We start from the raw sequence: 144,179 nt of genomic DNA, 5'->3' as shown, positions 1-144,179 counted from the left end.
TCCCCAACCTAGTAGGGCAGGCCAACATTCAAATCCAGGAAATACAGAGAACGCCACAAAGATACTCCTCGAGAAGAGCAACTCCAAGACACATAATTGCCAGATTCACCAAAGTTGAAATGAAGGAAAAAAATCTTAAGGGCAGCCAGAGAGAAAGGTCGGGTTACCCACAAAGGGAAGCCCATCAGACTAACAGCAGACCTCTCGGCAGAAACTCTACAAGCCAGAAGAGAGTGGGGGCCAATATTCAACATTCTTAAAGAAAAGAATTTTCAACCCAGAATTTCATATCCAGCCAAACTAAGTTTCATAAGTGAAGGAGAAATAAAATCCGATTTACTTTTAACAGCATCTTTTTCATGATTTCCTTTCTTTGAAGTCCTGGTGCTTTTGTTTCCTGGAGACAACTGGTATGGCTAGGCTGCATTAACATGGGAAAGAGACACAACACTGTGAGAGCATCTGTTTGGGTCTTAGAACTCATGTGAGCTAGTGGGACCGAACTCGACAGCAAGAGTCATTGAGGGCACAGGTTTAGGAGTCAGAGGAGACCTGGGCTCAGACCCCAGCTGTGCCTCTTACTGGCTGTACTGCCTTGGGCAAGTGGCTTGACCTCTCTGAGCCTCAGTTTCCTCCTCTGTGGAATATGGGTCTAGAAAGTGGTTGTGAAGATCCAGGGTGATGATGCAGACGGGGTGCCAGACACATAGTCAGCAACCAATGAATGTCGGCGGTACCTGGTCCCAATTCCGAGATTCATGCCCTCGGGCAATCACAGGTGGTGGGGATGGGATCCAGTGCCACACAGCTGTATGAACACGCTCTCCTGGCTATCTGGGCCCCATCTGTTTGCTTCGGGCTGACAGTGATAGTAGCTGACACCTGAGCCACGTGTTAGTAAAGCGGTACAGATAATGCTGCTCTGAGTCCTGAAGGGAAGTTGCTGGGGAGCAACTTTACAGTGCTCCAGCCTTGGGGCACTACCCACTCGGGGCTTTGTGTCAAGCAATTCCCCCTCACTGCCATGGAACCTGGCTTCCCATACCACCTCCTTGCCCCCGCCCACCATCTCCCTATCTGAATCCTATTCACTTTTCAGGTCTTGGCTCAAATCCTGCCTCCCCTGTGAAGATGTCCTGAGTCTCAGGATCTCCAACTGTGACATGGGCATACTGTTTGCAGCATCCCCACAGATGGATTGTGATGAGGAAGGAAAGAGAGAGTCGATATAGCATGCTAGGTGCAGTATCTGGTGTAGGCTTGTGGTGAGTTCCCTGCCTCTTCCTCTTCCTCCCCTCTGAACCCCCAGCATGCAGGCATGGTGGCCTTGATCACATGCTGCCTTCTCTTGATAGTCATTGGGGATCATGCCTGTGCTAGTTTTCTCCTCAGTTGCAATGTCACAGACGATGGAGTGTGGGGCCATATCTCATCCTTCCTCACCTTCCAGAATCCAACGCTACAATAAAGGCCATCATCACCATTTTTCATTGGCCACTTTAGGGTACCATGTGGCAGGCACTCGGCTATGTGTGTAATGCACATAAGTGTAGTCCTCACTCTTTCACCTCTTAGCTCTCTTCCAGGATGTGCAGGCATTGATTCTCCTTTAATTATACCAGATTGGGTCAACCGCTACCAAGGTCGCAACATGAGTAAGTGGCCTTGCCAGGCCTCAAGTCCTATGATAGATTAAGTTTCTAGTGAATGCCTGTGAATGGGTAGTTGGCAAGAGGGACACACGTAGAACCCAGAATAGGAGTGCCTGCCCCATTACTTTTACATGGCATAGGCAGGCCTGCTTGAGAGAAAGATGTAGGCAATAAAGACATAGGACTCAGTGGGTCCTCGAGCTTAGGTAAGGGGATATAGTCACTCCAGGACATGGGGAGAAACGGAGAGGAGATTGGTCAAGCTAAACCTCAAGGGAGTTGTCCCAGGGAATTCCACAGTGGCTCCAGGATCCCCCAAAACAGTAGCAGATGACCCACCCACTGGCCATCCTCGAGGTGAACTGTAGAACAAGCCCGGGTCAAGTTAGCCTCCCTGGAAGAGGTTTGTTAGCCTAGAAGATGTTGAATCCCTTGGGAGTCCATGGTGGGCATTTCACTCCCACAGATCCTTTGGAGAGCAGCAGGCTACAAGATCATGTGTGGGACCTGTGATGCAATGAGGAGACAGGCTCCACTGTGCTTAAGTGTCCTTTACAAGTAGAAGCCAGAGGACCCTCACTCATTGCTATTCAGCCAATGCCTAGGGTCATTGGGGAAGGTCCCAGACACCTTGTACTGGTATGGCTGGTACCTTGGAGGGGCTGTCTGGAGGGCTGAGCTCAGCTGGGCCTCTGCACCTCTCCAAGGCTCCTTAGAGTATATCACTGTGGTGTCTCCAGCAGGAGAGGCAGACTTCTTACCTGGCAGCTCAGAGCTCTCAGACAGCCAGGCATAGGCCACTCCAGTCCTCTGAAAGGATAGCTCTGGGACAGACAAACCTCCACCATTCTCCATGCGTCAAAGCCATCACGGGCCTATCAGGATCCCTTGGGAGAGGCAAACAGACGTGTCCAACGGGGCAATGGGAGGAGCATTCAGGAATAGGCAATGGGAGGAGCAGCCTTCCTGGGATGCAGCCTATTTGCACACACTTTTTGTGATGCTGCTAGGGGGCACACACAGAGCATGTGCATAAGAAGAGGTCCTTTACTCTCTGGGTCAAAGGGGTAGCCTCTCGACAGGTTTTACATTGGACCTATTGCTATCAGGGTGACCTCTCCCATTTAGTGGATCCTCCTTCTTTATGCCACAGTGATTGCCCTTAAGTGGCATGAAGTTTCTAACCATTATAGACACTCTTTCTCCCTTCTGGGGCCCTGGCCAAACGTAAACAGACACACAGAGGACAGTAAAGAGAAAATGGGGAATCAGTACTTGTTAATAGGCACTTGACTAGAACCTGGTCTCAATATCTGATCCTCCACATTTGGGGCCCTTGGGTGTTCCAAATTCCCTCATCGACCTCCTCTTTCAGGACTCCCCTAAAATCTGACTATCCATCCCTCTCTATGGAGCCTACTTCAGCATACATCTCAGCGTTCGAGAGAAGACAGGTTTCAGGCCACTGGAATTTAGGGAGTGAGAACAGCAGGAGCGACCTTATCTCTCTCTGTTTGAGAGCATTGAGCCCAAGCAGAATATTTTCCATCCTTAGAAGGCAATGGAATTTGTCCCCACTAGATTTCCACAGTGCTTAGGATCCATGAACTTCAGTAGTTTTTCAGATTTCTTACTTTTGGTATGATAAGCCCTATCCGGTACCGGTCCCACAACTGTCTTTCAGAAGCAGATACCTTGTCTAGCTTCACAGGTGCAGTGCTGGAGAAACTTCCCATCTCAGCATGAGTCATACCTGGAGACTCACCCATTCCGGATACAGAAGATTATCAAGTGAGATATTGGAGAATTGACATTGGAGTGAGTTAAGTCTTTGGGGATATTGTGATGAAATAAATGTATTTTCTATGTGAAGATGTTAATTTGTGCTGCTGAGTGGATGCAGATGATATACTAGTATGGATGGAGTGGTGTCTTCCTAAAATGCACAGGTAGCACTCCTGGCCCCCAGTGTTTTAGAATGTGACCTTATTTGGAGAGAGTCTCTACACAGGTCATCTGGTTACAGTGAACTTGTGAGGGTTGACTCTATGCAACAGGATTGGTATCCTTACAAAAAGGTGACAATTGGTATCCAGAACTGTGAGATAAAAAATACATAGTGTTTACGTCAGCCAGTCTCTGGAATGTTTTTCAGCGGCCCTAGAAAACTAACAGAATACACCTCCATCAAGAGCATTAAAAGCATGCAACCCATGGAAGAACCAAAGAAGCACACCCATCTAATCACAAGTTTCCCCTTCAACTCCCATTGAGCATCCCTGGACAACTAACTCTTCCTAGTTCAGACCAGGAAACTTGATCACACATTGGGCTGTGGCTCCTTGGCTGCCGGTGCCTCCCTGGCAGACACGGAACCGAGTGGAGCTTGTGCTGCTCCATTGTACAGCATTCCATCATCCCCATGATGCATAGAGGCCAGTCATGAAGATTTTCTTAAACAGAAGATTCTAGCCTGAAGAAGAGCAGAATCAGATAAATCTAAACAAGTGAGATTTCATTATGAGGGAACCTAGAATAGGCATTGTTCCTTAAACTTTTTGAGGAGTAGTTTTCTCTGTGCCATGTTTGGGTCCTTGTTTATATTTTCAAATTAATTCCAGCTTACAGGGAAGGCTGGTGAAATGCCTGACTGGACTATCTTTATCCCATTCATGCTATTTTCCCTACATTGATACTTCTTATTTGTTGTTTGGGCAGTTAAGCTCTTTCCTGTAGTTTGTGTTTCCTTAAGTCACAGCATGACAGCACGACTGCTCACTAGGTTCCCCTTCCACTCAGTCACCCACAGAAATGCTGTACCAAATATGTGAGCTTCCTCTTCCAATCTTCACATCAATCCACCCCTTTCCTCTTTCTTCCGATAATTCACCGGTATCAGTCCCCTTGCCCCCTCACTCTTCACTCCCCACAAGCAAGTCAGATTTCAGTATTGACCATGTTTTACTAATGGCCCTCTTTGATTTCTGAATTTACAAAGGGAAAACACATATCCAGGGTAAAATATCCCAGTAGATTTGGTTTCTCAAAAGGACTTGTCTAATTACACACATATGCAAGGGTAACTTCAGAAATTTATTCGTAGGTCTTAATTCACAGAAACTGGCACTTTACAGCAAAACAATTAGCATAATGAGAAATAAGTCACTGAGTGTCATGTGGTGTTTTGGACTAGCTACACGGCTCTGTCTCTGCAAAGAAACAGGGTTCTGCCAAGAGTCTTTCATTTGGCAAGTGTTGTTCTGGGCTTGTAGGAACATTTGGCGGCACCATCCAGAGGGATTTACTTGCAGCTGATTTTGTGGGGTTTTTCTTGGTCTCCTTGTGCAGTAAGCACAGCTTCAACTATTTTCATAACATTTCTCTTTAACTATTTTCGTAACATTTTTCTAACAATCTGGAAAAACAGAAAGTAACAAATCCCAATGAGGGGACTTCTTGGTTCTACATCCTTTCTCTGTGGATCCCAAGCGGGGCTCTGGAGGTGACCTTCCCCCTTTCCCATCTGCACCACTCAGGGAAGATCTGGCTACTATCCTGTCCTGAACCCATTTCCCTCTTGACCAAGGATTCCTCTTTAAATGGTGGAATAATCTATGTGGCTATGTGTTGGGCCCTCTGGGGTGGTTCTTTCCCACTTCGGATGGGTTCAAGAAAATTTTGATTTTTGGCATTTATCCAGCTTTTGTTTCATGGTTTGACTGAGAGTGCCATCCTTTACTGGTTTTTACATATGAAGGAGAAGGGGTGTTTATGAGATGTTTCAAAGTTCACATGAAACATTTAACAAAAATGGCCATAGATTGAGCTTCAAGGCACAATATAATAAATTCCTGTGGGTTGCAGTCCCAGAGTATGTTCTCTTGTCCACATGCTTAGGGACTGGAAATCAATTGAAAAGGAAAGCAATGGGAAAGTCAGCACCTGCTCTGAAATTCAGCAATACACTTATAGAAAAAAATGCTAAAAATACCAAGACTTGGGACCCAGAAGAGAGAACAATGAATGGTAGCCTATATTAATATTAACAAGAATATTAATATGCCAATCTCTTGAGGAAATAAGCGTTATCTGACTTCTACTAATGGCTGCCAATGCTCTGTATGACTTGATGTTAGGGACAAGGAAAACAGATTAATCTTAGCTTTGGATTCATATCCCTAAAAGACTATGATTACAAATTCTGCAAACAAAAACATCAGGTAAAGAATCACACTGCCGTTCCTTTAAACACCGGGTTGAATATCACAGGAAGGCTGCTGTGGGTTCAGCTTGGGTCACTCCCCCCACTCTGGGACAATGACTGTTGCTCATAGACTGCAGGTCACTCATTGGCTGCACCGCTGTACACTAAGGCATGAGCTGTTCTGTGGACACTCAGTAATCCTACTGACACATACCTGGAAGTAAGGAAGGTTTCTGTTCAAAAAGAAATGAAAAAATTATTGTCAGAGCAAACAGAGAATGAATTGCAATAGTGATCTCAGAGTCGGGGAAGCTGGAAAATGAATGGATTCTTGAAAATTTTATTTAGCTACATATACACTGTAACTGGGCCTCGTTTGCTTATTTACATGGATTCATGATGAGGGAGGTGCTGAACACGTTTACGAGGGTTACCTCTCTTCTTATGTCAGCGTATTCACTTTCTCTGTTGCCATATCGCACATAATGAAGTCCTGGAAAATTCCACCATACAGTCGTAGGAGAATGAGAGTGAAAAAGGTAAACATCAGTACCTTCATAATATCATCATAAAATAACTGAGAAAGATAACTAATAAAAACGGACATTTAGGAAACTGAGGAAATGAAACCCGATCACGGAAACACCCCCTACTTTTCCTTGGAGCATATTGCACTACAGATATATTGGAGTTGACAGTGTTCTGCACAGTGGGAAAAATGCTTGATAAACCACAGGACGCCACATGCCCCCCAAGTCGGCAGGGTGCCACCCACCCCAACCTCCAGTGGGGTCCCCTCCCTTGGCGAGCCACTGGTCTTTAGGGCCACCTGCAGAGGCTCTGAAGAGAGCCTTTGGGTTTCCCGGGTGCTCAGGTGCTCCTGAGACAGGGCACTTGCTTTTGGCGTACCTGAGGGCGGCATTCGTGCCCTGGGCCTCAGCGAGCTTGCCCATCTTCCCCGGCAGCAGTAGGCGCACGGCCACCTGGATGTCCCGGGAGGTGATGGTCACACGCTTGGCGTAGCGGGCCAGGCGACCAGCCTCGGTGGCGATGCGGTCCAATATGTCATGGACCATAGAATCCATGACACTCACGGACTCTGGGGAAAGGCTGAGGCCCTGGTGAACCTGCTTCAGCACCTGGGGGAAATAGGCGGCAAAGCTGTCCCCGAAGCTGTCCCTGCGGCGGTTGGTATGGCGCCTGCGGGAACCTCGGAGCCCTCGCCTCTTCTTCTGGGCAGTGGTGGAATTGGCCTCTTTGGGCTCTTGGATGCTCTGGTCTTCCTCAGAGGTCATCTTAGAGGAAGCCTCAGCCATGATGGAGGCAGCGGCCATTAGATGCAAGATCAGAGAGTGACGGTTGTGGATCAGTGAAGCGGGGCACTTTGGTATGGCCGTGTGGCTCTACGTCACAGTCCAACTCGACATCTGATTGGATGAAGGGTCACCCAGGGAGCCCGTCAACAATCCTCCCTCCATTGAAGGTGATTGGATGATCCTGTTGCTTGGCATCACATCAGCCAATCACAGAGGGTGTCTGCCGGCCTAAGCTGCCCAGTTGCCTACCTCAGACAAAGGAACACAGAGTCTTGCTCTGTCGCTCAGGCTGCAGTGCAGTGGTGCGATCTCAGCTCACTGCAACCTCTGCATCCTGGTTTCAAGCGATGCTCCCTCTTCAGCCTCCCAAGTAGCTTGGACTAGAGGCGTGTGCCACCACACCCGGCTAAGTTTTGTGTGCATATATATATATATATATATATATATATATATATATATATATATAGTAAAACGTGGTTGCATCATGTTTCCTCAGGCTGGTCTCGAACTCCTGGACTACATCGATTCTCCCGCCTTGGCCTCCCAAGTTTAAGGGATTATAGGCAGGAGCTATTGTATCTGGCTGAGAAAACTTATTCCAGGAAAATAAAACATGATATTGATACCCATTGAAGGATGCACCCTAAAAACAAACAAAAAAAAATCTGCGAATATTTATAAACGTGGTTACAAAACTCATACTGAAATATTAACTAAATCACATTAAACACACACACACACACACACAAAGAAACTGTTTACTGCTATAAATAACAATTTAGAAGCATCAAACGGTACAAACGTTACTAATGGAACAAGCAGATCTCATAGAATCTTTTTTCAATATTACCTCTATTATACAATTCATTTAAATACATAAAAACACACAGTGCAGAAACAACTAAATCAAAAATTCAATGAGAAGCACCCTTTTCAAGCTTCTGAGAAACTGAAATAAGGACTCTAACTCATTCACATTTGTCTAATTCTATTATTTCCCAGTCTACAATCTTTTTTAATGCAAAGCTTAATGTCCTGTGAGTATGCATCACTTACGATTGAAGTATCCAATGAGAGGACCAACACCCCACTCTCCACTGGCTCAGCTAATGAAGTGTTGTCAGCCCTGGGCCTGAGCCATTGGCTCAGAATGTGAGCAGGTGACCAGTCCTGAACCCATAAATGACCTCGAGCTATTCAGCCTTGTAAAGTGAAGAGAAAATTAGTTTGAGGTGTTCATCTACTTTTTATTTCTTTGTTTGATTTTTCGTTTTCTTGTAATTGTGGTGACTTAAGGATTTTAATCCAAGGCTGTAAGTAAGCATGTCTCCTACCTCTGGCATCATATTGCGAAGGAAAGTTCTCTGAAAAGGAATTTGGAGGAAAGAGAATATTCCTGTGAACAGCTTGCATACCAGGGAGGTGCAGACTTCAGTGTAAAACAAAGGTGCAGTTCCAGAGAACCAAGAAAGGATATGGCTTTTATAGAGAAAGTTCTCATCAAGGTTCCCAGTACAGTCCATTCATGCAAATAAAGGATTCAAACTTAGTTCTGATTGGTTGACTCAGTTGAGTTCTGATTGGTCAACACGACTGAGCCCTGATTGGCAGGGCAGGTGAGCTCAGGTTGGTTGGTTCAGGTGACCTCTGAAAGCTGCAGAGTTAGATAGAGGTGTGGGTTTTTGGGGAATTCCTAGTACATGTGTGGGCTCTAGTCTGCACGTGGCAGCTTGGCTCTAGTTTCAAATTAGGCTCAGTCACTGGGATCCATCTTGAAAGATGGACTCTTTTAGGTTCACATTTGTTCACAAGTTGAAGAAAAAGAAAGTGACCAATTAAAAAAACTAGGATGACTCTCCTTTTTTTTTTTTTCAGTTTCACTGTTGTGGGGCTTTTTCCCTTTCAGGCACATGTGTCTGACAAAATTAACCCACTATGATAATTTGAGACAATAAAAACACTTCAGTACAATGCTTTCTCCAAAATATGATTGGGCCTGATTCTTGACCCAATATAATACTCTTCCTCTTTCATGAGACTGTCACTCTGGAATAAGGAGGAAGGAGTGTGGAAGTGAGTGAGGGCACAGAAGATGCTGTAAAGGGTGGCTATTTACTCTTTTTCCTTATCCCAGACATTTTACCTAGTATAGTGACCATATGTCCTGATTTCGCCTGTTGTCCCTGAGTAATTCTTAATAGCACCCCCTTTCACTCTGAAACATGTCCAAATTTACAACTCTGTACTTCCCAGGGTAACTAGATCATGCAGTTAGTTGTAAGTATAGTAGCTCTCAGATATTTGTTGAATGAACAGATAAATAAATGAACCTAAATTAGATAAGAGACTGGCCCCTGACAACCTACCAGACCATTGCTGAATTCTGTGGCTAGTCCACACGACCCTTCTGGACCACTTGGGTACAGTCCCCTTTCCTGTACTGCACTTTAAAAAAATTATTTCTCTACAAAGCTGTCTGAGTCCCCGTGTTAAACCCATGAGAACGGCAGATTTTGTTTCCTCCATGATCTGCGTATCACATTGACTCCTCCCATTAACCCTTTATGGTGTAGATATTTTAGCCTCAACTTTTTGGCAGACAAGAAACACAGTAACTAAGAAACGTGTCCAATGATCACACAACTGATAAACAGAAGGGCAGAAATGCAAATCCACGTCTGTCTGACTCCAGAACCCAAGCACTTGAACATTGTCTTCTGCCATCCTCTCTCATATTGCAGTGATGGCACCTTCAATGCATGGATACCTAGGTAGACAGTCTAAGGTTAGCCTCCCCTTTACAACAAGTCTTTTTGTAGCTTGATCTTTCCCTGAAGGCAACGTGATAAATTCAGAGGTGTAAAAGCAAAAGCATCAAGTTAGCCTTCCTGCAAAGGTATGCAAGGAACCTGATTTTCTTGTGCAACCACGGGAGTTTCTTCAAGCAGCAGTTAGGAAATTCAACCATGCCTGAGCTCAATTCTGTGTTTCAATAGCTGTCTGAAACATTTGGATAGCCATTCCATGTTGCACAATTGTGTCCAATACAGATGGACTCCAACTTAGCATGGTTCAACTTAAAATTATTTGCCTTTATGATAGGTTTAACTGGAATTAACTCCATTTTAAGTTGGGGAGCATAAGTTTACTCTGTTGCAAATTAGTGAGAGAAAGGGTAGGAAGCAGAGAGTGGGAAAATTTTCAGGTTAGGGTTACATAGTCATCACCTGATGATCCACATTTAGCTCTGTGATGGCCAATTTCATGTCTTGTCTTTCCAAACAGGGGGAGATTTTTTTCCCAAATAAGCAAGGACAGAGATCTAGGTAACTCGACTTGATTGAGTTACAGTACCTAGATATGTGGTCAAATTTCATTCTGAATGCTTCCGTGAATGTGCTTTTTGGTAAGATTAACATTTAAATCAATGGGCCTCAGTACAGCGGACTGCCCGCCATAATGGCCTGAGTACCTTAGAACTTAAAAACAGATAAAGAACAAAAAGACTGACTTCCCCCAAGCAAGAGTAAATTCTGCTGCAGACAACGTTCACACTTGAACTGCAACATCGGCCCTCCCATGGGTCTTCAGCCTCATGGCCGTAACGTCAGCTTGTACCTGGGACTCCAGGCTGCCAGCCCAACCTGCAGATTTAGGATTTGCCAGCTTCCTTAATCACATGATTCAGTTTCTTAAAATAAATCTCTCTCAACAGATAGATGGATAAATATCCTATTGATTTTATTTGTCTGGAAATCCCCTAATACAAGCTTTCTGCACTAAAACATTGCAGCAGAGATCTGAGTGTTGTTTCCACATGTAAAATATCCGGTTATATATCAGACATTTTCATGATTCCATTAATCAACACCTGTCCCTTTGATTACTGACTACACAATTATGTCAGTAGTTTTCCCTGGGTCTTAAGAGATGTTTCTTCATCGTTTGATATGACTGGGGATAACAACATATTCAGTTCAATGGTAAAATTGAGGACTTAATTACAATTATTATCACTGAAGGTAACAATCCCTTGAACATCGGCAGAGTCCCTGTGACACGTGCTAACCAGAAGATTGAATGAACTTACCCCACTTCCGACCTTGCCAGTTAATTGCACTCCCTTATTACCACCCATATAGCCCACACTCATATTGGTTGGTGTCAATTAAACCAGGCATTGCTATAGTAATAAAAAGAGGCACCGCTGACTGAATGGCGACTTTGCCAGGCATTGTTCTAAGTGTTTTACAGGGAACACTTCAATTCCCTTTCACAAGATCTCTGTGAAGTAGTGTTATTATCTCCATGTTTGTGGATAAAGACACCGAATCACATAAGAGTGTCACTTGTCCGAGATCAAACAGGTAGAATATTACCAAAGCAGGAATCAAACAAATTTCTGCACACTTAAGGTTCTGCTCAGCAAAAGAAAATATCATCAGAGTGAACAGGCAACATACAGAATGGGAGAAAATTTTTGCAATCTGTCCATCTGACAAAGTTCTGATATCCAGAATCTAAAAGAAATTTAAAGAAATTTACAAGGGAAAAAACAGCCCCACCAAATGTGCGCAAAGGATATGAACAGATACTTCTCAAAAGAAGACATTAATGCAGCCAACAAACAGATGAAAAAAGCTCATCGTCTCTGGTCATTAGACAAGTGCAACTCAAAACAACAATGAGATACCATCTCATGCCACTTAGAATGGCGATCAGTAAGAAGTCAGGAAGCTACATATGCTGGCCAGGCTGTGGAGAAATAGGAATGCTTTTACCCTCTTGGTGGAAGTTTAAATTGGTGCAACCATTGTGGAAGACAGTGTGGGGATTCCTCAAGTATCTAGAACCAGAAATACCATCTGGCCCAGCAATCCCATCACTAGGTATGCACACAAAGGTGTATAAATTATTCTATTATAAAGACACAAGCACACATATGTTTATTGACACATTATTTACAATAGCACAGACTTGGAACCAACCCAAATGCCCATCAATGATAGACTGGATAAAGAAAAGTTGGCACATATATACCATGGAATACTATGCAGCCATAAAAAAAGAAGGAGTTCATGTCCTCGGCAGGGACATGGATGAAGCCGGAAGCCATCATTTTCCACAAACTAACACAGGAAGAGAATACCAAACGCCGCATGTTCTCACTCAAAAGTGGGAGTTGAAAAATGAGAACACATGGACACAGGGAGGGTAACATCACACATCGGAACCTGTCAGGTGTCGGGGACAAGAGGAGGGAGAGCATCAGGACAAATACCTACTGCATGCGGGGCTTAAAACCTAGATGACGGGTTGACAGGTGCAGCAAACCATCATGGCACATGTGTACTTTTGTAACAAACCTGCGCGTACAGCACGGGTACGCCAGATCTTAAAGTAAAATAAAAAGAAAAGAAAAGAAACAAACATAGTGAACCCTAGAAGTAACACCAGTTTAGAGATAGCAGAATAGAGATTTAGTGAATGACAAGATAGATCAGAATAATTATACATGATACCTCATACAGAGAACGAAGAAAGAAAAGATTAAAGAGAGGCAAGGAGACTAAAGGTGTGGAAAAAGAAAGTAGAATGAACATCATATGGGCATTACAAAAATTGAAATAAGAGTGAATTTTGAGAAAATAATATTCAGAGAGAAATGGCTGGTAATTTTGCAGATCAAAGGAAACACATGATTTGCTGATTCAGGAAACACACTTATACACATCATACTAAAACTACAGAAAAGTGAAAACATAGAGATCATAATAGTTAAGAAAAAACACGTTGCCTTCCAGGGAATAACAAAGTGTGTGTCAGCAGACCTCTGTCTATCAATGAATGGAAGTCAAAAGCAGAGTCTGAGAGAAAATACTGTCAACATAGAGTTGCATTCCTAGCTAAAGTATCATGAAATAATAAGAAGGCTGTGATAGACAGGCAGGAGAACCACCCAGAATCCCTGTGGAGGATGGATTTGATGTTTGTGAGGCTCGGAGTGCAGGTAGTTGCCAGTCAACAGCCACTTGTCCCTGAGGACATTACCTGAGCTGCCTTGCTCTACCTCATGCCCTTCCCGAGGTGGACCACATGCAAAGACAAATCCAGGAAGGGGTATAAAGATCTAGCTAACTATTCCCAATGCTGAATAACTCTGATGAGCCATTTTATCTTCAGAGCTTCTCTGGGTATCCCAAGAGGCTTTTGTTTGGCCTGAAGTAAGCATGAACTTCTTCCTCTGCCCACTCCTGCCTCCTTCCTGTCCGTTCCTCAGCTGCTGATCCGGGATAAGTGTCCTGCACACTAAACTCCATCACGGTGTCAGCTTCCTGCAGAACCTAACCCAGAAACAATGAGATGGGAGAGAAATTGAAAACTCCCAGTGTTGACATCAACAGAAACCTTGTTAAAGAAATTTCCGAAGAATGTCATTTAAAGAGATGTAAAGTGACCAAAAGAGTACGACTGGAAGTGCCAACAGGGAATAGTAATGCAATACACTGACATATAGGGGTGAATGAAAAACAATGACTTATGAAACAGATACTGTGAAGACTATGAAGACATTGAACAATCAATGAAATAAGAAAGAACTAAATATTATAATTACGCATCATGTGCACAAGGGCATCATCCTTGCGATTTAAGAGGCACATGACCTGTGGCATCCCACTGATTTTTCATGCATTCTTTCCCCAAGAACTAAACATTGTCAACTCTGCTTCAATTTATATCTGTGGTGCAGTTTATTCCACAGGAAATAATTGATTTCATTTGATAATTTTGAATGTAATCCCTTCGCTACATGCTCATTTCTGTTAGTTTGATTCCCAGGCCTCTGTTTATAAGGATTAGTCAGATCAACGTTATTTTTGTAGCTAAGTCCCTTAATATTTTCACTCTTATTCTCCCTAGAGAATTTGGTGGAATAGTCCACATGTCCGTTATGCTCGATTTGGGAACATATAAAAAGAAATTCTTGATATAAACATCTTACCTATTTAATCCTGTTTTTTGAACATGTCTCATACACAGAATTCTTTACAATACACAAATTAGGACGCAAAGAGAGCACATTAAATAGCCAAGTAGAATTTTCAGGAAGCATCTCATTATTCCGGGTCCTTGAGCATGGAAACTACTGTTCCGATTGCTTCAGAATTATCCAATTCTATTCCTTTCTTGTCCATAAACTCCTGTTTTTTAAAAACATAAACTTTTATCAGTTGCAATTGTGCATCATTGGCTGATGGGAGCGTCCAAAGAGAATGCCAAGCCCCGGTCTCCACTCATTTCACCACAGAGGAACCTGCAGCCCATGAGCCACAGCCATTGGCACAAGCATGGAAGATGACTGGGACTGAAACAGTATGTGTGTTCCTTGGTGTTGCCCTATTACAGGGAAGAGGGACAGAGAATGATTTTTGCTTGCCCTGTGACTTTTTGCTCACTTGCTTTCAAATGTGTTGATTTGGAGATATGAATTAGCTGGTAGTGGGGCATGTCACTTGCTCCTTGCAATGACTAAGAAAAAGATGATGAGGCACTAAGAGAACTAAGATGATCCCTCCTTTCTCCTACTGGGATGTCAATGTTAATATTCCTGTGAATGTTAATACAATATAATTTACATTGTGTTGTCTTCTTGGCCCGTTGGGTGTGTGTTTGTTTTTCTATATCTATATTGCTGAGGTTCAAAACAGTCGTGGCTTTCCAGTTACTTTTTAAAAAGTATTATTTATATCTAGCACTCACTTCTGTGGAGAGAGAACATATTCTGGGATTTCAATCCTTGGAAATGTATGATGAGTTGCTTGAAAGCCCTGTGTTTGTCTATTGTATTGTTGTTATCAGTACTTTCAAAATATGTTGTAAATTCCCCTTCCGAGTAGGATGCCGACACCTGATTAGGATGTCAATTCAAGGAAATGATAAAACGAACCCTGGATAATCTACAAAAACAAAATCCTTCTGCAGCTCATAATATCGTGATAAATCCCTGGCAGGAGAGACCAACCACAGAGGATTTCACCTGTGGCAGAGCCACAAGTGCTCAAGAGAAAGAATGTGGGCAATGCAAGATGCTCCAGAGAGCTTCCGTGAACAGTGCAGGTGGAAAGAGGGGAACGATGGCTGATCAAGGAGGCCATGGAGAAATCTGTTTTTCATTTTAGGCCCAATGCTGACTAACTGTGCTGGGCCATAATACCTCCACAGCTCTCCTTCAAATAGATAAACTAAGGATTTAGGGCCATTGACCCACCTTATCAGGATTAGTACTTATTTTTGAATTTTAAGAAAATCTCATAAAAGTATTTCAAAAAGAATAAAAAAGTTTGCTTCCAAAAGTGACTGAAAAAATCTTTCACAAAATTAACTGCAACAAATGTCCCCGTGTGGTGCTTTGAGACTGTCTTACACATCCCTAACAAAATTATGGAAGCTGAAGCCTCTTTTCAGAGCTGTTTGCCTTTGCAGGGATAAAAAGTAACTGTGGAGTTGTTTGAAGAACACTGCATTCCCCTCAATCACTTTATTTCTATCAGGCTCATTGGTGCTGCATGAACTTGCCAGAAGTTTTCCATAGGACATAAAAATGTCCCACTAAAGGATGTTAATTCTTGCATACAGTTCTAAGCACTTAGTCTCGTGAGTAGTCATTTTTGTAAACATTGAATGATTAGGACTTTCTTCTTGTGTGTTGCCTTTGTAAATTCAGAAAGTATACGGGAGCGTTAGTGAAATAATGTTTAAAATGCACCATAATCCAGCTGTGGAATGCTGACTGGGAGTGTAAGGGTGACTGACATAGACAAATTATAGGCAAGGGAGAGGAGAAATGGGTCTTGATGCTGAAGACTGGAATGGGAAATGAATACATCTGATTATTCATCTCTGTGGCTGAAAGCAGGTAAAGGGCAATAAGTGAGCATCGGTGATCTAATGGTGTGTTTTGCTGAAAGAAGGAACTAAAGGAATTGGCGTGCATCATGTAACTAACAAATTATAAGCATCATACCAAGAAAAACAGTAGTAGCAGATCAAGGATACCCTCATTAAGTTTTGTCAACATGATCCGTATCAAGGAATTCCCGTTGAAATGCATACTATTCCTGTGAACAGTTTGTATACCATGGAGGTGCAGACTTCAGTGTAAAACAAAGGTGCACTTCCAGAGAACTGCAAGGAGCTGAGAAACTCTACTGGACAATTGCCTCAGGTAGAAGATAAGGTACTGTTGACTAACATGGTTACTTCCAAGGTTCAAATTCTCTGGCTACACTAAGCCCTGTGACTGTGTCACCTCATCAGCACTTGATCAAAATTGACCTACCTACTGTTTTGATTTTGAAACTTTAAGCTATAGCAGAGAAAACAGCTTCCACTTCATGTAATCCCACTGATTATTTAAGAATGTGAGCCCTTAGAAAGGGGGAGGTAAGATAATACTTGAGGTTGAAAATAGGTATGAACGGTATAATCCGTCTTTGTAGGAAGATATGTACATTAATAGATCACAAGTCTGGATGGTTAATACTTCTAATTGGTGGGATTATAGGTGATTTGTTTTTATACACGTGATTAAAGTAGGCTTTAAAGTAGGCTGGGCATGGTAGCTCATGCCTGTAATCCCAGCACTTTGGGAGGTTGAGACAGGCAGATTGCTTGAGCCCAGGAGTTCAAGACCAGCCTGGGCAACATAGCGAGATCTCATCTCTACTAATAATCAGAAAGATTAGCTGGGTGTGGCGTCATGTGCCTGTAGTCCCAGGGACTAGGGAGGCTGAGGTGGGAGGAATGCTTGAGCCCAGGAGGTCAAGGCTGCGATGAGCTATGATTGTACCACTGCACTCTAGCCTAGGTGACAGAGCAAGACCCTGTCTCATAAAAATAAAATAAAATAATAATTTTTAAAAAGGTATAAAAGTATTGTTTAAAGGCAGGAATTAAAATGCATGCATTTATACATATTCCTTATTGTATTAGCTCAGGCTACCATAACAAAATACTACAGACTAGGTGACTTAAACAACAAAAATTTACTTGCTCACAGTTCTAGAGTCTAGAAATCTCAAGTCGATGTCCAGCACAGTCACATTCTGGTGAGGGCTCTCTTCCTGGCTCGTAGATAGCCACCTTCTTGCTGTGTCCTCGCAAGTTGCAGACTGGTCTCTCTCTCCTTATAAGGCCATGGTCCTATTGGATGAGGCCCTGACTGTTATCACTTCATAACCTAAATTACCTCTGAAACAACCTATCTAAAGATACAATAACACTAAGGATTAGGGTTTCAACATATGAATTGGGGGGGGTCACAGGTGACAAAATTCATCCATAGCATTTATGCTCACCATGAACACTAGAAATGTTTAGTTCATAAAACAGCAAATTCTGTTCAGTAGAAAAAATCATACCAGAAGTTCGGTGCTACAGGTCATTAGAAGATGTGATGTGCTTAATATGTGTTTGTTAGGAAGTGCCTCCTGCTCCTTTCTCCATCCAAGTTCAGTCTTGGATGTTAACTCCCATTAAGCTGAAAAATACTTTCCAGAAGGAAAGAGAGCCAAGCTTGAATTCCAGCCCTTATTCACCTTGAGCAGATCACATCAGACCCTGTTTTCATTGCTTCATTCTGCAATAAGGAGATTAGTCCACATGACCTTCTCTCCCAAGGTTCTCTTAACTCTGTGATTCCAACTCTAAAGAAAAAGCACCTACCATCCCCAAGTCAGGACTCACTGGACCTGGACAGAATTGAGTATTTCCCCCCAGGAATAATCTGCTAAAAGTTTTCCTTCAACCATTTTGTTCGGCTGAAAGGGTAGCCTTGTGTACTTTTCATTCCTTAAACTACCTACCAGAATGAACCACAACAGTCACACGATAACTATTATATTTATTATTTTATTGCTACATTGGAAGTGAAAATAAACTATAAGAAGCTGCAAAAGGATGCAACCTCATGAAGATTACAAAACAATTGAGGCATCCATTGTAGAAAGTTTAAATTGGCTTATCCTGTATGAGGTGCAAGGACTACGTACACAAAGGTCATCAATGGCAAGATTATTGACAGCATCTGCCATTTGGAATTTACATACCAATGGGAAGTTTAAAAAGGAACTTAAGGAAACATTCACTACCCCTGACCTCTTAGCCAGGGAATACAGTTGAGAAGAAATCAGAAGATGCCTGAAATCTTTACAAACACATAGGGTTACAAAAAAAACAAACCCAAAACCAAGACTGTCAGACAATGTTGAAATCTGCTCTTTGGAGGAGATCCCCATTTTACGATGTCTGAACACACTCTTTCTCCTGCTGGATAGCTGGGGGGATAAAAGAAACAAAACATTACAAAAGAATTTTCCTAAGACTAAGTTCAGCTTCTTCCAAAAGAGCTCTTTGTAAATCATTGAAGGCTGCCATACATGCTTTAAATTTAGAATGCCAAGGCATTAACCACAAAACTCACAGTGGGGTGTGTGTGTGCATGCGTGTGTATGTTAACCACCTGAACATTCATTAGAAACTACATCAACTGTAGGGTTTGTTTTTCCAAATGCTGTTGTCATTTTTTTAGACTATTCAAGACAGAGGAGCAAGTGAAGCACTTTCTTCAGATTTATCTATCACTACACAGTTAGGAAATTAGACACTTTCAAATAATTTTAACTAATGTTGCAACTCTCAAATAAAAGTGAAATAACAAAAAGTGCCCCTCAGCCTTTGTGAATATGCTTAGAGTTTCTCCAGCAGGGTCTAACTCCAGAGGGCAAAACCCATCCCTTGAATCTGAGAGCTTTGAGTACACCAAGATCTAAATTTGTTGTCTCACCTTATCTTGTCATCAGATATAGAAAGCCAAAACTGCAGTCTACAGGGTTATTTAGGGATATTACGGACTCAAATTTCTAAATGCAGAAAAATGCCAAATACCCAAAAGTAGACAAAAACTAAGTGTTTTTTAGTGCTACATCCAATATCCCAAGGTTGGTTTAAACGTGGTTTTAATAATTTTCTAACAAGAATCTAGTTTTTTATTCCCCTATCACTACTGGGCCCCCATCATATGAGAACCAGAAGAAAAATATTTGATAGTTTTAACTGCTGCATTAAATACCATGGTACTCTAATTATTGCTTACTTTGCATCAAAAATTTACTAGAAGATAGGTTTATTTAGTGAACCTATTAACTTTCTCTATTGTTTGTTTCCATCAGAACCCCCCATGACTTACTTTCCTTTGAAGGAAGAGTATTTTTTTCTTCAGTATTAGTTTTCTTCAGTTTTGACCTGTCAAACTTCTCCACTTCCGACAAGTCTGGTTTATCACTCATCTTGACTAGAAGAAAGCCTGAAAAGAAAAAAACATTTTTAAGAAAATGTACATGGCAGAACTATCTTCAGACTAATGGGTCACAAGCAAAAAAATTCACATTTCCTATCAGTGTATATTCTACCTGCTTATTTTCAACAGAAAAACAGCAACACATCTTAGAAAATCCCAGCACTTTGGGAGGCCGAGGTGGGCGGATCACTGGAGGTCAGGAATTCAAGACCAGCCTGGCCAACATGGTGAAACCCCATCTCTACTAAAAATACAAAAATTAGCCAGGCATGGTGGCGTGCGCCTGTAATCCCAGTTACTCGGGAGGCTGAGGCAGGAGAATTGCTTGAACCTGGGAGACTGAGGTGGCAGTGAGCCGAGATTGCACCACTGCACTCCAGCCTGGGCAACAGAGCAAGTCTCTATTAAAAAAAAAAGTTATATTTTTGTTAAAATAATTTCAACTCTACATCATTAGCCCATTTCTGATAGGCAGTAAATGCCACTACATCAGAACGCACTATAAACCAAGGTGCCCTAGAAACCCAGAGCCAGTATGTCGGACTCTTAAAATCACAGCAAGAGTAAAACGGAGGTGATAGAAGCACAAGAGCAGATAGGGATAGAAGAAAAAGTAAAGACTGACTTTAAACAGGTAATTATTTTGTAACAGGAGATAGCACTATTTGAGCATCTTCACTTTCTATTAAATTACTTTTGGTTTTTGGCATTTTTCTTGAGAGATGGGGAGCAGCACACAAAACAGAGTGGCATAAGTTGTACTAATTTCTTTCTATTTTAAATCCCCAAAGACGATAGTACATTAAGGCAGTGCACGCCTCATAATAGCTCCTTGTGGCACTGGTTTGTAAACGTTGTAAGAAGAGATAGCTAATTAGGATCAGACCCATGACTTCAGCAGAATGGGATAAACCAAATAGAAGTGAGTCTTCTTTCACCATGTTTTCTCTGCAAAGAGACAGGCAAGGAGATGAGACTCAGAAGTCCGTGGCTATGACCTGACCAAATGCCTGGTGCCCTGTGAGCATCCCGAGTTTGTCCAAAAGAGACAATAGGGTATCCCAGAAATCGGAAGGCAGAGCTCTCATAAGAGAGCCCAGCCCCACCCTGGTGGAGTAAGATACTATGTCTAGTGCTTGGAGTAGAATGGAGAGGCCCCCAAGCAGCCAGAAGTGCCGAACATGCCTCCATTCCATCGAGGTTACCCTAAGACCCTCCTCTGCCAAGCGATCAGACGCCAAGCTCCGAGCTGGGAAACTGGAACTAACAAATAAATAACAGCAGGGCCAGGTGCATAGGCCAGTCTGTCAGGAGCAGCTTGCATACCTTTTCAAATAACTATTAGCGTTGTCTGGCGCCCAGCGTAACGGCCACGGGATGGGAGGGAACGAGGGCCCAGCCCAGAGGGCCCATTCCGGGCGGCCCCCAAACTCCTCATCCTCAAAGCCTCCGACATGCAGCTACCGCGGACGGGTCGCTTTTAAGGGTATGTCCCCACCCCCCATCCCTGAGTCTTGTTCCCAGGACCTGCACCCTGCAGGGCTGGACTTCGCGCGCAGAAGGCGGCGCCCGGGGCAGGCAAAGGCGCAGACTCGCCAGGCCTGGCGGCGGCGCAGACGCAAAGCGCCAGTCCCAACCCCGGCCCCTCTGGCTCCCGAAGGTGCGGCATCCTCCGCCTCGCGACCCCGAGGCCTCCCTGTTCCCATGGTCCTCTGGCTCCTGCGGGGCCACAGGTCCTCACCTGAAGGCTTGAAGACTCGTGAAAAGCTGTCCGCGGGGCTGAGACCCAGGATCGACCAGGTTAGCGTTCCCGCCAGAGGCCTGCACCGCTAAGCCCTGCAGCAGACCCCGCCCCAGCCCTGTCTGATTGGCCCAGGGTTTCCGGACTCGTTTCCTTCCCCTCCTCCGCTTCAGCCTCCAGAGCCTGCCCACCATTTCCTCTATGATCAGGGGCTTGGTGACATCAGAGCAGACCCCGCCTCCCCAGGCTCCACCTCCCAGGCCTCTCCCACTGCTTTAGTCCTGAGGGACCACATTCTCTTAATCCTAAGTACCCTCACTCTTTCACAATAACAGAGACCTCTGCATTAAGCAGACACATCTTGCCCAGTGAGCTTAGAACATCTGGAACACTGAAGTCCAAGCCGAATGACCGGTATTTAGGCTCTCTGGGCTTTTTATAGCCACTGGGGCCTAAGGACGCTATGAAAACCTAACAGTAGGTTGGAAGTGGGGCTCGGTGTTGTCTGCTCTAATCCTTAGCCAGGTCGTGGAGTAGGGGTGCTCATGGTGAGGGTGGGTGGTTCAGGGCCATTCACCCCTACAACTGGACATTTCTGTGACAGTAGTGCTCTCCTATAAAATGTAACAGTCACATTTGCAACTTGCTCGGCCACGGAACCCGATAGCAATCAGTTTATAATCACAGAACAACTGAAGCTATTCACCTTTATATCCCCAATCCCTAGCACTTTGGCCCACAAGACACATTGGTTGTGGAGATGTCTATAGATTGAAGTAATAAATCTGTGACGGGGAGGAATTTTTGGACAATAGCACCACCCAGTGTCTATTGGAAGAGAAAATTGAGGATCCTGTATTTACTTGAAAGGACTAAGTGTTCGAGATCATTTTCTGGATGCTTATCCAGAACCTTAGAGCATTAAGGTAAGGTGGAGGTAGAACTATGTCTTTAGCTTGCACCCCATGTATGGTGGTACAGATTTATATAGATTAGAAATCACTCTTTCCACAGGGATTTCTCAAGCCTTCCCCACCTCACTTCATTCCCTTTTCTTTGCTCTTGTAGCACTTTCTGTTAATTTGAAAATTGTGTATGCTTGTTGGAGAAACTTTTAAAACAGAAAAGCATACTCATTCAACAAATAATATTAATTGTGTACCTACAATGTCCCTGGAATTAAATATAATAAACACCAGTGTTTCCACTACTCAGATTTCAATGTTGTTAACATTTAGGTATATTTACTTTGTCTTTCTTTTAAGGAATGAAAACTTTACAGAAAAAAAATTGAGGTTTCCTTGACCTTCACTCCATTTCCATTCACCTTCCCTCTTCCCCAGGGGTACTCCTATCCTGAATGTGATGTGTAACCTCCAGCGTATTTTTTTAACTTTTAAGTTCAGGAGTACATGTGCAGGTTTGTTACGTAGCTAAACTATGTCATGGGTGTTTGTTCTACAGATTATTTCATCACCCAGATATTGAGCGTAGTACCCATTAGGTGTTTTTCCTGGTCCTCTCCATCCTCCCACCCTACACCCTCTGGCAGGTCCCAGTGTGTGTTGTTCCCCTCTGTATCCATGTGTTCTCATCATTTAACTCCCACTTGCAAGTGAGAACATGCGATATTTGGTTTTCTGTTCCTGCATTAGTTTGCTAAGGATAATGGCCTCCAGCTCCATCCATGTCCCTGCAAAGGACATTATCTCTTTCTTTTCTATGGCTGCATAGTATTCCATGCTGTATATATACCACATTTTATTTATCCAGTCTATGATTGATGGGCATTTAGGTTGGTTCCATGTCTTTACTACTGTGAATAGTATTGCAATGAACATACCTGTGAATGTGTCTTTATAATTGAACAATTTCTATTCCATCAGGTATATACACAGTAATGGGATTGGCAGGTCAAATGGTATTTCTGTCTTTAAGTCTTTGAGGAATTGCCACACTGTCTTCCACAATGGCTGAACTAATTTATACTCCCAGCAACAGTGTACAAGTATACATTTTTCTCCACAACCTTGACATCATCTGTTATTTTTTCACTTTTTAATTATAGCCATTCTGACTGGCATGAGATGGTATCTCCTTGTAGTTTTGATTTACAGTTCTCTAATGATCAGTGATGTTGAGCATTTTTTTAATATATGATTGTTGGCCACATGTATGTCTTCTATTGAAAAGTGTCTGTTAACATCCTTTGCCCACTTTTTAATGGGGTTTGTTTTTCTCTTGTATGTTTATTTAAGTTCCTTATAGATGCTGGATATTAGACTTTTATCAGATGCATGCTTGCAAAAATTTATTTCCCATTTTGTAGGTTGTCTGTCTATTGATAGTTTCTTTTGTTGTGCAGAAGCTTTTGTTGCAATTGCTTTTGGCATCTTTGTCATGAAATATTTGCATGTGCCTACATCATAAATGATATTGCATAGGTTGTCTTCCAGGGTTTTTATAGTTTTCAGTTTTACATTTAAGTCTTTAATCCATCTTGAGTTAATTTTTCTATATGAGGTAAGGAAAGAGTCCAGTTTTAATCTTCTGCATATGACAGCCACTTATGGGAACACAATTTGTTGAATAGGGAACCTTTCCCCATTGCTTGTTTTTGTCAGGTTTGTCAAAGATCATATAATTGTAGATATGTGGTCTTATTTCTGGCTTCTCTAGTCTGTTCCATTGGTCTGTGTGCCTGTTTTGTGCCAGTACCATGCGGTTTTGGCTACTGTAGCCCTGTAGTATGGTTTGCCTCCAACTTTGTTCATTTTGCTTAGGATAGCCTTGGCTATTTTTTGGTTCCCTGTGAATTCTAAAATATTTTTTTCTAGTTCTGTGAAAAATGTCAATAATAGTTTAATAGGCATAGCATTGAATCTATTAATATAAATTGCTTTGGGCAGTATGACCATTTTAATGATATTGATGTTTCCTATCCATGAACATGGAATGTCTTTCCATTTGTTTGTGTTGTCTGATTTATTTGAGCAGTTCTCCTTTTTTATTTGTAGTTCTATTGTATTTTTTAAGAAAATTTTCGCTTCCCTAGTTAGCTGTATTCCTAGGTGTTTTATTCTTTGTGTGGCAATTGTGAATGGGAGTCCATTTCTGATTTGGCTCTTGGCTTGACTGTTGTTGGTGTATAGGAATGCTAGTGATTTTTGCACATTGATTTTGTATCCTGAGACTTTACAAAAGTTGCCTATCAGCTTAAGAAGCTTTTGGGCTGAGACAATGGCGTTTTCTAGTTATAGGAGCATGTCATCTGCAAACAGGGATTATCGGGGGAAAACCCACCCCCAATATTCAATGTGGGTTATTTTCTATTTGCCTAACCATCAGCTGCTCTGAGAAATAAAGGGAAAGAGTACAAAAGAGAGAGATTTTAAAGCTGGGTGTCCGGGGGAGACATCACATGTTGGCAGGTTCCGTGATGCTCCCTGAGCCATAAAACCAGCAAGATTTTATTAGCGATTTTCAAAAGGGGAGGGAGTGTACGCATAGGGTGTGGGTCAAGAGATCACATGCTTCACAAGGTAATAAAATATCACAAAGCAAATGGAGGCAGGGCGAGATCACAGGACCACATGACAGGGAGAAATTAAAATTGCTAATGAAGTTTTGTGTATGCATTGTCATTGATAACATCTTATCAGGAGACAGGGTTTGAGAACAGACAACCAGTCTGACCAAAATTTATTAGGCGGGAATTTCCTCGTCCTAATAAGCCTGGGAGTGCTACAGGAGACCGGGGCTTATTTCATTCCTTCGTCTTCAACCATAAAAGACAGCCACCCCCAAAGCAGCCATTTCAGAGGCCTACCCTCAGGGGCACATTCTCTTTCTCAGGGATGTTCCTTGCTGAGAAAAAGAATTGAGCGATATTTCTCCTATTTGCTTTTGAAAGAATAGAAATATGGCTCTGTTCTGCCCAGCTCACCGACAGTCAGAGTTTAAGGTTATCTCCCTTGTTCCCTGAACATTGCCGTTATCCTGTTCTTTTTTCAAGGTGCCCAGATTTCATATTGTTCAAACACACATGCTCTACAAACCATTTGTGCAGCCAATGCAATCATCACAGGGTTCTGAGGTGGCATACATCCTCCTCAGCTTGCAAAGATGACAGGATTAAGATATTAAAGTAAAGAAAGGCATAGGAAATCATAAGGTTATTGATTGGGGAAGTGATAAGTGTCCATGAAATCTTCACAATTTGTGTTCAGAGATTGCAGTAAAGACAGGTGTAAGAAATTATAAAAGTATTAATTTGGGAAACTAATAAATGTCCATGAAATCTTCACAATTTATGTTCTTCTGTCATGGCTTCAGCCAGTCCCTCCGTTCGGGGTCCCTGACTTCCCGCAACAGGGATAGCTTTACTTCCTCTCTTCCTATTCAGATGCCCTTTATTTCTTTCTCTTGCCCGATTACCCTGGCCAGAACTTCCAATATTATGTTGGATAGGAGTAATGGTAATGAGAGAGGGCATCCTTGTCTTGTTGCCGGTTTTCAAGGGGGATGCTTCCAGCTTTTACCCTTTCAGTATGATGCTGGCTGTGGGTTTGTCATATATGGGTCTTATTATTTTGAGGTATGTTCCTTCAATGCCTAGTTTATTGAGAGTTTTTAACATGAATGGATGTTGAATTTTATTGAAAGCCTTTTCTGCATCTATTGAGATAATCACGTGGTTTTTGTCTTTAGTTCTATTTCTGTTATTAATCGTACTTATTGATCTGCATATGTTGAACCAACCTTGCCTCCCAGGGATAAAGCCTACTTTATTGTGGTGGGTAAGCCTTTTGATGTACTGTTAGATTCAGTTTGCTGGTAGTTTGTTGAAGATTTTTGCATTGATGTTTATCAAGGATATTGGCCTGAAGTTTTTGTTGTTGTTGTTGTATCTCTCCAAGGTTTTGATATCAGGATGATGCTGGCCTCATAGAATGAGTTAGAGCAGAGTCCCTCCCTCTCAATTTTTTGGAATAGTTTCAGTAAGAATGGTACCAGCTCTTCTTTGTACATCTGGTAGAATTCAGCTGTGAATCCCCTGGTCCTGGGCTTTTTTTCGGTTGCTAGGCTAATTTATTACTGCCTGCATTTCAGAGTTCACTATTGGTCTGTTCAGGAATTCAATTTCTTCCTGGTTCACTCTTGGGAGTGTGTATGTGTCAGGAATTTATCAATTTCTTCTAGAGTTTCTAGTGTATGTGCGTACAGCTGTTCATAATATTCTCTGATAGTTGTTTGTATTTCTTTGGGGCTCAGTGGTAATATCTCCCTTGCCGTTTCTGATTGTGTTTATTTGAATCATCTCTCTTTTCTTCCTCATTACTCTAGCTGGTGGCCTACTGATTTTATTAATTTTTTTCAAAAAACCGGCTCGTGGATTCATTGATCTTTTGAATGGCTTTCCATGTCTCTGTCTCCTTCAGTTCAGCTCTGATTTTGGTTATTTCTTGTCTTCTTCTAGCTTTGGGATTTGTTTACTCTTGATTCTCTAGTTCTTTTGGTTGTGATGTTAGATTGTTAACTCAAGATCAATCTGTCTTTTTGATGTGGGCATTTGGTGCTATAAATTTCCCTCTTAACACACCTTAGCTGTGTCTGAGAGATTCTGGTATATCTTTGTTTTGATTACTTTCAAAGAACTTCTTGATTTCTGCCTTAGTTTCATTATTTACCCTAAAATCTTCCAGGAGAAGTCTTTCATGGAATTGTAATACAATTACCATGTCCATGGAATTGTAATACAATTACCATGTCCATGGAATTGTAATACAATTACCATGTCCATGGAATTGTAATACAATTACCATGTCCATGGAATTGTAATACAATTACCATGTCCATGGAATTGTAATACAATTACCATGTCCATGGAATTGTAATACAATTACCATGTCCATGGAATTGTAATACAATTACCATGTCCATGGAATTGTATTACAATTACCATGTCCATGGAATTGTATTACAATTACCATGTCCATGGAATTGTATTACAATTACCATGTCCATGGAATTGTATTACAATTACCATGTCCATGGAATTGTATTACAATTACCATGTCCATGGAATTGTATGATTTTGAGTGAATTTCTTAGTCTTGATTTCTAAGTTGATTGAGCTGTGGTCCAGGAGATTATTTGTTATAATTTCAGTTGTTTTCCATTTGCTGAGCAGTGTTTTACTTCCAATTGTGTGATCAATTTTAGAGTATGTGCCATGTGGCAATGAGAAGAATGTACATTCTGTTGTTTTGGAGTGGAGAGTTCCATAGATGTGTATCAGGCCCATTTGATCCAGTGCAGAATTCAGGTCCCGAATGTCTTTGTTAATTTTCTACTTCAATGATCTGTCTAATATTGTCAGTGAGTCTCCCATTATTATTGCATGGGAGTCTAAGTATCTTTGAAGGTCTCTAAGAGCTTGCTTTGGGTGCTCCTGTGTTGGGTGCATATATATTTAGGAGAGCTAGATCTTCTTGTTGAATTGAACCCTTTACCATTATGTAATGCCCTTCTTTGTCTTTTATGATCTCTGTTGGTTTGAAGTCTGTTTTGTCAGAAACTAGGATTGCAACACCTGCTTTTTCTGCTTTCCATTTGCTTGGTAGATTTGTCTCCATCCCTTTATGTTGAGTCTATTTCTGTCATTGCATATGAGATGGGTGTCTTGAAGATAGCATACCAATGGGTTTTGGTTCTTTATCCAGCTTACCACTCTGTGTCTTTTAATTGGGCCATTTGGCCCATTTACATTTAAGGTTAGTATTTATCTATGTGGATTTGATCCTTTCATCATGATGTTAGCTGCAGACTTGGTTATGTGATTGCTTTATAGTATCACTGGGCTGTGTACTTCAGTGTGATGTTGTAGTGGCCAGTAACAGTCTTTCCTTTCCATATTTAAGGCTTCCTTCAGGAACTCTTGTAAGGCAGGTCTGGTGATAACAAATTCCCTCAGCATTTGCTTGTCTGAAAGGGATCTTATTTCTCCTTTGCTCATGAAGCTTAGTTTGGCTGGATGTGAAATTCTGTGTTAGAATTTCTTTTCTTTAAGAAAGTTGAATATTAGCCCCTAATCTCTTCTGGCTTGTAGGGTTTCCACGGAGAGGTCTGCTATTGGTCTGATGTGCGTCCCTTTATAGGTGACCTAGCCTTTCTTTCCAGCTGCCTTTAACATTTTTTATTCCATTTCAACCTTGGAGAAGCTGATGATTATGTGTGTTAGGGATGATCTTCTCATGGAGCATCTTACTGGGGTTGTCTGCATTTCCTGAATTTGAATGTTGGCCTCTTTAGTTAGGTTGGGGAAGTCCTCATGGAGGACATCCTGAAATATGTTTTCCAAGTTGATTCCATTCTTCCCATCTCTTTCAGGTACACCAAGCAGTCATAGATTCAGTCTCATTACATAATCGCATATTTCTTGGTGGTTTTTTCATTCTTTTTTATATACTGTTATCTGCTTGTTTTACTTCAGAAACAGCCCTCAGGTTCTGGGATTCTTTCCTCTGTTGGTCTATTCTGCAGTTAATACTTGTGATTGCATTTTGAAATTCTTGTAGTGTGTTTTGCAGCTCTATCAGGTCAGTTACATTCTCTATACTGGCTATTTTGTTTGTCATCTCCTAAGATATTTTATTGTGATTTCTAACTTCCTTGCATTTGGTTACAATGTATTTGTGTAGCTCAGTGAACTTCTTTCCTATACTTCTATCATTTTAGCCATCTTAGCCTCAGCCTGGTTCCAAACCTTTGCACGAGAGGTGATGCAATCATTTGGAGGAAAGAAGGTACTCTGGCTTTTTGAGTTTTCAGCATTCTTGTACTGATTCTTTCTCATCTTTGTGGGCTTATCTACCTTCAACCTTTGAGGTTGCTGACCTTTGGATGGGTTTTTTTTTTCTTTTATCCTATTTGATGACCTTGAGGATTTGATTGTGGTATAAGGTGGATTCAGCCATCTGGCTTTGTTTCTGGAAGATTTTAGGGGGCCAACGTACAGCTCCCAACCCCTGGACTGCATGCTCTACCTCTAGGCACTTGTGTTGGGCCCCAGCTTTGTTCTCTGGCTCCTTGACATTTGGAATCTACTGTACTGGGGGGATCAAGGTGCAGTAGCTGCAGCCAAGTGCTAGTGGATGCAGAGGTGCCTGCCTCCCTGTGGGCATTCATCACAGCAGCAGAGGCAAAGCAGCTGTGGGGAGCAGGGAGCAGGGGGCCGCTGCTGGAGACTGTGTGGGCTGTTACAATGGAGGTAATGTTGGTTTGGGGCAGAGTGCTGGCTAGCTCAGGTCTGGGTGCCTTTCCTGTGCCCCACAAGCAGGAGTGATTGCTTAGGGTATGGGCAGATCCCCTGATCGCTATTTGTTGGTGAGGTGAGGCTTGCTGGCTCTCTTCCCACCAAGGCTTCATCTCCAATGGTAGTCGGCAGGGTTTGGGGGCCTACTGCACTCTCACATACTGGCAGGCAAGTAAAGCAAAAGACAGGTGCCTGCAGAGTGATGTAGGGAGTTGCTGTGGGCTTGGGAGTAGCTGCTGTGGGCTTGGGAGTTAACATGCAGGCTGGTGCATGGCCATAGGAGCTGCCATACTGGAGCTCTCCACCAGTCAAGCATGATCCACCAGCACAGAAGCTATGGTGTGGGCCCCTAGGGCACGCAAGACTGCCCTGTAAGCAGGTGTGGCCAGGCTGCGGCCCTGGGAGAAGACAGCAGACCAAGGAGTGCTCAGGTCTGACCAACCCTGTCTGATGTACAAGACTGCCCTGCACACATCAGGTCAGACAGTTCCCATAGTGCTAAAGTCTCTTATGGGAGCATGTTGAGCTTGAAGGGGTGGCCATGCTTGGCCATTCTCTGCTACAGATGGTCCTGTGCCAGAACCTCTGGGCTCCACATCAGCTTGCTTGCTGCTTCACCACTTTACTTGTCTCCTGGGGGTTCCACTCCAGAGAAATGTGAGTCAGCAGTAGCTCAGTGCAGTTAGCCTAGGATAGAGTTTCTGTGCTGTAAGCTCAAGCCAGGGGTTCCCTGTCTGGTGACAAGCAGTGGATGGTATGTGGGACCCGTGAGAGACAAACTGGCCTCCTCTCCTTGGGTTAAGTGTAGCTTGTTGGAGGTGTGGATAAGACACTTAGAGTCTCTGCTTCTTTGTTAGTCCGAAGTTAGCAAGGACGGTTTCACTGCCAAAGCAGAGGCAGAGAGGCTTTCACTTGCCCCTGGAGACTCTGTCCAGGAAGTTACTGAGTTGCTAGTGGCTCTGGCAGGAGGGTAGTTGGAGTCCCAGGCCTGGAAGACCTGTCTGGTGAGGAAGGTATGGGAATGAGCACCCATGTAACAGTCTAGCCACTTTTCTACAGGGATGCTGTGGTATGCTGGGGGTCCACTCCAGTCCCTAGTCACCTCAGATGTTCTAGTACCTGGAGGTATCACCAGTGAAGGCTATGAAACAGCAAAGATGGCAGACTGCTCCTCCCTCTGGGAGCTCCATCCCAAGGAGGTATGGGCCTGTTGCCAGCCCGAATACAACTGTTGGAGGTGGCTAAAGACCTCCGTAGGGAGGTCTCACCCAGTCAGGGGGAATGTGATTGGGGACCTGCTTTAAAAAGTAGTCTGGCCACGTTCTCATAGAGCAGCTGTGCTGTGCTGGGGATCTGCTTCAGCCCCTGGTCACCTTGGACACTCCAAAGCCTTAAGGCTGGAACTACTAAGTTACCCAAACAGCAAAGATGGTGGCCCACCCCTCTCCCTGGGAGCTCCATCCCATGGAGGCCTGAAACTTCAGAGACACACCAATGGGTATAGCTAGAGACCCTGGTTGGGAGGCCCCACCCAGTGATGAGAAAGGGGATTGGGCGCCCACTTAAAAAAGCAGTGTGGCCATGTTTTCATAAGGCAGCTGTACTGTGCTGGGGTACCGCTTCTGGCCCTGGTCAATTTGGGCTCTCTAAAGCCTGAAGGCTGCAATGGCTAAGTCATCCGAACAACAAAGATGGTGGCCTGCCCTTTCTCTGGGAGATCTGTCGCAGGGAGTTTTCAAATCTCTGTCACCCACAGAACACCAGCAGGGGTGGCTGGAGGCCCCAGTTGGGAGGTCCCTCCCAGTGAGGAGGAACAGGATCAGGACCCACTTAGAGAAGCAGTCTGGCCACGTTTTGGTAGAGCATCTGTGCTGTGCTAAGAGATCCCTTCTGCCCCAGTTGGTTTGGACTTTCCAAAGCCTGAAGGCTGGAAGGGCTAAGTCACCCAAACAGCAAACATGGCGGCCTGCCCCTCCCCCTTGGAGCTCTGTCCCAGGTAGGTGCAGCACTGCTACTGGTGGCTAGCTGGAATTCCAGACCAGTAGGTCTTATCCTGTGCAGTGTTGTGGAAGTGGGGTCCGCAGACTATGGCTGCTTGGCCCCCTGGATTCAGCCTCTTTCCTAGGGGTATGTACAGGGGTCTAACCTCTTGCTTTGCTGGAGTTGCAGTTACTTTTGCTGGAATGCCCAGATAGCCAGAGTATATGAAGTTCCTGGTTCTCCACATACACCTGCTGTCCTGCCGGGACTCCATATAGCTCTGTGTGTGAGACTGAAGGCCCTGATGGAGTGGGCTCATGAGTGGATCTCCTGACCTGTGGGTTGCAAAAATCCATGGGAGAAGCATGGGTTCCCAGGACCACACATTCACTCACCACTTCTCTTGCGGGGGAGCTTCCCTTGGCTTTGTGTTGCTCCTGGGTGTGCTGTCGTCCTGCCTTGCTTTTCTCTGTTCTCCACGGGACAAGTTATTTCCTTGATTAATCCCAATGTGAGAACCTGGATGTTTCCGTTGAAGGTACTATGTCTACTCTCACCTTCCATTCCACTCCATGAGAGCTGCACACACTAGCTGCTTCTAGTCAGCCATCTTGGCCCTCTGGCCTATTTTTCTGTCATTACAGATTAATGTGATTTCTGAGCACAATGAAGGAGCAAAATGAAGCCTTATCTGAACCAGTGATCCAAGTCTAAGACCACACCCCCCACATCCCTTGGGGTTGACAGGAAGCTCCAGATACCCACCTCTCCATAGCCCAAACCTCAAAATCCTCCCACCCTGATGTCCCTTGAATCTATTAGAACTCAACTAATGATAACATTTATCTCCATTTGTGCCAGTCACCACGAGTATCCCAAGACACCTCTCAACTGCTACATTCTAACCTCCATAAGGTTGTGTCCACATCCCCTCTTTAGGTCACTCTCTCACCCCTCCCCTACTAATAAAACACAATGCACCCACGATAATTCCTCCATAGTCGAAGCCTCTTCTCTGAATGCCCCCTCTCCTGAGGACTCTGGATCCCCTGAAGCCCACTCACAAGGAGCAGATGATTTTTCTCTCCTACCACCACTGTACCACAGATCCTAAAAGTTGTGTAAGTGACTTTACTGCTTCTCATTGCTGCCTTTAGATAGCAATCCCTCTCCTACCTCCCTAAAAACTTCCAGCTTTTGACAGCTAGTGTTACCAACCAGCTCTTATTGCTGTTGTCAGAAATATTCTCCCCTCATTTCTCAGACATTTTGTCTCTGAGAACATGGTCACTCTCAGTGGTAGTTGTCCTATCTTAATTCTTAGTGAGTTCAATGTCGATCATTCTAAAGCTAGACATGGTGGCGCTCACCATAGTCCTACCTACCCAGAAGACTAAGTTGGGAAGTTTGCCCAGGAGTTTGAGCCAGCCTGGGCAACCTAGCAAAACCCCCATCTCAAAAAAAAAAATCATTCTGATAATCTGACAAACTAGCCCCTTCTGTTCCTTGAGCATTTCTCCTGCATGACATTGTCCTCAACTCCACCTCAGTTACTCACTCATGTACTCACTCATGTAGCCATACCCTAGCCCTTGTCACTATAATTTTGGGAACCCCTCTGTAATCTCAATTTCAGACATCCCTCTTTCTGACCATACACCCCTCTCTTTTTAGCCCACTCACTTTGGACCCTATTTTCTTTCATCCTCACCAGAATCTCCAATCCATTGACCTTATCAGATTTTTACTGTCTCTTCTTCCTTTTATTGTCTTCTCTCTTCTCCTTTCCTAGCTCAGATGTCATGCTCAATTTACAACCACTCCTCTACATAATACCCTCCAGTATCCTGCCCCTCTCTCACTTTGTGTTGCTTGGCAAAATCACAACCCCTGGCTAAATCCAGCTATGTCCCCATGAGCCTGCACCCACACAACTAAAGCTGGCTAGGGGAAAATTCACAACCACATGACAACTCTCAGTTTAACTTCATGACCATGAACTTCAACCAGACTTTAATGCTGCTAGGCAATCATGCTACAGGTCTCCTGTCCCTTAATTTTCTGACTTTTCCAAGTTATTATTTTGTAACTTCTTTCTCCTCAAACTCCCAACACTATCTCCATATCCTGACTAACTCTTCCACTGCTTCCTATTTCAATAGAAAATTGAAGCCATCAGAAGAGAACTTCTATAGACTCCTACCACCACATCACTTCACCTACCTGCACCCACATCCGTATACATGGTCTTCCTGTTGATATCATACATGATTATTATGGGCTGAATTGTAACCCTCCAAAATTCATATGTTGTAGTCCTAACCCCCAGTATCTCATAATATAACATAATTACCTCTTAAGTCAAAGCGAGGTCATTAAGATGGGTCCTAACCCAATACTACTGGTGCCTTTGTAAGAAGAGATAAGGACACAGATAACACAGACTGAGGGCTGACCATGTGAAGATACAGGGAGATGATGGCCATCTGCAAGCAAAGGAGAGAAGCCTCAGAAGACCAACCCTGTGAGACAATAAATGTGTGTTGTTTAAGCCACCCAATGTGTAGTATTTTGTTATAGCAATCTTAGCAAGTTAATATAATGATATTTCCAGACTGCCCTCTAAAGCCAGCCCCTCTCCTTTCCCACTAGATATCTTCTCCTATCAACTGAATGATATCACTACCTTTTTTCTCTCCCTTATCTCCAGCATTATCAATGTTGTGTTGTCTATTGGGTCATTTCAGTCAATCAGGATTAAATTATACTGTTATTTCTCATCTTTATTATATAACCCACACAAATATATATATAATCTTGGCTCCACTTCCCCACCTGCCATCACGCAATTCCCTTGCTCCCCTTTGATGCAAATCTCTTTTACAGACACATATGAAATATGTTTCTATACATAATATAAGACATCACTTGAACCAGTGTTCCTGTCTAAGACTATACTCCCCTAGGCCTTCTACCTATATCAGTTTGGGGCCAAGAGGGAGCCCCAGATGACCATACTTTTCTATCTCCCACTAGCTCTGCCTGTTCTCTTCCTTACTCACTCTGCCCCAGCTGTAGCCTCCCTGCCGTTCCTCAAACAAGCCATACTCATTATTGTCTTAGAGCCTTTGCAATGTCTGTTTCATCTATCAGGAAAGTTCTTCCCCCAGGTAACGAGTTTGACTACTCTCTCATCCCCTTGTAATAGTGGTCTCTATTCAGTGTTCCCAATTTTTCCCCTCTCATTCTCTCTTGGGCACATTCTAATCAGGGGTCCACCTCCACAAATCTGTTGAAATTGCTCCTGTCATGGTCATGATCATGGCCATGAATGACTTCTTGTTGTTCAAGCCAATGATCAATTCTTAGTCCTCACCTTACGTATCAGCAGCATTGGGCACTGCTAACGAGTCACTCCTCTTTGGTTCACTTTCTTCCTGTGGCTCCCAGTTCAACACACTCTCTGATCTCACTGGGTGCTCCTTCTCAGTTTCCTTTACTGGCTTCTCCTCTTCTTCCAAACCTCTTAAAATGAGAATGCCGCAGGGCTCCATCCCTGTTCTTTGCATTTCTGTGTGCACTCCCTTGGTGATCTCTTCCAGTCCAATAGCCAATATAAAATATTTCTAGGTTAACTTCCAAATTCATGTTTGCAGGCCAGATCTTCATCTTAAACTCCTGTCTGATACATACAACTGCCTACTCAGCACCCCCACTCAATGTCTAATGGACATTTCAAACTCAAAATGTCATAGGCAGAACTAATCTGCTCTATAAAACCTATTGTTCCTATTGCCTTCCTCACTTCAATTGATGGCAACTCCATCTGTTCATCTGCTTGAGCCAAAAACCTTGACATCACCTTCAATTTCTTTCTTTCTCTCCCACTACACATCCAATCCATCAGGAAATCATTTTTGCTCCACTTCAAAATGCATCCAAAATCCAACCACTTCTCACCATCTCCATTGGTACATGTAAGGTCAAATCCACCATCATATCTCTTCTGGATAACTGCAACAGCTTTCTAACATGCCTCTCTGCCTCCACTCTCGTTCCCCTATGGTGGTACATTCTCAATGCAAAAATTAAAGTGATAATTTTAAAATATAAATCAAATCATGGCATTTCTCTGCTCAAAATCCTGCAAAGACACTGTATTCCACTTGGAATCAGAGTCAAAGTCCCTGCAGAAGCCTGACATTTTCTGGTTCTCCATTATATCTCTGACCTCTCATCTGCTCTCCTCATTCTGCCACAGCTGTGGCCTTCTTGCTATCCTTGAAACAGCCTGGGCTCACTCTTGCCATAAGACCATGGCAATGTCTATTCTGCCAGGAAGGAGTGCTGTTTTCCAGTAGAGCCACTCATTTAAATTCTCTCACATTTTTCAAGGCTCAAATCTCACTATATCAATGAGACCTACCTGAACCATCCTACTTAATGCTGCAAACTGCCCACCCTGTTTTCTCTATCCCCCTTACCATCCTCTGTTTTTGCTTCATCACCATCTAACACACTATATAATTTATTTACTTATTATGCTAATTATCTTATTTCAGTCTTCCCCCATTGAAATGTAAGGTCTACAAGGGAAGATATCTCTGCTTTCTTCAATGATCCCAGGTACCTAGAATTGTGCCTACAATAAATATTTGTTAAATGAATCATTTTCTGGTGATTTTTGCATTATGATAAGTTAGATCATATCTGTGTGTAATCTTCTACAGTTGTTTTTTTCACCCAACATTATGAATTTTCACCTAATATTATGCATCTCTAAACATTTTACCTGTGTTTATACTGTAACCAATAGAGGTGCATTTAAATGATATATAACATTCCATTATATGAATATTCCATGGCTAACTAATGCATTTCCATCCTCCTAGACATTTAAGTTGTTTCCAATTTTTTCTGTTACAAGCAATGCAGCAGTTAATGTTCTTGCAATAGCCTCCTCTTGGTCTATAAATGTCACCTAGAATTGAAATTGCTAGATGACATAGTACATGCATCTTCAACCGACTACACACTGCCAAATAAGTTTCCACAGTAATTGCATCAATTTACATTCATACCAGCAGTGTATGTGTCCCATTTTCCCCATATTCTTGCCAATATTTAGTATTTTCAGACTTCTTTAGCCAATTAAGTGGGTGAAAGTGAGTATCTCCCTAGTGTTTGAACCTGTATGTCCCAGATTATTTCATAAAGATGAGCATCTTTTTAAAATTATACTTTAAGTTCTGGGATACATGTGCAGAATGTGCAGATTTGTTACACAGGTATACATTTTCCATGGTGGTTTGCTGCATCCATCAACCCGTCATCTACATTAGCTATTTCTCCTAATGCTATCCCTCCCCTAGTCCCCCACCCACCGACAGGCCCCGGTGTGTGATGTTCCCCTCCCTGTGTCAATGTGTTCTCATTGTTTAACTCCCACTTATGAGTGAGAACATGCAGTGTTTGGTTTCTGTTCCTGTGTTAGTTTGCTGAGAATGATGGTTTCCAGCTTCATCCATGTCCCTGAGAAGGACATGAACGAGTATGAGCATCTTTTTATAGGTTTCCTGGTTATATACATTTCCTCTTCTGTGAAGTATGTTTTCACGTCATTTGCCTGTTTTTCCTATAAGTTGTTTGTTTTTTAAGTATTGCTTCTTAGGGGTTCTTCACATATTCTGTATCTAATTGTTGGTCAGCAATATATTTTGCAATAAGTTTCTCTAAGTCTGTTGCTGATCTTCTTTTTCGAATCCATGTTATGTTCATTTACAACAAATGTAACTGGAATAAAACTGTTTGAGGAAAAACATGACTTTTGGTATGTATGCAACTCTGCTGGTGAGAGCCATATATAAGAAAGTATCCTGTTAGGCAGATTTTCAAAATGTTTTATTTAAGTACAGTATACATGCATACATATCTTAGGTGTATATCTTGATAAATGTTTACAAAGTAAAGACACCCATGTAACCAGCTCTCAGATCAAGACACAGTACATTACCAACCTCCCCCCACCCCACCACAAGCTTCTTTTGTGCCCGTTTCCAGTCACTATGCCCAAGGATGATAACCACTCTCCTGACAATTAGTTTTGCCTCTTTTCCGCTTTAAATAAATGGGATCTTTCAGTATATACTCCTCTGTGTCTGGCTTCTTTTGCTCAACATTAGGTTTATGAGATTCATCCATGTTGTCATGAGTTTGTAGTTGTAGTTAGTTTATTCTCCTTTATGTGCTACGTTTTAATGTATACCACAATTCATTTATTCATTCTACTGTTGGTGGATACTTGTTTTTTTCAGTTTGGGACTATAACAAATAATGCGGTTATGAGCATATTCATAATATCTTTAGTGAATATACATATGCATTTTTCTTGGGTATATACCAAGAAATGGAGTTTCTGGTCATAAGGAATGCATAGGTTCAGCTTCAGTAGATAGAGCAAACTAGTTTTCCAAAAAGCTTGTGCCAATGATTGCTCGTCTTTTAACACTGATGTTATTTCTCATGTCTTTTATTATACAATGTTTGTGAAATCAAATATATCGATATTTTCCTTTAAAACTTGTTTTGGGATTTTGTTTAGGAAATTCTGTACTCTGGGGACATTATTTTTTTTGTTGTTTTAAGATTTTGGTTGTGTATTTTGGTCTTTTATACATCTAGACTTTATTTTGTATAAGGCATGGATCTAGATTTTTCTTCGAGAAGGGAAACAACTGTCCCAATCACATTTATTAAATTATTCATCCTTTTTTCACTCCTTTGCAATGTCACTTCTTTCATATAGCAATTTATTGTATGTGCCTTTTCCAATTTTGTAATCAATGTTCCAAATTCCACAAAAAAATTGGCCCATTAATATTTTGATTGGAATAATATTGGATTTATGGATTAATTTGAGAAGAATTACCAATTTGCTGACTTAAAGTCTCCCCACATACAAATGGAGTATTGTTGGGAAAGACAACCCATCATGGTCCCTAAGCATTCATGCATGTTTTTTCTGAGTAGGCCAAAAATGTAAGGCACTGATGACTCTTCACCTTGGCCATTCTCAGGGCCATGTTTGCAGTGAGAAACCCTGAAGGATAAGGAAACATCACAAAGAGCCAGCTTATTTCCATTTTCTGTAAAAGCAGTGGATCCTCCAAATGTGTTGTTTCTTTCCTGTAATGCAACCCACTGTGCAGCCATCCATCATTGGTCCTTTGCATTGCCCTTGTGGGATCTGGGGGGCATTGGGTACAAACACAAGCCAACAAGAAGTTCTAGCTACTGCTTTTTCTGAGTAATAAAGTCCTTTGCCTCTCACCCAAGATTCTCATGTCTTCTGACAGAATATATGAAACTGTGTGTGTCGTGTCAGGCTAATTTTAAGTTTGTAAATAGGGTCAAATTCTAGACCTTTGGTAGTTCCTGACAAGTATATTCCTCCACTTTCTGATTTTTATTGGATTTCCTTTAGTACAATCTCATACTTTTCTGCATAATGGTTTATACATCTTTGTTAGCTATCTTCCTAGTTGCCTGATAGATTTTGGGAATATCATGAATAGGTTATTTTTCCTATTGCATTTTCTAATTGATTACTGAATTCCACAGGCTTATACATGTCATTAGTATAGCTTCTCACATGGAATAATGCACTGTTTCCCTTAATAGAATGTTGGCTTCTCTTGAGAGCAGAAACCATGCTTTATTCATGTCTATATTCTCCTAATGAAACATTTAATTCAACTAATATTTATTGAGCATTGTTATGATTTAAATATGGTTTGTGCCCACCAAAACTCATATTGAGACTTAGTCCCCAATGTAACAGTGTTGAGAGGGGGTGGAACCTTTAATAGGCTTCTGGGTCATTAGAGATTCACTCTCATGAAGGGATTAAAGCAGTCTGGTGGGAGTGAGTCAGTTCTTACTCTTTGTGGGACTGGATTGGTTATGCAAGTGCAAGTTGTTGCAAAGTGAGGTTGCCTCTTGTGTTTTGTGTTTTACTCTCTTTGCCGGGACCTGGTTTCCCTTCCATTTCTCTGCCATGTTTTGCCACAGTACAAGGCCCTCATCAGAAGCTACCAGATGCAGCTGCCCAATCTTAAATTTCCCAGCCTGCAGAACCATGAGCTAAATAAACCTCTTTTGATTGTAAATGGCCCAGTTTCAGGTATTCACTTATAGCAACACAAAATGGACTAAGACAAGCATCTACTATGTATCAGATGCTAAATAAAAAGAAGTATACAATCATAAATAAAGTGGCTGCTCTCAAGAAATTTATAAAATGTGAAGAAGACAGAGCTGCAAAATATTTCTGTTAAGAAAGTCAGATTGGCCAGGTGTGGTGGCTCACGCCTATAATCCCAACACTTTGTGAGGCCGAGGCTGATGGATCACCTGAGGTCAGGAGTTCAAGAACAGCCTGGCCAACATAGGAAAACCTCGACTTTACTAAAAATACAAAAACTAGCCGGGCATGGTGGTGCACACCTGTAGTCCCAGCTACTTGGAGGCTGAGGTGGGAGAATCGCGTGAACCCAGGGGAGGCAAGATCACACCACTGCACTCCAGCATGGGTAACACAGTGGGGCTCCGTCAAAAGAAGAAAAAAAGAAAAAAAAAGTAACATTATGTATCATAACAAAGGTATGAACAAAGTACTGTGGGAATAGGGGCAGTTCATCGTGACTTGGAAGATTCTGGAAGTCTTCAGACAGTAAGTAGTGTTTCAGTTGGGCCTCAGACAGTGATCTAGACTGGTGCAGATGGAGAGCTAGGGAAGGGAGGTAACTTCTGATACCATACCTGGCATTCAGAGTCTTCCACAATATAGTCCCAAACTATCTTCCCAAACCTAGCTGCTATGTCCTCCAGGAAATAAAAGTTAGTCTTTCATGCCAAATTAATCCATCAATCATATTCTAAACTCAAAATCTTTGAGTTCCCACCTTACTGTTTTGCACTATAGCACAATGACTAAGAGCAAAGTATCTAGAGCCAGAGGAATTTGGATTCTGGCCCAGATTCTACAACTTACTGGCTATGAAGTGTTGGGCAAGTAAAGCTAGAAATGGTGCTTATCTTATAGTACTGTGTGATCAATCAGGTAATTCTTGTAAAACTGGCATGGTACCTGGTGCAGAGTACAATATTATGAAGGCTACCTCTACTGTATCCACCCCTCTGATCTCAAGTCAATTAAAACATACTTACTGTATATCCACTATGTGCAATAGATTGTATTAAGTATCATGAAGAACAAAGATGAATAAGACCCTATTTCTGCCCAGCGACATGTCAGGTGGAGAATAAAAAGTATGCACACAAATAGGCCAGGTGCAGTGGCTCACGCCTGCAATCCCAGCACTTTGGGAGGATGAGGCAGGAGGATCACTTGAGGTCAGGAGTTGGAGACAAGCCTGGCCAACAGGGCAAAACCATGTCTCTATTAATAATACAAAATTTGCTAGGCGTGGTGGCCTGCGCCTGTATTCCCAGCTACTCAGGAGGCTGAGGCAGGAGAATTGCTTTAACCCAGGAGGTGGAGGTTGCAGTGAGCTGAGATAGTGCCACTGCGCTCCAGCCTGGGCAACAGAGTGAGACTCTGTCTAAAAAAAAATGTGTGTGTATATATATATACACACACACACACACAAATAATCATGAGGCAAAGCAAATCAAAAGAACTGGATTCTTCTAGCTCTGGCCCTTGATAGCATGAAAAAGTCAGACCACATGATCATCAAGACCACTTCTAAGTCTAATAATTCTATGACATCTATGATTTTAAATGTTACGTCAAGGTTAATAAGTACCAGGGGAAAGTGAAAAAGAGGGAAATCTGATTCTACCTAAGGGAGTCCAAGAAGCCTGCATAGAGGAAATGACATTTGAATTGGGCCTTTAAAAATGGATAGCGTTTGTTGAAGGAAGAAATTGGTGCAATGGAATTACAGGAAGAGGGGAAAAGAACAAAGAGAAATGTAGGGCACACTTGGGAAACATCCAGTAGTCTTATGTGGTTGGGACATCGAGATTCATAATATTTAAGTAGAGGAAAATCAGGTGAAAAAAATAAGCTGGTGTCAGATTATGGAGGACCTTGAATGTCATGCCAAGTGGTTTGGATTTTATCTTGTAAGCTATTCACATTGGACAGTGACAAGAAAATCCATTGAAAAGATTTGTGGTAGTTGTTCAGGTATAAAATAAGAAGAGACTAAGGCTGTGGGTCTAATAATTGAAAATTAAGGAGAGAAGTCTTTTGACGGTTTTTCATATACTACTCTGTGTATATTGTTGAATGATTTTTAATCAAACAGGTTTGGAGAGCAGAACCCATTCATTCATTCATTCTACAAATATCCATTGAGCACTTAGTATGTGCATGACAGTCTAGGCACTGGAAATAGAGTGATGAGTGAGAGAGTCAAGTTCCCTATATGTTAGTACCCTTTGTGCTGAAAGTACCAGAAAATGATGATACCATTGGAAATGGGAAGGCTAGGGACACATTGGTAGGGAGAATAAAGAGTTTAGTCTTGACATATTTGGAATGCCTATATATCAGTGAAAATATCAAGTAGGCAGTTAGATACAGATATCTTGAGCTTTTATGTACTCTATCTCAGAGTTGACCTTTTTTGTCAACTCCATCTCCATTGTCATAATACATTTTTTTTAAGGTTTGCTGTTTACTTTTTGAAAACCTAAGGAATTAGTGGCATCTTTATAGATAATAACATAGTTCATTATGTTAATATATGTTATACTGAATATGTCAACATGAGGCTTCAACACATATAAACTGATTTCTTAACAGATATATATTTTTTCTCTTAAAATAGAAGGACATTGTATGTAAGAAACTCATTATAATCCCATTTATGATAATCTGCTTTACTGCTAGTAATTGTTTAAAAACAGTAAGGAATAAATAAAAATCCCAAAAAAGATATATTGAACACTATGAAGGATATTATGAAACTTGGAGAAACATTAAAATTAGAATTTCAACCATTATTTCAGCCATTATTTTTGTTTACATTAAAACTCAACAGTTGGCCGGGCGTGGTGGCCCACACCTGCAATCTCAGCACTTTGGGAGGCTGAGGCTGGCAGATCACGAGGTCAGGAGTTCAAGACCAGCCCGGCCATCATAGTGAAACCCCGTCTCTACTAAAAATACAAAAATTAGCTGGGTATGGTGGTGTCTGCCTGTAGTCCCAGCTATTCAGGAGGCTGATGCAGGAAAATCACTTGAACCCAGGAGGTGGAGGTTGCAGTGAGCCGAGATTGCGCCACCACACTCCAGCTTGGGCAACAGAGTGAGATTTCGTCTCAAAAACAAACAAAGAAACAAAAAGGCTCAACAGTTACGTTTTACTGAAATTAAAATCTCAACAGTAATTTTGTGAAAAGAAAATCTCAGCACCTATTTCTGTACTTATTGATAAGAATAGTTAAGAAACTCTTGAGGAATAAGAATGAAGCGGGAAGACTTTCCCTATCAGATATCAAGACATTTATTATTATTACTGCTACAGGTAATAAGGCAATGCTGTACTGGCATAAGATTAGATAAATAAACTGGTGGAATAGAACAGACAGGTCAGAAATAGTCCCAATAATATATGAACACTTGGTATTTGACAGAGTTGGCATTGTAACTGAATGGGAGAAGGAAAGACTTTTTAACAAATGATATTAGGGCATTGGATATTCATAAGGAAAAAAATTAGACCTCTATTCTCATACTCTACATGAAAATTAATTCCAAGTATATTAAAAACCTAAATGTGAAAGTCAAAACCATAAAAATTGTAAATGTTATCATAGTATAAAGGAATATTTCATGATATTTTAGTATAGGAAGATTCCTTTGAAAAGACACAAAAAGCACTTACCGTAAGAAAGGATTGATAACTTCGATATCTATCTTATAATTAGAACTTATGTTTATCAAAAGAAATCATTAAAATGGAAAAGTAAGTGACAAGGTGGGGAGAGATGTATGGAACACATATAAAGGAGAAAGAACTAAAATTAAAACAACTTCTACAAATTAACTTGCAAAAGTCATACAACTCAACAGGAGAAAATGACAAATGTCTAGAATAAATGCTACACAAAAGAGGAAATCCTAATGTTCAGTAGGCATGTGAAAAGATGCTCAACATTATTAGTCATCAGGAAAATCAAATTATGAGATGCCATTTACACCAACTAGATAGGCAAAAATTAAGAAGTCTGATAATACCAAGTGTTGGCCAGCAGGTGGAGCAATGAGAACTGTTAAACCTGGCTAGTAAGGGTGTGAATTGGTACATGCCTTGAGGAAGTTAGGTATCATCCAATTAAATTGAAGGTGCTCATATTCCATAAACCAGTAATTCAATTCTTACATAAGTGCCCTAGAAATACCTGTGTTTATATACACTACCAAGAACATTGATGGTAGCACCGTTTTGTAACAGTCAAAAATAAGATTTCATCTCACCCCAGTTAAAATGGCCATTATCAAAAAGACAAAAAAAAAAAAAAAAAAAAAAAAAAAACAGAATCTGGCAAGGATGTGGAGGAAGGGGAACTCTCATACACTGTTATTGGGAATGTAAGATGGTACAGCCATTATGGAAAACGGTATGGGTGTCCCTCAAAAAACTAAAAATAGCACTACCATTATGATTCAGCAATCTTGCTGCTGGATATATATCCAAAAAAATTTTTAACAATATATTGAAGAGATATCTGCACTCCTATGTTTATTGCATCACTATTTACAAGATCCAAGTTATGGAATCAACCTAAGTGTCCATCAGTAAATAAATGGATAAAGAAAATGTGATAATATGTACACGATTTAATAGTATTCAGGTATTTAAAAAAGAATGCAATCCTGTCATTTGTGGCAACACAGATGAGCTTGAAGGATTTTATGTGAAGTGAAATAAGCCAGGCACAGAAAGACAAATATCACATGTCCTCACTCATGTGGGAGCTAAAAAGTTTCAAGGAGGTGGAGAGTAGAACTGTGGTTGCCAGAGGCTGGGAAGGGTGCTGCAGAGGGGCGAATGAAGAGAGATTGGTTAATGGGTGCAAAAATACAGTTAGAGAGAAGGAATAAGTTCTAGCGTTCAATAGCACAACAGAATGACCACAGTGTTTTGTTGTTGTTGTTGTTGTTGTTGTTGTTTTAGACGGAGTCTCGCTCTGTTACCCAGGCTGGAGTGCAGTGGCACGATCTCGGCTCACTGCAAGCTCCGCCTCCCAGGTTCACGCCATTCTCTTGCCTCAGCCTCCCGAGTAGCTGGGACTACAGGCACACCCCACCACGCCCAGCTATTTTTTGTATTTTTTAGTAGAGACGGGGGTTTCACCATGTTAGCCAGGATGGTCTCGATCTCCTGACCTTGTGATCCGCCCGCCTCGGCCTCCCAAAGTGCTGGGATTACAGGCGTGAGCCACTGCTCCCAGCCGTGTATTTCAAAATAGCTAGAAGAGAAGATTTGTAATGTTCCTAATGCAAAGAAATGATAAATGTTTGAGCTGATGGATATCCCAATTACCTTGATTTGATCATTACACATTGTACACATGTATCAAAATATCACGTGTACCCCATAAACATATACAATTATTATACATCAATAAAACTAATAAACTGTAAAAATAAAACCTGCAAACAACCAGAATGTTCCTCAAAGTTATCATGAATAAATCATGGTATATTTATACAATGGTAAACTGTACAGCAATAAAAATGGGTCAACTACAGCTATCTGCAATATCGATGAGTCTCACAAGCAATGTGGAATGAAACAAGATAGTCACAATTCCAAGTTTAAAAAGCATTTAATGTTTGAACATCTGTAAAACAAAACTGTTGTTTAGGGATGCTTATAAGGAAGAAAACGTATAAACATACGCAAAGAAATGATTATTACAAATGTCAGCATAGGGGCTACACCTGAGATGGAGGGAGGGATGTCATCAGTGGTGGGGGGAGAGGAGTAGGTTATTAAAGGGCTCTATTTCTTGCCCTGGCTGGTTATTACATGGGTGATGGCTTTATAAATGTTCTTTAAACTGGTAGTTCTCTTCTGAATGTATGTTTTCCTAATGAAATAGAAAGTAGGGTCACTAGTTGGAAATGATGAGGGAGGGAGTATTAAAAGATTTGAGGAAAGGAAGATGATATGAAAGAACCAGAGACATTGGAGAGTGAACAGACTAGAGAAATGCAGTATTTTTATCTTTTCTGAAAGCTTTTTATATTGTTTCTGATTTATTATCCTTTTTCTCTCACATGCAACGATATTTTATTAACTTTAACATACTACACTATATATAGTTATCCCAGTAAAATTATAATGCTATTTAATGTTTAAAAATAAATTGTAAATGCAAAATTAAGTCAAAATATACCATATAATGATTTGTCACAAAACATTAGTCATTTATTATTTCAACTTGAGCTTTAGAAAAGCTCATGTCGTTTATATTTAGAAAAAAATGTGTATCATGCATATATTGTGTTGTATGATGGCTTTTTATTCTTTTACTTTTGACTTTTTATACCAAGAAATTTTAGTGTTAAATTGTATATTTTATGTATTTAAATAGATATAGATATTTATTACCTCCTTATTTTATTGATCTCAACTCCTAAAAGTCATTTTTAATATCAGAAAACATAGCCACATTAACATCACTAAACTAAATATTAACATTGACATTTAAAATTACTTGAAAACGACTATGCCCTTAAATTTTGCTGAGAACATTTAAGTGGAAAAAGTTGACAGGTCTGTATAATTTTACAGTATTGCCTAGGGTTTCATATGAACCGATTTGAAAAACTCAATTATTTAAATTACAACTTACTTTAGTTGTAAATCCACGTTTATATTATAATTGCATAGCTTCAGGCTTCAACATACACAATGTAAAGTTTTTATAAGGGCAAATATAGTAAATTTAAGCAATTATTAGCAACTTAGCTTTAAAATATACTCTGAGGGGAAAGTACCCTAACTTTTTCCTCTGCTCTCACACCATGGCAATCAACACAGAATATTTCCATGTCCAAATGTGTGGGGTTTTCCCACACACTAAGTGAGCAATCAGTTCTGCAGCGAACACCAGATGGGTGTACTCCAATTCCATTCTGACACAATCTACCTGTAGATAGCGTCATATCCCACAAGCTGAGGACTAGGTCTCACAGGACTGTTCCCAGACCCTTCAGACACCAGTTGCAAATCCAAGCCTCCAGAACTTCTGACAGATGGGCTTCAATTTTTAGTTCACATGACCCCTTCTTTGGGTTTAATTTGCCAGAAAGGGCCACAGAACTTAGGGAAATACTTAACGTTTACCACTTTATTATAAAGGATATATCAAAGGACACATGAAGAGATGCATAGGGTGAGGTACTGCAGAAGGGGCTCAGAGCTTCTGTGCCCTCCCTGGGGCACCACCCTCCAGGAACCTCCACATGTGCAGCTATCTGGAAGCTCTCAAACCCCAGTGCTTTGGGGTTTTTATGGAAGCTTCATTGCATAGGCATGATTGATTAAATCATTGGCCACTGGTGATCAACTTAACCTTCCACCCCTCTTCCCTCCCTGGAGGTCGGAATGAGGTTGTTAAGTCCCAACCCTCTAATGGTGCCTTGGTCTTTCTGGTGACTAGTTCCCATCCTGAAGCAACCAGGGGCTGCCAGCCATAAGCCAATCATTAGCATACAAAAAGATATCACTTTGGAAATTCTAAGGATTTTAGGAGTTGTATGCCAGGAAACAGGATCAAAGACCAAGTATATATTTCACAATATCACATATACCGTGTGAGTTTTCATTTCATTATATTCTGTAATAACTGTGGCATTGTCAGAGATAAAACACAGTCTTTTAAAAAAATAATTTGGATCTACAAACATTGAATCTAGGAATATTGAAAATTGATGTATGCAATTCTCAGATAGTTCAGGGAAAAAATATCCTGTGTGTGTATAGACAGAGTGCACACTTAAATAATAAAGCAAATGGGGAGAAATATTAATAATAGGGGAATTAGGGTAAAAGGGACATGGGTGTTCTTTCAGCTTTATTTATGCTTGCAACATTTTTAAATGTTTGAAATTATTTTTAAAAAAGAAGTTAAAATGAAGAAAGGGACATGGATGGACAGAATGACATAAGTGGAAATCACCAGTGTACTTGGGAGATAAATGCATCTTTTTCCTTTCCTTATGCAGACTCTGTGTTCATACTTTCTTGAATCCACAAGTTGAGTACTGTCCCAACACATCCCGATCTGCAGATGTGGAAACTCATCTTCAGCTCTCCTGGAGCAGCCATTTTCTGCCAACCTTGGTGGCAAATGCTCTCTGACATCATACCTCCAACAATTGTATCTTTAATTTCTGTGGCATTCAGTGAGAAGTTCTCACTGCTAAATCTACAACCAAGTAAGACAAATACAGGACAAATTTGGTTCAGTAAGGACATGCAAGAGGAGGGCATTACTAAGATATCTGTAGGGGGAAACTATAACACATGTCATCTTGGAAATCCTCAAAATCCTAGAGTTGAAATAAATGGGACAGTTATACAGTGTGATTCTGTTTGTGAAATTTCAGTTCCTGAACTGGTGCTAAGAGCAAACATGCCATCAGTAACACAAACTCATCAAATGTTCCAGTTGAAAGTAATTTTTTATTATTGTTATTATTATCAGCAGCAGCATCATTATCATTAGCACAAAACTAAATCCATTATTAAAAGAAAACAAAAACACAGCCCAAAGGCATGTGTCCTGCTGACAGTGAGTCAATAAGTTTATCTTCGTGTACAAGGGACAGCACCCTGAGGATATACCACATCACAGCTTGATAATCAATTCAATAATTCGACCAACGTTATTGAGCACCTAGGCACAATGGAAGATTTAAAAATGCATACAAGAATCCCTGCTTTCAATGAGTTTTACAGTCTAGTAGGAGGTATTGAAGAATACAAGAACACAGGGTCACATGAGATTAGTGACATAATGGAATCAGTACCATGTATGAAATGCTGTTAGAAGCGGGCATCACAGAGGCCAGGCGCAGTGGCTCAGGCCTGTAATCCCAGCACTTTGGGAGGCTGACGTGGGTGGATCACCTGATGAGGTTGGGAGTTCAAGACCAGCCTGACCAACATGGAGAGACCCGATCTCTACTAAAAATACAAAATTTGCCGGGCATGGGTGGTGGGCGCCTGTAATTCCAGCTACTCGGGAGGCTGAGGCAGGAGAAGAATCACTTGAATCCGGGAGGCGGAGGTTGCATGAGCCGAGATCATGCCACTGGCACTCCAGTCTGGGCAACAAGAGCGAAACTCGGTCTCAAAAAAAAAAAAAAAAAAAAGAAAGAAAGAAATAAAAGAAAAAGAAAGGGGCATCACAGAGACTAATGTTAAAGAGACTAATGTCACAGAGATTAATGTCACATTCAGTTGGGGGAAATCAAGAGGCTCCATAGAGAAGGTGACCTCTGAGCTGGGCTTTGAGGAGCTGGAAGGATTTTGGTAGACTGGCATGTGAAGAAGGAGCACTGCAGGTGGAAAGAATAGTGTGGGCCAAAGTATGGCCATGGGAAAGTTCATGGAATGTCTGGGGAGAGAACAAGAGTTCATTATGGCTAGTGTTTGGGGTTTATGTAAGTGGAGTGACAATATGTTGAAAGTTATATAAGGACCATATTTTGAATGGCTCTGATTTCTAAGGCTAAGATTAGTGATCTTTATGTCATAGTAACTACATTAACCACATCAACAAAATATGCAATTATCTGTGAAAAGATATGGTCACTTCACTTCCAGGTTTTTTAGGGAAACTCAAATGGTTTCTAGGCAATGTTATCACCTTGCTCTCAGAAATGTCCTAGCAGATAACACCAAGCAGACTATAGCAAATGTTTCTATTTTGCATGTAATTAAATCTCTTCTTTCAAAGTTTTATCCTTTCCATCCATGGGCCACACTTCTTCGCACTCCCATCTCCAGCCCCACTAGTTCTTGTGGCACCTGATGAGTTCACACAAGCCTAATTTGGGATTTCCAGTCACAGCTGCTACCCTGAAAGTAGGACCCACAGCCTTGAGAAGTGAGAGGTGGTGGTAGAGGCAGTGAACAATGTCATGAAAATGTAGCCATCTGAGTTTTATGGAATTCCCATCCTAAGAGTCAAGCATAGTTCTTTGAAATTGGAGTTCCACTCAGTTTGGTCTGGAGGACACCTAGAGGGGCCCCAAAGCTCAAAGTGCCTAAGTAAGGTCATCTTTTTAAGTTTCCACTTATTGCCAAGGAATTCCTTAAAGGAATGACACTTAATCTGGGTTACATGTTATTTAAAGGCCTCCTGGCTCTGAGGCTACTGAAGCTGTGGAGAGACTGGGGCGAACATTTCTTTTTGACTAAGGAATCCTGTTGGGCTTTGTCCTTGCTCAACAGGTTGGTAGTTGGGAACTTCTCCCATGCAATGAGTTTACAGATGCTAAAGGATGGCTGTATTAGGCAACTGAGCCAAAGAAGTAAGCTATATAGAACCAACCAGGGAAGATTTAGAATAACAAAGCTGCCATGGCCACACGTTCTGCAGCTAGTCAGTCTTCAGCTCTTTCCTGGAGTGAGACTTCCTCTGCAGGAAGTCATGGATTGCCGTAGTGAGGCCCCATGTCACACTGGACCTTAGGATGACCAGGGAGCCTCCACGGTAGATCAGGAGCAGCTTTCGACCCCGAGTGTTCCACACATCCTGGGCAGAGGCCCACAGGCTTGGCATGTTCTGCCATCCAATATGGGACTGCATATTAGCAACCAGCACAATCAGAGGATACAGAACTAGGCAGGTGATTGTTCCATTGACACTACCAGACACCAAGGCAGGAACCCAATGGGGCAGGCCTTGCTCTGCCAGGCCATCCTGGATGGGGTCCTTGAAAGAAAAATATAGAGCACTCCCCAGGCTGTTCCTGGCCAGGACAGGCCAGAAACCACGATAGTAACCCAGTGACAGCCGCCCCCAAAGCCCATAAGAGTTGAATTCCTTGAGAATGCTGAAGGTGCTGGGGAAGCGAGCTTGCTTGCGACCATCCTGGAGCACATTTTGCACCCTTTCAAAGGGACTGAGTGCCACAGCCTCCACCACGCCAGACATGAGCCCTGCAGCCCAGCGGTGTCCCAGGGTGTGTGGCCCAACAGGAGAGAGAAAGCACAGCAGGCTATCATAAGTCCCAAACAGAAGAGTCCCTTGCAACGTCTTGGAGAGAAGAGGAGGGTAGATTCCCCGGTAGAAGTATTGAGGACCTTCGTGCCAAAGCTGTCTCACAGCCTCTGACACTGCCATGGCATGGATCTGTTGCCGGAACACAACCTTATAGATAGGAAACGTCAGAAAAGTAGACATAAAGTTGGAAACGGCCCCAAGGGCGTAGGCCTGGGAATGCCAGCTTTTCTTTCCTGGAGCCTCTGCTCGTGTCCTGGGCTGAAGCTCCTTCCCGGGAGAGTGGTTCTGCTCCCCCATGCTGAAGACAACTGTGTGCAGATGGAAGAAACTGGCAAGGGTGGAAAAAAAGAGATTAGACCGACCAATTAATTCTGTTGGCAAGCATTTTCATTGCTTAATTAGAAATGAACCCTAAGAAACTCAGGTCGACGGAAACAAGCAACTCTTTGAGCCAGTTTCTGATATATAAGCACACCCTTAAGAAATTAAGAATTCATTAACTTTAAATTAAAAGAAAGGCAATCAGTTTTTCTGAACAGAGCCACCACTACAGTATTTTGCTGACACAGCAAATATTCCAATATTCAAAGGATTACAACAGAAAAACATGAAATAGAGGAGGGGAAGACTCCAAAACTTAATGCATCAACTTTCATGACATGAAACTGCATTTTATAAACTACTTGAATAATACATTACTATTCTCTTTTTTAAAAAATCTGGCACTATCTTGTAGAGGCAGAAAGGCATTTAACAGTTGAAGTGCAATGCTTTCTCTAAAAGTTGGTATTAAATTTGGGGAGGGGGAATCTCCCCTCGCCTTTCTCTCCATAGATTCCTGCCCAAGTTGTAGCTGTTTCATGGCAACGCCCAGCCCCCCTCTAGCAAGTGAGGAAAGGAAAGAGCAGCTGCTTCTGGAAGTTCAGTGCCTAAAGACTCAGCACCTGGCAACTTCTAAGCCTAACCTTGAAGACCTGTAGCTATATAATAGAGCAAGGTTTCTTAACCTCGGTGCTATTGACATTTTGGGCAGGATAATTTTTTATTCTTGGCGCCTGTCCTGTGCATTGGAGGATGTTCAGAGGCTCCCTGGCTTTGGCTCAGTGCGTGCCAGTAGCACCAGTGGTGACTTACACAGTGTGATGACCAAAAATATCTTGAGACCTTGCCAAATGTCCCCTGGGAGGCAAAACCTGGCTTAGAACCACTGTACTAGATAGAATAGGCAGTGCAAGGACCCCAAACTATTGCTCCTTACCCCAGAAAGGCCAGGAAGCAGATGGCTAGTATGAGAAGCAATTTGGAAGCCAGGACATATGAAGGAACTTTGGGATCTAAAGAAAAAAATGAATGCTCAGTGCAGATCTGAGGGAGTTTGCCGGGGAGGAAAGAGGGGTTCCCTGGGCTGACGAGACAGGGTGTACAGTAGCCAGAGCTGGCACCTCAGGGAAAGGAGCACAGAGATGTGTGAGTGTGGGGCAGGAGGACAGGGGAGAGGGGGAGGGGCACGATGGCCAGGATGGAGGGCTTCCATCTACGGTGACAGGGACAAGAAGTCTGGCCGGATCTGCAGACCCACAAGTTTCATACAGAACCCTGGGCTATGTGGTGGAGGGCATGAAGGTTGGGACTCTAATTAAGCTAGCAGGCTGATGGGGGACCAGAGAGTCCAGGCTGAGGTCCCCAGGGAGGAGTGGAAGTCACACACTGCAAGAAGCCCAATGCAGCCTTCCCGAGGCTGCCAGGCCAAGAATCCGCCTTGGCGTACTACTCCTTCCAAAATCACTCCCATCAGCTCTGCTCTTCCCTAGCCCCTTCTCCCTGCTCCATCCATCTCCCCACAATCCCATTCCTATCCCCACTGCTCCATCCATATCCCCATAATCTCATTCTATACCCCCTGCTCCATCCATATCCCTACAATCTCATTCCTATCCCCCTCCTCCATCCACATCCCCACAATCTCATTCATAACCCCACCCTGTTCCATCCATATCCCCACATTCTCATTCCTATCCCCTTTGCTTCATCCATTTTGTCACAATCTTACTTTACCACCACTCCCCTCCCATGGAGCCACACTCACCTCTTGGTGGAGGGAGATGGAGGCTCAGCCTCCTGTACTCTGCCCATCACCATGTCCCCCTACCCCCACATTCCATGATGGCCTTAAGCCTCAGCCTCCTTTACCCTCATAGCCAGTACACTGGGAGGGCCCCTCTGCCTCTGACCCTTTAGCTGAGAACAGAGCAGGAGTAAAAGCTCAAGAGGCCCACTATTTGCATCCCTTTAGGCCACCTCTGGCCCCTGGCAGCCCCACTTCCATTTCTCCAGAGCCAAAGGGGACTCCTCCCAGATACCCAGGCTGCTAAATCCACAGAAGCCCCCAACAGTCCTCAGCTCTCCTACTAAAGATCTTCTTTCCAAAGTCTTACCTTCACCTAAATAAGGGCAGGTGGTGAGGTAAATATTTGTCCTTTCTTCTACCTCAGAGTGCAGTAATGTTCCATTTCCTCCCTACCATTTATAAATGTGTTCACTGACACCATGAGGCAGGATGATTTAGCAGAAAGAAAACTGGGCTAGGATTTGGCAGTACAAGGATTCCCAACTATTGCACCTACCCCAGAAAGGCCAGGAAGCAGGTGGGGTAGTATGAGATAACTAGGATTCTAAGTGAGTTTTGTTATTAACTTGATGTGTGACCTTTAGAAGTTCAATGACATCTTGGAGCCTTACCCACCTGAGCTGTAAATGGAGAAGAAAGGGCAAAATAATTTTTAGTCATCTCCATATTGTATCTGTCAGAGGGTGTTGATATGGGGGCATTCAGGTCAATAGTTGATAGAGGGATTGTACTTTTCAATCCCCAACTCCTGCCATTTTTGTAAATCATTTTGAGGGATTAAAGGTGAACAATAATTGAGAAACATCTAACCTTAATATGTAATCCATTTTATAAATCCAATCCTTTCCATTTTATGGGAGGGGAGTTCGTGTTTCTCCCATGTATTTTCTGTTAAGATGCCAGGCTTTTGAAAGGGCAGACAGACCCGAGACTGAATTCTGCCTCTGCCACTTACTTAGTTGTGTGACCATGAACAAGACATTTCATTCAGTCTCAGGTTCTTCAGCTACAAAACAGAGGTATTAGGATCCACCTCAAAACGTTGTGGCAGAGATTAATAACATGAAATGAGAGAAAGTGGTTGAGAAGCCATAACATGGTGGCCTTGATAAGAAGTATCAAAACAAAAATGCTTCTGGACTTCAGTATCTGTGTCCACAGAACACATGCTCCTTCTGGATGCTCTCAGGACAACCATAACCAGACACAGGGGCATTTGGGAACAAATCTTCTGTTCCCAAGGGAGGCAGGGAAGCCCTTACTTCCACAAATGGGAAGGCGCAGCATAAGCAATCTAGGAGAGCCTGGCCCCTTCACATGAATTCAAAGTACAGACCACAGAATGGACCTAGAGTTGGCCTTAAGCAGATATCATCTGTACCCTATGACCTGCCTCCTATGTTTACAGCCTAGTAAAATGAGCCCAGAGGATTCCAGACTCTCCCAGCCAGTCTAGTCCACATGGGTAGCCTGTGTGACTGCCCCAGGATCCAGCCACAAATGAACGTATTTGTCTGTTCACTCAGGGTATCTCTCAGCCAGTCCTTTGGTCAGCTCACAAACATGTATTGATCATCCACTAAATCATTGCGGGTAAACCACCATGGAGCTAGAGTGAATAGAATTTGGTGCCTGCCCTCAAGTGCCTGGGAATCTAGCAGGGGAGACAGGTCAACAATGAGCTAAACTCTACAGAAAAACAAAATAAAGGGTACACTAATGAAGGTGGAAGCAAAAAGACAAGAGCAATTTATTCTACCTGAGAAGGGGCATATGACTCAATCCTTAACTGAGTAGAATAGAATATGCTGTTGTTAGGTAGGGGAGTAAGGGCAAGCATTCTAGGCTGAGGAAGTGGCCTAAGGTACATAGGCTTAGAAGTGTGAGTTGTGCATGGGGCTGGCCTACCCCATGTGTGAGAAGGAAATAGAGCTGTGGTTGACAGAGAGGAGCCCATTTAAGATGAGGGCCACATTTGTCTTCCCCACTGCATTGTGCTGTAGGGCACAGACATGGGCTCTGGATTCAGCCAGCCCTGGGTTTGAATTTCACTCTGTCACTTCCTAGCTTTATAACCTTGGCCAAGTTTCATCATCTTGCTGATCCTCAGTATCCTTACATGTAAAATGATTGTCATGAAGGATGCATGAGACAAAGTACAGAAAGTGCTTAGCATAGCACCTGGTATATAAGTTGCTCCATAAGTTATATTAGTAGTTTCATTTTTAAAAAATGAGATCAGGTAATTTATAGATTCAATGCCATCACCATTAAGCTACCAATGACTTTCTTCACAGAATTGGAAAAAACTGCTTTAAAGTTCATATGGAGCCAAAAAAGACCCCGCATTGCCAAGACCATCCTAAGCCAAAAGAACAAAGCTGGAGGCATCACGCTACCTGACTTCAAACTATACTACAAGGCTACAGTAACCAAAACAGCATGGTACTGGTACCAAAACAGAGATATAGACCAATGGAACAGAACAGAGCCCTCAGAAATAATACCACACATCTACAGCCATCTGATCTTTGACAAACCTGAGAGAAACAAGAAATGGGGAAAGGATTCCCTATTTAATAAATGGTGCTGGGAAAATTGGCTAGCCATAAGTAGAAAGCTGAATCTGTATCTTTTCCTTACTCCTTATACGAAAATTAATTCAAGATGGATTAGAGACTTAAATGTTAGACCTAAAACCATAAAAACCCTAGAAGAAAACCTAGGTAATACCATTCAGGACATAGGCATGGGCAAAGACTTCATTTCTAAAACACCAGAAGCAATGGCAATAAAAGCCAAAATTGACAAATGGGATCTAATTAAACTAAAGAGCTTCTGCACAGCAAAAGAAACTACCATCAGAGTGAACGGGCAACCTACAGAATGGGAGAAAGTTTTTGCAATCTACCCATCTGACAAAGGGCTCAAGAACATACAGAGAACTCAAATAAATTGACAAGAAAAAAACAACCCCATCAAAAAGTGGGCAAAGGGTATGAACAGACACTTCTCAAAAGAAGACATTCATACAGCCAACAGACACATGAAAAAATGCTCATCATCACTCGCCATCAGAGAAATGCAAATCAAAACCACAATGAGATACCATCTCACACCAGTTAGAATGGCAATCATTAAAAAGTCAGGAAACAACAGGTGCTGGAGAGGATGTGGAGAAATAGGAACACTTTTACACTGTTGGTGGGACTGTAAACTAGTTCAACCATTGTGGAAAACAGTGTGGCGATTCCTCAAGGATCTAGAACTAGAAATACCATTTGACCCAGCCATCCCATTACTGGGGATATACGCAAAGGATTATAAGTCATGCTACTATAAAGACACATGTACACGTATGTTCATTGCAGCACTATTCACAATAGCAAAGACTTGGAATCAACCGAAATGTCCATCAGTGACAGACTGGATTAAGAAAATGTGGCACATATACACCATGGAATACTATGCAGCCATAAAAAAGGATGAGTTTGTGTCCTTTGTAGGGACATGGATGCAGCTGGAAACCATCATTCTCAGCAAACTTTCACAAGAACAGAAAACCAAATACCATATGTTCTCACTCATAGGTGGGAATTGAACAATGAGATCACTTGGACACAGGAAGGGGAGCATCACATACCGGGTCCTATTGTGGGGAGGGGGTAGGGGGAAGGGATAGCATTAGGAGATATACCTAATATAAAGGACGAGTTAATGGGTGCAGCACACCAGCATGGCACATGTATACATATGTAACAAACCTGCACGTTGTGCACATGTACCCTAGAACTTAAAGTATAATAAAAAAAATATATATATATACAATTTTAAAAGTCAAAAAAATTAGAAAATAGGAATAAAGGCACGATTACAATTAAATTGTTCTAAAGGCTGCAATTGGTCTAATGAACTGGGTCATCTGCAGAATGCATTTTGGACTGCTTGTTTGGAAGGCAGCAAAGAAGAGTTTTCATGGGCTTTGGTGTTTGACATCCCTGGCCTGCAGTCTCAGTGCCTCCACTTACAAGTTGTGAAGCCTAACACAAGTTACGTAACATCCCTGAAATTCAGTTTCCCTGTCTGCAAAATGGGATACAATGGCTGTCTCAACAGGGTTACTGAGAAGCTTAAAAGAGATAACAGATAGAAAGTTCCTGGCACAAAGGAGGCAGGCAGCCAAAGGCAGCTATTATTGTTTCAGCTGAAAGCTTTATCTCCAAACCTTCAAGCCTTTAAGGTTTATTTTTTGAAATTAGAAAATGTGGTCTCATTAGAGCCATCAGTTGGAACACACTCATACACATGAGGCCAGAGATAGGATATCCTGTATCCAACTTGAGCCAGGTTGCTAATATTCACCCCACCCCTGCATGAAGAGTCCCTTGCTTTGTTCTAGTAGCCCAACCCTGGCCACTTTACACAATCCATTTCCCATCATTATTTTTGTCAGAGCTCTGACACCTATTCTTGGTTTTATGTGATTCCATCCCTACCAAGTCCAGCTGCAAATACCTAATTTGGTGATGAAGCCAATTTAAACACTGAACAAGAGTCTTCTGGGAGGCAAGAGTCAGATGTCATGGGACAGGGGAGCAGAAGCAAAAGTCTGAAGGAAACCTAAGAGCTACTGCCAGCATCACCCCTGAGTGTGCAAGGTGAGCAACCTGCCTTATCCATACATCCACACTTTCCACCCTCCACCACCACTACCCCACTGTTCCATCCACAGGCCATGATCCTGAGATGGAAGGTGCTTTATCTCCAAATTTATATTGTTTACTCCAAGGAACTCTAGATCTTGGGGTTGTAAATAAGAGGGTGGAAAGGAGCAAGTGAAGTACCTTGGCAGACTGAAGATGAAGCCAACAGCAGCTGAAGGGCATCAGACTGTTTACTTGCTTCTAAACATCAGGAGTCAAGAACAGGCCCCACAGGAGCCTCCTAGCCACACTATACAAAAAGGAAGTAATACCTGCTCTCTAAGTCAGGGAAAAATGGAGCAGGTTTTCCAGCCACTGCCTTCACGGCCATTCACTTTGGACAACCCTGCATGCCGTTTCCATGGAGTTGCTCCTTCTCTGGGGCCAGTGATGCCAAATCCAGCAAAGGAGAAGTCCCCTGAAGAGCTCACAGAAGGGCAACCTAGCAACCTGTCCTTGAGCCAGGAAATGAAAGAGCTATATCAGCAACAGAGAGCTGTGGTTTGGGGGTTAGGTTAAATGGGGTTTTATTTCTCACACTTCTTCGTCAAGCATGGCTTGAAGAAGGAAGATGTTATGACAGACCCATTTGAAAATCTGCAAAGCTGTGGACTCAGAAGAATATACGGAGTCCAGATTCTTTGCTAACAATTCCAGGAAGGACCGCGGGTAGGAATCTGTGCTCTGGAGTTACATTTCATGACAGATATGCCATGGACAGATACACTGATAACAGGCCCATTTACTCATAACCTTCAGCATCACGTGGTGGTGTTTAGAACAGTGGTTCACGAATCTCTCTACACCTCAGAATCAACTATAGGGCTGGTTAAAACTACAAATCACACTCTTCATGCCTAGTCCTAGTACATCAAAATCCCCCAGGGGTAAGGCCCAATAAGCTGCATTTATAACAAGCTCTCCAAAATGGTTCGGAGGCAGCCCACCTTGTACTCACACTTTGGTTAATAGCATGAGTTCTGGATTCAGAGACTTGGTTCAAATTTTGGCTTCACCTTGTATTTTCAGATAAATCATTTTACCTCTCTGAGCCTGGCCTCTTTGGGGTCACAAAGGGCTGTAGAAATAATGTTGCTTTTAAAAAACAGGCAGCTTGTGTTAAAAAAACAAAAAAGCAAAAGAAAAAAAGAAAAAAAGATTAATAATAATAAAAAAAGAAACAAGAAAGAAAAGTGTCAAAAAGAGTTTCCTCTTCTGTACAATGGGCACCATAAAGGTTGCCTTCATCTTCCCTCAGCCCTGTCCCCACTACCTCCTCACCCCCTCCCTCAGCACTATCATCACATTGAGACTGCTGTTGAGATGGTTTGAGACTACCTGTGCAAAAATACTCTCCAGGCAGCGCTGCAGGGCAAAGAATTAGCATCTAGAGTGCAACATACAGGTGCTAGGTTGGATGCTGTAACTTAGTTGCTGCAGGATACAGGCCAAAACGAGTAACCTCTCTCTCTCTGGCTCAGTTTCTTCATCTGTGAAATGGAGATAACGGTTCTTGCTCACCAATTCTATGCAATCCCAAGTTGGTCCTCCCATCCTGGCCTTGGTTTTTCTCCACTATCCCTTAATCTGACAGAACAGAGGAGTGTTGGCAAGGGGCAGCCTTTGAAGTCAGACATGTTGACTTGGGTGTCAGCTCTTAGCTCTGCACTTCCTAACTGTACTGCCTGGGTGCTTCAGTCCTTTCCTGTTAAATGGGTACACTGCTACCTCCTTCACAGGGCTGCTGAGAAGAGGAAAGGAGATGTCCATGCAGGCGCCTCTGCACACAAAAAGCACTCAGTAAACGCTGTTTCCCCCCTTCCGCCTATACAAAGGTGAGGAACTCTCATTGTTCACTTGGGTTCTGTCCCACCTCGTGTTTAAGGCATCCGGTCTCAAAGCCGGGAGGAGAGCCGAGGTGGAAGGGGATAGGGAGAAGGGAAGCGATGGGGTAGCAGCAAACTCACGGATGAAAGGGAAATGGGCCCAGTCCGTGCTTCCGAGCTGCACTTGACGCCGTGCCGGCTCCCGCGCCTGTCTGCCGCAGCCCCCGCCCTCCCGCACCCCCTTCTTGCTAGCAGTAGCTTCGGGGCCGGAGGCTGCGCGGGGAGGCCGCCCCCTCGCCCCGCTGATTGGCCGCGTCGCCCGGCTCGTCACGCTCTTTTGTCTCAATGGGCAGAGACTGAAAGCAACCGCTGCTGCCCGGAGGGCCGAACTGGAGGGTGGGAGCAGCCTTGGCTGCCTTGGGAACCGCGCTGCCTCAACTCGGCTACCCCTTGCTGGGCGGTCATGCGAAGCACTCGCTAGATCTGGCAGCCCCGGGTCGCTTAGCGGCCGAGGAGGCGCCAGAGATACCGTTCCCCTGCAGAGCTACGGGGACCGGAAGGCAAAACAGAGCTGTCGACGCGGGAGCACATGCTGCCTACCAGTGGAGCGCAGGTAAAGAAAGAGCGCGCGATTGCCCGGCGCGGAGAGGGGTGGGGGAAGCCCCGCCAGGACTGGGCGGCGCCTGGCTTGGAGAATCAGTAACTGCGAGGCAGGGGATGGAGCATTCCCTTGGCCTGGTTGCGCTGAGGAAGGAGTTGTGGTTCATCTGGATGCTGCCAACTGGGTAGGATTTAGGATTTGCCTGGATTAAGGTGGGTCGTGGTGTTGTCGGAGATCGGGGGTGTTGTCGGGCATCGGGGGTGGGGGTGTGTTCGGGGAGGTGGCAAGGGGCGGGAGGAGACGATCGCAAGCTGTCTTGAACCCCTTTTGCATCTCCTCCTCTCTTCCTGGGAAGGAATATGGGGGTGGGAGGTTATCCAACTTCCAGTCTCTTTCTCCCTGGCAGGTCATCAAAGCCAAATCCGAACTTGGATTCTGTGCGGCGGATTGCAGAGCTGGTAGGGCGAGGGTCTCCCGGAGGAAATGTAAGGCGGGGTGGGGATGGGGGCAGGAGGCACTTTGGCTTGCGTTCAGAAGATGGGAGAGGGAATTTTCCGCCTGGTGACAGTGAAGCTGGTGGAGAGGAGGTATCAGGTTTTCAGATGAAGCTGCTTCCAATCCTTCCTTTCCCTCCTTCGCGTCAGTCTTGAGGCCCTGAGGACTGGGACCTGCGACCCCCAGTGGACAAAAGTCGGCTCTACCCCAGAGGCTAATTTTCTCACGGCAGGCACCTGTTGCAGAGGCTGCACATAAAATAAAGGCGAACGCTAGTTTCCGAGTTCATGTAAGAATCTGAGAAATAACGGGGGAAACGTTGACAAGGGGATGTGATTGAGACCTGAGGCCATGAGGTTAATGGTTTCTTATTACCATAAATCTGTGACCCACAACCATTGAGTTCCGTTTTGAGGGCCCAGTATAAGCTCCAAACACTATGTCATCTAGAATTAGAAGCAACAGTTGTCGCCCCTCCTGGAGTACAGGCAGGAGTGGATGGATGTGGCTCTGAAAAACTACCTACTAGTCCAAGGAAACCTGCTAGCTCTGGAATGTTGTAATTGCCAGTCTCCTGCAGGGTATTGTTAAGGCACTGGGCAGATATAAAATGCACTACAACGTTATTCAGGAAGATCGAGAATGCTACTACAGACTGCTTCCCCACAGCCCACTATCTTATTAACCGTTTTTATTTTCCTTAGAATCCCTACTGAAATACAAGGCAGGCACAGCCCATGAACGTTGCTTTGGAGAATCCTGCAGATAAGGCTTTTCCAAAAAGCGCGAGTATCTTGTTGTATTCAGATACCCTATCGTCGTCAGTCATGGCTAGCATCATTGCGCGTGTGGGTAACAGCAGGCAGCAGAATGCACCTTTGCCGCCTTGGGCCCATTCCATGTTGAGGTCTCTCGGGAGGAGTCTCGGTCCTTTCGTGGTCAACATGGCAGAGAGAAACATGAAGTTGTTCTCGGGGAGAGTGGTGCCAGCCCAGGGGAAAGAAACCTTTGAAAACTGGCTGATCCAAGTCAATGGGGTCCTGCCAGATTGGAGTATGTCTGAGGAGGAAAAACTCAAGCGCTTGATGAAAACACTTAGGGGCCCTGCCCGGGAGGTCATGCGTTTGCTTCAGGCGGCCAACCCCAACCTAAGTGTAGCAGATTTCTTGCGGGCCATGAAATTGGTGTTTGGGGAGTTTGAAAGCAGTGTGACTGCCCATGGTAAATTTGTTAACACCCTGCAGGCACTAGGGGAGAAAGCCTCCCTTTATGTGATCCGTTTAGAGTTGCAGCTCCAGAATGCTATTCAGGCTGGCATCCTAGCTGAGAAAGATGCAAACCAGACTGGCTTGCAACAGCTTCTTTTAGGCACCGAGCTGAATAGGGACCTGTGCTTCAGGCTTAAATTTAAGCATCTTCTCAGGATGTATGCAAATGCGCAGGAGCGGCTTCCCAATTTCCTGGAGTTAATCAAGATGATAAGGGAGGAAGAGGATTGGGATGATGCTTTTATTAAACGGAAGCGGCCGAAAAGGTCTGGGCCAATAATGGAGAAGGCAGCCAGCCCTGTGGCATTTCAGGGTGCCCAGCCAATAACAATCGGCAGTGCTAACTGTAACTGCAACGTGATAGAAATAGATGATACCCTTGATGACTCCGATGAGGATGTGATCCTGGTGGTGTCTCTGGACCCTCCACTGACACCCACAGGTGTCCCTCCCTTCAGAGGAAGAGCCAGACCTCTGGATCAAGTGCTGGTTATTGATTCCCCCAACAATTCTGGGGCTCAGTCTCTTTCTACCAGTGGTGGTTCTGGGTATAAGAACGATGGTCCTGGGAATATTTGTAGAGCCAGGAAGTGAAAATACACAATCTGCTGTTCATATTGTGGTAAGGAGGGCCACTCAGAAGAAACCTGTGACAATGAGAGCAACAAGGCCCAGGTTTTTGAGAATCTGATCATCACCCTGCAGGAGCTGACACATACAGAGGACAGGTCAAAAGACGTCCCTGGAGAACACAGTGATGCTTTTGAGCCACAGTAAGGATCTAGACCCAGCCCTAAATGAGTTCTTAACTGTATTCAGAGTAATGGGAATAACAGGAGAGGAGGGTGGGTTTCTAACTGCATGAATCCACAAAGCAGTTTTCCTTTGGGAAAGAGAAGAGGTCTTTCATACCAGCACAGTGGAGGGGAATGGTGTGACCTCTGTCCATGCTCCCTTCTCTGCTGGCTTAAGAGTCTGTTCTCCATGTGTCTATTTCTTTGATGACTTTCTACTTTTTATGAAAGGAGCATCTTTTCAATAAACCTTCAAAAATAAAGGAAGATACAAAAACTAAAGTACAAATTACCTGAAACTCAGCACCCTTTTGTAACCATTGTCAGCCCTTTGGTGAATGTCCTTCCAGATATCTCCCTGTACCTGTGTACCCAGATAGATACATGTATAGATAAGAGTGATCAAATATAAATGCTGTTCTATACTGTGTATTTTTCACCAAATAATATATCTTGTGGACTTCTATGTCAATGAATATATATAAACATCTTATTTCATATCTCTGTGTGATGTTACTTTTAGAAAGATAAAGAAAAATGAAACTAAATATAGAAGCTATAAGTGGGGGTCATACTAGGAGGATGGGTTTTTATCAACCTCATTTATAGGAAAGGAGAAAGGAAACTGAAATGGACTGAATATCTCCCATACAACCCGTTAACACAACTGACCTGTCTCCTAGGTCATAGAGCCAACTCCTGCACCCATGAGTTAATAATGTTCCAATGTTTTCTTCTTGAACATATCATGAGACATCAGATGGGGAACAGCAGGGACAAAAATTGAAAATGGGTATTCCAGAGGCTCCATTCCTGTTTGTATTGGGAAGGGACAACTACTCCTGCCCCATCTCTTGACCTCAGATTAGAGGGTGATAAAAGATGACATGTGACCTCTATCCCCGAGGGTCCCAACTTTCTTGTAGGTACAGTAGTCCCTATCCTCACAAAGAGGTCAAGACTGGCAAGGTGCAGGGAGGAATGATTTCATTTAAGGCAGGGAGTGGAGTGAAATGAATGCAGACCTGAGGACCTGAGGGAGTTTGCCTGGGAGGAAAGAGGGGGCCCCTGGGCTGACGAGACAGGGTGTGCAGCAGCCAGAGCTGGCACCTCAGGGAAAGGAGCACAGAGCTATGTAGGTGGAGGACAGAAGGACAGGGGGAGAGGGGAAGGGGTATGATGGCCAGGCTGGTGGGCTCCCATCTACAGTGACAGGGACAGGAGGCCTGGCAGAAACTGCAGACCCACAGGTTTCACACAGAACCCTGGGCTATGTGGTGGGAGGAGTGGAGGTTGGGGCTCTAATTAGGCTAGCAGACCGATGGGGGACAAAAGGGTCTAGGCTGAGTCCCCCAGGGAGGAGTAGAAGCCACACACTGCAAGGAGCCCAATGCAGCCTTCCCAGGGCTGCCAGGCCCAGAATCTGCCTTGGAGTGCTCTCCTTCCAGAATCACCCCCAACTCTGCTCTTCCCTGGTCCCTTTCTCTTGCTTCATCCACATCCCCATAATCCCATTCCTATCCCCACTGCTCCATCCATATCCCCACAATCTCATTCCTATCCTCGCTGTTCCATCCATGTCCCCACAATCTCATTCCTATCACCCTGCTCCATCCATATCCCCACAATCACATTCCTATCCCCTCTGCTCAATCCATGTCCTCACAGTCTCATTCATACCCACCCTGCTCCATTCATATCCCTACAATCCCATTCAGTTCCCTCCTGCTCCATGCATATCCTCACAATCTCATTCAGATCCTTCCTGCTCCATCTGTATCCTCAGTCTCATTCCTATCCCCCTGTTCCACCCATATCCCCACAATCTCATTCAGATCCCCCCTACTCCATGCATATCCCCACTGTCTCATTCAGATCCTTCCTGCTCCACCTGTATCCTCAGTCTCATTCCTATCCCCCCGCTCCATCCATATCCCCACAGTCTCATTCAGATCCCCCCTCCTTCATCCATATCCCCGCAATCTCATTCAGATCCCCCCTGCCCCATCCATATCCCCACAATCTCATTCATATCCCCCCTGCTCCATCCATATCCCCACAGTCTCATTCAGATCCCCCTGCTTCATCCATATCCCCGCAATCTCATTCCTATCCCCCTTGCTCCATCCATTTTCTCACAATTGCACTTTACCACCACTCCCCTTCCCTGGAGCCACACTCACCTCTTGGTGGGGGGAGATGGAGGCTCAGCCTCATGTGCTCTGCCCATCATCACCTCCCCCTCCTCAGCATTCCATGATGGCCTTAAGCCTCAGCCTCCTTAATGCTCATGTCCAGTAGACTGGGAGGGCCCCTCTGCCTCTGACCTTTTAGCTGAGAACTGAGCAGGAGTAAAGGTTCAAGAGACCCACTTTTTGCATCCATCTGGGGCACCTCTGGCCCCTGGCAGCCACCTCCATCTCACCACAGGCGAAGAGGAACCCACCACCCAGGCAGGAGGCAGCTTCATCAAGCCCCCAAAGCCACAGGGTCCCCCAACACTACCTGGCTCTTACAGCCCCTTATTCCTTCCTACCTCTCCTGCAATCTATCCTTGGAGGGGATTTGCCCACTCATCTCTCCAAGATTAGAATATAGTTCCACTTCCTGCTCACCTTTTCTCAAATTCAATCTATAAATGCTATTGAATGATTTACCTAGATACGCTGTCATGATTTCTTTCTGAAATCAGGTAGAATGAAAAGAGGAGTAAATGCTACACCTACCCCCACCCTCCTTTTCACTGGAATTAGCTTGGAGGTTCAAGATCATTACTTTGAAACCCTGCTCTGTAATTCATCCCCTTTCCTTCCCCCCTCATCCTGTCCTCTGTTGTGTAAACCTTAAACTGTCTAAATTTTTACTTCACCAAAATGATGCAAAAGTGATACTTTTTATTTCATTTTGTGTCACACTGGCTTTCCTTTATTCAAGAAGTATGTATTTTGCCCAATTGGAAGACATAGAAGACTTGGAGTGATCACAGGGTTAAGTGAAAGAAGGCTTTTAGAAAATTTTGTGTTCAATACCCTTCATTTATAATTATTGTTTTTTCCTTTCCTTTCTCCCTTCATTCTCATTAGTCGCTAAGAGATGAAAATTGCTCTTTTGTCTTGTCAGGAGACACCAGCCTTTGAATGACCTCCTTTTGCATTATCTCCCTCCTTCTTGATACTATTTTCCCTTGTTTCCATGACATCATCTCACGGTTTCCCTCTCCCAGATCTTTTTGGTGCCTACTTCTCAGTCTCTTTTGCTGAATATTCTTTCCCTTCCTGATCCTTCCGCAATAGCAATAAAAATTTAAATCACTGCAAGTGCGATTTATTCCAAGCTTATTACATGCCAGGCACCCAGTGCCAAACCTTTAAAACGCATTATTAGCTTTTCATAGCAACTCCCTCAAGATAAGTATTACTTTCTATTTCTAATTTGCTACTAATTTAATTACTATTAATTGACACATATTTCAGATGATGAAACAGGCCGGGAAGTTAGAAAACGTACTTAGGATCATGTAGTTATTTAGTGGTACTAGTCAAGGATAAGACACTGGACTGACTGACCCCAAAGTCTGTGTTCCTTACTTGAGTTAGCCCTCATGTGCACAGGACCCTATGAGGTTGGTGTTATTATTATATAGAGATGATACGTGAGGAAAACAAGGTCAACAGACATAATTAGCCAAACGTCACAGCAGCAAGTGGCTTGTGCGCCATACACAAGGATGCAGCCTTTAAAGAATACTTGTTTGACACAGGCTTTTTCCACCTTTCTTTCACATTCTCTCCTTGCTGCAGCTATCCCTCCTGCTGCCTGGCAACCATCCCTTCTCCCTTCAGAGTTGCATTATCACATTCAGTTCAGGTATCAAGTTTCCAGTCTATGCTTTTGGTGCAAATGGTTTTGAATTTGAAGTATGCAAGAGGAGACAGCTGCAACAGTGAGTGGAGGAGAGATAAATTGTTCAATTTGTGGTGCTGGGGAGAACTTCATTACCTGACTGGAAAAAAGGCCAGTTTCCTTTCTCCCATGACACTAAATATGAATCCCAGACACATTTGAGAAGTAAATGTAGATTTTATGCAATTATGTACTAATCATATATTTTTTCATATATTTTAATCATATATTTTGTTGTTATAAAATGAATAAAAAGAATCAAATGTTCAAAAGCAACCCCTTTGAAAGCTGCAACACAATACATGTTAAATCTCTGGGTTGGAGAGAACTTTCTATAGTTAAGACTAATGAAAGAAAGTATAAAGGAAAAGATCGATAATTCAGAAGACAGCATTAACAAAAATACCAACAGTAAGCTGAGAAACACTGGCAACAAATATGATGGACAGGGGGCAGGGTTGGCAACAAATAAGAGAAGCAATAATAACAACAAATCTGTATTGTGTTTAGACAGTTAACATTTATTAAGGTCTTACAAAGTGCCAGGCATATTCTACAAGCTCTACATGGCTTTATCCTTCATCCCATTCTTACAACAAGCCCTGAGATAAATCTTTTTTTAAAATTTCCACATTCTAAAACACTCTAAGGGGGGGGGGGCGGTTGGGGCGGAGGGAAGTGCATAAAATATAAATTTACAACTTAACAAATTATTATAGAGCAAATTACCATAAAGATCAAGAAACAGAACACACCAGAACTCCAGAAATTCCTGTAAGTCCTTGCCCAATCACAACCTCTTTCCTCTCTCCCAAACCAAACCAAACAAAACACTCTCATGACAGTTTTGGCTATTGCTTTCTTACTTTTCTTTATAGCTTTACCACTCAAATATAGATGCCCAAACACTATTGTTTCTTGAGCTTTATGTAAATAGAACCATAATGCATATACCCTTCTGTATCCAGCTCATTGCCCTTACAATTATCCTTCTGAGATTCAACCTGGTTGCATGTGGCATTGGTTCATCATTCTCAGTATTGTGTTTTCTATGACTTTACAAGAATTTATCCTTTTACTGTCGATGGACATTTGGGCTGTTTCCAGTTTGGGACAATTATGAAAACTGTTGCTAAGAACATGTTTTTAATGTTTCCTGGTACATATGTGCACACACAACGTATATATGTAGAAGAGGAATTGCTGGCTCATAGATTATGTATATTTTCAACTTCACTAGACACCACCAAACTGTATACCAAAGTTGTACCAATTCCCACTTCCACCATCAGTGTTTGAGAGTTCCTGTTGCTCCACATTCTCACAAACACTTGACACTGTCAACAAAGCTTCATAACTTTTGCTTCAGGTTTTGTATGTCTATTATTACATTTCGTTCAAGGTAATTGTGTATGCTACTATAAATGAAATATTGGTTTAAATTTCATTTTCTAAGTGCTTATTGATGGTGTATAGAAATATAACTGGTATTTTGATGTTGATATTGTATACTGACTTTGCTAGTCTCTCTTAATAATTTTAATCTGTAGCTTCCTTAGAATTTTTCTGCATACACAAGCACATCTTCTGTGAATGATGGCAGTTTTACTTCTTCTTTACCAATCCATATACATTTCTTTTTCTTACCTTACTGCATTGACTGGGACCTAGAGTACAAGAAGTAGTGAGAAGAGACATTCTTGTCTTATTCCTGAACTCAAGGGGACCACTTTGAACAATTCAACGTTAAGTGGATGCTTGCTGCAGGTTTTTAGTAAATACCACTTATCAGTTTAAAAATGTTTCTTTCCATTCCTAATTTACCATATGTTTTTAAAATAATCAATGGATGCTGAATTTTATGAAATGCTTTTTCTGTATCTATTAAGATTATCATATGCTTCTTTCTCATTTATTAGGTAAAATGCTAAATTACATTATTTGTGTTTCTAATAGTAAACCAACCAGGCATTCCTGGAATAAACAAGATTTTGTCCTGATTTATTACAATTGTTATATATTGCTGGATTCAATTTGCTAATATTTTGTTTAGGATTTTTAGATCTATGTCTGTAAGAGAGAGTCACCTATAATTTTCCTCTCTGTATAATGTCTTTGTGAGATTCTGGTATCAAAGTTTTGCTGGTCTCCTAAAACTAGTTGAGGAATACAATTCTCCTTTGGCTTTCTTCATTTAAAAACCAGGCAACTGAGGTCCAAGGTGTTTAGATTATTTTTCATAACTGCATTAAATCCAATTATTTACTTGTATCCATGATTTATTAAGCCAGCCTCTTTAGAGCTAGTCATTACCTTGTTTCCATTGTTTCACCGTTATAAACCCACTGAGAACAGCATCCTTACTCAAATACAGGTTTGTACATGTGAACAATTATTTCCTGAGGATACATTCCTAGAGGTGATGTTGCTGGAACAAGCACTATGTTTCACAGGAACCAGAGCAGAAAGAGAGGTGGCCTATGGCACATCCTACTTTAGTAGCTCTGGCTCACACTCAGGGCACTTCCTCATCTCTCAACTTGCTGGGAATACCCTTTAACTCTGAGCTACTAGAGACTTCAATACTTAAAAATATTTAAAGGTCAATTCAGCTCTAAGAAACTCTCCAAATTAAGTTTTCAAATGATTTGGCAGGAGGAGGGGGTTGTTTTTAACATTTTCAATGGAACTTTCCAAACCCACATGAAATTATAGAAAATGAATGATGAATCCCCATGTACCCATCACTCAGCTTCAAGAATTATCAATATGTTGCATAACTTGTCTCATCTATAGTCCCCCACATTTTGATGAAGTATTTTAAAGCAATTACTAGATATCACATCAAATGGTATGATTCATATGTGTGTGTGTGTGTGTGTGTGTGTGTGTGTATATATATATATATATATATAGACAGACAGAGAGAGAGAGAGAGAGAGAGATGGCAATCGTACTCTGTTTCCCAGGCTGGTCTCAAATTCCTGGCCTCAAGTGATCCTCCCGCCTTGGTCTCCCAAAGTGTTGGGATTACAGGTGTGAACCACCATCCCTGGCCTGATTCTTCTGTATTCTACCCATGGTTCTACCTCCCCTTTTTGTTCCAGAATTTTTATTGGGGTAAAAGTTACAAAAAATTCACCATTTTGACCATTTTAAAGTGTACAATTCAGTGGCATTTAGTACACATTCCAAATATTTTTTATTTGTACATTTCTTATATTCTGAGTCCATTTTTCCAGAATTTTATTAGCTTTTTGTACAAATTTAGATGTCTCCTGATTTCTTTTTTTTTTTTTTTTTTTTTTTTTGAGATGGTGTCTTGCTCTGTCACCCACGCTGGAATGCAGTGGTGGGATTTCTTCTCAGCAGATGCAGACACTTCTCTGAAGACCAACAGCAGAATTGAAGTCGCAGGATAGGTAAAAGCTTCTGTAAACATCCAGATCCACAGCCCCAACCACTTTCCCTTCACCCTGGCTGAATACCACATCTTGAGGCAATCAACTACTAAAAGGCTGCTCAAACTCCCTTTTTTCTGTAATGAGACTACTTCACCCCCCTTTTTATTTGGCTACTCTAAATTCTCCTTTTAAAGGAATACAACAGCCCTCAATGACTTCTTGAGGAAAAAGAAGATAATCACAAATTCAGTTTCAACAAGCAGGACATTTTGCTATACTGTACCAACTAAGCCATGTTCCTCAATCCAGCTTTTGGGAGTCTGAGAGGAAATACCTCTCAGAGCAGGGAGTCAAGGAGATATATTTGTATTCCAATCTGAAAACTGTACTTTGTATAAAGGTGGCTGGTCAGGTTGCTTGTGGAGGGGTTGGGTGGTTGGACAAGAAGAGGGATGTGATTTGGGCATTCCTGAACCTTTGGCTCCTTTTCCTCACAGGAGGAAAGGAACTTGGGCAAAGTAGTTAACTTCTCCGCTTCAGCTTCCTCATCAGTAAAACGGAGACAATAACAGGAAGTCCCTGACAGGGTTGTGGTGAGAATTAAATGAAGGAACACTTGAGAAGTCTTTAAAAGAGCGCCTGGTGCACTGTAAGTACTGTGCCACAGAATGCCATCATAATGACACCAATCGCCTCTCTCCAAACTCTCTGAGCACCCTTGTAGATGGATTACCTAAACCATCCCTCCCAGACCCTTCACATAGGATGTCATTAAAGGCAGTAAAGCTACTCTCTCTCGTGTGCAGGGGAAAAAAATATAATCCCTTTATAAGCTAACCAAATAAATTCTCTCAGAGCACGAACTGCCCTTGCATGAAGAACATACCTCTGGGGATGCTTGCTTAGTTGGGGAGGTGAGTGAGGCTCTCTGGACCTAGCTGAGATGGCCTGGATCTAAAGGAAGAGAGCAGCTCAAATTCTCCACAGAATAACTTAGAAACTTTGAAGGATGGGAGCTGGTAAGCCAAAGAGGTGAGGGAGCTCTAGGGTCAGGCAGGAAGCTCAATGGAAGAGAAATTTGAGATAAATTGTTCTAATATTCTTCTGTGTAGTTTGCTGATTTGTTGATTTTTTTTTTTTTTACTTTTTTTTCCTTTTTTTAAATTATACTTTAAGTTCTGGGATACATGTGCAGAACGTGCAGGTTACATAGGTATACACATGCCATGGTGGTTTGCTGCATCCATCAACCTGTCATCTGCATTAGGTATTTCTGCTAATGCTATCCCTCCCCTAGCCCCCCACCCCACAACACGCCCCACTGTGTGATGTTCCCCTCCCTGTGTCCATGTGTTCTCATTGTTCAACTCCCACTTATAGGTGAGAATATGCAGTGTTTGGTTATTCTGTTCCTGTGTTAGTTTGCTGATAACAATGGTTTCCAGCTTCATCCATGTCCCTGCAAAGGACATGAACTCATCTTTTTTTATATCTGTATAGTATTCCATGGTGTATATGTGCCACATTTTCCTTATCCAGTCTATCATTGATGGGCATTTGGGTTGGTTCCAAGACTTTGCTATTATGAATAGTGCTGCAATAAACATATATGTGCATGTGTCTTTATAGTAGAATGATTTATAATCCTTTGGGTACATACACAGTAATGGGATTGCTAGGTAAATGGTATTTCTGGTTCTAGATCCTTGAGGAATCGCCACACTGTCTTCCACAATGGTTGCACTAATTTACACTCCCACCAACAGTGTAAAAGTGTTCCTATTTCTCCACAGCCTCGCCGGCATATGTTGTTTCCTGACTTTTTAATGATCGCCATTCTACCTGGCATGAGATGGTATTTCATTGTAGTTTTGATTTGTATTTCTCTAATGACCAGTGATGATGAGCGTTTTTTCATGTTTGTTGGCCGCATAAATGTCTTCTTTTGAGAAGTGTCTGTTCATATCCTTTGCCTACTTTTTGATGGGGTTGTTTTTCTCTTGTAAATTGGTTAATGTTTTACTGGTTAGCCTTTCAAAACAATTTCTGGCCAGGCACAGTGGCTCATGCCTGTAATCCCAACACTTTGGGAGGCTCCGGAGGATTGCTGAAGCCAAGAGTTCGAGACCAACCTGGGCAACCGAGCAAGACCCCCATCTCTACAAAAAATAAAAATGAAAAAATTAGCCAGGCATAGTGGCACATGCCTGTAGTCCTAGCTGCTTGGGGAACTGAGGCAGGAGGATCATTTGAGCCCAGGAAGTTGAGGCTGCAGTGAGCTATGATCATGCCACTACACTCCAGCCTGGATGACAAAGCAAGACCCTGTCTCAAAATAAAAATAAATTCAATTAAAAAATTTATTGTAACATTGTTTAGTGTAGTACATGCTCAACTAAAAAGAAATAACTTTTTTTTCTTTCTTTGCTTTTTTTTCTTTTTTTGAGACAAAGTCTCATTGTCGCCCAGGCTGGAGTGCAGTGGCATGATCTTGGCTCACTGCAACCTCCTCCTCCTGGTTTCAAGAGATTCTATTGCCTCAGTCTCCCTAGTAGCTGGGATTACAGGCACACACCACCATGCCCAGCTAATGTTTATATTTTTAGTAGAGAAGGGGTTTTGCCATGTTGGCCAGGCTGGTCTCAAAACTCCTGACCTCAAGTGATCTGCCCACCTCGGCCTCCCAAAGTGCTGGAATTACAGGTGTGAGTCACCACACCCAGCCCAAAAAACACCTTTCACAGAAAGGGGAAAAAGTAGAAGTGAAAGTTCCCCAGCTCCCCACAGTCTGGTCTGGGGTGTGTTCTTCCAGATGATGCTTTTACACAAACACAAACATATCTATTCTTGTTCTTTTTCTATAAAAGTTGGGTCATAGCAGGTACATGGTTCTGAGACTCTATTTCGTATTGCCTGCTGTGCTAAAATAAACCCTCTCCACTGTCCCAAACCTTCAGCAACATCCTGCTACTTGCTTTGTGCTGTTTATGCTCTTTGGACCAGCTGCTTGAGAGTTTTCTCTCAGTGAAAGGAAGAAATTATAGTTTCACCTCACTACAATCATATGGTAATAACAGCTACTGCTTATGGTACCCCTAGTGTGTCTGGCAGTCTCTTTGGTGCTTTACTTGAATTCTCATACCCATTCCTCACAACAACCCCTTCGAAGTCGGTCCCACTATTATCCTATGTGGGTTCACAGATGAAAACTCAAGACTCAAAAGGTAATGAGTGGGAAATTAAGGAGAAAAGCACATATGCTGGAGGCAGGACTTGGGCATTCAGCATCTCCTTAAATCTTTATAATGACCTTATGAGGGAGCTTTCACCCCGAATGAGGACACTGAGGCTGCAGAGTTCACAGAGCAAGCAGCATTCCTGTTCTCTGCCAGGATGAAGCCACTGAGAGTTCATAAGTACATCCATCCCTTTCCGTAAAACTTGATGAAAGAAAGCTAGCAAAGATCTGAAAACATGGAGGTACACACAGTGCTCAGTGATTGCAAAACTCAATATAATAAAGATGTCAATCTTCCCCAAAGTTATCTATAGATTTAACCTGATTACTATCAAAATCCCAAAGGGATTTTTCACAGATATACACAAGTTGGCCCAGCATGGTGGCTCATGCCTGTAATCCCAGCACTTTGGGAGGTTGAGGCGAGAGGATCACTTGGGGCCAGGAGTTTGAGACCAACCTAGGCAACATTACGAGACCCAGCCTCTACAAAAAAAAAAAAATTAAAAATTAGCCAGGTGTGGTGGCACATGCCTGCAGTCTTAGCTACTTGGGAGGCTGAGGTGGGAGGATCATTTTAGCCCAAGAGTTTGAGGCTGCAGTGAGCTACAATCACGTCACTGCACTCCAGTCTGGGCAAAAGCACTTGTTAGGGGGAGATAGAAGAGGAAAAGAAACTCTCAAAACTCAACAGTAAAAAAGACATAAAGATGTATATGTGCCACATTTTCTTAATCCAATCTGTCACTGATGGACATTTGGGTTGATTCCAAGTCTTTGCTATTGTGAATAGTGCTGCAATAAACATACGTGTGCATGGAAGGGGAACATTACACACAGGGGCCTATCATGGGGAGGGGGGAGGGGGGAGGGATTGCATTGGGAGTTATACCTGATGTAAATGAGGAGTTGATGGGTGCAGCACACCAACATGGCACAAGTATACATATGTAACAAACCTGCACGTTATGCACATGTACCCTACAACTTAAAGTATAATAATAATAAATAAATTAAAAAAAAAAAAAAAGACATAAAGATTTCATTAAAAGGCTTGGCACAGTGGCTCACACCTGTATTCCCAGCACTTTGGGATGCTGAGTTGAGAGGATCACTTGAGGCCAGGGGTTTGAGACAAGCCTGGGCAACATAGTGACACCCTATCTCTAAAAAAAATTAAAACATTAGTCAGGTATGATGGTACACATCTGTGGTCCTGGGTACTCAGGAGGCTGAGGCAGGAGGATCACTTGAGTCCATGTCAAAGTTTCAGTGAGACATGATTGCGCCACTGTACTCAATCCGGGTGACAGAGTGAGACCCTGTCTCCAAAAAAAAAGTAAAAAATAGATTCCATTAGAAAATGAGCAATATATGAACAGAATTTCACCAAAAAGAATATGCAGATGGCAAAAAACATGTTCAACATCATTAGTCACTAAGAAATGCAAATTAAAACCACAATAAGCTAAGGTATCATTGTACACCTATACGAATGGCTAAAATAAAAAACAGTAATACCAAATGTTCACAAGGATGCGGAAAAAATGAATCTCTCATACAATGATGTTAGGAATATAAAATGGTAAGGCTCTGGAAATCATTCTGGCAATTTCCTATGAGACTAAACGTGTACTTATCATATGACCCTGCAAGTGCACTCTTGGGCATTTATCCCAGAGAAATGAAAACTTATAGTCACACAAAAACCTGCATGCTGATGTTCACAGCAGCTTTATCTGTAATTGCAAAACCAGGAAACAACCCAAATGTCCATCAAGTAGTAATCGGATAAAGAAATTCTGGTCTGTCCACCCAAGGGAATACTATTGAGCTGGAACAAACTACTGATACACACAACAACCCAGATGCAACTTAAAAGGATTACATTTGGTGAAGAACGTCAATCCCAAAAGACTACATAGTATAGGACTCTATTTATGTAACATTCTTGAAATTAGAAAATTTTAGAGATACAGAACAGATTAATCATTTCCAGGGAGCAAGGATGGGGCAGAATGGGTATGATTATGAAAGGGAAGCACAAGGGAGGTCATTGAACAGTTTTATATCATGACTGTGGTGGTTGTTAAACCTATACATGGGATAAGACCACATAGAAAAACACATGCACATACAAATGCATGTAAAATGGTGAAAATTAGGTCTATATTCTAGTTAACAATCTTATAATAATTTCCTGAATTTGATATTGTACTATAATAACATAAGGTGCCACCATTAGAGGAAGCATGGTTTCAGGTACATGGGACTCTATGTACTTTTGCAATTTCCTTGTGACTCTATAATTATTTTAAAATAATTTTTTAAAATAACTAGTGTGGGGCCGGGTGCGGTGGCTCATGCCTATAATCCCAGCACTTTAGGAGGCCAAAGTGGGCAGATCATTTCAGGTCAGGAGTTTGAGACCAGCCTGGCCAATATGATGAAACTGAGTGTCTAATAAAAATACAAAAATTAGTTGGGCATGGTGGCACATGCCTGTAATCGCAGCTACTCGGGAGGCTGAAGCATAAGAATGGCTTGAACTGGTGAGGTGGAGGTTGCAGTGAGCCGAGATCATGCCACTGCACTCCAGGCTTGGTGACAGAGCTAGACTCTGTCTCAAAAAAAAAAAAAAAAAAAACAAAAAAACTAGTGTGGGATTCCAGGGTGGCAGAAAGCAGCCTTAGCGAATTTCTTTGCTAGACTTGTTTTTCCTGTGTTAGCTGTCTTCTATGCACAGCTGGGGTAGTTTAAAAATTCCTCCTCCTTTCGACAAGTTTTACAAACAGTGCTAAAAAGAAGTGTATCAGTGCTTCTTTGTAAAAAGCATTATTATGTTTTAAGTGAGTTATTTTAATATTTACAAATAAAAATTATATACACATGGTGAAAATATTAGTACTTTTAGACCCTAAAGAGCTTTTGCTAATGTAGGTTACAGAGCTATCAATATTTATTATATTAGAAATCAAAAGTGCAAATTTTTAAAATATGTATTAATGCATTTAAAATAATAAATCCACTGACTATTGTACATAAAATGTTATTAAAATAATTGCATTTTCATAAACAAAGATTTTAGGAATGTTTTACATTTCTGAAAATCTCTTAAATGTCTGCCTCAGTACAAGACAGCTAGATTCTCGTATTTGCTTCTGCATTTAATGTTGTAACATGCTGTTTTGGATAAATCAAATGAAGACAAATCCAACCTCATGGAGATATGTAGTTGGAAAAAGGATTTCCCAGTCACTTGAAAGGGTCTCAGTCTCAGGTGTCTCCAGGACTCCTCACACCACACTTTAAGAACCAATATGTTAGAGAGACATATTGAAACATTTTCAGATAAAAAAAGTCAGCAATTTGCATTAAAGTACTCCAAAACACACACACACATACACAGACACACACACACACACACCCATGTACATATAGTTGATTCATTATTTGTGGCAGTTATATTCTATAAAGTCACCTTAACCAATGAATTACCAAATACCAAGCCACTGCTCCTACTAGAAATACAGGTTTAGGTTCCTGGGAGCCTCTCATTGCATTCCTTAAAATGATCAATACACACAACCTTGTTTTATGTATGCTTCTGTCTAAAGACACCCTCTTTAATATATATTTCTTAAAATAATACATTATATGCAGTATTTTATAGTAAACCACTAGCCAAGAAGGGTTTAACATTTTCCTGATCCTGGGTTAACATAACCATAAATTTCTTTGGTTTTCAAAAGCCTCACAACCATGCTGTCCACTATGCTTTTTCTAATCAGCAGTTATCTCATGAATCTACAAACTTTGCTGCTTTTCCATTTATTCCATAGCTTCATCACACACTAAAGATGTTACTTTAGCACCATACAGAGTGTCTTCACACATAGATTGGCAAATTTCCTATTCCTTTTTCTGGATGTACTGTGTTGCTGATTTATTAACATTGAACTCACAGCAGACAGCGTTATAAATCATGCCTAATGGAAGCCTATCTAACACATGTATTTTCCCCTATAGGGAACATCACTGCCTTCTGGCTCTTAGAAACACTAGACGGTACTTCAGCACTATGATTGGGGGCCATTTTAAACAGTGAAATCACCAACAAAAGCCATTAAAATATCACTAAATCAACTATGAAAAGAACACTTACTTACAGTATGAGAGCAGAAACAAGAACATCACCTTTTCTAACCTCAGCTGGGAATACTGAGTGCCTGACAACTAAATTGTTTTGCCACTCTGTGCAGGTCTATGAATGACTATTGAAAGCACTGCAAGTATCGATTTGGGGTTACAGATAAGTTTGAAGTAAGTGAACTTGCAAATATGCAATCTGTGAATAATAAGAATCAACTTTTTATATATGTATATATATATAACTACATTTATATATATAAGAATCAACTATATATATAACTATATATATGTAGTTTTATTTATATATATAAAACTACAGACACATATATATATCCACACAAATATGTGTGTGTGTGCCATTCAAATGATGAGCAGAAATTGTAATTGTTGAAGCTGGATGATAGGTATATGGGGATTCATTTCACTAGTCTAATTTTGTGTATGTTTGCAATTTTCCATAAGATAAAGTTTTGTAAAGTGGTTTATTTTGGACTGCATTGCATTTCCACTTTCTTTAATTCCTTACCAGCATGCAGAAGTCTGCAGCTGTCAAAGGTGAAGTTCAAGTGACATTTTGGGACAAACTGCCATCCACCACCAACCCAACCTACCACACATCCTCCTGGGGGGTACTAATCCAGTACGCACTCCCTGCTATAACAGGGACAGTGACAGGCAGAATTGTAACATCAATAGCTCTTTCTCTTGGAGAGAACCTCTGGGTCAGAGGCAATGGAACCCTGTATTATTTTGAGAGCCCACTGAGCCCAGACCAGCTGACTCTGTGGAAGTGTGGTTTTAACGTGCATGTATGGCTTTAGCAGAAGGTAACTTGGATTCTGGTCCAAGGGTGTGGATTCCAATCACTTAACTCCAGCCTGGGTTGAGTCAGCAGTCTAGAGAAAGGGCCTCAGTCAAACAATCCTTAGGAGATCCAGTACTGTCCAACTAACCTTCATATATTCTCTCCACTCTAGTACATGGATATGCTTGACATTTTTAAAGAACAGGAAGCAGGCAGACACTTCCTATTTTACAAGGTGAAGCATCCCACTATCCTTGTATGCAAGATCAGTCCCTCCAGCAGAGTTTTGCATCTCATCCTTTCCCTTACCTTCTCATAAACCTCATGCATCAGCCATCTCCTCTCTCTTCCCCATCTTCAACATTCTCTTTCTCCTAACTCTTCCCCATCAGCATATGCACACTCCCAAGTCTCTGTCATCTTCATAAAAATTCTCCCTCGATCTTATGTGACCCTCCCACTACATCAGATCTTTCCAAGTTTAACGGAAATATAATGTGCATGTATGGTTTCCACTACTTCAATGCCCAATGTTCCAGTTATATTCTGCTGTATAATAAACCACCCCAAAACTTGGGGCTTAAAACAATAATCATTTAATTATACTCACGACTGTGTGGGTGAGGAATGTGGGCAAAGCTCACTAGATAATTCTGCTGTCCCATGTGCCATCTACTGAGGTCACTCAGTGGTATCCAGCTGGCTCGCTAGGTTGTTTTGGAGGGATCAAGATTACTTCCTTCATACGTGTGGCGCATTGGTGGGGATAACTGGAAAGCTGGGCTCAGCTGGGCTGTGCACTCTCTCTCCATGTTGTCTCTGGACCTCTCCATTTGGTTTCTCCAGCAGGGCAGTCAGACTTCTTACATGGTTCCTGAGGGATCCAAAAGACCAAGGCAAAAGTTACAGGATTCTTAAAACCTATCCTTGGCAGTCAAGCAGCATTAATTCCCTGCATTCTTTCAGTTAAACTTTTGTACAGGGCCCACCAGATTCAACAGTAGAGGGACTACACAGAGGTACAGTTACTTGGAGGCTTGGTTGATAGGAGTCACATGTTACAGACTACCGCCCCCATGTACTCCTCAAACCGCTGCATTCCCCATCACTCCACTGAAATTGTAATCTTTGAGGTAAAGACAGATGTCTTAGTTGTTAAATCCAATAGATGCCTGTCAGTACTTGTTTTGCTTGTTTTTTTGTTTATTTGTTTTTTTTTTTTAGTTTTTTGTTTTTTGTTTTTGGAATTGGACCCTATTGACCACTAAATTCCTTCTTGAAATTCTCCTCCCCTAGCTTCTGTATATCACCTTTCCTTGTCTTTTCCTCAGTCTCCTAAAGTGACTTATTTCTTAGGCTCTCCCCTTATCTACTGGGCTTTGCTATCAGTTCTCTTCTCACTCTGCATATGCTACCTAGTTATATCAACTACACCTATAGCCTCATCTATCACTTAACTACTGGTGGTTCCTCAATATATAGCTCCATCCCAGACTTCTCTCCAGTGATCCAGAATCTCATGTACTCACCTAGATGTCCAGCGGGTACTTCAAACAGCCAAAGCTTAATTCATCTTCCTTACACATGCTCTCTTCCTTGTCTTTTCTCTCCTGTATTTACCACCCGCCTAGATGCCCAAGGCTGAAACTTGGAAGTCATCCTTAACTCTACCATCTCTCCTATTATACTGAATACAGTTTGTCACTGATCCCCAACCATTCAGCTTGCTAAAAAGCTTGTCAATTTATCTATTCCTCTCCATCCTAAATACTAGGTCTCTGGCAGAGGACTAGATAGGGTCTCAGTTCATCATTCTGATCTGTAAACCATATAGAAATTAACATTTACTATAATAAACTCAAACACCTTTTTTTTATAAAGCAGAGGTGATCTAGAGATATCAGGACTAGAGATATTTAATGAGTTAAACTCCACATGGGGAGAAGCACTCAAGTTGGTAGCAATGGGATGTTGCCTTTCGGTAACCTCTAGGGTGAGGTTACTTCAGTTCCTGGGAAGCCCCAAGTGGGGGCTTATTGGCTAATCAAGCTCCTTATACCCCTGAGCATGCCATCCTGAAACATCATCGCATTTAGTGTGATTATAAAAACTGCCTTAATTAAGCCTCATCATCTGGATCTCACATCCAGATTGTGTGTACAATTTCTTAATACATTGCCAGCACATCGTGGCTACACACACCACAGGTTATATCACAGTGACCAGACAGATTCTGGCTTCTAGTAAATGACCAAATAGCTCCTATCAAACCCATCCTCCTTCAGATGTAACAACTATACACTCTGGACAATTTGTTTTTTAATTACCTGCAAGTACTGACAAGCAACCCAAGGCAGGCAGAAACTGGAGGACGATCTACATTTAAAAGAAGAGATCAAAACTAGATGAGATTCCCATTTTTAAGACTTTGAACCACAGGGTGGGCCCCAATCAGTTCCCTGATGGGTGAACCTTACTGACTTGAAGACAAGAGGACAGAGTTCAGAGTTTCCACAGCAGCTGAAAATTGTGGGGATAAAATCTTGGAATGGAGACAGCCAGATAGGCAGAGTCCTGAATTCTGTGTATAAACTCTACCCAAATCTCTGGCCGACCTCTGAATTATGCACTCATGGGACAGTCTCCAAACAGTCTGTATAAGACTAAAAGAACTGACTAGAGACTTCAGTTGCTGCCTGCCACAAGGGAGACAGAGCATGGAATTCGAGTTTAGTCACGTTAAATGCTGCTAAAACAAAAATGTCAATATTTTTCAGAGGGATATAATGGAATCCAGTTTCTCTAGAACATGTCCTCTGCAATATCCAGGAGACAAGTCAAAATGACTGAACATTGTTTGAGGAAAGTCAAAATGATTGAACATGTTTCCTATGGGAAACAGGAAAATGTAACCTATACCAAAGAAAAAAGGCAATCAATGAAGACTGACCCTGAGATGACTGACATGTTAGAATTAGCAGACAGGAATTTTTAACCAGCTATTATAATGATTCCCAAGGACACAGAGGAAAATATGCTCGTAATGAATAGTGACCAGCTGTACTGCAACCATGTAAAGATGAGCAGCCTATAGAGGTGGGTGGCTGGTTCACAGTCTAGAAGATAGAAGAGACTGGGAGTGGCAAGCCTGGCCAGGACCTACAGTACCCACCAACACTATCTTAGTTCAGATTCTTACTGTTTTTCACGTAGACCATTAAAACAGTCTCAAAAATTGCCTCCCTGCTTCTGGTTACTATTTACTATGACCCCCCCAACACACACAGAGACCCTAAACACATCTACAGTGATTCCAGAATTACCTATTTGAACACAGGTTTAATTAGGACTTTACTGATTCCAAGTAACAGAAACACCATTTGGGCCAAAGAGTTAATTTACTGGAAGTTTCACATAATCATAAGTAGATGAGCGTCAAGGACAAGTACAATCAGAGACTCAAACATGAACAGGAATCTTTCAATTGCTCATCCTGTAAGTTCACTTCATTCTCTGAAACAAGTTTCCTCCCCGTGGCTGTAAAATGGGCCACCAGCAGTTTCTGGCCACATAATCTCCTAGCTGTGCCACAAAACCAAGAGGCAATATTTTCCCTCAATTAAATTTTTAAAATTCGAAGAAAAACATTCTGATTGTCCTGACCTAGACCACATGCCACACCTCAACCAATCGAATCAACTGTGGCCATGGAGACAGGTACTGTGATTGGAAGCTCTCACGAGCACTGAATGGCTGGACAGGAGAGGAGCAGCGCACCAGAGTCACAGAGGGGTTCATTTCCAGGGCAAAGGAAGGACTCTGGGAAAAGAAACTGTCAAATGATAAAGGTCTAACAGGTTTCCTGTGGTCACCACTTCAATTTGTGGCAATATCGTCCTCCATGCAAATGTCAGTGTCCTGGGATTTCTCTTACAGCAGAGACTTCTGTTGTTCCCCAATATCTGTTCTCCCCTTCCCCCTACCCAGTATTTTACTGCGTGAAACATAAATGCAATGACCAGAGGACAAGTGTCACATGGTGGAGACGATGGGACAGAAAGTCCATACGTTATTTTGGATGGCTAATAACTCACAGCTGAACCTGATGCTAACTGACAACCCCCTCACTCCCCACATCTAATCAAGGCAAAATAACACTGAAGTTAAGAGTGTGGGTTACAGCCAAACCACCTGAGTTTGAATCTAGGCTCTGCCACTTACTAGTTCTGTTCAGCACATTACTTTATCTCTCTGTTCCTGTTTCCTTAGGTATAAAATGATGTTAATGTACCTCATAGGTTGGTTGTGAGAATTAAGATCATTCACGTAAGCACTTAGAACAGTGCTCAATGAGTATTAACTACCATTTTCAAGGCGTCTCAATTTTACCTACTAAAGATCTTGGAAGACAGTGTCTTCTTTCACAGCCCAAACGTCACTTTACATCACTTCAATGAGCCATTGCCTCCTCCACAGCGTCCTCCACATTGCCTCAGCCTGAACTTTCTGAAACACCTTGATCTGACCATGTTACTCCTATTGGAAACCCCTCAATGATTCTTCCTATCCTACAAAATAAAGCCTTAACTTCTTAGCCTGGTGACCAAGGTTCCTTGCATAAGGGCCCGAATGGCCTTTCTGGGCTCATCTCCTGCCACTCCTCCACGATGCCCCAAAGCCCAGTCACACTGAACTATTCTCTACCATCAACTTCCTACCTGCCTCTAAAGTACTAACAACTCCCGTGTTCCCTCCCTCCTTAACTCTTTCCTCTGTTGGCTGCTGTGGCACCACACCCTCCTGGTTTTCTTCCAATCGCCCTGGCTATTCTTTTTCCATCTTTCTCACAGGTTTCTCATTCTTCAGCCCATCTGTGTCAAGGTTCCCAGGTTCCATCCTTAGCCCACTTCCTGTTTCACTGCATGTCCTGCCCCGGAGTGATGGCATCCCCTGGCAAGTTTCTAAGGTCCACCGACAGCCTCATGATCCCCGGATTTTCACTCCTAACCTTTCCTGAGTTTTTGTTTCAAATATCCTGATATATCACACCCCCTGAATAGACACCTCAACTTCAGCATGTCCAAAACCAAACTCACGTTCCCCACCCCAAACCCACTTCCCCTCTTTACTCTGAACCTGCTGCTGGCACCACCATCACCCAAGCCTGGAATTCTTCGATCTGCACATCTAAGAAATGACCAAATCCTAATTCATGTCCTCAATAACTCTCCAACCTGCCTTCTCGCTATACTCACTGCCACTGCTCTTGTTCTGGCCCAAATCCCCTCTAGCACAGACTCTGCCATAGTCACCTCCCTGCCTGCCTCCACTCACTCCTCCAATCCAATGGGCAACCTGTTACCCACCTCCAGCGAAAATCTCATCATGTCACTGCTCTGCTTGAAACTCTTCACTAGTTCCCACTGCTCCGTCAGACACAATTATTCTGTGCCTCATACTAGTTAAATATCTACTATTTACTGGAGCCTATGCTAAGTATGAGGAATGCTTGAAATGGCTGCTGCCTTTTAAGGAATTTATCATCTATCTGAGAAGACAGACATATAAATAACCACTAATAACATGATGTAATAAGTCCTGTGATAGACACACCAACAGAGTACTACAGGAGCACAAGACTTAGGGGTAGGAACCACATCTTCCTAATCTTTGTATCTCCAATATCTGATACCAAGTTTGATTAACTAGAGAATTTTATCTGAATACTGAAAGGATGTCCATCTCTGAGCCTCAGCTTCCCACTATATAAAATGGCTCACAACTCACATATCAAAGTCTATAATTATGTATGTTACATATAACATACATACTATATACGTATATAATATGCATACATACGTATATAATATGCATAATATGCATGCATATTATATATGTATATATGTCTGATATAGTGCCAGAAGTCTCAAAATATGTCAGTTTTGCTTCTCCCCTCACCCCTTTAACTCCATCCATGGGAGGCATAGCAGAGGAAACAGCAGGTCAGTGATGTAAGAATTAGAAGCCCAACAACTGGAACAGCATCATTTCTGTCCTCTGGTAATGACAGAGTGGCTGCAGCACCAGGCAGCTCCAAAACAGCCTTGGGCAGGAACAGCAGTGCTCCAATACAATCAGAACAAAGGGAAAGAAATCACGACTTGAACTTTCGTGGACAGGAGAAAAAATCTGACGTGGACATAAACGTGGACTTCTAGATGGATAAGGGCTGCTCTTTTCCTCCGCTACTTGAATCCTTCTGCAATATCGCCACCTGGTGGCTATCTAGCATCCCTTTACTTAATTCCCCAGTGCAGTTTGCTCTGAAAGCCCACTGCACTGTGAAAGTTCTGGAAGGGAACAGCCTAGCTCAGTGAACTGTTCTCGGAAATGCTCAGAGTTAATCATATTCTTCTCCATGTCCTGCAAAGTATCTTGTACTCAAGCTCTGTTATAGCACCTCTCATTGTATTACAATTGTTTACCTGCACACATTCATTCATGCACCCAACAAATTTATAAGTGTCGTGCCTAGGACAGGCAGAGACACAATGATAAACAAAACCAGTTGACCGCATAAACAAAGAATTAAACATGTACACAGAGAATTAAAATAGCCATATTTCCAACCACTATAGAATAATTATTATAATATCTAACATTTGTTGAGCACTGAATACTGTATCTGTATTATCCCATTTAATGCTCACAACTCAGTGAGGTAAATAATATGATTATCCTCATGTTACAGATGAAGCAAAAGAGCAACAGAAAGGTTGGGTAAATTGTCCATAGTCACACAGCCAGGAAATGCTAGAGCTTGGATTCAAGCCTGCCCTGGGTCCAGAACCCATGCAATAGCTTAAAAAAAAAAAACCAACTACTGTCCCCATAACCCCGCCTCAATGCATGTTTGATGATTCAATAAATAAAAACCTTGTACCTCCAAAACTCAAGGAGATAAAAGTTCAGGTAGTAGAATCTCGTAGTAGGAGGTTAAGCTGATCAGGAACTTGACTCCATCCCTCTGAATCTCACCTAGCCCCTGGAAATATGCTCTGCTTGATCCCTGCCTCTACTGTAGCCCTGCACCCGCCAAGCCCCAAAGTGAGTGCTCCTCCTTTCATGTGTGAACAAATATAAACCTGAAAAAGCCAGTCCTTCAAGCTGGATCTTGAGCAGCTCACTGGGCCTAAATGTAAAATAAAGCCAACAAGCCGTTTTACTGACTAGGGGTCACACACATACTCTGAGGTCCCTGAAAACCAGCACTCTTGTATTTCAGACTTTCAGCGCTTCCCTGAACCAACCAATCATTGGCTCATCTGACTCAGCCAATCAGAGCTCAGCTGTGTTGACCAATCAGGGCTCAGCTATATGGACCAACCAGAACTCAGCTGCATTGACCAATCAGAACTAACCATGCTTCAATCCTTCATTATAAATGTACTATTGTTTTACACTGGAGGCTGAGACTCCTGAGTTTGCAAACAGTTCACTGGAACAGAGTCTCTTTCCTCCAGTCTCCTTTTCAGACCTTTTGTTCACAAATGTTCTCTCAAATATAGCCCCCAAAAAAAAACAAAACAAAAAAAACAAAACAAAAAAAAAACCACTCCATATGATCCTTCCTAACATGATAGAGACTGTTGGCATTTTCAAGATGCTACCAAATTCTAAAAGTGAACAGAACAGAAATAAATTTCAGAAAGCATTCAAAAACAGTTTCTATTTTGACCACACTCACACGGTTTTTTGGCTTTGTGCATTTGATATTTGGATTTATGGCTAGACTCAGAGATTTAAAATGTGGCTGCCCACCAGCCAGCATAGTGGCTCACGCCTGTAATCCCAGCACTTTGGGAGGCTGAGGCAGGAAGATCGCTTGAGGCCAGGAGTTTGAGACCAGCCTGAGTAACATAGGGAGACAGCATCTCTAGAAAAAAATACAAAATTTAGCCGGGCATGGTGGCGTGCCCGTACTTTCAGTTACTGGGGAGGCTGAAGTGTGAGGATCACTTAAGCCCATGAGGCAGAGGTTGTGAAAAAGGAAAAGTTCTCTTGTCCCCCTTGCAGGGTGTGCAATGTGGGGTATATAGCTCACTTATTCAGTGCCCCGCTGCTCAAACCTCTATGGGAGCATACGGATGGGCAGGGAGCCCCATAGCAGTGTCTAGGGGTGAATGTTTACAGCTGAAGCCCCAATGGGCGTGTGTTACAGGGTGTTCTTTTAGTTTAGCTGCCCGTAGGCAGCTTGCATTAGCTCAATTAGACCCCTACCTTATCGCAAGGACAGAGAGCTTTCTGTATCCTGGAGTTCTTGCCTTGGTGTACTGGAGGAATCAGATCACACGTAGGCTTGGAGAATGAGTTCAAGATTTTATTAAGTGGAAGTAGCTCTCAGTAGATGGGGGAACCAGAAGGGAGATGGCTTTCCTCTGGAGTCAGGCTGCTCACGACCCAGGCTTTTTTCTGACTGCCCTAGCCAAACTCCATGTCGTTCTGCTGGTCGATGGCCTCCCAGTGTGCTGGTACCTATCAGTGCATTCCTCTCCACATCCAGCCACCTGTGTGTTCCTCCACTGATGTGCTCCTCTCAAAGCTCAGCCACATGTGTGTCTGCCTGCTGGTGTCTTGGGGTTTTCATAGGCACAGGATGGTGGTATGGCAGGCCAGGGTGCTCTTGGGAAATGCAACATTTGGGCAGGAAAACAAAAATACCTGTCCTCATCTAGGTCCATGGGCACAGGCCCGGGGTAGAGCCCTAGCCAGGGACCACCCTCTTGCCTCCTTCCATATCATTGAAAGGGATCATGCTCTTCCCTTCCCAGTACTTCCCTTTCCCCTTCCATATCAGTTGCAGTGAGCTGAAATGGTACCACTGCACTCCAGCCTGGGTGAGAGAGTAAGACCCTGTCTCAAAAATAAAAATTGGCTGGGCGCAGTGGCTCACTCCTGTAATCCCAGCACTCTGGGAGACCGAGCCCAGTGAATCACTTGAGGCCAGGAGTTCAACACCAGCTTGGCCAACATGGTAAAACCCCATCTCTACTAAAAATACAAAATTAGCTGGGCGTGGTGGCGCATGCCTGTAATCCCAGCTATTTGTGAGGCTGAGGCAGGGGAATCGCTAGAACCTGGGAGGCGGAGGTTGCAGTGAGCCAAGATTGCACCACTGCACTCCAGCCTAAGCAACAGAGCGAGAAACTCCATCTCAAAAAAATAAATATAGGCCGGGCACGGTGGCTCATGCCTGTAATCCCAGCACTTTGAGAGGCCAAGGCAGGCAGATCACAAGGTCAAGAGATCGAGACCATCCTGGCCAACATGGCAAAACCCCATCTCTACTAAAAATACAAAAATTAGCTGGTTGTGATGGTGTGCGCCTGTAGTCCCAGCTACTTGGGAGACTGAAGCAGGAGAATCACTTGAACCCAGGAGGCGGAGGTTGCAGTGAGCCAAGATTGTATCACTGCACTCCAGCCTGGTGACAGAGCAAGACTCCATCTCAATAAATAAACAAACACGCAAATAAATAAAATAAAAATAAAATAAAATGGCTTTTAGTAAATACTCTGTGCAAGACATTGTGCATTGAACTACTGATGCATTCTCTCATTTAAACTTCTCACCAAACCTGTGAAGCAGGTAGATATTCCCATTCTACAAAGATAACAGGACCAAAGAGATAAAGTAAGTTTCCCAGGGTCACACAGCCAATAAGCAGAAGATCTGGCATTTGAACTTAAGTTGTCTGACATCAGGTCTTGAATTTTTTATGACTACAATATACAGCCTCCTCTCCTTATTTATTTATTTATTTTGAGACAGAGTCTCACTCTGTTACCCAGGCTGGAGTGCAGTAGTGGGATCAAGGCTCAGCGCAGCCTGGACCTCCCGATCTCAAGAAGCAATCTTCCCACCTCAGCCTCCCAAGCAGCTAGGACTACAGGCATGTGCCACCACACCCTGATAATTTCTGTCTTTTTTGTAGAGACAGGATTCCGGTGTTTTGTTTGTTTGTTTGTTTGTTTTTGTGGGTAGGGATCACAGAATAGTTTCTGGCTTTCCTCCAGGGATAAGCCTGGGTTTTATTCTTGCATTAGCCCAGTGAGGGGAAATAATTACGTATAATCTTCATGGCTTGTGTTAAATTTAACTACTTCTTACTCACCACCTATTTTCTTCAACTAATCAGCTCTTGCTCACTCTGTAGGACTAGGTCAAAACTCATAGCTCCTGCAGGAAGCCTTCCCTGGTCTCTCCAATTACCCCCTTTAACATTGGTCTCTCCCAAATTCATTCTAAAGGAGAGGTACAAGTCTAATAAATTTTCTGGGGAATACCATAAACAGCAGAGGAAATTGGCAGTCCATCTCTGGGGGGGAAAAATGAGCTCAAACGTATCTCCAGATGTTTTCATATGTCTATGAGCACAGAAACAGTCTGACAGGGACAAAAACAACATGGTCTCACTGGCTGCCTATAGTTCTCACCCACTGGCCTGCTTGTGAATACAGCCCGGCCTCCACCCAGGACAGTCTTTTAGAGTCCTGAAGAGACAGGAGAAGGCCACCTTAAGCATTTTGTTGGTCAGTCCAAATCCTGCCCACCGCTAAGAAGTTCTGACCCAAATATATACATATATCAAGATTATTATTTCATATGGAGATCTGATTATGGCCCAGGCAAAACAGAAACCTATGAGTAGGGACTTTCAGAATAGCCGAGTAAGACCTTCCAAAAAATCTGCTCCTCAAATTAGTGATGAGAATATTGGCAAAATTGTTAAAATCAAGTTTTTCAATATGCTGGAAATTATCCAAAAGCTTGCAGCAATCTAAGGAGCATTTATTCAAGAAAACAACTGAATCTTGGCAAAAACACTGATCTTTGTGGCCTTTTAACTTGCTCTATTCACATCCCCTGCTCTACTGCTCAGTGATGGCCTTGAAAACCAGAAGCCTTGCAATTGCAGTAAGCTGTGAATTCCAGCTGCTGGGACAACTGGATATGCGTCTGGAAAACAAAGCTGGGCTCCTACTTTATACCACATGCCAAACTTACCTGAAAACAAAACAAAGGCATAGGAAAGAAAAATATAAAACGCCTAGAAAACACAGGTGTAAATCTTCAAAACCTTAGACATTCACATGAATTTTTACAATAAAAGAAGTGACTGAGACATGTTGTACCTTGGCCCATAACCATGTGGTCATTTGGTAGCCATATTCAACATTTATAACCAATATCTCTGAATGCTCACTGATTAAACAATTCCAACAGTACAAGGACTTCTACTTCTCTTTTTTTCCAGACAGGGTCTCACTCTTGTCACCCAGGCTGGAGTGATCACAGCTCACTGCAGTCTCCACCTCCTTGGCTCAAGCGATCCTCCCACCTCAGCCTCCTGAGTAGCTGGGACCACAGGCATGCACCACCACGCCTGGCTAATTTTTGAATTTTCTGTAGAGATGGGGTTTCACCATTGTTGCCAGGCTGGTCTCATACTGGGCTCAAGCGACCCACCTGCTTTGGCCTCCCAAATTGCTGGGATTACAAGCGTGAGCCACCACACCCAGCCCTAGAACTTCCATTCTTACCTACAGATAGAATAGGTTACCCAGCAAAAATTACTGATGCATATAAAATCTAAAATGTGGCCACATATGGAGACTTTAAAAGTGAACCAGCATTCTCACCACTATGCCTGACTAGTCTTTTAAAAGAAAAAGTGTTCAGGATCGGCCTGGGCAACATGGTTAAACCCTGTCTATACAAAAAACACAAAAATTAGCTGGGCATGGTGGCAGTCTCCCGTAGTCCCAGCTATTTGGGAGGCTGAGGTGGGAGGATTGTTTGAGCCTGGGAGTCGAGGCTGCAGTGAGCCATGATCTCACCGTTGCACTCCAACTGTCAACACAGTGGGACCCTGTTTCAAAAAAAGTGAACCAGATTCTGCCAGATTAAAAGAATGAAACTTCCATACATGTCATTGGAAATAACATTGTGTTTTCATCTCACACAATGAGACAGAGGTGAGCAAATGTCCTTTCAATCTCTGATAACTAAGTACTATTATCAGGGAAGACTGAACAGCTAAACGTCTTCACAGTTTCAACACTAATGGTAGCCATGTGTCATATGTTAAACACCTCAAATAAGATATACTGAGGCAAACATTCACATAACCACAGCAAAGTAGAAATTGTTTTTTATAAACAACTCAAGATAATTGGCTGAAAATGATTAGTGAGACTTCCTCAAAGGCTCGTCAGCATAGGCAACTACAATATTAAATCTTGTTACTCTGATTTCCGGCAAGATGGCCAAATAGGAAAAGCTCTGGTCTGCAGCTCCCAGCGAGACCGAGGCAGAAGGCGGGTGATTTCTCGAGGTCAGGAGATGGAGACCATTCTGGCTAACATGGTGAAACTCTGTCTCTACTAAAAATACAAAAAACAATTAGCCGGGCATGGTGGCGAGCGCCTGCAGTCCCAGCTACTCGGGAGGCTGAGGCAGCAGAATGGTGTCAACCTGGGAGGCGGAACTTACAGTGAGCCGAGATGGGCCACTGCACTCCAGCCTGGGTGACAGAGCGAGACTCCATCTCAAAAACAAACAAACAAACAAAACAGAAAGTGGGTGATTTCTGCATTTCCAACTGAGGCAAACAGGGTCTGGAGCAGACCTCCAGCAAACTCCAACTGATTTATTACAAGGAAAACTAACAAAGAAAGGAATTCCATCAACATCAACAAAAAGGACGTTGACACCAAAACCCCATCCATAGGTCACGAACATCAAAGACCAAAGGTAGACAAAACCACAAAGATGGGGAGAAACCAGTGCAGAAAGGCTGAAAATTCCAAAAACCAGAATGCCTCTTTTCCTTCAAAGGATCACAACTCCTCATCAGCAGGGAACAAAAGTGGACAGAGAATGAGTTTGACGAACTGACAGAAGTAGGCTTCAGAAGGTGGGTAATAACAAACTCCTCCAAGCTAAAGGAGCATGTTCTAACCCAATGCAAGGAACCTAAGAACCTTGAGAAAAGGTTAGACGAATGGCTAAATAGAATAACCAGTGTAGAGAAGAACATAAATGACCTGATGGAGCTGAAAAACACAGCACAGGAACTTCGTGAAGCATACACAAGTTTCAATAGCCAAATCAAGAGGAAGAAAGGATATCAGTGATTGAAGATCAACTTAATGAAATAAAGCAAGAAGACAAGATTAGAGAAAAAAGAGTGAAAAGAAAAGAACAAACCCTCCAAGAAATATGGGACTATGTGAAAAGACCAAATCTACGTTTGACTGGTGTACCTGAAAGTGACAGGGAGAATGGAACCAAGTTGGAAAACACTCTTCAGGATATTATCCAGGAGAACTTCCCCAACGTAGCAAGGCAGGCCAACATTCAAATTCAGGAAATACAGGGAACACCACAGAGATATTCCTCAAGAAGAGCAAACCCAAGACACATATCATCAGATTCACCAAGGTTGAAATGAAAGAAAAAATGTTAAGGGCAGTCAGAGAGAAAGGTCGAATTACCCACAAAGGGAAGCCCATTAGATTAACAGCAGAACAGCCAGAAGAGAGTGGGGGCCAATATTCAACATTCTTAAAAAAAAGACTTTTCAGGCCGGGCGCGGTGGCTCAAGCCTGTAATCCCAGCACTTTGGGAGGCCGAGACGGGCGGATCACGAGGTCAGGAGATCGAGACCATCCTGGCTAACACGGTGAAACCCCGTCTCTACTAAAAAATAAAAAAAAACCAGCCGGGTGAGGTGGCGGGCGCCTGTAGTCCCAGCTACTCGGGAGGCTGAGGCAGGAGAATGGCATAAACTCGGGAGGCGGAGCTTGCAGTGAGCTGAGATCCGGCCACTGCACTCCAGCCCGGGCGACAGAGCGAGACTCCATCTCAAATAAATAAATAAATAAATAAATAAGAAAAGACTTCAACCCAGAATTTCACATCCAGCCAAACTAAGCTTCGTATGTGAAGGAGAAATAAAAGCCTTTACAGACAAGCAAATGCTGAGAGATTTTGTCACCATCAGGCCTGCCTTACAAGAGCTCCTGAAGAAAGCACTAAACATGGAAAGGAAAAACCAATAGCAGCCACTGCAAAAAACATGCCAAATTGTAAAGACCATGACGCTATGAAGAAACTGCATCAACTAACGGGCAAAATAACCAGCTAGCATCATAATGACAGGATAAAATTCACATATAACAATATTAACCTTGAATGTAAATGGGCTACATGCCCAAATTAAAAGACACAGACTGGCAAATTGGATAAAGAGTCAAGACCCATCAGTGTGCTGTATTCTGGAGACCCATCTAATGTGCAACGACACACATAGGCTCAAAATAAAGGGATGGAGGAAGATCTACCAAGCAAATGGAAAGCAAAAAAAGCAGGGGTTGCAATCCTAGTCTCTGATAAAACAGACCTTAAACAGTGGAGGTCCACTCCAGACCCTGTTTGCCTCAGTTGGAAATGCAGACATCACTGGCCTTCTGCGTCAATCTCGCTGGGAGTTGCAGACCAGAGCTGTTCCTATTCAGCCATCTTGCTGGAAATCAGAGTAACAAGATTTAATATTGTAGTTGCCTATGATGACAAGCCTTTGAGGAAGTCTCACTAACCATTTTGAGCCAATTATCTTGAGTTGTTTACAAAACGATCAAAAGAGACAAACAAGGCCATTACATAATGGTAAAGGGATCAATGCAACAAATATATCCTAAATATACATGCACCCAATACAGGAGCACCTAGATTCATAAAGCAAATTCTTAGAGACCTACAAAGAGATTTAGAGTCTGACACAATAATAGTGGGAGACTTTAACACCCCATTGTCAATATTAGACAGATCAACGAGACAGAAAATTAACAAGGATATCCAGGACTTGAACTCAGCTCTGGACCAAGCAGACCTAACAGACATCTACAGAACACTTCACCCCAAATCAACAGAATATACATTCTTCTCAGCACCGCATTGCATGTATTCTAAGATTGACCACATAATTGGAAGTAAAACACTCCTCAGCAAATGTAAAACAGCAGAAATCACAACAAACTGTCTCTCAGACCACAGTGCAATCAAATTATAAGTCAGGATTAAGAAACTCACTCAAAACTGCACAAATACATGGCAACTGAACAATCTGCTCCTGAATGACTACCAGGCAAATAACAAAATGAAGGCAGAAATAAAGATGTTCTTTGAAACCAATGAGAACAAAGACATAACGTATCAGAATCTCTGGGGCACTTTAAAGCAGTGTGTAGAGGGAAATTTATAGCACTAAATGCCTACAAGAGAAAGCAGGAAGATTAAAATCAACACCCTAATATCACAATTAAAAGAACTAGAGAAGCAAGAACAAACAAATTCAAAAGCTAGCAGAAGACAAGAAATAACTAAGATCAGAGCAGAACTGAAGGAGAGAGAGACACGAAAAACCCTTCAAAAACAATCAATGAACCCAGGAGCTGGTTTTTTGAAAAGATTAAACAGAATAGATAGACCACTAGCCAGACTAATAAAGAAGAAAAGAGAGAAGAATCAAATAGACACAATAAAAAATGATAAACGGGATATCACCACCGATCCCACAGAACTACAAACTACCATCAGAGAATACTATAAACACCTCGATGCAAATAAACTAGAAAACACATATACACCCTCCCAAGACCAAACCAGGAAGAAGTAGAATCTCTGAGTAGACCAATAACAGGTTCTGAAATTGAGGCAGTAATTAATAGCCTACCACCCAAAAAAAGTCCAGGACCAGACGGATTCACAGCCGAATTCTACCTGAAGTACAAAGAGGAGCTGGTACCATTCCTTCTGAAACTATTCTAAACAATAGAAAAAGAGGGAATCCTCCCTAACTCATTTTATGAGGCCAGCATCATCCTGATACCAAAACCTGGCAGAGACACAACAAAAAGAGAATTTCAGACCAATATCCCTGATGAACATCAATGTGAAAATCCTCAATAAAATACTGGCATACCGAAACCAGCGGCACATCAAAAAGCTTATCCACCACGAGCAACTCAGCTTCATCCCTGAGATGCAAGGCTGGTTCAACATATGCAAATCAATAAACAAAATCAATCACATAAACAGAACAAATGACAAAAACCACGATTATCTCAACAGATGCAGAAAAGGCCTTCGACAAAATTCAACAGCCCTTCATGCTAAAAACTCTCAATAAACTAGGTATTGATGGAACGTATCTCAAAATAATAAGAGCTATTTATGACAAACCCACAGCCAATATCACACTGACTGGGCAAAAACTGGAAGCATTCCCTTTGAAAACCAGCACAAGACAAGGATGACCTCTTTAACCACTCCTATTCAACTTAGTATTGGAAGTTCTGGCTAGGGCAATCAGGCAAGAGAAAGAAATAAAGGGTATTCAATTAGGAAAAGAAGAAGTTAAATTGTCTCTGTTTGCAAATGACATGATTGTATATTTAGAAAGCTCCATCTCTCAGCCCAAAATCTCCTTAAGCTGATAAGAAACTTCTGCGAAGTCTCAGGATACAAAATCAATGTGCAAAAATCACAAGCATTCCTATACACCAATAACAGACAGAGAGCCAAATCATAAGTGAACTCCCATTCAATTCACAGATGCTACAAAGAAAATAAAATACCTAGGAATCCAAATTTCAAGGAATGTGAAGGACCTCTTCAAGGAGAACTACAAACCACTGCTCAACGAAATAAAAGAAGACACAAACAAATGGAAGAAGATTCCATGCTCATGGGTAGGAAGAATCAATATCGTGAAAATGACCATACTGACCAGAGTAATTCATAGATTCAATGCTATCCCCATCAAACTACCACTGACTTTCTTCACAGAAATGGAAAAAAACTACTTTAAAGTTCATATGGAACCAAAAAAGAGTCCACATAGCCAAGACAAACCTAAGCAAAAAGAACAAAGCTGGAGGCATCACGCTACCTGACTTCAAACTATACTACAAGGCTACAGTAACCAAAACAGCATGGTTCTGTACCAAAACAGAAAGATAGACCAATGGAACAGAACGGAGGCCTCAGAAATAACACCACACATCTACAACCATCTGATCTTTGACAAACCTGACAAAAACAAGAAATGGGGAAAGGATTCCCTATTTAATAAATGGTGTTAGGAAAACTGGCTAGCCACATGCAGAAAGCGGAAGCTGGAATCTTTCCTTACGCCTTATATAAAAATTAACTCAAGGTGGATTAAAGACTTAAACGTGAGACCTAAAACCATGAAAACCCTAGAAGAAAACCTAGGCAATACCATTCAGGGCATAGGGATGGGCAAAGACTTCATGACTAAAACACCAAAAGTAGTGGCAACAAAGGCCAAAATAGACAAATAGGATCTAATTAAACTAAAGAGCTACCACACAGCAAAAGAAACTATCAGCAGTGAACAGGCAACCTACAGAATGGGAGAAAATTTTTGCAATCTAGCCATCTGACAAAGGGTTAATATCGAGAATCTACAAAGAACTTAAATTTACAAGAAAAAAATCGAACAACTCTGCCAAAAAATGGGCAAAGGATACGAACAGACATTTCTCAAAAGAAGACATTTATGTAGCCAACAAACTTATGAAGAAATGCTCATCATCACTGGTCATTAGAGCAATGCAAATCAAAACTACAATGAGATACCATCTCATGCCAGTTAGAATGGCGATCATTAAAAAGTCAGGAAACAACAGATGCTGGAGAGGATGTGGAGGAATAGGAATGCTTTTACACTGTTGGTGGGAGTGTAAATTAGTGCAACCACTGTGGAAGACAGTGTGGTGATTCCTCAAGGATCTAGAAGCAGGAATAACATTTGACCCAGCAATCCCATTACTGGGTATATACCCAAAGGATAATAAATCATTCTACTATAAAGACACGTGCACATGTATGTTTACTGCAGCACTATCCACAATAGCAAAGTCTTGGAACCAACCCAAATGCCCATCAATGACAGACTGGATAAAGAAAATGTGGCATATATACATCATGGAATACTATGTAGCCATAAAAAGGATGAGTTCATGCCCTTTGCAGGGACATGGATGAAACTGGAAACCATCATTCTCAGCAAAGTAACACAAGAAGAAAAAAACCAACCACCACATGTTCTCACTCATAAATAGGAGTTGAACAATGACAACACATGGACACAGGGAGGGGAACATCACACGCTGGGGCCTGTCAGGGGGTTGGGGGCTGGGGGAGAGACAGCATTAGGAGAAATACCTAATGCAAATGATGAGTTGATGGGTGCAGCAAACCAACATGTCACATGTATACCTATGTAACAAACCTGCACGTTGTGTACATGTACCCCAGAACTTAAAGTATAATAACAAAAAAAGAAAAAAAAATCTTGTTACTCACTGAATAGTTGGCCAATGTTAATATTATTACTACTTTTTACTTACAAAAAACTCCACACACTTCTGTTAGTTTTAATCAAGATGTTCAGTTAAAAAATAAATAGTTCAAGATCTTACTTTAAAAGGAGGCACAATTATCTATGGATTTTTCATTTATCCACAGCAATTTCATTTAGCATAATGGATAAATTCTCTTTCCATTTTCTCCTCTACTGTCCACTCTGAAGTCTCTGGGATCAAAGCACCCCTCATCAGCAGCAAAGCAAAATGCTTTGTGTACCAGCCTGTTTCTTCTCTACTGACTATTTGCCTTCCTTGCTCCTTTTACTTCAATCCTTTTATGTTAACCAAGCTCTCCACCTCTGTTTGAATTACTATTGCTTCATAATAAACCAATCCAAATTTAGTGGCATTAAACAATCATTTTACTTTGTTCTAGGATTCTGTGGTTTAAGAATTGAGACATCATGGAACAGAGACAGCTTGTTTCTACTTCATGATGTCTGGGGCCTCAGCTGGGAAAACCAGAAGGCTGGGGGCCATAATCATTTAGGAGTTTTCATTTATAGGCTACTGGTAAATGTTGGCTATTAGCTGGAACCTCAGCTAGGGCTGTTGATCAGAGGACCTATAGGTGGCCTTACCATAGGCCTGGGCCTTCTAACAGTACGGCAGCCTCAGGGTAATCAGACTTTGTACACGGCAGCTCAGGGCTGTAAAGGTGAATGTCACTGCACGTGAGCCAGAAGCTACACTGCCTCTTATAACCTAGCCTCAGAAGTCACAGTCTCACTGCCCCCTATTCTATTGGTTAATATAATCAAAGTCTGCCCAGATTGAAAGGAGAGGAGATATTTGACCCTACTTCTCAATGGAAGGTTGGCAAGGTCACATTACAGAAGAGAGTATGGGATGAGAGGTACTATGGTGGCCATCTCTGAAAAATATAATCTGCCACTTTCTCCCATGTACTTCTCATGCTTAAGTATACTTTGATCTGATTTTTTAGGGAAAAACCACCTCGGAGACTAATACTTTAACTGAGGCTCATGGTAACCAGAGGGCTCGGCACGGTGGCTCATGCCTGTAATCCCAGCACTTTGGGAGGCCAAGGTGGAAGGATCACTTGAGGTCAGGAGTTCGAGACCAGTCTGGCCAAGATGGCAAAACCCCATCTTCACTAAAAATACAAAAATTAGCTGGGCGTAGTGGCGCACATCTGTAGTCCCAGCTACTTGGGAGGCTGAGGCAGGAAGATCACCTGAACCCAGGAGGCGGAGGCTGCAGTAAGCCAAGATCGCACCACTGCACTCTAGTCTGGGTGACAGAGCAAGACTCCATCTCAAAAAGAAAAAGAAAAAGATAACCAAATGCTTTCACCCACATCCAGCCCCAAGCTTTCCTGTTCAGCATAGCTGACTATTTATCTACTATAAATGGCCAGGAAATCTGGCCTCCAATAAGCTGTTGGACTCAGCACTGATCACTCTGGAGGAAAAAAAGCAGCCACTGACATGTGGCAACTGGCCTGGCACTCGAAGCTGGGCCTTGGTGTTCTCCCGATGCACATAACAATTTCTAAACTGCCACTATCAGACAAGGCCACTATGTGACCACAGTGACCAAGAAAAAAGCAAGACCACCTCGTAATTGTATCTGAAGAAACAAAACATGAACTTTGACCAGGCCATAAAAATGACCAAACACTCTGCTATCCTGGGTAACAGTGACTGTTGCTACTTTACCAATTAGCCTCCTTCTGGATAAGATTCATTAAGATACCAAATCATAGAATTATTCCTATTTCCTAACAGAGTCCAATCCAGGGCAAAGCCTCACTTATTTAAATCTTGCCCAAATTCACCTAACACAGATTCAAATCCCATAATAAGTCCTTGCTGACACCCTCCAACAGAGAAGCACCACAGCACCCATGGTGTGTGCTCTCCCTCCATGTAATGCACTGAGCAATCAACCCAACCTGTTCAACCACAGGTGTGTTCCTGGTGGTCTTGGGCTAGAGGGCACTGACAACTCCTCTAAGGACCTTGCATAATAAAACTCATTTCTAGCAGAGGTCACTTCCCATCCCCTGAATTCTAGCTTTCGGTCAGACTTTCGATTTGGCTCTTCTACACTGCAGTTTTGGCAGACAATTATATAAACTCCTTAGACTGCCAGAAGCTATTAAATTGCCCCTAAAGTTTTATATATGTGTGTATACACACACACACACACACACACGTCTTAAATATATGTGTATATGAGATCTGGTCCCCCAGGTTTCCTCCTTATCACCTTATCAAGTACAGAAAGGTTATTCCAATAACAGTGGCAACAGCTGCCCTGTCCCCAGCATGGTCACAGGACCTAAAGGAAATATGGCTTCACACACACAGAGTGCTTAAGCCTCTGCTTTGGGAAAAGCAATAGGTAGGCACAGGACATCTCATTTGCAGATCCCAGATTCACAATCCTATTTCTGCCACCTCCTCCTCCTCCTCCTCCTCCTCCTCCTCCTAGTGTATTCTTCATTTTTATCCTAATCTTATTTTGCAAAGAAAAAACGTGACAATATCATTACCCTTTTCCTCCTTTCCTTTATAGTTCTCATTTGCTTGATGCAAGGACTCTTACCCTCAGAAAAACCGTTCCAAAGAAAACACTGACCTCCATAACCTAGTAGTTCAGTGCCAGACCAGAATCCCCACCCAACTTCAGGTCAGAGACACATACTGATTTAAAGTTTAGTTTAAGGAATCAGCTGTAGCACACAGAAAACATGGACTGGAAACAATCCCATCTGAACTTGAATTCTGGAGTAATCGTGTTTGCTGCTTTGATACTCTTGACCCAAAATTCTCCTTCACAACCATCTGTAAACTCTCAGGGTCCCTGAGATACTGCATGTTCATGCAACAAAATTAAATCATTACTACTCAGGCATCATTTAGGAAATGGAGCTGCAGAGTTCAAACTTACATAGGTTTGTTTTATCTCCTCACATTTCACGAAAAATAACACTGCCTGTAAGACTAGGTGTGGATTTAGACAGAGATGAGGACTAGTGTGGAGGGGCAGGGTAAGTGCACAAGCATGAAGTGAGAGGCTCACCAATCACGTGGAAAATCTGATTAATTTTCAGGAGTCATATGTGGTTGTCTTGCTGACTCCTTTGGAATATGGATATGATAGAGAACAGATTTTTCTTTTTTTTTTTTTTTTTTTTTTTTTTTTTTTTTTTTTTGAGATGGCGATCCATTCTTGTCGCCCAGGCTGGAGTGCAATGGCACGATCTCGGCTCACTGCAACCACCTCCGCCTCCCAGGTTCAAGTGATTCTCCTGCCTCAGCCTCCCAAGTAGCTGGGACTACAGGCGCGCACCACCACACCCAGCTAATTTTTGCATTTTCAGTAGAGACGGGGTTTTGCCATATTGGCCAGGATGGTCTCGATCTCCTGACCTTGTGATCTGCCTGCCTTGGCCTCTCAAAGTGCTGGGATTACAGGCGTGAGCCACCACCCCCAGCCTAGGAACAGATTTCTGAAACATCCAAGGCACTGGCCATCCTAGCACCTTGCTGGCCCCTACAAACACTCACAATAGACTCAGGCCAGTTTGTATGGACTTTTTGGTTGTCTTTTTATGTGTGTCTGAGTGTTTGGTTTGGGGTTTCACTTATTTTGTTTTGTAACTGGCCTAGCAAGATTTGGGATGAAGCATTGACTAGAGTCTAGAATGATCAGTGAAATTTCTGAAAATGTGTCCTAGCCTTTTTCAGGGTCATGGAAGGGGGTTTGAACAGGAGGTATAACTGTGGACTGCCACCCTACAGGAGTCTGTTTAGAGCCAACCCCTAAAGGAAGGCTTCAAATTAATCTGTAACACAATGAGATTTCTGATTCTGTGTTCTAAATAAAATGATTACAGTCACACCTTGCAAAGCAACAGGAATATATTCTGAGAAATGCATCGTTAGGCAATTTCATTGTGAGAACATCATAGACAGTACTTACACAAACCTAGAGTGTGTGTGTGTATATATACATATTTTTTTCTCATATGAAAAACAAAATGTCCCAGTACCAATAATGAACATCAATCATTACCCCAACTGATCTGTAAGGCCAGTATCAAGTGCTGTATATCAGGTTTCTATATATGCTCCATTATAATCTCATGGGACTACCATCATATATGTGGTCCATCGTTGACCAAAATGCCACTATGCAATGAATGACTGTATTTCTTCTAAAGGGAGGGTTTTATTGGTGGGGGGGAACTACCTACCAATTCTGACTTCTTACACTAATCTTTCTCTGTCAATTAGCTTGTCACATTGTCTTTTTAATTTTTAACCTCAAATATAATTTATTACCAGAAATTAGGAACACTTCATTTTTTGTTGTTGACATAGTGGAGGTGTGAATTCCACTGTAAACAACTACTTGAATATAAAAAAACCAGCAAGGGATTTGAATAGAAAACAGCTACTTTGTGTTTTTAACCAATTTATGGTATAAGTCACTGTGACAACTACAATGGAGAAAAACAATTCGCTTTGTTTAGTTCAGGAAGATGATCTTTGCTCGACCATTCAAAACACACAAGCAACAAAAACACATCCATTTTATTAAAGACTTAAATATATGACCTGAGACCATAACACTACAAGAAGGAAACCTAGGGAAGAAACTACAGGACACTGGTGGGCGATGAATTTGGGGGTTTGACCCCAAAAGCTCAAATAACAAAAGCAAAACTAGACAAATGAGATTATATCAAACTAAAATGCTTCTGCACAGCAAAGAAAACAATTAACAGAGTGGAGAGACAGCCTACAGATTGGGAGAAAATATTTGCAAGCCCTACTTCTAATAAGAGGTTAATGTCCAAAATATATAAGGAACTCAAACAACTCAATAGCAAAAAGACAAATAACCTGATTAACAAATGGACAAAGGATCTGAATAGACGTTTCTCAAATGAAGACACACAAATGGCCAACAGGCATAAGAAAAAATGCTCAACATCACTAATTGCTAGTGACATGCAAATTAAAATCACAGTGATATATTACCTCACACCTTTCGGAATGGCTATTATCAACAAGATGAAAGATAACAGGCCAGGATATGGAGAAAAGGCAACCCTATACATTATTGGTGGGAATATAAATTAGTACAGCCATTATGGAAAACTGCATGGAGGTTCCTCAAAAAATTAAAAATAGAATTACCATATGATCCAGCAATCCCACTTCTGAGTATATATACAAAGAATTTGAAATCAGTATGTCGAAGAGATATCTGCACTCTCATGTTCATTGCAGGATTTATCACAATAGCCAAGTTATGGGATCATCCTAAGTATCCATCAGTGGATGAACAGATAAAGCAAATGTGCTATACATACACAATGGAATACTATTCAATCTTCAAAAATCAGGAAAATCTGTCCATTGATGAGCCTGGAGGATATTATGCTAAGTGAAATAAGCCAGGCACAGAAAGACAAATACTTCATGTTCTCACTTGTATGTGGAATCTAAAACAATGGAACCCACAGAAGCAGGTAATAGAATAGTGGTGATAATTCAAAATTTCATATTGCAAAATAGCTAAGAGTACATTTCAAATGTTAACACCACAAAAAAACTATTAAGTTCCATGTTGAGTCATTTTTGTGTAAAAAAAGATAAATATTTTAGGTGATGAATATGTTATTTAGCTTGATTTAATCATTCTACACTGTACACATATAATACCACTTTGAACTCCATAAATGTATACAATTTGTTAATATACAATAAAATTATACAAATATAAAAATAAAAAGATTTTCTAAGCAGTGTCAAGTAAGTCAATTTTATTTCATATCTACTGTGTCTGAATTCAGACATGCCTGACCTTTAGGAGTGTGCCTAGCCTTCCCTATGGGAGATTTTTCTTTTTTTCTTTTTTTGAGACAGAGTCTCGCTCTGTCGCCCAGGCTGGCAAGCAGTGGCGCAATCTTGGCTCACTGCAACCTATGCCTCCCGAGTTCTAAGGGATTCCAGGAGATATTCTTTCAGATTTATTGTCAGTTCCGTTTGGACCTATAGTTCTCCATGTATGGCCCCATGTCCAGGAGTATCAGCATCTCCTGGGAACTAGTTAGAAATGTAAATTCAGGGGTCCACTGCTGACCAACTGTAGGGGCAACTCTGTGGATGGGACCTAGCAATCTTTATTTTAAGAAACCCTCCATCTGATTCTGATTCACAGGAAAGTTTGGGAGCCACTGACTTAGACTGCTATACTGTTGTTTATCTGGTAAACAAAGAGGCTGCTTTCTTGTTCAGAAGCTTTAAAATATTGCTTAGGATTTCTGCTGGGTGCACAATTCCCTGCTGTGAACCGAGTTTGCTAGAAAACCAAATAACTGGCACCTCCACTGTAGTCCTACCCAGAGCTTGCAGGCTTTGCACTCACGTAAGACTGATTCTTCCAGAGGGGCCTGGAAGTGCCAATGTGATGGGCAAATGCTCTTACCAGAAATAAACTAGCTGTGGGAGCCGGGTGCGGTGGCTCATGCCTGCAATCCCAGTACTTTGGGAGGCCGAGGCAGGCGGATCACTTGAGGTCAGAAGTTCAAGGCCAACGTGGCCAACATGGTGAAACCTCGGCTCTACTATAAATATAAAAATTAGCCAGGAGTGGTGGCGGGCGCCTCTAACCCCAGCAACCCGGGAGGCTGAGGCAGAAGAATCGCTTGAACCCGGTAGGCGGAGGTTGCAGTGAGCCGAGATCACGCCACTGCATTCCAGTCTGGGCGACAGAAGTAGAGAGACTCCTTATCAAAAAAAAAAAAAAAAAAAAAAAAAAGAAAGAAAGAAAAAGAAAAGAAAAGAAAAAGAAAGAAAGAAAAAGGAAAGAAAAGAAAAGAAAAAGAAACTAGTTTTGGGCCTTAAATGCTACTCAGTTCTCCAGTTCACCTCAACAGGGAGGGAAGGTGCCTGGAGGAAAATCGCACTTCGTTTTTGCCCTGCTTATTTTGTCTTCAAAATATATGATAAATCACCACATCAAAGAGCCGTCCCAGATCTAAACTCCCAGGTGAGTTCGGTGGCACCCAGTAGGTTTTCACAACACAGGATCTCTGCCTCCTTGTATTGTAATAGCCTGTCTCCAAATGCAGATAGCAACCGGCAGGCTGTAAATGTCGAGGGAAAAGCCTAATTCCTTTCCTCATCCGGAGCCTCTAGTGCAGTACCCAGCACAGAGCAGGTACTTGGTATTTTGGTAAGGGAATCAATCAACGCATCAATAGCGGAATCTGAAACCAGCGACCCAGATCTTTCCATAAAATCATCCTGCCGAGATGGGATTCAGATGTATTGGTGCCCTGTAGACAACACGTTTTCGCCCTGATTTTATCCTCCATTCATCTGTCCGCCCCCCCCCCCCGAGACCCCGCCTGTCCCCAGCCAAAAATAGTAAGATTCACACATCTCAGTGTCAACACACACAACACAGTTGACACGCCCCTTAATCCTACAGCTACGCAATCAATTCTCGCCGCCGGGTCCGTCCTCTTGTCAGTTCCTCCGACTCCTCATCCCCTCGCAACTTCCGATCCCCTATCACTTCCATTCCCGTTTGCCTACTCGGCTGGAAGCAGGATGTGTCTACGCCTTCAGCCCATAAGAAGTGCTACAAACCTCCGCCTCGCTCGCTTTCATGACGGCGACCCACGGCCCCTGTCCTGTGGCCTCGGAGAGCAGCGGCAGTCCCAGTGACCGGACCCTCGCCCATCCACCGCCCTCCCTGAAGCGACGCACAACGGAGCTCCCACAATACTCTTTGCTTCCGCTCTCGCCTTCCGCCCTGCGCTCAGCCGCCCCCCTCTTCGCCCCCTCCCCGCCCCGCCCCGCCTCGACATTAACCCCTTTGCGGCCACGTCCGTTGGCTGATCTGTTTGGGAGAGCCAGGCGACTAATCTCGTAAAGAGACCAAAAAGACACAGGTAAAAAGACCTAAAAGACTTAGTCATCTGTTGGAACATTTCCCCAGTTTGTTTTTAAGTTGGCTTGCAAGCTTATCAATCATTATTAAACAGGAGCTTAACTTACTTAGGTGAACAGTTCACGATGACGCCTTCAAGCTGCTAGACCAACCCAAACTCCGAATTTGCAGTTTCTGACCTTTCACCTTGAACCTGTGCCCTTTCTACCCTCCATTCTCCATCTCCTTTTGGTTCTTGTCTGACTCTTTAACTGAGTATGTAAAGAGCACAGACTTTGAAACCTGAGTTCCCGCGTTCGAATTCCCACTGTACCACTATCTAACCATGGCATCTTGGGCAAGTGATTCAAGCATGCTATTCCTTGGCTTTCTCATCTGTAGAATGGGTATAATAATAGTACTTACCTCCAGAGTTGCAGTTAAAATATTAAAATTTCACATGTGAGGAACACCTAGAACATTGCCTGTCATGGAGTTAAGCAGTATATTGAAATATAAATTATGATTGAATTTGTTCTCACCTAAGACCTCTGGCTAATAAATAATAAATGATAATAATCATTTCACCTGGGATAGAGGGGATTGCCCTGTTCTCTCCAGGCTAAGGCAGTAATACCTGATTCTAGGGACTGCTGATATGGAAATTACTACCACTCTGGTTGGAGTCAGAAGAGTATATTAAAGAGTCTCTTTGTACTGTCCTAAAATAAGCAAAACCCAACATTTGCAGTTCCATGGACCATGCACTATGATAAGTGCTTTAAACCCATTTTGTTGTTATTGCTTCATCCTCACAATAACCCTTTGCTGGTTGTTAAGTGTATTACCCTTTCCTGTCCTCTTTGTCTGCTTAAAGCAGCTAAGAAAACTCAGATTAGTCACATTGCATATAAATCAATAACTTGCCCACGGTCACAGAGCTAATAACAAATAGAGCCAAGACTTAAACCCAGATACATTCAGATGTGTCCTAGTATCTCTCAAATATCACCGAGAAAAAAAGCCACCATAAATTCTTTTCAAGTGCTCTCTCTCCCCCGATTCCCCACCCCAAGAGTTGCTCAATGCCCATACAGGAAGACTAGGTTCATTTCAGAAGCAGCAGCGCAGACCCCAGTAAGGCAAAGATCTCTCCCTTGAAGGCTGGCAGCCAAAGAGGTGACTATACTAGGAACTGGCATAAACAGCTCACTCATTGCCCTCCACTGTGCCACACAGGCCCTGTTACTGCCTATAGTACTGAAGACTACTGGGGATAAAGGTATAGGGCCTTCACTTCATCCCACCATTCTGTAAAGCTTGGATATTAACGAAGATCTTGCTTATTTTAGGACAGTACAATGAGACTCTTTAACATACTCATCTGACTCCACCTAGAGTGGTAGTAGTAATTTCCATATCAGCAGTCCCTAGAGTCAGGAATTACTGCCTCAGCCTGGAGAGAACAGGGCCATCCCCTCTGTCCCAGGTTAAAACAGAATAGGAATTCCCTCTGTTCCTTCAGAGTGTATGGTACTCAGGATGTTGTTATTCTTGCTCCACACCCACCCACTCTCACTTCCCAACTTATCATCAGGTGGTCCACAGTGGTTTTTTCAGGGGAAGGATTGGTGATGGTGAAGGGACTGAAGGAGAAGGTAAATCGCCAGGTTTGCTGAAGGTAAATGAAGCACTGCTTTGTCCCTACCTCTGTACCTCTTTTGTAGCTCCCTGACCTTATTTCTCATTTGGCATTTCAGAACCCATCACTCCACACCTAGGAAACCCTCTTGGGTTTGAATTGCAGGCAAATCATCTTGTCTTTTATTTTCTCCCCCGACACCCAACAGTAGCATACATGTCTGGACTTGGCCAAATTTAAAAACAAAAATAACAGAGGTAGGATTGAAAAACTTTTTACTTAATTTTCTCCATTATTTCTAGCTGTCAAACTATTAGAAAATGTCAGTGTAAGGGGTAGAGCTGTGAGAAGTCGAGTTCCAGAGGCCAGGAAAGAGAAAAATCCTGATGCAAAGCAAAAGTGTTGGCAGAGGAAAGACAAACTGACAAGAGTGTCTCTAGGGTCGGTAGAAATAAACAAATGGTGGAAATTGGTGAGTGGGTCTCATACACAAAGAAACCTTTCCCTTTCAGCTCCTTTCACCCTACACACCATATCCCCATTCCAGAGATTTCCACTGCCTTAAATTCTCCTAACCAACCCAGTTCTTTCCTTGCTGGGCATCTTGCCCTAATGGCAGAATTCACCACCAGCTGCTACTGCTAAGCAAACTGGGTAGTTGAGGGGAGAGGATGTTCGTAAACCCAATGTTAGAAAGGGAGATGTGTTCCTAGCATCCCTAGTTGTACTCGTAGCATATTTTTAGAAGCAGTGTTCTACGTACATAATTTAAGTGTTCAGGTTCTGCAGTGCTTCCTTCAGTATGTTTCAGTTATTTGTTTCTTAAGAACTGTTCTGGGATCCTAACATATATATGACAGTGTTTCTATGCCATAGTGTTTTACACAGCTGGTGACCAGTTCAGGCCCCCTTTACAAGGCAGATAGATCCATCCCCCAGCTGCTGTGGGTATTAGCTGATAAATACAGCTGCTTCCTTCTCTGCAGAATTGCACTCTGCAGAAGAGGTTCATTGCCTGGGAGATTGCTGTTTAATACCCCCAACCCCTACACACACAACCCTGCAGCCAAAAGCAATGACTGACTGATGATGGGGGTACAAGGTACCTTGCCTCAAGGTTGACCAATTCTATGGTGCAAATCCTACTCCAGAGCTCCTCCTGGGATTAGGCTAGAGCTCGTTTCCAGTGAGTTTAGGTTTTTTCCCTCAGCCATATCCTGCTTCTCTCACTCCCCTGCTGCTGAGAGCACTCGCTCTAAATCACTTGCACAAGAATCATGCCCCACCTCTGGCTCTGCTTCTAGGGAACCCTAATACTCATGCTCAGCTCATGTTTGTCAGAGGATTATGTAAAGAAGTCCCTCTGTAGACCCTCTGTTGTAGGCAGAGCCATCATACCCATCTCTGGGGAAGTCAGGAGTGAGTTAAGATGTAACTGGATAAGACTCCTCAAGTCAAACTTGAACATCTGTCCTAACTCAGATTAAAATGAGATCTGCCCTATTCCTGAAATCTACTGTCTTGGTGACACCAGCAGACTACATTCTATCAAATTAGAAATGAAGATTGTTTGTGCTTCATTGTGGAAAAATGTTTTTATTAAAAATAGTTATGTGGCATTTGTTAAAATTTTAGTTAGGTCACAATTATTTTGTGATAGATACTGCTATAATAGCATGAATCTTAAATTTATCAGCTGTTGGTTGCTATATGTCTGTTGAGTGTAAACTCTGTGTTATCAGAGATGATCAAAGAATGAGCCCAAGGTTAGATACCTGATAAGGATGCTCCGATTAGTCTAGAAGTGTTAAAAAAAAAAAAAAAAGAAACAACAATAGACCAGATTACCAGCTTGCAAATAATAAAACATATCCTAATTTAATAATTCTTCTATGATTCAGAAGACATACTGAATCATCTTTACAAACCTCAATCATAATATTGTAAAAGTGTACAAGTACTAGTTAAGAGTAATGTTCAGATTGAAAAAAAAGTTCAGGTTGAAAATGACCAGATTGTTAAAATATATATTTGCAAGGAGGAAAATTTCAAAACATCTAGCATCTCCTCCAAAATATATATCCTATTATTTACATAGTACATAATGTATAGTCACTGATTCTAATCTCACTTGACTAAGTCCATTCCTCTAGCTACAATAAAAGAACCAAGATAATAATTTTCTTTGGGATTACCTAGTTCTGAATATATTTTAATACATTCCTTTTGCTATGACCTCTTGTAATTGGTTCCTTTTATTATTTTTATTTACATATATTATATATCATAATTTATTTTAATTCCTTTTTTGCTGTATGGAAGCAAATATATGATCATCTTCCTCTCCAAAAAATCAGATTATGGAGGGTCTTTTAAGTGGTTACTTTTGGCAGCTAAAACAAACATTTTCTTAAGAAAATATCATTAAACTAAAAATTCATACTGATCTGAGAAATGTTGGTTATTTCTGAAAAGCCCTTTCTACGTTAGTCAAATAAATTATAATATTTATAAGTCTCATGGAATGTTTTAGTTGTGTACAAGATTTTCATTAAAGCATAGGAAAGAATATCATAGCTACTTGCTTAACACACATATACATCAAAGAGGAGATATGACTTTCCTAACTTATCTGTAACAATGGTTAAACAAAGGTTTGGTAAGAGCAATTAAAGAATGGTGAATTACCCCATTCATTAAAATTTTTAAAGTACTTAAAATTAGACTGGATAGAATTTTACAGGGGAGCAATATATCATTTTTTTTTTTTAAAAAGAAGAAGAAAGAGGCTGGGTGCAGTGGCTCACCCCTATACAATTTGGGAGGCTGAGGCGGGCAGATCACAAGGTTAGGAGTTTGAGACAAGTCTGATCAACATGGTGAAACCCCATCTCTACTAAGAATACAAAAATTAGCCAGGCGTGGTGGTGCACACCTGTAATCCCAGCTACTCAGGAGGCTGAGGCAGGAGAGTAGCTTGAACCCAGGAGGTGGAGGTTGCAGGTTGCAGTGAGCCAAGATTGTGGCACTGCACTCCAGCCTGGGCAACAGAGCAGACAGAGCATGACTCTGTCTCAAAAAACAAACAAAAAAAAAAAAAAGAGAAAAGAAAAGAAGAAGAAAATTATACGAGGACAAATGTAAAAATGTTATAATCGTCCCCCTGGCTGTTATTTCTCAAAATTTTTTTTGCCATCAACCCTTAAGGGTGTGAACAAAAGTTCTCTGAAAAAGAATTTGGAGGAAAGACACTTTATTTCACTGAACAGTTTGCAAACAGGTTTAAGATGAAGGTGTATTCCAGACAACAAAAAGAGTGTTTAGGTTTAATTGCAAAAGTTCACACCCAAGTTCCCAATCACATCCATTTATGCAAATGAAGGATAAAACTTGCTTAGTTCTGATTGGTGGAAGCAGCTGAGCCCCAGTTGGTTGATATGGCTGAACTCTGATTGGTTGATACAGCTGAGTTCTAAAAGTCCCAAAGTTAAAAAGGTGGAGGTTTTTTGGGAACTCAGAGTGGGTGTATGACCTCTAGTCAGCAAATGGCTGTTTGGCTCTCTATTTTAAATTTAGGCCATTAGCATTTCGGGATTCATCTTGAAGGATTGGTTCTTTCAGGTTCACATTTGTTCACAAGGGTTTCTATGATTGTATATGATTGATATCACACCATTTATTATCAAAAACGTTTTCTAAGTCCATCATGTATCTTTCAGAATTCACCAGTTTCACCACAGAAACGATCCACAATTTCAGTGTTACAACGTTTCGTCTAAATTGCCCATCTTTTGCTGGCCTACTCTTCTAAAAGCCCAGGCCAAATGTCACTCACTGTAAAGCCCTCACTAATCTTCTTTCTCCCAAGCCAAACTCATCCTTTCCTTAAATGTCCACTGATCTTTGACAAAGGAGCAAGGGCAATACAATGGAGGAAAGATAGTCTTTTCAATAAATAATGTAGGAGCTTCTGGACATCCACGTGCAAAAAGAATTGATGTAATTCTTAACATCCTTTACAGAACTTCCTGAAAGACCTACCACCTCTTCAATGGAAAGCATCAACAGTTTGCCCCCTACAATTCTCTGAATTTCTCACCTCAAAATCCTCATCTTGCTTCTTCCACCAATCCTGGATTATTGTAAAATGATTCTTACCCAATCTTAATCAAGACCCCACATTGAAATACCCACCTTAAATCAAACTTCCAATTCTTAATAAATTCTGCCCAGACATTCCCCTCTGAAACATTGCCAAAGTTTGTGGAAGCTGAGGTTTTCCTTGCCAAAATACATAAGAAATTCAAGCTTTGTTTTATCAGCAGGTTTTGTTGGTGATATTTGACTCAGCTAAATACACACACACACACACACACACACACACTTTGAGCTCATCAATCACATGAAAAAATTATAGGGGTTAGATTACCTTATCTAATTATAAAAGTTAGATAAGGGTCAAGTCCAGTGTATTTCTATCCAATGGTAAACAAAATGATAAAAGTTAGTTGACAATTCTCGATACCACTCAGTCTCTCCTGCAGCCATCAGCTCTCTGGTAGGTAAATCATGCATCTGAAGACTTCAAGGCAGATTACCCCAGGGTTTGCTCTCAGGCTCAGATCTTCAGAGAAAATAAGGAACTACTGTACCTACCCACATTTTCAGAGAAACAGAAATTAGGAAGGATGTTGGAGAATGGAAGGGAGAGATGAATTGGGTAAATCCATTGAGGTGAAGTACACCCAAGGGACAAATCAAATCGAAGTGAGACAAGAAGGCAGGATGCCCAACAATCATCAACTCTAATGATTACAAACTTGGTTAAGATGTATTAATACATTATTACCATATATTTAAGTAAACATTATACATACAGTGCACAAACTCTATGTACTGCTATCCATATCTATGTCAGTATTTCTCACTGATAAATATATGCAGGGACCTCTTCTTTTTTTTTTTTTTTCTGAGACGGAGTCTGGCTCTGTTGCCCAGACTCACTGCAACCAACCTCCACCTGCCAGGTTCAAGCGACGCTCCTGTCTCAGCCTCCAAAGTAGCTGGGACTGCAGGCGTGCACCACCACACCCAGCTAATTTTTGTGTTTTTAGTAAAGATGGGGTTACACCATGTTGGCCAGGCTGGTCTCGAACTCCTGACCTCAGGTAATCTGCCTGCCTTGACCTCCCAAAGTGCTGGGATTACAGGCATGAGCCACCATACCCGGCCTAGGACCTCTGTTTTGTTTTGTTTTGTTTTTAATTATCTCACACCCAAACATTTCTGTAAATTCTTTTTATAATATTTCTTAAATGTAAGCAAACACTAAGTATAAACTGCATGTTCATAAAGCTCTTGTACAAATGTAACACCAAAGGAAATTTACAAATTGTGCACAAACTTTTTTACAAAGTCAGTGTAATGTGGTATATATGATGAAACAAAACTGCCCTAGAAACGTGAACATACTACTGACTGGCAAGCATATGCTCTTGGCCTTCAGAATGCTTGTAAGTATGTCTTGGGGTTGACTCCACTTTCCCATCACTTTCTTCTTTTCAGACTACTGCAACCCTTCATTTGTATAGGAAGATGCCAAGTATGAGGTTCACCTCATTTGTCTTCTCACTAGATCATGACAATTAAAGTAGTATTACCTTATGCTAATTCATTGTGAAAATAAACTCAAATACATGTCCTAATCATGTGACAGCAGTTAGTTATGTGGTCATACAGATATTTCAGAATATGCTTAAAATCAAACACAAAAGTAAAACACATACTTGTAGAAACCTCACATACTCTATCATTAGACTCCAGTTTAAAAAACACCCACCTCTTATAGTATGTGTAAAAGGTATATATATTTAAATTAGACCGCCAGGCGCAGTGGCTCCACCTGTAATCCCAGCACTTTAGGAGGCTGAGGCGGGTGGATCACTTGAGGTCAGGAGTTTGAGACCAGGCTGGCAAACATGGCAAAACCCCATCTTTACTAAAAATACAAAAATTAGCCAGGTGTCATGGCACATGCCTATAATCCCAGCTACTCGGGAGGCTGAGGCAGGAGAATGGCTTGAACCTGGGAGGTGGAGGTTGCAGTTAGCCAAGATCACACCAATGCACTCCAGTCTGAGTGACAGAGCAAGACTCCGTCTCAAAAAATATATAAAATAAAATAAAATAAATTACATGATTTCGTTAGCTTCTTATTAACAGCTCTTATTAACAGTACTTATTAACCTGAGTACCTACATTGTCATGCAGCACTTGACTCTTGTTTCATTTGGCTAATCAAGTCTCTTGTTTGTGGGGACCAAGCCATGGCCCAATCAGCCTCATTGGCCTCAGACCCCTGGGGATTGGTGCATTAGGGACCATAGAACAAACCATCATCAGCCTCACTTCCAGAAGTTTAAATTGGTCAGCCTCATTAGATATTAATGAATGATTCATTTTGAAAGCCACATACACAATGCAACATACCTTCTTGCAATCTCAATGAAAGAAAGCAGGCATGCTCAACAGTCAAACAAGTAACTGAAGCAAGATAATGTATACATTTTAAAGGCACATTGGAAAAGCGGAGCTGTTTTCACTATAAGTTGCATTGGTAGGGCAAGGCACAGAGTTTAATACTGAATGGGGCTTGTTTTAGTGACAACCCCCACTTCTCTTGCCCTCTTTCTCTTCTTCCTCCTGCCTTCTTTCATCTTTCCCCTCCTTTCCACCTATTTTAGTTCTATGCTTTCCTGAAGGATCAGTGTAGTTTTTTCATAAATACAGTTAATGCAAATAATTGCTTTTATTGAAAAATTATGCTTATATGAAAATGTGCTTCCTTTTATAAAATAGTATTAGGTAGTTTTAAAGATTGTCTTCTTTGGGCAAAGTAAATTAGCAATCTTGGAGTTTCCTCTGAATATATATTTTTTAAATTTTACGCATCCAAGAACAGGAACCACTTGTCCAGAATACAGAGAAGAGAGATGAGATAAAGAGCAAAGCACAGTATATGACACCTAACAAGTTGATTCAAGTTGAACAAGTTAAGCTCCATAATATATTTTCTACGGGAGAGAGGGGGCAAATTAGCAGGAGTGCCTAGGTCTCCTTTGGGAGTCAGGGAAGGCTTCACAGAGGAGATAACGTTTGAGCTGGAGTTTGAAGGATTAGCAGGGGAGAAATGGCAGGGCATTCCAAGCAGAGTGCCTACGAGCAAAAGGCGCAAAGCACAAAAGAGTACAACGTGTCCAGCAGCTCTGAGTAGGCGAGTGGCTGCAGCGTAGTGTTCTTGGAGTTAGGTGATCAAGGGTGACGGACGAAGGGACTATTTTTTCCTGCTTGGAAGATTTCTCCTACAGCTCATTGCACGGTGCTGGGCACACATTGCAGGAGCTCAATAAATACTTGTTGAATTGGGACAGGGTGATCGAGTGCGCTGGGAATCAGGGCATCTGGATGCTTTCTCACGCACCCGCAGTGTGACCTTGGCCAAGTCCCTTTTCTGAGACTGCGGTTCCTGCTTAGTAATCAAGTGCGAGTGAGAAAGCGGAGGAGGAGGTTGGCCAGAGGCGCCGAGCCCTTCTAGCGGCCTGAATCCCTGATTTGATGAGTAGAGGGCGGGGCGGGCCGCTCGGGGCCGCGGCAGGCGGAGGTTCAGTTCCTCCTCCGGTCCAGCAGGGGGCACGGGGAGTGGCTTCCCGCCGCCCTTCCCCTCCTGGCGGGCGCCGGGCAGACTGCTGCAGTCACTAGCATTGAGCGCAGTGGGCGGGGCGGGCCTGGCCGGGCCGGGCGGCGGCGCTGCGCTGACGGGCTGAGTCGGGCGGCGGCGGCAGCTGCAGAGGCTACCTAGGCGCTAACTGGGTGGCCGGTGGGCTGCTGTGGCCTCGAGCAGCCTCTTCGCGCGGCCCCGCACCCCGCAAGCAGCAGCGGGCCGCGACGCCCAGCCTGCCAGTGAGCTGCGGCGGGCACACCCCGGAGCGGCGGCGACTGCGGACAGGTTAGAGTGGGGGCAGGGGCGGGCGCGGGAGCAGCCCAGGGCCAGAGAGGGAGCCCGAGCCAGGCAATATCCAACCATGTCCGACGAGGCCTCGGCCATCACTTCCTACGAGAAGTTTCTAACCCCCGAGGAACCCTTCCCACTCCTGGGACCTCCTCGCGGGGTGGGCACCTGCCCCAGCGAGGAGCCGGGCTGCCTGGACATCAGCGACTTCGGCTGCCAGCTGTCCTCCTGCCATCGCACCGACCCGCTCCACCGCTTCCACACCAACAGGTACGAACTGCACCTGAGGGCAGGGGTGGATTTTCCACCTCTGGTCGCCCCCTTGCTCCTGGTCCTTCGTCCCGGGCTGCGCTTCCAGTCGCACCCTCCCCCACCTGCCTTTGACCAGCACTCATTCCCGGGCTCCTTCCCTGCCCCCCCTCCCTATTTTCACCCCTGCCCTCCGATTTTCCTTTCGACCGGCGTTTTACTCTCTTTTCCTCATTCATATTCTGGCTATAGCGACTCCTCCCTTCCCTACCTTCTTCCTCCCTCGCTTCCCTTCCCTCCCCCCATCTGTACCCTACGAATCCCAAACCCCCACCCTTGATTTTTAGATACGCCCCTGTTTCCATCCATCTGCAAAAGTTTAACCCCTTCCATTTCCGGTACGCTGTAGAGGAATTTGGATGACTCAAGATCAATCCATAGATCTTTTGAAAAGTGGCGTTGAAAGATGGCACGTTTAAAGCTAGAAGCTTAATTTTCCCTATTTTTAACCTATCTCACAGTCCTGTTCCCCCCCCCCGCCACCACCCCACCCCATTTTTTTTTTTTTTTTAGTTGAGCGCTAGGAAACTAGTCGATTATTTCTTTTTTTCCCCCCTCCTTTATTAACTGTTTGCCTTAGCGCTTTGGGCTCAGCCAAACTGGGTAAGCTTAAATCTGGAAGATTCCTTCATATGACATATCCCTTGGTTTGCTTCCCCTTTGAAGGGACAGAGTAAGGCTTAGGATGGACTGACTTACACAAATTTATTCAGAGGGTGTATCTCCTCCTAACTGATTTCGGTAGAAGGTAGTGTTCTGGAGACTTCTCTCATGCAAGCATTTACGTGTTAGATCAAATCTTGGGGGTGGGGGGATTTGAAGACGTCCTAGATATAGCCTCAACTTTTAATATAGGTGGATATTTGAGATATGTATACAAAGGGCTGGGGGTGTGTGTGGATAAGGCTCTAGGAGAGGGGTTCAGCTATGGAAAATACTGGAGATAAATTAAGAAATTTAGTTCTGACTTCTGATTCAAATTTATGATGTGAGTTTGATCAAATTCTTTCATATTTTAATGTCTTTAGCATATTTCTCCCCTCCCTTCCCTTAAATCAGTCTGTAGATTGAATGAGCTTCTACCAGGTACAAGGAATGTGTAAAAGATGTTTCTTACGTAAATGAAAGTTATAGTCTATGGGAACAAGGTGTTATAGTTAAATAATCAGAGTATCAGTATAACACATCTCAAAAGGAAGTGGCAGTAAATTTATTATGAGTACTCTAAATCATCATTGCAAAAACTGAAGAAACAGTCCCAGAAAGAAAAGATTGAGTTCAAGGTCGTAAAACCTAGTCAAGCAAATCCAAGACTATTCCTTTGAAGCCAATGATTAAACCTGGAACAGAACTAATCGATCCCGTGTTACAAATAGAACTTACGGTTTCCTAGACCAACTCACAGAACCCTATTTAACCCCTGATGTCACTGTAATGTGAATGTAACGTATTCATGAAATCAAGTGTGCTTAGGGTTATTTATGTTGGAAAATAATATAAAAGAATACCTTTGTACATATTTGGCATTTAAGTTTTGCAGCCTTGGAGCAAGTCACATACCCAGGAAAGTTAAATGATTTCAGAATGATCCTGCTGGATGATGAGGGCAAGGGAGTGAGGGCAGAGGCTGTGGGTAAGTACTGCCAAAACTGGGTGGAGGTGATGGGGAGTGAAGCTATGAGAATAATATGTTTCTTACAACTTGTTCTGTTCCTCCTCCTCCTCCCCATTTTTTCCCTGTGTTTTCTTCCCCTAAAAGACTTTGGTGAGGTCAGGACTTTTTTTCAATGGGGCAGTGAGGAGGGGAGAAGGAGGTTCTTTGGAAGCCCCAGTTTTTCCAAGTCAAACATTTTTCCTAGTTACTGCCTGCTTTTTTTTTTTTTTTTTTTCAACGTCCCTCTCCTACCCTACTTTTCACAAGGCTTGGCATGGTGGCAGGGGTTCTAATGCTCTGTATCCTTTTCAGCAGAGAGTAGGGGAAGCAAAATTAGCAATATTCACAGCACATGATGTTTCTGCCCTAGGCTACCTTGCCTTTTAAATCTATTATCCTTCTGGAATGTTCTGCCTTCTTACCCCTCCTCAAGATGGTGCTTGAGAGGACCATAGGCTTCCAGCCATTTCTTTTTAGGAAGAAGCACACAGCTAAATCATATATTGGGCAAAGTTTAGGGAGTTCTTTTATTTTGGAGTGGTATGTGTCACTTTTTCCCTTCACATCACGTCATTTGCCAATTCAGGCAACAACCCAAAAATCAGATTTCAAATAGTTGTAGGCTGAAATTCTGCCTTGGGTTTAGTCATTGTAAAACAAATTTCATTGGAAGTAGGAAGCTTGTTAATTGGTAGATATTTGACTTAACCTTTATTTTGCTTCCTTCTTGATACCTGATAAGAAAAATGTGGAGATTTAAAAAATAATGCCCTTGATAAGGACTTTATGATTATGACAGTTTGTGCCTACTCATTTACTGGATTCTGGGCTATATTTGCAATTTTCATTAACAAAGACAGTCACAGCACTGAGGTTGAATGGATGCAATATTCAGATTTTTTTTTTTAAGACAGAGTCTCACTCTGTCACCCAGGCTGGAGTGCAGTTGCACAATCTTGGCTTAGGGCAACCTCTGCCTCTTGGGTTCAAGCGATTCTCCTGCCTCAGCCTCCCGAGTAGCTGGGACTGTAGGCGCATACCACTATGCCTGGCTAATTTTTATATTTTCAGTAGGGACAGGGTTTCACCATGTTGGCCAGGCTGATCTTGAACTCCAGACCTCAGGTGGTCCACCCACGTCGGCCTCCCAAAGTGCTGGGATTACAGGTGTGAGCCACCGCGCCCGGCCCAATATTCAGATTAAAGTCATTTGTGGCGTAGGTTGGTATGTCACTGGTCTAGGTTCAGTAGAAAATACATTACGTGGACACAGCCAGTTTCCTAATCATTCATACCTTAAGACTTACATGGATTGGTCTAGAATTTTAGGAAAATAGAATAAATTTCAGTAAGCCAAAAAAGTGAATGAATTTTTTAAAAATGTGAAATGTCAGTGTGGAACATATGTAGTGTTTAAGACATTTTCTTTCGTTTGGGGGGCAGTGATTTTCTGATGTAAATGGGGGCTTTCTCTTAGCACTTCCAAACTGTCGCATAAATCAGTTACTCAGTTATGTGATTTTAGAGCTCCATTTTCAATCACCATTAACCAGAAAAACCTAAAGACTATTGTGTGCCTTTGGTAACACCCATAGTTTTCCTATCTAGATACAGAATTAGAGGTGCAGAAGAGCTGTGGGTTGCAGGTGGGAGAACCATGTTGGAGAAATTTGGTTTGGGGACTTGCTGAGACAAGTCGAAAATGGGGGTTAGGATTTGGAGAAATATCCAGGCTAGAAATACAGATTTGGGAGTAATCAGTAGAAATCCGTGACGTGATAGAAGTGGAACTACAGGCTACAAAGGTTGAGAAAGTGGAAGCTTTTCAATAAATTTAGCAGGGAAGGAAAGGAGAAGGGGAGATGTTGTGAGAATTTGAAAGGGAAGTAAAGGTTTCTTTCTTTCTTTTTTTTTTTTTTAACCTCATTTAGTTTTTCTTTTCCAAGAATAGAGATGTTACCTCCTTAGAAGCAGGCCACAGGAAAGGGAGAAATTGAAAATATAAAAGAAGATGGGATGAGAGATAGAGATGATGAACTCAGAAGTGCAAATGGGATCATTAGCCTTAGAAATGACACAGAGTGTTTTTTACTTCCAAGGCAATAAAGAGGGTGGGAAAGATGGGTAATGAACCCAACATGATTGAGATAGCGAGGAGGAAAGTAGGGAACTTAAGTGGGTAGAAGAAGGGGTTGTATATTCTCAAACTTGGAACCTTGGTGGTCTGTTGGACTCCAGAATAGCAGCAGAGGTCAGGTTGGCTATATGGGGATTCTGACAGAGAGTCAGTGGTGAATACAAGTACTGATAGGGCACTGTCCCCTAAGAATGAATGTATAGCATAGACTTCAAATGACCTTCATCAGCTTGACAGGACTTTATGTGCTCATTGGCTGGATTCTTATCTTCAGAAGTGGCAATCAGGTCCACCTGAGAGAAAAGGGGACTGCAGAGGAATGTATACATGGTGCACATGCTTTTCTTAATTTTAATTCTTAATTTTAACATTTAAATGGCTATTTACCAAAATACTATTGAAAGTCCTTAGTCTGTATATTCTTGCTGAAACACCTTGCAGAGAAATATTCTTGGCTTTATTTTTTTGTAAATTAAAATTTGGGCAGCAAGCCTAGTTATTGAGTTAAACACTGTGTTTCACTGGAATTCTTTTCAACATCTTTCACGATTTTGAAGAAAGTCTCCTTTGAGAGTAATATTATGGTTATAGCTAGAATCGAAGTGTTAGGTAGCTTTCTCTTAGTGGAATAAAATGTAAGGGCTTGTAAATTTGAATAGTTTAGTGCTGAGCACACAATGGACATTCATTACAAGTTTGAAACTGACAGAACAGTCTAAAAGAATCATACTTAAATTTTTATTTAAAAACTTATTGTAGAAAACTGAGGGCATATAAAAAACTGTAGACCACTCATGATCCTTTTCCCCAAAGGTAACAACTATCAACATTTTAATGATGTTTCTTTTAATGTTTCTATGTACATATATAATTTTTAAAAATCAGGATCAGGCTGTATATACAGTTTGTGACCTGCATATTTGCACTTACATTGTTGGGTGTTTTCCTTTTGAATAGTCTGAAAATATGATTTTTAGTGATTATAAAAATACCATTCAGATATATCATTTAATCCCTATATTTTAGGGGCATTTGTTTTCCCTTTTGGACTATTACAAATAGTATTGTTTGAACATATTTGTATACACATCTTTTTTCCAAATTTCTATTTGGGGAAGGGAACACAATTCCTAGAAGGGGAATTACTAATTCCAAATGAATGAACCTTTTTAAACCTCTAGATGTACATAGTACTGCCAAATTGCTTTTAAGAAAGATTATGTCAACTTACACTGTCGCTAGCAATGGATGAAAGTACTTCCTACTTTGTTTTTATCTATATTGCCTTAAAATTATGATCTTAAAAATTTGCAGATTAGAAGATACAAAAATTTTGCCAGGTGCATTGGTTCACACCTATAATCCCAGCGCTTTGGGAGGCCAAGGTGGGAGGATTGCTTGAGCCCAGGCATTTGAAACCAGCTCGGACAACATGATGAAACCCTTTTTCTACCAAAAAAAAAAAAAAAGCAAAAATTAGCCAGGCGTGGTGGTATGTGCCTATAGTCCCAGCTGCTGGGAAGGCCGAGGTGAGAGGATGAATCAAGCCCAGGAGGTCAAGCCAGCAGTGAGCCATGATTGCACCACTGCACTCCAGCCTGGTTGACAGAGCAAGACCCTGACTCAAAAAAAAAAAAAAAAAAAAAAAAAAAAAGAGGATATAAAAAATGTTACAATCTTTACTAGTAAAAAATATTATTATTCTATTTTATGAATGGTTTGTTCAATTATGAGTTCAGTTTACTTGCCACTGATAATTAAAAACAAAAGACAAAGACTTCTGAGAACATTCAGAACCTTGTGATGGTTACAAATCTGAAAAACTGAGAAACACACTGACTTTGCCCAAAGGTAAGAGCACAAAATGAAGCAAATTCCTGACTCCTTTGGCAGTGATCTAATGGTTAGATTACTAAATATGGCATCTTTTTTTTTTTTTTTTAAGGAATGTCATTATTACTCATGGAGAGAAACACATTTCTACAGAATTTTTAGAAGCTAAAAAGAAATTCTAATTAAAAACAATTATCTAACAGTTTTTCCTAGCACTGAACATATTATTTGGTACATAGAAGATACTGACTAAATGTTTGTTGAATGAGTGAATGAATAAAGGGAAAAAAATCACATGTAATTCGAAGACACAAGAGAAAAATAGTTTGCTCAGGACATAATGTAGATAGGGCTTACTGTGTCCAGAATGTATTTTTGTTTTGTTTTGAGACAAGGCCTTGCTCTGTCGCTCAGATTGGAGTACAGTGGCAGGATCAGCTTGCTGTAACCACAAACTCCTGGGCTCCGGTGAACCTCCTGCTTCAGCCTCCTGAGAGTAGCTGGGAATACAGACATGTGCCACCTTGCTCAGCTCATTTTTAAATTTTTTGTAGAGACAGTGTCTCGCTTTGTTACCCAGACTGGTCTCAAAGCAGGGTGTGATTCCTCTTCATAACTTTTATTGCAAGACCTGGGATAATTTGGTTAATTAAAAATTTTTCTAAAATGAGGATACTGTTCACCTAGCAAGCATGTGATGAAAGTAATATTACAAGATATTCTAGGATTCTTAGATGAATTTTATTTTTTTTACTATCTATAAAAATTTATTGACATCTATTTTCTATTTACTGAATTATAATAGTTTGTGTGTATGTGTGTTTCAGTGTTTTAAAATGCTCTACCTTCAATTCAAAAGAAAAGGTACCATAAAGTTTTTCAGATTGTCCAAATTTTTTATGTAAATCAAGAACTTCTAAAAGATTAGCCATACAAAATGGAGGAAGTTAAAAAAATGAAGTGCGTAATTTGAGAAACAGTAGATTTAATGAAGGATGAGACACGACCTAATAATAGGTAAATAACAGACTTTTCATAAGGCAGTCGTTACTTCAGGAGCTTGTTAGTACTGGAAATACTAAATCATTATCTTAAGGATTAATTCCCTATGCTACTGGCAAAGCAATGAAAATTGTCTTATTAATAGTATAAAACTAGTGGAAATTTACAAAAGAAAACAGATTGATAGATTTCAAGACCAAAAAAGAAAATCCAACCAAAAACCCTACAATAAATACTGTAGACAAAATGTTAATATCCTTAATGCATAAATAACTCTTACAAAATTAGTAATGAAAATATTAACACATAGGAAAACACCATAGCAGAATAGCTAATAAATATTTAAAAATTTGATCTTGCTAGTAATTAAATAAATAAAACTTGATATAAAAATGTTTCTGTGCCAGTGCAGTGGCTCACGCCTGTAATTCCAGCACTTTGGGAGGCTGGGGTGGATGGATGGCTTGAGCTCAGGAGTTTGAGACAAGCCTGGGCAACATGGCAAAACCCCATCTCTACAAAAAATACAAAAATTACACAGGCGTGTTGCACCTGTGGTCCCAGCTACTTGGGAGGCTGAGATGGGAGAATCGCTTGAGCCTGGGAGTTTGAGGCTGCAGTGAGCTGTGTTTGTGTCACTGCACTCCAGCCTCAATGACAAAAGTGAGTCCCTGTCTCATAAAAACAAAAAGTTTCTGTCCTATAAGATAGGTAAAAAAAAATTTTAGCAATTTTAGTGCTGTTAAGATTGTGGTGAAATGAGCACTTTTATATACTGCCTTGGGGAGTATAAATTGATGCAGCATTTCAGAAAGGTGTTGACTAAATTGATCCTTAGAAGTGTTCGTATTCTTTGACTCCGTACTTAGCTTTCAAGCAGCTGTGTCCTGAGATAATATATTTTGATAAATAATTATAAACAAGGCTCATCTCAGTATTATTTCTAATATTAAAAAATTAGAAACAACTTATGTATCTATTATTGGGGGAATAAAGTTAAATAAATTATGATACATTTAATACAATGGAATATTATATAGGCATTAAAATGTTTTTAAGTAATATACTTAGGAAAATGTTTAGCATATTAATGTTAAATGAAAAAAGCAATATACTAAAATATATATACACAGAATGGTTGCTGATTCTGTAAAAAATATGTATGCACATAAAAATAAACTACCAAAATATTATAGATTAGTTACTTCTGGATAATGGAATTATTGATCATTTTATTATTCATTCCTTTCTTTCCAACATCTTTGCAATGAGCCTGTACAGCATTAACATGGAAAAGTTACTTAAATATAACAAACACTTCTTGAACATCTACCTGTGTAGATGCTTGTTGGTGCTTTTCTCTGCCCTGCAATGGCCCCACTCTTCCTTTAACAATAATAAAAGCTGTCATATATTGGGCACTTTTTATGTGTGCTGCAAGTGCTCTGTATTCATTCTCATGTGATCATCACAGTACCTCCATTGGGACACAGACTTGGAGAGAGTGTTATTTGCTTAAAATCAATTAGCTAGGAAGTGACAGAGCAAGAATTTGAACTGTCTGATTCTAGAGCTTACTCATAACCACTATGCTGTATGTTTTGTTTGTGGATGAAGATTTTACTTTAGTCCTAGTTTAAATACTACTTTCTTTTAAAATAGTGTACTACAAAAATTTTCAGGCAGCTACAAAAGTAGAGAGAAAAGTGTAATGTACCCCATGTTCCTGTCACCCAGCTTCAACATTTATTCATATATGGCATCATGCTTCATCTGTACCTCTGTCCACTCCCCAACCCCTGCCTTATTTTGAGGCAATTCCTAGACATATATCATTCATAAATATTTTAGTATATTTCCTTAAAAGGTAAGGGTTCTTTTAAAAATACAAAAAAAAAAAAAACACTCACATTCCTTATACATGTTATAAATATGTCCTGTTAATTATATCTTAACATTGTGTGGATTCTGTAGTTCTTGTGATTTCTTTTATGTTGTGTTTTTGAAGGTGGAACCTAACTTCTTGTGGAACAAGTGTTGCCAGCTCAGAAGGCAGTGAGGAGCTGTTTTCATCTGTGTCTGTTGGAGATCAAGATGATTGCTATTCCCTGTTAGATGATCAGGACTTCACTTCTTTTGATTTATTTCCTGAGGGGAGTGTCTGCAGCGATGTCTCTTCTTCTATTAGCACTTACTGGGATTGGTCAGATAGCGAGTTTGAATGGCAGGTAAGTTTTTTTGTCCTTTTCTTGTCCTCATTACTATAGAAGTAGAACTATAAACTTCTCTTTTGATATTTTCATCTCTACTTCAAAGTAAATTTCTCTACTGTTTATCCAGTCCTGGAGATTCTCTTACAACGTGTTTTAAAGTTAAGAATTTGATGGGATATCTTTATTTTTGCTAATGTACCTTTTAGATGCTATAGATCTCCTTTTGTAGATTTTTATGTTATTTAATACTTGTGTAATATTACCATTATTATATATCATCAGTACCTTTCTATGCATGAATCCAAGCAAATTTATGCTTCCTACCCTATAATAAATAGGTTTTGTGTCCTTATAGGACACATATCAGTCACATTATGTATCTAATATCATAAACTGTTATTACCATAAATACATGATTTTTGGTTCTGTCATCAGAAATATATAATTTCTCATTTTGTATTCTGTTTGTATGTAGACATGTTTTTCGCCTGACACTTTTTTCTTGTGGCGTATATACCATGTAAAACGGCTTTGTGGTAAATTGTTTGAAAATGCTGCCTTATAATGAGTGCAGTTTGTCAGAAAATTTAGATTGTGTTATTACAACATCCATATTCTGATTGTAAAAACGATACATTTAAAGATGTTTTCCCTGCCTACAGCAAAGATTTTATTTGCTAGATAAACTCGAATGCCTGCTACGTTTGAAAGCTATCTGAATACTTGAAGTTTTATTCCAAAAGAGGAATTGAATATTATAATTTCAAACAGCTTTCAAATAATACAGAATGGCACCAAATTTAAAAAGTCTCCAAGTCCCACTCTACTATGGTTACCACTGTTAGGAGCTTATGCAGATTCAAGTATGTTTGCATACTGTTAAAAACACATGGGATTATACTTCATCCACTGTTCGGCCCTGTGCTTTTTTTTCAGCTAACACATCTCATTCTTTTCCATAACTGGATCATAATTTACTTAATCCATTTCCTAATTATGGCTATTTCAGTTTGTTTCAGTTTTTTGTTGTTATAAACAATGCTACACTGAAAAGATGAGATTTTTTTTTAAGAAAAAAAGTAATTCACAACCCTTCCGTTTTTGTTTTTCATATTATTTTGGTTAAAAATTTTTTTAACTTTTTAAAAATTTGAGGTGAAATTCACCATTTTCATCATTTTGAAATGTATAGTTCAGTAGTTATTAATATACTCACAGTGTTGTGCAGCCATCACCACTATGTAATTCCAGGGCATTTCTGTCACCCCCAAAAGAAATCTTATACCCATTAGCACATAGTCCCAGTTCTCCCCTCCCCCTTATCACCTGGCGACTACTAATCTTAATTTCTCTATAGATTTGCTTTTGTAGATATTTCATATAAATGGATGAATATGTGGCCTTTTGTGTCTGGCTAATCTTTCATTTGGCATAATGTTTTCAAGGTTCATCCATGTTGTACCATATAACAGCACTTCATTCCTTTCTATGACTAATATTCCATTTCGTAGATGTACACTACCACATTTTGTTCATCCATTCATTAGCTGATGAACTTTGGGTTGTTTCTACTTTTTGGCTGTTATAAATAATACTGCTGTGGACATTCAGGTACAAGTTTCTATGTGGATTTATATTTTTAATTCTCTTGGATATACCCCTAGGAGTGGAATTGCTGGATCATATGATCACTTGGTATTTAACTTTTTGAGGAACTGCTAACATGTTTTCCAGAGTGACTACACCATTTTACTTTTCCACCAGCAACGTATGAAAGTTCCCATTTCACCACGTCCTTGTCCACACTTGGCCTTGTCTTTTTGTTTATAGCCATCCTACTGGGTATAAATTGGTGTTTCATTATGGTTTTGAGCATCTTTTCATATGCTTTTTGACCATTTGTGTGTCCTCTTTGGAGAAATATCTATTCAGATACCTTGCCCCTTTTAAAATTGTGTTATTTTACTTTTTATGTTTGCATTGTAAGAGTTCTTTCTATATGCTGGCTATTAGACCCTTATCAGATATATGATTTGCGAAGATGTTTTTATTCTGCGGGTTGTCTTTTTGCTTGTTAGTATTTATTCACTTGATAGTGTCCTTTGACACCAAAGTTTTTAATTTTAATGAAGTCTAATTTATCTTTTTTTTGCTGTACTTATAATATCATATTTTAAAAACCGTTGTGTAATCCAAGATGAGGAAGATTTTCACCTGTTTCCTTCCCAGACTTTTAGAGTTTTAGTTCTTACATGTAGGTCTTGATCCATTTTGAGTTATTTTTTGTATATGATGTGTAAGATAGGAGTCCAGATTCATTCTTTCTTTTGTGTGTGTGTGTGTGTGTGTCTTGTTTTTTGAGATAGAGTCCTGCTCAGCTCAGTTGCCCAGGCTGGAGTGCAGTGACGCAATCTCAGCTCACTGCACCCTCTGCCTCCTGGGCTCAAGCCATTCTCCTGCCTCAGCCTCCCGAGTAGCTGTGATTACAGGCGCCCACCACCAAGCCCGGCTAATTTTTGTATTGTTAGTAGAGACAGGGTTTCACCATGTTGGCCGGGCTCGTCTTGAACTCCTAACCTCAGGCAGTCCGCTGCCTTGGCCTCCCAAAGTGCTGGGATTACAGGCTCATTCTTTCTTTTTTTAAGAACGGAGTCTCACTATGTTGTCCATGCTGGTCTCGAATTTTTGGGCTCAAGCAATCCTCTCACCTCATCCTCCTGAGTATCTGGGACTATAGGCATGCACCATTGCACCTGGCTCCCAAATTTTTTATTTTGTATGGGGGTATCCAGTTGTCCCAGCACCATTTGTTGCAAAAATTATTCTTTCCTCATTGAATCATCTTGGCACCCTTTTGAAAATGAATTAATCATAGATGTGTGGGTTTATTTTTGGACTCTGAATTCTATTCCATTGATGTGTCTATCCTTAAGCTAGTACCACACTGTTTTAGTTATTATAGCTTTTCAGTAAGTTTTGAAATTGAGATGTGTTCTCCCACTTTGTTGTTCATTATAAAGATTGTTTAGGCTCACATCTGTAATCCTAGCCCTTTGATAAACTGAGGTAGGTAGATAGCTTGAGCCCAGGAGTTCAAAACGAGCCTGGGCAACATGGCAAAACCCCGTGTCTTTAAAAAAAAATGCAAAAATTTGCCAGGCATGGTGGTGTGCACATGTGGTCTCAGCTACTCAGGAGGCTGAGGTTGGAGGATCGCTTGAGCCCTGAAGGTGGAGGTTGCAGTGAGCTGAGATTGTGCCATTGCACTCTAGCCTGGGCAACAGAGCTATTTGGGGTCCTTGCAATTCCGTATGAGTTTTAGGATCAGGTTGCCCATTTTTCAAAAAAGTGTAGTTGGAATTTTGATAGAGATCACATTGAATCTGTAGATTGCTTTGGGGAGTATTGCCATCTTAACAATATTAAATATTCCAATTAATATGGGATGGAATATCTTATTTATTTAGGGCTTCTTTATTTCAATGATGTTTTGTAGTTTTCAATGTCTAAGTCTTACACTCTTTTGGTTGAATTAATTCCTAAATATTATATTCTTTTTGATGCTGTTATAAATGGCATTGTTTTCTTAATTTTATTTTCAGATTGTTCATTGCTAGTGTATATATAGAAATACAATTGGTGTTTGTATATTGATTTTGTATCGTGCCAACTTTGCTGAAGTCATCTGTTAGCTTTAATAATTTTTTCCCCTGTGTGGATTATTTATCATTTTCTATATTTAAGATCATGTCATCTATGAATAGAGATAGTTTTCCTTCTTTTTTCCTCATCTGGATGCCTTTTAATTCTTGCTTAGTTGCCCTAACTAGATCTCCTGTACAGTGTTTAATAGAAATGGTGAAAGTGAGCATCCTTGTCTTTTTCCTAATCTTAGGGGAGAAGTTCAGTCTGCTTCTCAATGTGGTTTTTTAGTATTTTGTTAAGGAATTTTGCATCTATATTCATAAGGGATATTGGTCTGCAGTTTTCTTTCTCAGTTGTGTCTTTGTCTAGCTTTGGTGTCCAGGTAATACTGTCCTCATAAGGAGATAGGAAGTTTTTCCTCTTCTGGTTAAAATTTTTTAATAAGATTTTCTCATTTAAGATATAAACTTTTTCATGATATTCATAATGAATTTTTCAGTGTTTTTTTTTTTTTTTTTTTTTTTGGAGACAAGGCCTCGCTCTGTCACCCAGGCTGGAGTGCAGTGATGCAAAAATGGGTCACTGCAGAATTGACCTCCTGGGCTCAAGCAGTCCTCCTGCCTCAGCCTCCTCAGTAGCTGGGACCACAGGTGGGCACCACAACAACCAGCTAAATTTTTTTTTGTTTTTTTGTAGAGACAGGGTCTCACTTTGGTGCCTAGGCTGGTCTTGAATTCCTGGGCTCAAGCGATCCTTCCACTTTGGCCTCCCAAAATGGCGAGCCACCGTGCTCAGCCAGTGTCTCTCTCTCTCTCTCTCCCCCCCCCTTTTTTTTTTTTTTAGTGCAGACTTTGTATTTAAAGTCAGACTGCAACAATTCTTAGTAAAGCATAAGTCAGTTAGAGTCCTGATAATTCTAAGAAATATTTTTTCTGCTTATTTTATGTGATTTATTTAGAGTTATCATCCATAATGTTACAAGGTGGCAGACATTTTTAAATTTTAATTGCTGGCTCCTTCACTTATGTTGCGAGTAGTTAGAGTGGAAAACCATCCCCAGCCATTCACCGTTAATGTACATGAGTGACTATGATGTCAGAAAAAAATCATACCTGCCTTAGTAATGTGTTTTCCCACTTGTGAAATTGGAGTATGGATACTCTGTTACCATGGATATCTGCTATTTAAATATGCTGAAAGATTTAAAGTGCTGTCTTGTATTTGTGGGATTTCATAATGATGAGCAGTAAATTATCCAAGAAGATAATTACAAATTACATGTTAGGATTAATATGGATTAAATTCATTTACTATAGTTAAAAAATTTGTATTACTTCTGTTATGATTAAAAACTACATCTGTTTAAATCTTTCTTTTTAACAGATGTTTCGGTTACTACTAAAGTAAATATAAATGATTTACGGATTCTCTGGGAAGAAAAATGCTCACTACTTAGTAAGATGAGATTTTAACCTTAGAATGAATTAGCATCTTTGCATTTTGCTTTGCTGATAATTTTCTTTGCTTTCAGTCCTTTTGTTATTAAGGATATATTTGACTAGTCTTAGAGTCTGAGAAATTATTTCTATTATTGAGCAGGAAAGCTTAGAAAATTTAAACAGTGAGTAATCAGCTGTCACACTTGAAACCTAGAGGTGCACTCTGAAATTACACATCAGCTGTTACAGAAATGAGCTTACTCATAAAATTCTGCTGCATTCTGCAGAAAATATGGCAGAGATTTAAGTCTCCCTGTGTTTCACAATTACTGATCATAATATAAATATGCCAAATATTGCCCATGAAAAATATGGGCTGGGAGCTAGTAAGCATTTATTCTGAAATACAGTATCAGTTATAAAATGGAAAATTGCTGGTCTAATAAATATACAGGAGCCCATACAATTCTCCGATACAACCGCTAGTCTAATCTCGTATCTCCAATTGTCTACTTGACACTTCCACTTAGATGACCTTAATATTTAATACTAACCCATTATTTGATGCTGAGTCCTTGATGCAGTGTTGCAACTTCCAATTACAATGTTTCCATGGAAAAAAATAGACTCTGCTTAGTGACATGTCTTACAACTTAGTAAAAAATTATTATTGTCTGTCCAAAGGACACTTGTGCTTGCTTCTCCCATTATCACTACAAACCCTTTATATCCCAAATTGTATTCGTCTCTTATTACAAACTTGCCAGACAGGCAAAACTGTTTAGCATAGTTGAAAGCATTAGATTGGTGTCCTACTTTGGATTCTGCCACTAGTTGTATGACCCTCCCCAGACATCATTTTTTTCTTTTATGTAAAATGAGGATGTTGGACTAGAAGATCTGTAACATCCTTTCAGTTACCTTGCTATGAAAATTGCGGTCTTTAAGTGTATCACTCTGGGTGGGTTGTGTGACCTGAAATGTCACCAATTTTTTTCTGGTCTCAACATGAGACACTTTATTACCTTATCCATTCAGTTATCAAACAGCTTTGTAAATTGTTTTTCTTTTTTTCTTTTTTTTTTTTTTGAGATGTAATCTTACTCTGTTGCCCTCACTGGAGTGCAGTGGTGCAATCTTGGCTCACTGCAACCTCTGCCTCCTGGGTTCAAGCGAAGCTCCTGCCTCAGCCTCCTGAGTAGCTTGGACTATAGGCGCATGCCACCACACCTGGCTAATTTTTGTATTTTTGATTGAGACGGAGTTTCACCATATTGGCCAGACTGGTCTCGAACTCCTGACCTCGTGATCTGTCCGCCTTGGCCTCCCAGAGTGCTGGGATTACAGGTGTGAGCCACTGCGCCCAGCTTTGTAAATTTTCATGTTACATTTGTCCTATCTATTCCCATTTTTCTTTCCATTTTTGCTTATTTTCATCCACGCCTAGATTACAAGAGCTTCCTATCTAATTCTAGTCTTTCCTCACTCTATTTTGTCCCCATAGTGCTTTCTAGCTGATCTTCCCTAAAGACCAGTTTCATCAAGTTACTTCTTAGAAAATGTTATCGGCCTACTTCTACATACCATATGACAGTTTCTGGTTCTTCTGTTGAACTTTTAAATCCCTAGCACTGATTTTCTGTGTTAATCATACTGACATATGATTACATGATATCTAGGATATATGTCACCTCATACTATGTTTTTTTCCATCTATGACTTTACTAAATTATTCTCCTTACCTGAATGTCTTTTCCTTTTTCCCCTATCATTCTGAAACACTACCATGTGAGATTAACCCAAGCACTTTAGCAACATGTGACATTCTCTGAGAGATTGTGCTACTTTTTTAAGGGTCCAAAACCATGGCAAGGGATGGAAAAAGAAAAGTACATCTCTTTATTGAGTGTTGCCTGTGTGCCAGGCATGTTACCACATTTAAACCACTCAACAATCCTTTGAGATTGATGATATTGACCACATTTTACTGCTAACTCTGAGGCTCAAAGAAATAAACTAACCTATACAAGGTCACACTGCTAGTGAGCAGTGGAGCTGGGATTTGAACTCTGGGATCTTTTTACTTATCCCTGAAAAAATGGCCAAGGTACCACTACTTAGCTTTTTTACACCCCTCCCTCCCCAACAAATGCATAGACAAAAGTTAAGGTACAAATTTAAGTGCCTAGCAGATATTCTCCAAGATTTAGGTGAATTTTTTTCTTATATTTTGAAAATACAGGTATTTCAAGAGTTCTTTCATTTACCTCATTTATCAAAGGAGCTTGATGTAGGGGAGGGGAGGCCTTTTGTCTGATAAGAAGTGTCTAATTTTTTTTTTTTTTTAGGGGCCACAGGGAGATTTGAAGTCAAAGGGAAAATAGCAAAGCATTTTCTTTTTTGCAATTACAGGCTGAAAAAGAGATGGCATTCATATGTGCATTCAGCAATCATCCTTTCATAACACCACCTAGATAACAATTAGGGTGAAGGGTGAACAGTTCAAGCAGTGTTAGTTAATGAGATTTTATGGGTTTTTTTGTTGTTGTTGTTTTGAGATGATCGCTCTGTCTCCCACACTGGAGTGCAGTGGCACGATCTTGGCTCACTGCAACCTCTGCCTCCCAGGTTCAAATGATACTCCTACTTCAGCCTTCTGAGTAGCTGGGATAACAGGTGCGCACCACCACACCCAGCTAATTTTTGTATTTTTAATAGAGATGGAGTTTTGCCATGTTGACCAGGCTGGTCTCGAACTCCTGACCTCAGGTGTTCCACCCACCTCCGCCTCTCAAAGTGCTGGGATTACAGGCGTAAGCCACTGCGCCCAGCCGTTAATGAGATTTTAAAATAAGTTATACAGATTGTTGGTAGTCACTTATGTACTTGGACTTGTCAATAACTGTCATAGTGAAAATGTAGTTTTTAAGAGTAGTAGCTACTTATGGGGATGTAGAAAGAATGGCCTCTCTCTTAGACAATTTCATTTTAAACATCATAGTCATCTTTTGCATAGTGATTGACTCCTATCTTTGTGGTTTCATTTATTTCTTTGCGATTGATTCCCCAGTGCCTGCCTGCAGTCCATTGCAACTCTCCCAAACTTTAATCCTGCAGCTTCAACCCACTGCTAGATATTTCCATTGATGACGTGTGGTCTGAAACCTAGCATTCATCATGTGCTGTGTTGTATAATTGTATGTCTGTGTTATTGTATTACTTTCCCAAGTAAAATTTTTGTGTAGGGACTTAACACTCCTTTGAATCCCCTGTACCTATTATACTGCTGTGTACAAAGCAGGAGTTCAAATACGTGTAATCGCAATAGTCTTCATGACTAAAGTAGCTCTTCACTTTTTTGGTAACCGCATAAGCCTAGAAATCATCCAGAGTTCAGATACAGTTGTAAGCTCTATAGAACCAAAACACAGCAAAAAGGTGCTGTTTTATACCTTGTAAAAATGAAGCCAGTATGTTTGAAAATTGTCATGTGCTCCTTGTAGAAGAAAAGACTTTACTTTTTTGATGAATGACTTAAATACATTTATTTAAAATTAAATCCATTCTAACTTTTGGAGGTAATGGATATATTTATTACCTTGGTCATGGTGGTGGTTACATGAGTATATGCACATGTGCAAAAATATACATAAATATATAATTATAGCACATATTTTTGCTGTTTGTCTTAAATTGATTTTATTTTCTGTATGTTAGGCTTGCTTTTATTTCTCCTTTGTCTACACTTTGTCTTCTATGATGTTTTCTAATTTTTCTCTTATAATACTTCTGGTTCTTAAAAGTGTTTTGCTTTATATTAACAGCATATTTAAAATTATTTTATTATTTATTTTTTGAGACCGAGTCTCACTCTGTCGTCCAGGCTGGTATGCAGTGGCACAAACATGTCTCATTGCAGCCTCAACCTTCCAGGTTCAAGCGATCCTTCCACCTCAGACTACAGGCATGTGCCACCACACCCAGCTAATTTTTTTTCCTTTCCTTTTTTTTTTTTTTTTAAAATAGAGATGAGGCCTCGCTATGTTGGACAGGCTGCTCTTGAACTCCTGGGCCCAAGCAGTCCTCCCGCCTCAGCCTTGCAAAGTGCTGGAATTACAGGCATGATTATTATTATTATTTTTTTTTTTTAGAGAGATGGGGTCTCGCCACATTGCCTAGGCTGGTCTTGAACTCCTGGGCTCAAGCAGTCCTCCTGGGCTCTAGCAGTCCTCCTGCCTCTGCCTCACAAAGTGCTGAGGTTACAGGCATGAGCTACTTTGCCCAGCCTTAATTTATTTTAATTGTCTTGAGGTCACTGATACAGACTTGAGGACAAGGACCAAGATGTATTTGTCTTTATATTGACAGTATGTTTAGCACAGTCTCTGGCAAAAAGCCAGTTAGTGGCACATCATTCAGGTCTCCCCAGATGGATACCAGTGCTTCTTATTCATTACAGTGTGGAGGCCCTAGTCATATTCTCTTTATACATTAAAAACTTTAATGATGATTGACTCTTCGGTTACCATTTTAATAAGTCTTGATTACAAGTCTAAGCTTTTCAAAAACATCTTTCATTGAATAACTATATGCAAAGAATATATATTTATGTTGCTGCTTTGTATAAAATAGGCATGGATCAGAATTAATGTCCTGTAATTCTGTATTTGCCATTAGTCTTTTTTTTTTTTTTTTTTTTTTGAGACGGATCTGACTGTCTCCCAGGCTGGAGTAGTGCAGTGGCACGATCTTGGCTCACTGCAACTTCCACCTCCCGGGTTCAAGGGATTCTCCTGCCTCAGTGTCCCGAGTAGCTGGGACTACAGGCACATGCCACCATACCCGACTAATCTTTGTATTTTTAGTAGAGACCGGGTTTCACCATGTTGGACAGGCTGGTATCGAACTCCTGACCTCAGGTGATCCCCCTGCCTCGGCCTCCCAAAGTGCTGGGATTACAGGCATGAGCCACCACGCCCGGCTGCCATTAGTCTTACATTAAATGAACTTTTAAGGAAGCCCTCTTAGCATAGCCCACAGCATGTCAATCTCATAAAGTAACTTTTAATTGATGTGGAAAATATACTGTAGTATTTAAAATGTAGTCTGAAACAATTTTGCTTTCCCTCTCCACACCCTCCTTATTTTTATAAAGTTACCAGGCAGTGACATTGCCAGTGGGAGTGATGTACTTTCTGATGTCATACCCAGTATTCCAAGTTCACCTTGCCTGCTTCCTAAAAAGAAAAACAAGCACCGGAATTTAGATGAACTTCCTTGGAGTGCAATGACAAATGATGAGCAGGTAAAGATCTTAACATTCTTAATTAAAAGCTTTTATGTGGAGACTAGGTAAAGCTCAGTTTATTGCCTGTTTAAAGCTACTGGGGAAATGTGGATTGCTTAGTAAATCTGAATTTGAGCTTTAACTGTTTTTCAGGGAACAAATAAAACCTTAATTGCTTCTGATATGTAAACACATTATAATTGACATAATGAAGGATCAGAAGTTTTAGCAATGATCTTATTTGTAATTTTTTCATCACATAGGTGGAATATATTGAGTATCTGAGTCGGAAAGTGAGTACTGAGATGGGTCTTCGGGAGCAACTTGATATTATTAAGATCATTGATCCTTCTGCTCAAATCTCCCCTACAGACAGTGAGTTTATTATTGAACTTAACTGTCTCACAGATGAAAAACTGAAGCAGGTATGTAAAGAAAATACAGATTATTTACCTATTAAAAATACCACCATCTTATAAAATGTAGACTAAAATAATCATATGTAAATACATAGATAATTAAGGCCAAAATCACTGCTGTGAAAGGTAATATTAGAAAAAATGATGGCACATTGATTTAAGAGGTTTTATGTACATCTCACCTGCCAGTACCTTTCTGGGATCAGTGTGAATCTAGAACCTGCTTTTCAGTTGTATAGGATTTGAAATGTAATGTTACCACTTATGAGGTGGTTAGGTTAAGGTATAGATTTATTCTAACTCAGTTTACAGGAGACTAATCGACAAAATACTAATTAATGAGAGCTATTCTTTGGTAAATATCTGAGCTGAGGGATTTGAGTAGTTTTATGCTGTAATAATTGAGCCAGGCTAGGGTGAAACCTAGTGAATTTTCCCTCTGCTGTTCTGAAATCTGCATCTCTGGTATCTTCTTCTTCTTCCCCCCCTTATTTATTTATTTATTTATTTTTTTGAGACGGAGTCTCACTCTGGAGTGCAGTGGCGATATCTCGGCTCACTGCAACCTCCACTGCCCAGGTTCAAGCGATTCTCCTGCCTCAGCCTCCCGAGTAGCTGGGATTACAGGCACCTGCCACCGCACCCGGCTAATTTTTGTATTTTTAGTAGAGATGGGGTTTCACCATCTTGACCAGGCTGATCTTGAACTCCTGACCTCGTGATCCACCTGCCTCAGCCTCCCAAAGTGCTGGGATTACAGGCGTGAGCCACTGCGCCTGGCCTCTGGTATCTTCTAAATACAATTTTTGCTGTTCTTTTTCTCTGGTATGTAGTTGAATGAATACTTAATGTTCTTACGTTCTACTTTGGATTTGTTTCTTTGTTTTGCATTTATCATTATTTATGAAAAATTTCTCTCATTTCAGTATTTCTCCCAGCAGACATACTATAATTTTCTACATTCCAGCAAATTTTTCATTAGTATGATAAATTGATGTCTTGCATATGAAGACAGGTATCGTTGGCCCCTAGCTAAGATTTAGGAAACACCCTAATCTTATATAAAATCAGCAGCTTACTTAAATTATCTTAAATGGAGACCTTTAACAACTGCCTAATCTCATCTATTTTATTTTATTGTTAGTTTGTATTTTGAGTGCTATTTTTTTACAGTCCTAAATTTCTGAAGGCGAGTAGCCTTCCATTTACTGATTATATTTTATGTGCTTTTAAAATCCAGATCTATAACATGTTTTCTAGAATTTTGAACATTGTTCATTTTTCTAGTACTTATTTCTAAATTTAGCCTTTCTATTCTACCTTATATATGCATCTGCAGCACTTTTGACAGTCTTTCAGATTAAGTACAATATTATTTTCCCCCCAGCATTTTGAAGGTAGAACATCAAGGTGCAACACTAACCAGTTTGTGGTTGTGCTTCCCAAGGTCAGGAACTATATCAAGGAGCATAGCCCTCGCCAACGGCCTGCAAGAGAGGCCTGGAAGAGAAGCAACTTTAGTTGTGCAAGCACCAGTGGAGTGAGCGGTGCCAGTGCCAGCGCCAGCAGCAGCAGTGCCAGCATGGTCAGTTCTGCAAGCAGCAGTGGGTCCAGTGTTGGAAACTCTGCTTCAAACTCCAGTGCCAACATGAGTCGAGCACACAGTGACAGCAACCTGTCTGCAAGTGCAGCAGAGCGGATTCGGGATTCAAAAGTAAAACGTCTAATCAATACAAAACTTTACCTTTCAATATTAACATTAGTACTCCTTCATATAAATTTCTTGAAGAGTTAAAATGATCCTGCTGTCTAGATGCCTGTGGGTTTTGGTCTTAATTGAACAAGCAGGATGCTCTGCTGTTGAACAAAGCACTCTTGGCTGAGTGCTTTGAAATGCTGTTTTGACCCACAACCATATTGCATTCAATCTTACCTGATTTTTGTGTATGTTTTAAGTAAGATAAATTGGTGGAAATAATGAGTTATTCTCAAGATTGCAATATTGACTGCAACTCACTACTGAGCGAATCTCACTATGTTGCTGATGTTGCTGTCTATTAGCTCCTAAGAATGTTGTGTATGTCTTTTGTGTGCGTTAAATGTTTTCTTAATGTTTTAATCTTAAATGTTTCTTCTTAGCTAATTTAAAAATCTAATACTTTCTCTAATTTCTGTCTACTCTTTTCACAGTTGAGAAAGTTCTGTATAATATTGTTGGGCACTTAAAAAAAAAAAAAAGAAGGTATAAGTATATTTAGAATGGTCCTGTGGCTTAGCAGGGGAGTTTGATTCCTTGCAGTGACAAGAATCTGGAGCCAGTTTAAAGATGATAAGAGAATCTCTCTCTTTGGTGACCAAGTGGTGACTTGAAGATACACAGTGATTCTTTCCCTGATTCTTAGGGAAGTAGCAGAAACATAGCCCGCTTTGTTAGTTGCTAAGGAATTTCCCTAGATATGTGGTCATTCCTTTTTAGTATCAGTTCACCAGTGACAAGGATGGGAGTACCCACTGAGTTTCTGATGGGTTTTTAAGATGGTATTCGCCTACTACGAAAAAGGCATGATTTTTTTTAACCTGCCATTATAAGATTGCTAGTGTTTTTGGATGAAAGGCACCTGAGAATCATAAGTATTAGAGACCTGGGCAATGTTCTCTACATTTGTATTCAGTATTGTCCCCTAGTATTAATTGTGTGTTCAGTATGCATTTATACCAATGTACCTTAATGGAATTTTAAAAAGAAGTCTTTGAAGTGACTCATTATGCATCACTAGCCAAAATGATTGTCTCAACCCTTCCTAATCAGAAGAGTCACTGGTCAAATACCACAAAATTGGAATCTTAATCATTTTTATGCCTAAGCCAGTGGCTCACTTACTGGAATGAGGATCATACTACAGAAGGATTTGAACATCTCTTAAAGTTAGAACATAGAGAATTTGATCCACAAAACATTTTGGGGTGGATATGCCAAAAACTAAACCAAACTGATTTAGAAATTTTTATTTTGACAGAAGCGATCCAAGCAGCGGAAGTTACAGCAGAAGGCCTTCCGCAAGAGGCAGCTGAAGGAGCAGAGGCAGGCCCGGAAGGAGAGGCTCAGTGGGCTCTTCCTTAACGAAGAGGTGCTGTCCTTGAAAGTGACTGAGGAAGACCATGAAGCAGATGTTGATGTTTTGATGTAATAAGGGTGAATTTATTAGCATTCTTTGTGAGCATTAAAATACTCCATCCTTATTGGTTTACATGCATTTTGACCAAAATTTTGGTTAGGGCTGTGCTGATGTACCATTAATAATTTAAGCCAGTGGTTCTTGACAGGTGGTGCCAAGACCTGCAGCTTCAGCATCACCTGAGAAGTTGTTAGGAATGCATACTTGTGGGCCCCACCCCCAGACGTAGTGAATCAGAAACCAACAGGGAGGCGCCTAGCATTGTTTCTTAACAAGTGCGGGGTTATTCTGATGCACAGTCTAGTTTAAGAACCACTACTTTGGGTAAACGTTTTGACTGTTTGAAGTTTATGGTGGCGAAGTGGGCTTCTTCAAAGACTAGCACTTATACAGTTTAGAAGATTTCAAGGTACTGCTGACAGTAGTTTATTATGTCAGTATACATACATGTGTAGAGATCATAATTTCGTTCCCTTCTTAATGTTACAATTTCTTAGTTTACTTTTCCTAAAGGGCCATAGCATAATTCTTGATTCCTGGTATAAATTTTTTCTGAGGTGTGGGGGTGGGCAAGGTGTGGATTGCTGTTTACGATAGTGCCTTCATTAGTTTTAGTTCTGTTTTCATTCATTGTTGACTCAAAGGTATAAGAACAGGCCCTCATCTTTTTCCTGTTAGATTTATTTTTGTTTTTAACTTTATATAAGTTTAGAATCCTTTTTTGTTAAGTGATGACTACTGATGAAATAATGTTACTAGTAGCTGAATTTTAGACTTGATGCTATGTTGATTAATATTTAAATGGTGAAAGTAATTAGGCAAAATAAGCAATTCTGCTTTTCTGTTGCTTTCAGAAATTTTAGGCTGTAAAATTGTCTCAGGCAGGAAGTCAGTCTGTATCTCTCTCAAGTTCTTATTGTAGGTCATTTTTTTTTTCAGCACAGCTCTAATTTTTAAATATTTGGTATAACAGCTTCTGGCATGTGACCTTGTTAATGTTGAAAATTAACTGATGAAAACCCTTATAGATCTGCTAAACTTCTCTATAAATTGCTAGAAATATACAGAGCAATGAGATATAGAAAACACCTTAGCTTGTTGGTTATTAATAGAGCTCTAATTTTAACTGTGAAATCATGGAGTTTCTTTAAATGTTTTCCTAGAGAGTTTGTTATCATGAACATTAGAAATAGCATGATTCCTTTTCTTCTACCACATGTCTTGAACATTCACATGGGTTAAAGAAGATGGAAACTGATACTACTGACAATCAAGCTGCTTTCTGACTTTCATAATTTTCTTTCTATTGTGGATAGCATTTTGAAGGTGACCGTGATTCTGTAGGAAGAGCTGTAATCAATATTTTTCAAACTCTAGAGTACAGAGGTTAGTAAGATTTCTGTTTTTTTTTTTTTTTTTTTGCTTTTTGTTATGTCAAGTAGCTTATTAAGAAAAAGATTCATGACTTAAATTCTTAATTCTCAGTTGATACAAAGGCTTATAATCATGTGTTTTAAAATTTTGATTTCATTTTCATTCCTTGAAGGTTAAAGAATGGAAACTGGGGATAAAAATTAATACGTTGCAGCTTTGCCAAAGTCCATGGTATGGTTGTAACCTTTTAAAGACTACTAAAGTCGTAATTTGAAATTTTTACTAAAATAAAACGTAAGTGTCTATGGTTTTCAATTGGAGTGGTCTTTCTTTCTTTCCCCCTCCCCCTCTTTGGTTCTCCTAACCAGCTTAGAGGACCCAAAGAGAGCTTGGGGATAGACACCAGAATACTCTGGGGAGGTGGAACAACTTAACCTCACTGTTTTCCCTTCCAAGTATAGGAAGAGCAAATGGAGAGCATAGTAACTGTATCTAAATTCTCTACCTGCTCTTAGCAAAAGTAAAATGCCACAGAATGATTGCCTGCCATCTTTACCTATTCTGTGAGGAAAACAGGCCACTTTTGGAGACCATAGAGCACCATGTATCTGTCAAATACTTGGAAACTATTTACTTAACAGGGATCAGTAAAAGAAAACCCTAAACAAGGTCATGATGTAATTTAAGACCAATTTCCCTACTTTCCCAATAATCATAGTCTTACTACTTTCAATTTAACTTGAGTCACTGTTAAATAAGTTTACCAAAGTGCCACAAAGTTGATTTTTAAAGTTTGTAAAGGTTTGAATGTTTATAGAAGTGCATCATGAAATTTTGTGTAAATCCAGATGAACTGTCATTATAGTACTATAAGTTAGAGATAGTAATAAAGTTGGGTTGAAGGAGATTGAAAATATTTCATTTGATTAAAAGAAAATCATTAAATAACTTGGGCTTGCTCGTGATTGAAGAGGGAGATTTAATAGTCCTCTGTCCCCCCAAAAAAGAAACTAGCAGAAAAAGACATAAAAAGTTCTTAGGTCTCTGTTCATGTGCTGTGTGTTTTTTCCATTGTAATGTCTTGTGTAGATAATTCAAAGTTTGAACTATTTCTTTCTTGGAATAAGTAATAATTTATTCAATATGGTATATCTCTGAGTTCAATTTAAAACAATCCAACTCAGAAGTATTTATTTTTAAATTCAAATCCAAACTAACCAATTAATAAAAAGGCAAGACTGACTTGCTGTAGTATTGGTTCTCATCTGTAGAGAACTGACACTGGAGCAAATTTTAAGTCTCCTCTTTGAAAATAAGCCTTCTTAACTGAGGGCGTAATGAATTTCCCACAGATTTATCCAGAAACATTTTATTAGAGATCTTATAGTAGTATCTCAGTTCCTACCACAGCTTTTTAAAGGATGAGACTTGCATTTAACAAAATGACATATATAATATTTTTCTATAGTTTTGCAACTGAATTAAAGGAAGGTGATGCATTATAATGTGTAGTGAGGTATAAAGGGCTAGTTCATTCTCTCCCAACAAGAACTTAGAATAAAATAACACTTTTTTTTCATGAGACTTACCTCATTTTTGTTAGGCTATGGCAGTTTTGTCCAGTTCCTCTGTCCCTTGAGTGAATTAGATATTGCTGAATTAATCTCAGAAACTGACTTATAAAATAATGACATTATAGATTGGGTGAACTTCTCATTTTATTTAACTTTTAAAAGTGCTAAATCCTCTCAAAAAGGAAGAATTATAGGAAACTACTATATAGAGGTATCCAGATTCTGATGAGCTTTAAAAATTATAAAATATAGCAAATGTCTTCATATTTTAGCTAGAAATGTTAGTACACAACCAGTATAGAAGTCTTGTTTGTTTCTGGGTTCTCCAGCAGAGACTTTGTTTGTGGCTTACTCTGTATAGCCTCATGTGCCTTAAAGGTGGTGAACTCTGTACTTTTTGTCAATATCAGGCTTTTCAAAACTCAAAAACAATCCAAATGTTGTAATTTGTTTTGCATAATGCCCATGGAATTGGGTATCAGTAAGCAAAGTCATTAAATTGAACCAATCAATGCTAATAGAGTATAAAAACAAAAATCTTCAAATCTTAAATTTCATTTGCGTAACTTTATTTTCAGCCTAGCTAGATCATTGAAGAGCCTTGAAAGTTATCTAAAGTATGGCTTAATGTATGTTTTTTCCTCTGAAAAAGATCATATGCCAGGATACTTCTTCAAACCAGAGCACTTTTAATATCTGGAAAGATAATTTTCAAGGTACAAGCAAAAGCACTTCAAGGACAGAGATTATGTAGCAAGTTGATTCTTTATGAATTCTTTGAATTCATTTGTGTAATAGCTGGAACATACTCCTCTTCTTTCCTTTAACAAATGAACTTTTAGCACTTCTATCTCCAAGAAAAACATTTGTTTGGAATTGGTGGAGGGTACTCACAGTCCGTTTATAGTTTGGGACAATTAATAGGAAAATCCCCAGTTGCATGCAAATAATAGTGTTGATGTTGAGGGCACTGACTCATTCAACATGTCTGAACTAGAAGTAAATTTAATTCTGAAAGGACTATTAGTTAGGAAATAAGTATTTGTATACACATGTACTGTGGTAACTTTGGATTCGTTTTAAGTCTGATAAAGTAAGATAAACTTTGTCTTAAAAATAAAATTATGCTAAGTGAATAAAAACTATCTGAGATATTTTAAGCTAGGCATCTTTGTTAGCATAGTATCTGGAACATAACTACTTATAATGCTTAGGTCTTATTTCTTTGGAAAATAATTTACTTATTCCAAAAGGCTTAGAAGGAACTCTGAAAATTCTTCTAACTGGCCATGAAGAGTGAGGAAGTTGCATGGTACTGCTGAAGATCTGAGTTGACTCGCTGAAATTTTATTTTCTTATTTTTTTTTAACGTTAGAATTCTTTCTTTCTGGCTCTCCCTCCAGTTATTTTTAAAATTAAGGTAATTAGTGTTTTAACCTAGAGCATATAATGGCAAATTAAATTTTAATTTGACCCTCATACCGAACTCAGAAAAACTTGTTTGGTCTTCTGTAAATTCTATATGTAGTACTTTTTTTTAATTGTCAGATTTCTTTGTTGCGTCTTTGTGTCCAACAAAACCTGTGTGGAAATCTGTTCATTTTTGTGGTGAGGGATGGGGGTGAAAAAGGGGAGACTTGCTCTAATTATGCATATACATTTTGACTAGGTAAAGGTAGTTGTAGACTATATGTATAAATAACAAGTTAACTCTTACTATTCTGAATTGAACAACTGAATAAGGAACAGTGGCCTGAAGCCATGACTTGTTTTGTGAAGCTGCTGGCTCTTTTAACAGTAGCTGACCTATTGGATTTAAACTGAGACTGAAATTGAGATTTGTGGTTAGGTTATCTAGCTGAGTCTTTTAGCAATGGAGCAGATAATGTCCCTGTAGTGGATCCATTTAATTTCCTATTTGAGTACTCTCACTTAATAAGTATTATCTATTCTGAATCTTTGTGTTGGGAATTTAAGGACTATTGTCAAAGTCTATTAATGATAAACAAGTATATGCAAAACAATTCACAGATGGATAAAAATTTCAAATTGTGGGTTTTTGTTTTTGTTTTTGCTTTTTAGTTTCAAAGATTAGTTATGTAGCAGCAATATCATAACCAAAGCAAGTAGAAAGTTGACTGGTTTGGAGAATCTTCAAGTAGTCTTAAATACTGTAATGTATCAGATTGTTAACCAGGATTTTTTTTTCCTGTATTACTGCTAAATGTATTACTATATTAATGCACTTTTGTATATATAACTGTCTTCTGTACATTCTGTACTTACTACAGTGTATATAAAGCCTGTTTTCCCTGAAGCTGTGAGGGACTAACAATAGTTGTATCATAAGTCGTTTCTATTTTGAGTTCCTTCTTGTACTTGAAAGTAGTTCAATAGTGAAATCTAAATGAGTGTTTATGGTTGTAATTAAAACTGGCAATGTGGCAGAGCTGTCTTTTGAAACTGAATACCAGAATGAAAAGTGTTGTTTTGGTTAAGAACTCTTATAATGTATTGTTTCTTTTGATGTACCCTGAGTTGTTACAAACCCCACTCACTGCTGCTTACTACTTTATACTTCTGAGTCAGCTCCTTTCATGCTCTATCCCAGAATATTTACCAACAGAGGAGAACTGCTCTCTTTTCTGTTGCTCATAGTTTGGTTATGGCTTTATAAACTTTTATTTGGTGAAAGTCCCAGATACCCAAATGTCATTGGCAAAACATTTTTTTTCTGGAGAGATGAGATTTCTAGAGAGATTAGCATTCATAGTAAATGAAAATTGTCTAATTTTTTTAATCCATGCTATTACTGGGCAGTAGGTCTAATTTTTGTCGACAAAAAATAGATCTATTTTCCTTATATGTTGATTTAGAATCTTAAGTTAAAATTTTATAAAAGAAATGTCTGAGCAGTTCTATGTATGGAGGAGCAGTTCAGCTTTTCAGCAGCAACTTTATCTTTTGCCACTAGAGGGAGATCTGTGGTTGCTTTCTCCTTTGGAGAATAGCTGCTTTGTTTTTGTTTTTAATTTCTAAGGTTGGAATAGAACTTATTCTCAAAATTCCTTTAGTGTTATTAAATACTTTCATTTATTAGTCAAAGGTAAGTTAATTAAGCTTGTTTAATGACACCAATCTTATGCTTTTCTGTAATCTTCAATTTTTAATAAATGTGAGTTAGATATTAAGTGAAATGTGCGTGTATGTGTTTCTTCTCTTAGGTACTCTAGAGCTCCATATGTGGCTAGTGACTACCATAATGGATAGCACATTATGTAATGCCCATATGGTAGTCACTAGCCACATATGGCTATTTAAATGAATTAAAGTTAAGTAAAATTTAAAATGTAGTTCTTTAGTCTCCTTAGCAATACTTCAAGTATCAAGTAGCTACCATGTGGCTACATGCTATTTACTCTATTGAAAAGCATGAGATGTAGAACATTTCCATCATCACAGAAAGTTCTGTTGGACAGTGCTGCTGTAGAGATTTGCTGGTTTATGTAGTGACCATTATTTTATCAGTGAACAGTAATTAGTGGCTAAAAAACTGCTGCCTATAGTTAACTGTTGCAGGTGATTGGTGTGAGAGGGAGACTAAACTGTTTTTCTTTTTTTTGAGACAGGGCCTTGCTCTGTCACTCAGGCTTGTGTGCGGTGGTGCGATCATAACCCACAACAGCTTTAACCTCCCAGGCTCAAGCAATCCTCCCACCTCAGCCTCCCAAGTAGCTAGGACCATGGGTACATGTCACCACACTCAGCTAATTCTTAAATTTTTTGTAGAGATGAGGTCTTTACAAAAAGTGTTTTTTGCCTAGGCTGGTCTCGAACTCCTGGGCTCAAGC

The 144,179-nt window shown here is 41.2% G+C and overlaps 5 protein-coding genes across 11 annotated transcripts; 2 read left to right on the top strand and 3 right to left on the bottom strand.

The window, feature by feature from the left end:
- Nucleotides 1-4,732: 4,732 nt before the first annotated feature.
- Nucleotides 4,733-7,256, bottom strand: LOC105499693 (histone H2B type F-M). The gene is made up of 4 exons (XM_011772454.2): nt 6,766-7,256; nt 6,291-6,349; nt 6,071-6,089; nt 4,733-5,067 (listed from the first exon to the last, which is right to left on the bottom strand). Exons 1-2 carry the CDS (start codon nt 7,188-7,190, stop codon nt 6,313-6,315), a joined length of 462 nt encoding a protein of 153 aa, XP_011770756.2. The 5' UTR covers nt 7,191-7,256; the 3' UTR covers nt 4,733-5,067; nt 6,071-6,089; nt 6,291-6,312.
- A 10,802-nt stretch (nt 7,257-18,058) lies between these two features.
- LOC105499694 (thymosin beta-15A) lies at nt 18,059-21,401 on the bottom strand. 2 transcript variants are annotated; one of them, XM_011772456.3, is made up of 3 exons: nt 21,272-21,401; nt 19,420-19,536; nt 18,059-18,508 (listed from the first exon to the last, which is right to left on the bottom strand). In XM_011772456.3, exons 2-3 carry the CDS (start codon nt 19,517-19,519, stop codon nt 18,471-18,473), a joined length of 138 nt encoding a protein of 45 aa, XP_011770758.1. In that variant the 5' UTR covers nt 19,520-19,536; nt 21,272-21,401; the 3' UTR covers nt 18,059-18,470. The 2 variants fall into 2 exon arrangements, with proteins under 2 accessions (XP_011770758.1, XP_011770759.1); XM_011772457.3 differs by lacking the exon at nt 21,272-21,401 and adding an exon at nt 20,857-21,078.
- Nucleotides 21,402-48,284: 26,883 nt separating this feature from the next.
- LOC105499696 (solute carrier family 25 member 53) lies at nt 48,285-104,471 on the bottom strand. 5 transcript variants are annotated; one of them, XM_011772459.3, is made up of 3 exons: nt 104,334-104,471; nt 78,783-79,046; nt 48,285-51,183 (listed from the first exon to the last, which is right to left on the bottom strand). In XM_011772459.3, exons 2-3 carry the CDS (start codon nt 78,842-78,844, stop codon nt 50,229-50,231), a joined length of 1,017 nt encoding a protein of 338 aa, XP_011770761.1. In that variant the 5' UTR covers nt 78,845-79,046; nt 104,334-104,471; the 3' UTR covers nt 48,285-50,228. The 5 variants fall into 5 exon arrangements, 4 of the variants coding, with proteins under 4 accessions (XP_011770761.1, XP_011770762.1, XP_011770763.1 ...); XM_011772460.3 differs by lacking the exon at nt 104,334-104,471 and adding an exon at nt 79,702-80,467; XR_011618091.1 differs by lacking the exon at nt 48,285-51,183 and adding an exon at nt 67,074-76,521.
- Nucleotides 60,758-63,170, top strand: LOC105499697 (zinc finger CCHC-type containing 18). Its single transcript, XM_024787036.2, is given in 1 exon segment — nt 60,758-63,170. A coding segment is annotated over 1 exon segment (1,308 nt). The 5' UTR covers nt 60,758-61,345; the 3' UTR covers nt 62,654-63,170.
- Nucleotides 104,472-114,007: 9,536 nt separating the features above from the next.
- Nucleotides 114,008-143,525, top strand: LOC105499695 (family with sequence similarity 199, X-linked). 2 transcript variants are annotated; one of them, XM_011772458.3, is made up of 6 exons: nt 114,008-114,536; nt 123,210-123,429; nt 133,654-133,803; nt 134,049-134,210; nt 135,652-135,918; nt 137,222-143,525. In XM_011772458.3, exons 1-6 carry the CDS (start codon nt 114,340-114,342, stop codon nt 137,390-137,392), a joined length of 1,167 nt encoding a protein of 388 aa, XP_011770760.1. In that variant the 5' UTR covers nt 114,008-114,339; the 3' UTR covers nt 137,393-143,525. The 2 variants fall into 2 exon arrangements, with proteins under 2 accessions (XP_011770760.1, XP_070944454.1); XM_071088353.1 differs by having other exon boundaries at nt 114,084-114,536; nt 135,652-135,789; nt 137,222-142,773.
- The last annotated feature ends 654 nt before the right edge of the window (nt 143,526-144,179 follow it).

Source organism: Macaca nemestrina, chromosome X, assembly GCF_043159975.1.
Source record: "Macaca nemestrina isolate mMacNem1 chromosome X, mMacNem.hap1, whole genome shotgun sequence".
NCBI lineage: Eukaryota > Metazoa > Chordata > Mammalia > Primates > Cercopithecidae > Macaca > Macaca nemestrina.
The sequence above is the reverse complement of the archived record's forward strand: the minus strand, read 5'-3'. Positions and strand labels throughout refer to the sequence as shown.

Bases quoted from the DNA above. Each gene is read 5' to 3' on its own strand.
- LOC105499695 (XM_011772458.3), top strand. From the start codon at position 114,340: ATGTCCGACGAGGCCTCGGCCATCACTTCCTACGAGAAGTTTCTAACC. The intron at 114,537-123,209 runs GTACGAACTGCA...GTGTTTTTGAAG, and splicing joins CACCGCTTCCACACCAACAG to GTGGAACCTAACTTCTTGTG. The intron at 133,804-134,048 runs GTAAAGATCTTA...TTCATCACATAG, and splicing joins CAATGACAAATGATGAGCAG to GTGGAATATATTGAGTATCT.
- LOC105499693 (XM_011772454.2), bottom strand. From the start codon at position 7,190: ATGGCCGCTGCCTCCATCATGGCTGAGGCTTCCTCTAAGATGACCTCT. The intron at 6,350-6,765 runs GTACGCCAAAAG...GGAATTTTCCAG, and splicing joins GGCACGAATGCCGCCCTCAG to GACTTCATTATGTGCGATAT.
- LOC105499694 (XM_011772456.3), bottom strand. From the start codon at position 19,519: ATGAGTGATAAACCAGACTTGTCGGAAGTGGAGAAGTTTGACAGGTCA. The intron at 18,509-19,419 runs GTAAGTCATGGG...TTATCCCCCCAG, and splicing joins TACTCTTCCTTCAAAGGAAA to CTATCCAGCAGGAGAAAGAG.
- LOC105499696 (XM_011772459.3), bottom strand. From the start codon at position 78,844: ATGGCACATGGGACAGCAGAATTATCTAGTGAGCTTTGCCCACATTCC. The intron at 51,184-78,782 runs GTGAGTATAATT...CACCCTTGCCAG, and splicing joins CATTCCTCACCCACACAGTC to TTTCTTCCATCTGCACACAG.